Raw genomic sequence first — 144,179 nt, 5'->3', positions numbered from 1 at the left:
CAGTTGAATAAACCAAGTGGACACCTCGCAAACAAAATGGAGTAAGGGGAAGGGAGTTACATTGCTGGGACACCAAGACCAGTTCTCGGAAAGGCGGCAGCTGCACAAGTAGGACAAGTCGGAAGATCCAAGAGTCATCTTATCAAAGTAGAAACCGTTGATGTATCATTTCAGTGTGTGTAATTTTATATGGTGTTGTAAAAAGTGTGTCAACAACCTAGATGCTATATATATTTGTGAGATTTTGACCTGATAAACAGGCAAAACCTATTAAATAGTTTCAAAAACATTGATGCAATCTGTAATTTCACATTGAGGTAATATCTGATTACGTCAATATCATAAAAATAATTAGTTGCAGTTTTTGATGTGAATATATGGAACCAGTACAAGAAATTCTGAATGGAAAAATACAATAATCGGAAGCACAATATAGGTGAATTATAATAATAAGGACATGTTTTGTTCATTTTCAGGATTCCTTTAGCTTTGACCTTGCTGGGACATTGTACGTTCTGCTGTGAAGAATTTCAATGAGAATGGCAGGAAGATAGGATGGGCTAGTTCCTGTGCCATGCTTTTCTATGTTCTATGTTCTAAACCGGGTGACCAGGCAGAGTGAAATAAGAAAAGAAATGGAATTAAAAACTGTAGAGTGCATAATCAAAAAGACTGGGAAGTCAAAGCATGAGACAATTAGAACCGCTCTATACAAAAAAGGTAAGATGAATAAAAACAGGAAACAGCAAAGACCCACACCACCCTAGCCACACACTCATTTAACCCCTGCCATCAGGAAGAAGATACTGGTGCCTGAAAACTGTAACGTTCAGGAACAGCTTCATCCTTACAGCTATTCGGCTATTAAATGCTTCAACTTCATATATATATATATATATACATATATATATATATATATACACACACATATATATATATATATATATATATATATATATATATATATATATTTATATATATATATAGTATAGCAGCAGGTAAAGCGTAGCCTAATTAAAGTTGCCTTGCCAAATTAAAGTTACCTTGCCTAATTAAATTTGCCTTGCCTTCCATATAATTAAAAGTCTAATCTTGACCACTTCCTGTTTGCGCTTTATATTGATTTTAGAAAAAACGCTACCATGTACGGCTGTGAATTTTGGCCATCTTACTCAGAGTCCCCCTCTGCTCATCAGGAGCCGAGGATTTTTCCCATCGATGAAAAATAAAAGATTTATTAATGTTTTAAAAAAGTTGAGATTCTCTCTCCTGTCAATCACGCCATGAAGGCCACGCCCCTTCTGGTGGGAGGAGGGGAGGGACTATAAAACCCAGAAGTGCGGGCGTGGCTCAGTCTCTGCAAGATGGAGGAGGGAGAGGTCACGGTCCTCTGTCTATAGTGGCCTTGTACCCTGCTTGAAATGGTATGAAACTGCACTTGAATTTGGTGGCCTTGCACCCTATTTGAAATGGAATTTCAAGGAATAGCCGTGAGCCAACTGCCAGCCCACCAGCCGTGAGTGAGTGAGCTGCCAGCACAACAGGCTTGAGTGACTGAGCCGCCAGCCCAAGAATCCATTCGGCCCACAATGTCCATACTAGTCTTCTGGAAACCAGTCCCTTCAGCCCACAACACCCATACTAGCACTCCAGAAGGCCCCTCCCACCCATTGACCACCAATATTGGAATTGGTGGAGAGGTGGACACACACACACACACACACACACACATATAAATGCTTATTTGTAAGTATCTGAATATATATATATAAAGACACAGAATTTTTTTTCTCACGTTTAATATATTGTTTACGTGTACTATGTTCTGTTGTGCTGAATATGCACAGGTAAGAATTTCATTGTTCAATCTGGGACATATGACAATAAACAATGACTCTTGGTGTGCCCATTAGCCTGATATCTTAACTCATGTAGTAGATGAACTAATGGCAGAGTAAAAAGTAAACAGGGATGCTCTGATTGCCTTACAGAGATAAGCTTGCAAATGGATCAAAGTCCACAAGCAGCCAGACAAGCCTCCATTCATATGGAAGCAAAAAGCCATGGAATTAAGCCACAAGGGTCTCAAGTCGACTATATTGTCATATATACAATTACGATGAGGTACAGATGCAGTAAAATATCTTGCTTGCTGCTGTATCACAGGCACATAATTCAGCTAAATACAAATAAAAAATGTAAAATACACTGAAATCTTGTTTCTTTCTTTCTATCTATCTATCTATCTATCTATCTATCTATCTATCTATCTATCTATCTATCTATCTATCTATCTATCTATCTATCTATCTATCTATCTGTCTGTCTGTCTGTCTGTCTGTCTGTCTGTCTGTCTGTCTATCTATCTATCTATCTATCTATCTATCCCGGGTGCTGGTGGGGCCAGGCATTGGTGGGGCGGGGCGCTGGTGGGGCCCCTTCCCCTCTGGTCTCCCTCGCTGGCTCCTGCCCCCCTCCCACTGATGCCCCCCTCTACCCCATGGCTCTTCCCCGATGTATAGGAGTCCACACCAAGAACTACTGATACAGTAGATGAGGTTGGAGGTGCAAGTGAACCTCACTTGAAAGGATTGTTGGGGTCCCTGGATGGAGTCGCGGGAGAAGGTACAGGGACAAAGGTATAGGTAGAGATGGGACGATGTGACCAGTGGTTGGATCCCGTCAGAGGTGGCAAAAATCTCAGAGGATTATGTGATGTATGTGACGGCTGATGTGGTGAAACTTGAATGCTATTGTGGAGGAAATGTGCTCCAGTTTGTGTGCATCCGTTAATTACAAGTTTCAATTTCGTCACTCAATTCTTCAATTTGCTATTTTCTAACCAAAGCTTTGGTACCTTTGTTACTTCAAACGTTTAATCTTTCAGACACTGTAAAAATAAAATCAACAATAGTCTCATTCTGCAACTGAAGAGCACATTATTTGCATGCTATTTGGGACAGTAATTCTAACTTTTGTGTGATTCATTATTTTTAGCGTCTGTAAAAAATGGTCTGAGACCTGTTATCCAAGAGTCTCAAATTAGAAAACAGAACAGTAAACCAGGCTGTCCAGAGGTGCCACCTGTATAAATGTCTGCAGGAATAAAACTGTACATTGTGCCATCTCATTTCCCATAAAAATATCACGTTTCACATAAAATGTGTGGAACATTTCTCAACTCCTCTTACCACTCCGATTCAGAGTTTTGGATATAAATACATTGTGGGATTAGACAGGTCCGTGTATGTTTATTCTGAACACAAAGGATGTTGTGCTCAGTGTAAACACACACAGACTAAGTAAAAGAGTGCAAACTAACACCAATCTTTACATATCCCACTGGACATTTCAGAGTCTCTTTCATTTAATGGGTAGAAATAAGATTTTTAAAAATCATTTTTGTGTAATCAGTCTTTCAGCTGAAATCTTAACCCAAATAATTTGCCCTCTCATGTAAAAGAATGTGAACTATTTTGAAGAGGACCCCAAGAATCATTCCTGTGGCCAGGTAAATATTGAATCCTCAAATAACATTATTAAATAAAGCAAAGTCTAGTCTATATCACTTCCTCCATATACTCACCTTCCACTCACTCATCAAATTGAATTCAGGAGAGATGCACAAAATACTATTTGATATTGATAGACACACATGGAGTATGGAATGAGCTGGCAGAGGAGGTGGTTGAGGCAGGGGCTATTGCAAAGTTAAAGAAGCGATTAGACAGGTACATGGATAGAGCAGGTTTAGAGGGCTGTGGGCCAAACGCAGTCAAATAGGTTTAGTGTAGCTGGGACATGTTGGTCGGTGTGGGCAAGTTGGGCCGAAGGGCCCGTTTCCGCACTGTATGACTCTTTGACTGTGACTATGTATGTTTCATATCTTATTTGAGGTTTGACAAAGCTTTAATGCATCTGGAGCTGAGGTCTTATTTATACACTAGGCAATTTAGCATTGCTTTGAACTTAATGTATTCAAGGGACATGCCACTCCTGTTTCATTAAGAATGGGTCCATCACAATTACTGCTTCATTTGAGATGGCATCAGAGTGTACCTACTTGGGAATCATATCTTAAAAGCCTCTTGAGACTGGTAATAAGTTCCATAAAAGGGAATTCCCACAAATAACAATTGTATCACAGATATCTGTTTTATTGATCTTTGAAGGTAAGAGAAATTGTACTTCAGAATATTATCTAAAGGTCATCTGGTTATAGATGATTTTTAGGTACAAATTTATTTTGTAGTAATGATGAATTTCCTCCTAAGACACAAGGCTAAGGACTTAATAAAAATGTTATGTATCTACCGTGTTCATTTTTTACGTGATCCATATGCACTTTGCCTTGCTTTGTTTCTCAGTTTTAACTCTAATGAACAAGTTTAAGATCATTGAGCATGAAATCAATGCAAAAGGTTCCTAAGGAGATTGACACAATACTCTACCTTGCAAGGGTATATTATTAGGTGTAATCGATTTAAAAGAACACACCTTCTTATCTAGGAGCATCTTGGTAAATCTCCTCTGCTCCCTCTCCAAAGCCTCCACACCCTTTCTGTAATAGAGCACCCAGAACTGCACTCGTTACTCCACGTGCGGCCTAACCAAAGTCCTTTCCACTGGTTCCACACATAGATTACCACTTATTCTGTCCCCAGCTACATTTCTGCCCTTGTTGTACTGATATAATCTCCTTCATCTTATCTGCCTGGGGTATGGCTGCCTCTTGCCCTCGTAGGAGTGAGTCCAAGGACTGTATTACTGCAGATAGATTGGAAACATGAAAAAACAGTTTGAGTGTACTCACCCACTTCGGGCTGGAATAAGGAGAAACAACTTTAGTCAAAGAGTTGTAAATGTTTGGAAAGTCCTAATCCAGTGGATAATAGCCATATTGCTGTTGAGAATATACGTACAAGACTGGGGTCAGCAGCGCTTTGGAAACTAAGTAAATGAATATGGGGCCCATAAGATCTTAAGGATCAATAATAAATTTAATTGATGGCAGACGTGACAGGGGCACAGTGGCACAAGAGGTGGCACAGTCACACGGCGGTAGAGTTGCTGCCTTACTGCGTCAGAGACACGGGTACAATCATGACTATGGGTGCTGTCTGTACATAGTTTGTTTGTTCTCCCTGTGAATGCGTGGGTTTTCTCCGGGAGCTCCGGTTTCCCCTCGCACTCCAAAGACGTACAGGTTTGTAGGTTAATTGGCTTTGGTGAAATTGTAAATTGTCCCTAAAGTGTAGGATAGTGTTAGTGCACGGGGTGATTGGTGGTCAGCGCGGACTCGGTGGGTCGAAGAGCCTGTTTCCGAGCTGTTTCTGTAATATCTAAAGTAAAGTGAAAGAAAGGGAGAGGCTGACTTCCTCCTGCTACTTCCTGCTACTTCTTCATTTCTTAAGTAAGTTATTTTTTAAATCAAAGTATTTATTTTAAAGATAAATTAATTTATCTTTACTGACCTGTTACCCTTTTATGACAAAGCTAATTCCATTAGTCACCTTTCTACAACCTTTTTCTTCCCAGAACATAGCCCTTGGCTACATTAGAGGAAGACTTCCTGCTGTTTGTGACGTTTAACTTTTCGCAAGGTTTTTTCATCAGAAAAAACAGTTTGAGTGTACTCACCCACTTCGGGCTGAAATAAGGAGAAACAACTTTAGTCAAAGAGTTGTAAATGTTTGGAAAGTCCTAATCCAGTGGATAATAGCCATATTGCTGTTGAGAATATACGTACAAGACTGGGGTCAGCAGCGCTTTGGAAACTAAGTAAATGAATATGGGGCCCATAAGATCTTAAGGATCAATAATCAATTTAATTGATGGCAGACATGACAGGGGCACAGTGGCACAAGAGGTGGCACAGTCACACGGTGGTAGAGTTGCTGCCTTACTGCGTCAGAGACACGGGTACAATCATGACTATGGGTGCTGTCTGTACATAGTTTGTTTGTTCTCCCTGTGAATGCGTGGGTTTTCTCCGGGAGCTCCGGTTTCCCCTCACACTCCAAAGACGTACAGGTTTGCAGGTTAATTGGCTTTGGTGAAATTGTAAATTGTCCCTAAAGTGTAGGATAGTGTTAGTGCACGGGGTGATTGGTGGTCAGCGCGGACTCGGTGGGGTGAAGAGCCCGTTTCTGAGCTGTTTCTGTAATATCTAAAGTAAAGTGAAAGAAAGGGAGAGGCTGACTTCCTCCTGCTACTTCCTGCTACTTCTTCATTTCTTAAGTAAATTATTTTTTAAATCAAAGTATTTATTTTAAAGATAAATTAATTTATCTTTACTGACCTGTTACCCTTTTATGACAAAGCTAATTCCATTAGTCACCTTTCTACAACCTTTTTCTTCCCAGAACATAGCCCTTGGCTACATTAGAGGAAGACTTCCTGCTGTTTGTGACGTTTAACTTTTCGCAAGGTTTTTTCCCTCTATTCATTCAGTGATCATCGACCATGTTTCTAAAAGTATAACCATGCCTTTCCAAATATTTAATTGCAACCAATTTGAATCCGCTTTTCGTAAATAATTTCTCTGCTTACAATGAATTTTTGAAGCATGCAAACACTGTCATATCTTAAACAGTCATTCTTGAATGTTCTATCCCTCTGAAAAATTGTGACGTGTTTGTGCACAAAGTCTCATTTTAAACTGGTGGCCTACCTGTGTTTGGCTGCTGATTAAGTCCCACAAAAGCAACCCTCATTCCAATGGTTACTGTTACTGTCATATGACTCAGTACCATCTTCCACCAAGACAAATAGTCATGCTTCTGTGGAGTTTGGTTTGCACATGGCCTCACATATACTACTAATGAGTGAATGCCAATGGCAGATAAAGCCAGCAATGGACATTTCCAGGTTCTATGAGTAAAGGTAAATTCACTTATTCATAAAGTACAAATTTTAATAAGCGGCCTCAGCCCGGAACATTTTTCTCCACCACTGAAACCATTCACTTGAGGTGAAGCATCGAGAAGGTGGCATCTACGGAGAGATTTCCACCATCAGGTAAGGCCTGTTTCTTGCTCCTACCATCAGGAAGCAGGTGCAGAAGTCTGAAATCCTCACCACCAGATTCAGAAGCAGCTAATTTCCTGCTACTATCAGGTTCTTGAACCAACCCATGCAACCCTAATCCTACCTTAACAACATAACACTGTGTGCCACCTATTACACTAACACGGACTTGTTTTTAACCATTGTGTTTTGCACCAAGGTCTTTTTTTCTTTAGAGAGACACTAAATGCTGGAGTAACTCAGCGGGCCAGGCAGCATCTCAGGAGAGAAGGAATGGGAGACGTTTTGGGACTCAATCAGCACCCAAACACAGGATTATGGGTGGGAGAGGTTCTCAACCCGAAACATCACCTATTCCTTCTCTCCAGAGATGCTGCCTGTCCTGCTGAGTTATTCCAGCATTTTGTGCCTATCTTGGGTTTAAACCAGCATATGTAGTTCCTTCATACGCATCGTGTTTTCTTTACACTGTCTGACAATATGTATGTGTAATCAGTGCTTCTTTTGTACACAAAAGCTGCTGGTAAACATAGTGTTCCTTGTTACTGGTGTCTGTGGTAGATCACCATCTTATAAGCTGCTTAAGCTGTTTAAGGGTCTGAATGTCTAATTTAATTAATATATTTTAGTTTTTAAACTTTAGTAAACTTTTGTAATCAAATTTATAATTTAATATTCTATTAATGTGAAAATCTAGTTTTCAATTTCTAGAGGTGTCGGTTTGCTGTACCACCACCAAAAAATGTATTATATTAAATACATGTATACCACATATAATATACTACATTATATTATATATACATAATAATACAAAATATTTTAATATTACAGATAGCGTATGTGATTTATGCATATGTTATGTATAATTATAACACGATTTATGCTTTTGTGTACAGTCTGTCTTTATGCCTGTGATACTGCTACAAGCAAGATTTTCATTGTACATGAATCTAACTATATGCGTGCAAACAACTATAAACTAGAATTGAAGAAAGATCTATTAATTGTTTTAGATAAGGATCAATAGTGCTGTTGGAATGTCAGATATAACAATGGAGAGACTGGCTTAGATATGCTATTTCTTAAATTCCTTATTTTCTTGTTTGCAAAAATTCACAACAAATGAATATAGATTTACTCAAAAATCTCAATGGCCCAGACATAATCTGTAGAATGAAAAGGACAGTCATCGTTTCCGTTTGGGAGCCTTCATATGGACTGTTGGGGTGATTGTCTGGCTTGCTGAATTTTTCAAACGTTTAAATTGCTCAACAATTGATGGACCTGAACACTCAAAAATGAAAATAAATGAAAATGTGATTATATCACCTCCCTTCAACTATTTTGTGTTTCAGCATGAGAGGGATTATAACATTAGAGACATTCATCTTGCAGTGATGTGTTAATGAAGAATTGCAGACATCAAGCTGATAGTAAAAAATATATTTATTTAACAATGAGGTAAACAAGCACTGCCAATCAAACTGCTGAGGTAAAAGCTTTATCACACTTCAGGCTATCATAAAATGTGGAGCCACCAACAGAAAAAAAGTAATGCCCAAGAGGAAAAGACACACATATTAACATACAGACATTTATAAAGGACTCTAGATGTCACACCAAATGTTGAGTGGCCAACAACTAAAATAAACTAAAACTTAAACGGTTACTTAAACACTACATAAATAATTCTCAACGTCCGAGGGTTAACTGGAGTCATTGAAGTCAGCGAAACAATCTGCCCCTTCTTGAAATGGTGTTTGTGCACGGCCCTCTCCGTAAACAAAAGGCAAAGGTGAATTTCTAGCAGGCTGCTGCTCTGTAAACGTCAGTGGTGATGGTGAGTGTCTCTAGAAGGAAATTAAGAAGTACAAGTGAAAATTTTCTCACGGATCATAAAATTGCGGGACCTTTCATTAAAGTCCCTTTTATACATTTGAGTTATTTTCTTGAATCTCATTAAGATAACTCATGACTAAGTTGTTGTCCATATGCGGATGCAAATCTTTATTTTTTAAATTCAATCCCACAAAACACAATTGTTTACCTGTTCAGCACGGAATGGTGTATGTGCTCCCATTGCACGCGGCAATCCATATGTCCTATCTGTATACTGTATACAATGAGGTGGGACGTCCTCGATGGACACATGTTCCATTGGCGATATTGAGAACACCTTTTTGACTCGCCTTCTGTCCCCTCTGTCCAGCTTCCAGGTTTACCGTTCGCAGGAGTTCCCACGGTAACCGCATGAGTTATTACGGATAGCAAACGGATGTCGCACTGGCCACTACGTTCATAAAATGTTGCAATGATCAACCACAAGTGTACAAGTCACTCTTGGAGAAATTCAAGCTTGCTTGAATTTTATCCCGAGTCACCAAGTTACACGATTACCTGCCGTTAGCGCCACGGTGGTCCACGAATGCCGTACTGTTATCACACGAGGTTCCCACGATGTTAAACTCTCGTTACCTCTTGCGTCAAGTCGCCCCGTGAGAAAGGGGTTTAAATATGCATACTATTCAGTACCCCTTCATAAGGATTCGGATATACCACAATTTACCTGGATGGGGTAACCATGGCAGGCATTGCCATTTTTCATTCACTGCACATCTCGCATATGTATGCGACTAGACTTGGCTAATACGAGCTGAAGCTCCCCAGAATCAAATCAGCCCTGACACTTTAAGGAACATTAAGTCATGGCATGTTTATATTTTCACGACAGACTATCCCTGGATGTAGCTATCAGCTGCATTAGCTACTAACTTATTTAGCCTGGGCTCTGTCATATATCCAGATATCTACGTTGACCCCATCCACAACATTGTCTATCTGGAATTCATTAATACTATCAGTTATGGCACATCAACCACCTATCGTCTACGTGATAGAGTATTGGGATCAGTAGCAGCTTTTTCTAGCTACTGAACATTGTACCTTTCCAGTGAGCTAGATACTAGTGTTCAACTATATTCCATACCTAGAATATGGTGGCAAATGGGCTAATCTGGAGTTATCATCACTTAGACACTGGGCATTAACCTAGTTAGTAATATTGAGTATGTTCTATTGAGTATATTCATCGGACTGGCTGTCAGCCCACAAATGGACCTGACCTCGGGGTTTTTCATAGGAAGAGAACTTAACATTCTGATGCCTTCCCCACAGTGGAGATTGATTCTGCTGTGTGTGTCAAACTCTATACATGTGTTGTGTCCATTTTTTCTTGTTTGTTAACCTTTTCCTATGGTATGCAAACATCCAAAGTTGTTTTTAAGTGGCCAGTGTCATTATGGAATTTGTTTGTAAATGCAATTGTGTAGCAGCCTCAAGCTCTTCAGAGAAGGAAATATTGTATTTGTATGCTTCCACCTTTTTTTCTTGAGTAACATTCTTGTATGTCCTGGTATAGATACTGAGCTTTACTAGCACTTGGTGGCAATGCGAGTTGACTTTAAACGTGCTATATAATAAAATTACTTACCATTAATGAAGCATATTGCTCAGTAGTGCACCGGTTTGCATGTTCGTTAATAAATTACCAACATCACAGTGGTGACATATACCAAACCACTTGGGCGGAATAAAATCGATATTATGTGACAATTTATTTAACAATTGGTAACCGTATGTCATCAAACATGTTTGACCATCAGTAACTCACCTATCAGGTGAGCTAAATACTGTAAACGAACATTTAAACCAAAATATTTGCTGAGATTACAAAGCAATATGGTCACCAGATATCGACTTCCTTATATTCCAATTAAATCGCCACGTACCAATGTATGTCGCATGAAACCAAACTCAGGGCAGCGGCTATGGATACATTCCCACGTATTGAGTGGGGGGGGGAGGGGGGGGGGGGGGGGGGGGGGGGGGGGGGGGGGGGGGGGGGGGGGAATCTAATCTCTATGATCTCCCCTTCTTCTACCTCATCAATAGGTACTTGGGCCTCATCAGTCGGGTACTGGGTAAAATACAGTGGACTGAACCCACAGTCATGGTTCCCAGTGGTCCTCGACATGGCCATTAAAAGACCACTGCTGGGCCTGGATTGCAGAATTGGGAAGACCACTGCTGGGCCTGGATCAGACAGCACTATCAACATGATGACAGCATTCCGTCGCATGTCCACTAGGGAACATACCGGACGAACATCAAGAAGTGGGAAGAAACTGCTCAAACACAGGAACTACACATTCAACTGCAACAAAAACCTGTACTAGAGTTCTGGCAGGACTTCACCACAATAAAGGATTCAGCCAGAAGTGCTGTGTCAGCCTACTTAACTCGGACACCAGGACCACAGGCCATAGGGTACCTCCCGCTGGTGATCAAATTCAGGAGAGGTTAATCCCCCAGACCCAGGTACACCCAAATGTGGGATGTCAGTGTGGACCTGACGTACCTTAGGGGGTGGACACCAGCCAGGTCCCTCAACCTGGAACTGCCTACCCTGAAGGGACATGCTGATGGCCTTGTCTCAGCACAAAGAGTCCAGTTCCTCCATCCACTACGATTGGACAATATGGCCCACTACACCACGTTACATTACTATTAGGGACTGGGCAAACAGAGCAGACCAGGAACATCAGCTCTAATCATGGAATTCTGGGCATACCCACCTGAACCACGGTTATGTGTCATGACCCACTTATTGAACTACATCGACACAATAAGTAATCCTCGAGGGAGAGAAAAAGCCTTATGGGTCAGCCACAAGAAACGTTATGGTCAGGTGACGAGCCAACTATCTCAAGTGGCTCAAGCAGGCACTGGGAGTTGCTGGAGTACATATTAACGTGTATAAATCTTACTCCACCAGGACAGCATCCACATCAGTGACTAAGCGGATGGGCGTGCCAATGGACCAATCCTGGCTACAGCCGGGTGGTCTAGGGAGTATACGTTCCAAACTTTTATAACAAACCACTGACAGAACCTGTATCGTTTGCAGAAAAAGAATCTGCAAAAAATATATAATTTAAGCCCGGGGGAGCATTTGGTCTTGTTGTTGTTAATAACACCATTATTGTTTTTACAAACAGATTCATGGTTGATTACGATAACATACTTCCTCCCTCGAATGACTTCGGCAGCGAGTGAAGTATGAACTGTTACACGGTTTGAAATCACAGAGCTTTAAAATCTTCACGTAGTCACTCACGTGACTCTGAAGTAAAATAGTAAGATTAAACGAGCTTACCAGTTTGAAGTTTGATCTGTATTTTATGAGGAGTTACGATGAGGGATTACGTGCCCTCCGTTCCCACCCTCAATAATATGGGTCAAACTGATAACTAAGGTCTGCTTTTCTTTACTATGTTTATTTCAATAACTGTGTCTTTCTGTGATTCCACACCGCTGCTTTGAAGTATGTCGCGCATGCGTGCTGAGCGGGCTCTACACGTAATCCCTCATCGTAACTCCTCATAAAATACAGATCAAACTTCAAACTGGTAAGTTCTCGTTTAATCTTACTATTTTATTTCCTGGCACAAAATCCATTTGCACTGATAGAATGAGGACATCCTGTACAAAAGTGATGGGGTGTGGTCCATAATGCATTCTGCTGGATATTGTCAATAGGCTCAATCCTATCATTACAGACACTCATAGTTCTGTGGGGTTTGGTTTACACCTTGCCTCATCACGTTCCACTGATGTGTGACAGCAGAGAGTTAAGTCAGAGACTGCTTTGATGATTCTGCAATGCATGTTTCTAGCCCAGCATTGTTGTTCCTCTGCACTACAACTCAATGAATACAATATTTTTGGACTGGGAGTAAAGGACAACTGAAGACCTGGCAGAGGTCTCAGCGCAATGTTCAGTCTTGTGCAAACATTTGGACGAATTTTGCAGACATCCTGCATGTGTCTCTGCTGGACATTGTGAAGAATTCTTCATCCAATTACAGATTCATGCACCTACTGTTTATGTGTCTCAATTTTACCTTTACTATTTGCTCACTTTTAAATTTCCTTTATAAATGTTTTCTGGCATTTCCCCAACAAAATTCCATTTCACTTTATTCCATTCCGTTTCCTGCGGCTAAATTCAGTGAACCTTGATGGAATGAGAACATTTTGTACAAATGCGATGGAACGGGAACGGTCGCACATTCCACTGGCTATTGTTATATCACTCATACCTATCATCTACTAACAGGTTCACCAAGTTCTGTGGGGTTTGGTTTACACCTGATGCCACATATGCCACTGATGTGTGAGAGTAGATGGTAAAGGCAGGGACTGTTGTAATGATTCTGCCATTGAAGTTCCCAGGTCCTGCAGAGTCTGCTCATTGGATATGAAGGGTCAGTGAATAAAATGTTTTTGGACAGGCAAGATGCCAAAGTCTGGCAGTTATTTAGTTTTAGATAAAGGCCCTTCAGCTCACCGAGTCCGCACCGACCAGCGATCCCCACATATTCATGCTAATCCGAAGCAATTTTACACTTATACCAAGCCAATTTACCTACTTTTCTACATACCGCGCTTGAGAGCTACCAAACAGAGACACAGATCCAGGCCACACTTTATTCTAAGTGGCCTCATCAGTGGCAACATTGGTGAAAGCTTAAAACATATGTGAGTGGGGAACCGTAAGATTTTATATTTGCCTTGGTGTGAACCCACAACATAAGGGTCGGAAGTTTGAAAACTGTTCCCGGCCAAAGACAAATCATATCCAGCAGGTTCAGTATTGTGAGGGAACTTTTCACCACCTGCCCTGACAAATTGTGCCTTCCCAGAGACAAAGCCTAGAATGAGCCTCATGTGTATTCAACATGGTTATGGTTTATTCAGAACAGCTCCATCACAGAGGACTCTGTCATTTACGGACTGTTCCCAGGGACACATTCAGAGACTGACATCGAGTGCTGCTGGAAGGTCATCAACTCGGTGAAAGACGCTCTTTGGTCTGCCCGAGTGTTGTTGACCACCCAGCGGAGCGAGTTGTCCGTGGGGAATGTTGGCGACTGGCCCGCTGCAGACGGCAGGAGTACGTGCTGAGGGACGCACTGAAGCTCGATGCAGCCAACGCCAATGAGGACCACAGTCTAGGTTCCTTCCGCAACTGGAATGGGGGGCAGTGTGTGGTGGAGACGCCCCTCAAAATAACTGAAGGGATTCCACTCCAGTGGGCCACATGAGTGGCAAGGGTGGAGAATAAAACTGTGATTTGGGGAAACTGTATTGTATGTATGTATAGCCTCCAAGAATGTCGGATGGAGTTTTGTAAGGATCATGTGTTGTATATATTTATTTCTCGAATAAAGTCTATTTTAAATTTTTGTTTTTAAAAGGTTACATTTTCCCTACACCTCTTTCTCAATCTGTAATCACCTCCAGACATACTGGAGTTCAATGTTGTTGATGCACTTGGTTCAGGTGTCTACACCAAAGACTATTTTACAGATGTCACCCTCACCCAGCTACAAAGCACTTTACTTACCAGGCTATTATATTCATCACCATTACATTTACACACGACCATGTCCCAAGCTTCAGAGGCATCAGTTAAGATGAATACATTGAATAAAATTACCACTATAATTCCAGTTTGTGGTTTTGAAGCAATATCCAGTCATTGATTCAGATATGGATAAATAGTGCTGATATTAAAATTAGTGCTGATGGCTTAATGGAGAGGTTGGCTTAATTGTTTAATTCCTTACATTTTAAGTTCAGCTCTCACTTCTCCTCCCCAGATGGAATAAGGGTGGCATTCCATGGTCCTCACCTTACATCCCACCAGCCTCCGCGTCCAACACATCATCCTCCAACATTCACCTATTGCAAACAGTGTTCCCGAAGTGGCCTCCTATACACCAGCAAGGCCCATTCCCATTCTGAACTTTCTGTCCTGAGCCTCCTCTCTGCCAGCTTTCCTCCACATAGGAAGGAGATGAGGAATTTCTTTAGTCAGAGGGTGATGAATCTGTGGAATTCTTTACCACAGGCTGTGGATGCCAAGTCAGTGGTTATATTTAAGGCAGAGATAGATAGATTCTTGATTAGTATGGGTGTCAGAGGTTATGGAGAGAAGGCAGGAGAATGGGGTTAGGAAGGAGAGATAGATCAGTCATAATTAAATGGCGGAGTAGACTTGATGGCCAAATTCTACTCCTATCATTTATGATCTTATGATCTTATGAAATTAAGTAAACGTAGATTGAATGAGAACACATTGTGCAAAAGTTACTTCAGGGTGTGGTCACTCATTCCGCTCGCTGTCGGGATCAAACCTGGGCCCCAGTGCTGCAAACACTGTAGGGCAACAACTCTACAGCTGAGCCACCTTTCCGCCCCAGTTATCTAGGTACAATGTTTGGACCTATGTGGAAAATGTAAAAATTCTTCTGTGGCATCTAGCATGTATTGCTGCTGGACTTTGTGATGAATACTTCATCCATGGGCGGAATGTTGACCTGCAAATATCATCAAATGCATGAGTCCAAGAAACCATGCAGCTCATCACTGAAACCTTGCCATATTAAAGAGAATGACAGATATCACAACCTTGCCCGATCTGTGCTCCATTACACTGCTCAGCCACTGACAGAAAGGCCAGGAGATGCAGGAGGAATGTTAGTGACGGAGAGTGATGTCTTTCATGACCCCGTGCTTCAGCGCAGCCAAACAAAGACACAGGTCCAGGTCACACCTTATTCTGAGTGACCTCATCAATGGCAACATTGGTGAAAGCCTAAAACATTTGTGTGTCGGGAACTGTAAGATTTTATACTTACCTTCCCTAGAGCCTTGGTGGGAACCCACAACATAAAAGAGTTGGAAGTTTGAATACTGTTCACAGCCAAAAACAAATGATGCCCAGCAGCTTGAGTAACATCACCTATTGCGTTCTTAGACTTGTGGGTTTGATGGCAGGTGATCGCAGCTGAAAAATAAACCCCTTAGAAGTAAAACTATCTGAGAGTAGACGATAGGACTGAGTCAGTTGAGAACAGCGAGCGGAATGAGTGACTACACCCTGAAGTCACCTTTGTAAAACGTGTTCTCATTCAATCTACATTTACTTAATTTGATTACAGTTTTCTTCCCTTTTTTGCATGGGACTGAAGACAGGAACTGAGGACCCTTCCCAGTTGCCCTTTCCTGCCTGTCCAAACATATCTTATTAACAGGCCCCTGAATTTCAGATGAGCAGAATCAGGAGGATTGCAGAATCAACGCACCATTCCCTGTATTTAACGTCTGTTCGCACTCATAAGGGGTATGTGCACGGTCAGGTGTAAACTAAAACCCACTGATGAGCAGGTACCTGTAAACTGATAACAGGACTGAATAGCATAATAATAGCCAGTGGAATGAGCGACCTTCCCTTCTGACACATTTGTACAAAATGTTCTCATTCCCTCAAGGTTAAGTTAATTGCAGGATATAAACTAGAAACTTTGGCAACCATGGCAAGCATTGCCATTTTTCATTCACTGCACATCTCGCATATGTATGTGACTAGACTTGGCTAATATGAGCTGAAGCTCCCCAGAATCAAATCAGCCCTGACACTTTAAGGAACATTAAGTCATGGCATGTCTATATTTACACGACAGACTATCCTTGGATTTAGCTATCAGCAGCATTAGCTACTAACTTATTTAGCCTGGGCTCTGTCATATATCCAGATATCTACGTTGACCCCATCCACAACATTGTCTATCTGGAATTCATTAATACTATCAGTTATGGAACATCAACCACCTATCGTCTACGTGATAGAGTATTGGGATCAGTAGCAGCTTTCTCTAGCTACTGAACATTGTACCTTTCCAGTGAGCTAGATACTAGTGTTCAACTATATTCCATACCTAGAATATGGTGGCAAATGGGCTAATCTGGAGTTATCATCACTTAGACACTGGTCATTAACCTAGTTAGTAATATTGAGTATGCTCTATTGAGTATATTCATCGGACTGGCTGTAAGCCCACAAATGGACCTGACCTCGGGGTTTTTCATAGGAAGAGAACTTAACATTCTGATGCCTTCCCCACAGTGGAGATTGATTCTGCTGTGTGTGTCAAACTCTATACATGTGTTGTGTCCATTTTTTCTTGTTTGTTAACCTTTTTCTATGGTATGCAAACATCCAAAGTTGTTTTTAAGTGGCCAGTGTCATTATGGAATTTGTTTGTAAATGCAATTGTGTAGCAGCCTCAAGTGCTTCAGAGAAGGAAATATTGTATTTGTATGCTTCCACCTTTTTTTCTTGAGTAACATTCTTGTATGTCCTGGTATAGATACTGAGCTTTGCTAGCACTTGGTGGCAATGCGAGTTGACTTTAAACGTGCTATATAATAAAATTACTTACCATTAATGAAGCATATTGCTCAGTAGTGCACCGGTTTGCATGTTCGTTAATAAATTACCAACAACACAGTGGTGACATATACCAAACCACTTGGGCGGTATAAAATCGATATTATGTGACAATTTATTTAACAATTGGTAACCGTATGTCATCAAACATGTTTGACCATCAGTAACTCACCTATCAGGTGAGCTAAATACTGTAAACGAACATTTAAACCAAAATATTTGCTGAGATTACAAAGCAATATGGTCACCAGATATCGTCTTCCTTATATTCCAATTAAATCGCCACGTACCAATGTATGTCGCATGAAACCAAACTCAGGGCAGCGGCTATGGATACATTCCCACGTATTGAGTGGGGGGGGGAGGGAATCTAATCTCTATGATCTCCCCTTCTTCTACCTCATCAATAGGTACTTGGGCCTCATCAGCCGGGTACTGGGTAAAATACAGTGGACTGAACCCACAGTCATGGTTCCCAGTGGTCCTCGACATGGCCATTAAAAGACCACTGCTGGGCCTGGATTGCAGAATTGGGAAGACCACTGCTGGGCCTGGATCAGAGAGCACTATCAACATGATGACAGCATTCCGTCGCATGTCCACTAGGGAACATACCTGACGAACATCAAGAAGTGGGAAGAAACTGCTCAAACACAGGAACTACACATTCAACTACAACAAAAACCTGTACTAGAGTTCTGGCAGGACTTCACCACAATGAAAGAATTCAGCCAGAAGTGCTCTGTCAGCCTACTTAACTCGGACACCAGGACCACAGGCCATAGGGTACCTCCCGCCGGTGATCAAATTCAGGAGAGGTTAATCCCCCAGACCCAGGTACACCCAAATCTGGGATGTCAGTGTGGACCTGACGTACCTTAGGGGGTGGACACCAGCCAGGTCCCTCAACCTGGAACTGCCTACCCTGAAGGGACATGCTGATGGCCTTGTCTCAGCACATAGAGTCCAGTTCCTCCATCCACTACGATTGGACAATATGGTCCACTACACCACGTTACATTACTATTAGGGACTGGGCAAACAGAGAAGACCAGGAACATCAGGTCTAGTCATGGAATTCTGGGCATACCCACCTGAACCACGGTTATGTGTCATGACCCACTTATTGAACTACATCGACACAATAAGTAATCCTCGAGGGAGAGAAAAAGCCTTATGGGTCAGCCACAAGAAACGTTATGGTCAGGTGATGAGCCAACTATCTCAAGTGGCTCAAGCAGGCACTGGGAGTTGCTGGAGTACATATTAACGTGTATAAATCTTACTCAACCAGGACAGCATCCACATCAGTGACTAAGAGGATGGGCGTGCCAATGGATCAATCCCGGCTATAGCGGGGTGGTCTAGGGAGTATACGTTCCAAACTTTTATAACAAACCACTGACAGAACCTGTATTGTTTGCAGAAAAAGAATCTGCAAAAAATATATAGTTTAAGCCCGGGGGAGCATTTGGTCTTGTTGTTGTTAATAACACCATTATTGTTTTTACAAACAGATTCATGGTTGATTACGATAACATACTTCCTCCCTCGAACGACTTCGGCAGCGAGTGAAGTATGAACTGTTACACGGTTTGAAATCACAGAGCTTTAAAATCTTCACGTATTCACTCACGTGACTCCGAAGTAAAATAGTAAGATTAAACGAGCTTACCAGTTTGAAGTTTGATCTGTATTTTATGAGGAGATACGATGAGGGATTACGTGCCCTCCGCTCCCACCCTCAATAATATAGGTCAAACTGATAACTAAGGTCTCCTTTTCTTTACTATGTTTATTTCAATAACTGTCTTTCTGTGATTCCATACCGCTGCTTTGAAGTATGTCGCGCATGCGTGCTGAGCGGGCTCTACACGTAATCCCTCGTCGTAACTCCTCATAAAATACAGATCAAACTTCAAACTGGTAAGTTCTCGTTTAATCTTACTATTTTATTTCCTGACACAAAATCCATTTGCATTGATAGAATGAGGACATCCTGGACAAAAGTGATGGGGTGTGGTCCATAATGCGTTCTGCTGGATATTGTCAATAGGCTCAATCCTATCATTACAGACACTCATAGTTCTGTGGGGTTTGGTTTACACCTTGCCTCATCACGTTCCACTGATGTGTGACAGCAGAGAGTTAAGTCAGAGACTGCTTTGATGATTCTGCAATGCATGTTTCTAGCCCAGCATTGTTATTCCTCTGAACTACAACTCAATGAATACAATATTTTTGGACTGAGAGTAAAGGACAACTGAAGACCTGGCAGAGGTCTCAGCGCAATGTTCAGTCTTGTGCAAACATTTGGACGAATTTCGCAGACATCCTGCATGTGCCTCTGCTGGACATTGTGAAGAATTCTTCATCCAATTACAGATTCATGCACCTACTGTTTATGTGTCTCAATTTTACCTTTACTATTTGCTCACTTTTATATTTCCTTTATAAATGTTTTCTGGTATTTCCCCAACAAAATTCCATTTCACTTTATTCCATTCCGTTTCCTGCGGCTAAATTCAGTGAACCTTGATGGAATGGGAACATTTTGTACAAATGTGATGGAACGTGAACGGTTGCACATTCCACTGGCTATTGTTATATCACTCATACCTATCATCTACTAACAGGTTCACCAAGTTCTGTGGGGTTTGGTTTACACCTGATGCCACATATGCCACTGATGTGTGAGAGTAGATGGTAAAGGCAGGGACTGTTGTAATGATTCTGCCATTGAAGTTCCCAGGTCCTGCAGAGTCTGCTCATTGGATATGAAGGGTCAGTGAATAAAATGTTTTTGGACAGGCAAGATGCCAAAGTCTGGCAGTTATTTAGTTTTAGATAAAGGCCCTTCAGCTCACCGAGTCCGCACCGACCAGCGATCCCCACACATTCATGCTAATCCGAAGCAATTTTACACTTATACCAAGCCAATTTACCTACTTTTCTACATACCGCGCTTGAGAGCTACCAAACAGAGACACAGATCCAGGCCACACTTTATTCTAAGTGGCCTCATCAGTGGCAACATTGGTGAAAGCTTAAAATATATGTGAGTGGGGAACCGTAAGATTTTATATTTGCCTTGGTGTGAACCCACAACATAAGGGTCGGAAGTTTGAAAACTGTTCCCGGCCAAAGACAAATCATATCATATCCAGCAGGTGCCTTCCCAGAGACAAAGCCTAGAATGAGCCTCATGTGTATTCAACATGGTTATGGTTTATTTAGAACAGCTCCATCACAGAGGACTCTGTCATTTACGGACTGTTCCCAGGGACACATTCAGAGACTGACATCGAGTGCAGCTGGAAGGTCATCAACTCGGTGAAAGACGCTCTTTGGTCTGCCCGAGTGTTGTTGACCACCCAGCGGAGCGAGTTGTCCGTGGGGAATGTTGGCGACTGGCCCGCTGCAGACGGCAGGAGTACGTGCTGAGGGACGCACTGAAGCTCGATGCAGCCAACGCCAATGAGGACCACAGTCTAGGTTCCTTCCGCAACTGGAATGGGGGGCAGTGTGTGGTGGAGACGCCCCTCAAAATAACTGAAGGGATTCCACTCCAGTGGGCCACATGAGTGGCAAGGGTGGAGGATAAAACTGTGATTTGGGGAAACTGTATTGTATGTATGTATAGCCTCCAAGAATGTCGGATGGAGTTTTGTAAGGATCATGTGTTGTATATATTTATTTCTCGAATAAAGTCTATTTTAAATTTTTGTTTTTAAAAGGTTACATTTTCCCTACACCTCTTTCTCAATCTGTAATCACCTCCAGACATACTGGAGTTCAATGTTGTTGATGCACTTGGTTCAGGTGTCTACACCAAAGACTATTTTACAGATGTCACCCTCACCCAGCTACAATGCACTTTACTTACCAGGCTATTATATTCATCACCATTACATTTACACACGACCATGTCCCAAGCTTCAGAGGCATCAGTTAAGATGAATACATTGAATAAAATTACCACTATAATTCCAGTTTGTGGTTTTGAAGCAATATCCAGTCATTGATTCAGATATGGATAAATAGTGCTGGTATTCAAATTAGTGCTGATGGCTTAATGGAGAGGTTGGCTTAATTGTTTAATTCCTTACATTTTAAGTTCAGCTTTCACTTCTCCTCCCCAGATGGAATAAGGGTGGCATTCCATGGTCCTCACCTTACATCCCACCAGCCTCCGCGTCCAACACATCATCCTCCAACATTCACCTATTGCAAACAGTGTTCCCGAAGTGGCTTCCTATACACCAGCAAGGCCCATTCCCATTGTGAACTTTCTGTCCTGAGCCTCCTCTCTGCCAGCTTTCCTCCACATAGGAAGGAGATGAGGAATTTCTTTAGTCAGAGGGTGATGAATCTGTGGAATTCTTTACCACAGGCTGTGGATGCCAAGTCAGTGGTTATATTTAGGGCAGAGATAGATAGATTCTTGATTAGTGTGGGTGTCAGAGGTTATGGAGAGAAGGCAGGAGAATGGGGTTAGGAAGGAGAGATAGATCAGTCATATTTAAATGGCGGAGTAGACTTGAATGGCCAAATTCTACTCCTATCATTTATGATCTTATGACCTTATGAAATTAAGTAAACGTAGATTGAATGAGAACACATTGTGCAAAAGTTACTTCAGGGTGTGGTCACTCATTCCGCTCGCTGTCGGGATCAAACCTGGGCCCCAGTGCTGCAAACACTGTAGGGCAACAACTGTACAGCTGAGCCACCTTTCCGCCCCAGTTATCTAGGTACAATGTTTGGACCTATGTGGAAAATGTAAAAATTCTTCTGTGGCATCTAGCATGTATTGCTGCTGGACTTTGTGATGAATACTTCATCCATGGGCGGAATGTTGACCTGCAAATATCATCAAATGCATGAGTCCAAGAAACCATGCAGCTCATCACTGAAACCTTGCCATATTAAAGAGAATGACAGATATCACAACCTTGCCCGATCTGTGCTCCATTACACTGCTCAGCCACTGACAGAAAGGCCAGGAGATGCAGGAGGAATGTTAGTGACGGACAGTGATGTCTTTCATGACCCCGTGCTTCAGCGCAGCCAAACAAAGACACAGGTCCAGGTCACACCTTATTCTGAGTGGCCTCATCAATGGCAACATTGGTGAAAGCCTAAAACATTTGTGTGTCGGGAACTGTAAGATTTTATACTTACCTTCCCTAGAGCCTTGGTGGGAACCCACAACATAAAAGAGTTGGAAGTTTTAATACTGTTCACAGCCAAAAACAAATGATGCCCAGCAGCTTGAATAACATCACCTATTGCGTTCTTAGACTTGTGGGTTTGATGGCAGGTTGATCGCAGCTGAAAAATAAACCCCTTAGAAGTAAAACTATCTGGGAGTAGATGATAGGACTGAGTCAGTTGAGAACAGCGAGCGAAATGAGTGACTACACCCTGAAGTCACCTTTGTAAAACGTGTTCTCATTCAATCTAACAGGTGCACTATAATTGCTTCAAAAGCACAGGTTGGAATTATAGTGGTCATGTTATTCGATTTATAATCCAGTGGCTTTGTTGGTGAACACTGAATTTGTACATTTGTGAGTGGGGAACTGTAAGATATTCCATTTGCAGAATTTAGAGCCTTGGAGGGGGACACAACATAAGAATTGGAGGTTTAAGTATTGTTCACACTCAAAGTCAAATCTTGCCCAGCAGGTTCAGCAAGATAGGAGCATTATAATGAGGGTCGACAATAGTGCTGGAGAAATTCGGCGGGTGTGGCAGCATCTATGGAGCAAAGGAAATAGACAATGTTTCAGGCCGAAACCCTTCTTCAGACTGATGTGAGGATGGGGGAGGCGGGAATACATAAGGAAGAGGTGGAGCCAGTGGGCTGAGGGAGAGCTGAGCAGGGGACGAGAAAGTAAGGACTATCTGAAATTAGAGAAGTCAATGTTCATACCGCTGGGGTGCAAACTGCCCAAGTGAAATATGAGGTGCTGCTCCTCCAATTTACGGTGGTCCTCACTCTGGCCATGGAGGAGGCCCAGGACAGAAAGGTCGGATTCAGAATGGGAGGGGGAGTTGAAGTGCTGAGCCACCGGGAGATCAGGTTGGTTATTGCGAACCGAGCGGAGGTGTTCGGCGAAGCGATCGCCAAGCCTACACTTGGTCTCACTGATGTAGAGCAGCTGACATCTAGAGCAGCGGATGCAAGAGATCAGGTTGGAGGAGGTGCAGGTGATCCTCTGCCGCACCTGGATAGACAGTTTGGGTCCTTGAATGGAGTCAAGGGGGGAGGTAAAGCGACAAGTGTAGCATTTCTTGCGGTTGCAAGGGAAAGTTCCCGGAGAGGGGGTGGTTCCGGTGGGAAGGGACAAATTAACCAGGTAGTTATGGAGGGAGCAGTCTCAGCGGAAAGCAGACAGGGGAGGAGATGGGAAAATGTGGGAAGTGGTGGGATCATTTTGGAGGTGGCGAAATACCACTCCCTCCAGTTAAATGCATTCATTGCATTTGGTCCCCGTTTCTGGCCCAAAGACTATTTTACAGATTCAGCCCACAGCCGGCTACATAGAACTTTGGGCTTTAAGAGATTATGTTTATTCATCAACACATTTGCACCTGAACAACCCCACTGTCCAAGCTTCAGAGTCATTAGCTGTGGCCACTGGATTATGAACCGAATAACATGTACATTATAATTCCAGTCTGTCCTTTTGAAGCAAGAGCTAGTCATTAATTTAGTTAAATGACAGCGATGTCTTAATGGAGAGGCCGACTTTATTGCGTTTTGCTTAGAATCTTAAATAATTTTGTTCTTATTTTATTGAAATGTGTACTTTTTTTACCATGAATTTATCTTTAGATACTCAGCGAAACCAAACAGCATCTGTGGAGGGCAATGGATTGTGGAGGCTTCTGGTTGAGACTCTTAACCTGGATTGAAAGGTCCTTTCACCTCCACAGGTCTTGCCTGATCCGTTGATTTTCTCCAGTCATTCATTTTTTTGCTTCGGGTACATGCACATGCTGCTTGTGTGTCTTGAATTTATTTTTATTGTTTCCTCCCTTTTACGTGAAATTGCATTATAGATATTTCCTGCTATTTCCCCTACCACCACAGTTACCATACCATTTCCTGGGGCAGAATTCCGTGACCATTGATGGCATGAGAACATTTTGTACAAATGTGACAGAAAGGTACAGTCACATATTGCACAGGATATTGTGATATTACTCACACCTATCATCAACTAACAGGTTGACCTACTTTTGAGAGGTTTGGTGCATACCTGGCTTTCCACGCACCACTTCTGAGTGACAGCACATGTTAAAGACTGGGACTGTCATCGTGATTCTGCATTGGAGCTTTCTAAGTTCTGCAGATTCTACTCCTTGTATATTAATGGTCAGCAAATAAAACATTTTAGGTCAGGCACTGAAAAAGGACACGAGGGTGTCTTGATATGATGTTCCAACCTTCGGGAAAATTGGAGTAATCCTTCTGAAGCTTCAGGCATGAGATGCTGCTGATCTTTGTGAAGAATACTACATCCATGGACCGCCAAGACTCCAATAAACCATGTACCTTGCTGACGTCTTGCATATTAAAGAGAATGACAGCTATCCCAACCATGGCACACCTGAGCTCCGCCACACTGTTCAACTCCTTCTTGTTTCTCTGCTCCACCCATATAGCCTCACTGGTTGAAACATCAGTAAAGTCATCTCAGACCACTACCATAACATTCTTCCTAATCAATAAAGCTACAACCTCTCCTCGTTTACCCCCACTTCTACCTTTCCTGTAGCACCCGCACCCTGCAACCTAGAGCTGCTAGCCCTGTCCATCTGTAAGCCTTGTATCTGTAATGGCTATAACGTCCCAGACAAACAGATAGATACAAAAAGCTGGAGCAACTCAGCGGGACAGGCAGCATCTTTGGAGAGAAGGAATGGGTGACGTTTCGGGTCGAGACCCTTCTTCAGACCCACCCACACCCTGATTACATCCGCCTTACCCATCAAGCCTCTCACATTAAAATAAATGCAATTCAGTCCAACAGTCGTATCATGCTCCCTGCCGTGCTCCTGCCTTTTCTGTCCATTGAAATTTCTTTCATCACCTTCCATATCGACCTCCAGCCTCTCACATGCCTCAGTCCTGCATTGGATGCTGGCCTGCTGCCAATCTAGTTCAAACCTGCCTGTGTAGCACAAGCAAACCTGACTGCCTGGATGTTGGTTCCCCATCAGTTCAGGTGTAACCCATCTCTGTTGCACAGGGCATCTCTGCCCCAGATGAGGGCCCAATGGTCCAAAAACCTGAATCCCTGCCACCTGGACCAACTCCCCAGCCAAGCATTTATCTGTGCTATCTTCTGAATCCTACCCTCACCAGCATGTGACACCGGGAGTAATCCAGGGATCACTACCCACATAGGTTATTAGTGGACAAAATTAGGGCACATCGTATTGGGGGGTACAGTGCTGACATGGATAGAAAATTGGTTGGCAGACAGGAAACAAAGAATAGGGATTAACAGGTCCCTTTCAGAATTGCAGGCGGTGATTAGTGGGGTACCGCAAGGCTCATTGCTGGCACCGCAGCCATTTAAAATATACATCAATGATTAAGATGAAGAGATTCAAAGTAACATTAGCAAATAAACCGAATAACATGTCCATTATAATTCCAGGCTGTCCTTCAGAGGCAAGAACTAGTCATTAATTTAGTTAAATGACAGAGATGACTTAATGGAGAGGCCGACTTAATTGTGTTTTGCTTAGAATCTTAAATAATTTCCTTCTTATTTTATTTACATGTATACTTTTTTACCATGAATTTATCTTTACTCAGATACTCAGCGAACCAAACAGCATCTGTGGAGGGCAATGAATTGTGGTGGCTTCTGGTTGAGACTCTTCACCTGGTTTGAAAGGTCCTTTCACCTCCACAGATCTTGCCTGATCCGCTGATTTCCTCCAGCTATTCGTTTTTTTGCTTCGGGTTCATGCACATGCTGTTTGTGTGTCTTGAATTTACTTTCATAGTTTGCTCCCTTTTACGTGCAAGTTAATTGCATTATACAGTAGATATTTCCTGCTATTCCCCCTACCACCACAGTTACATAGAAACATAGAAAATATGTTTTCATATTTCTCTCCATACCCCCTGATCCCTTTAGCCACAAGGGCCACATCTAACTCCCTCTTAAATATAGCCAATGAACTGGCCACAACTACCTTCTGTGGCAGAGAATTCCACAGATTCACCACTCTCTGTGAAAAAAATGATTTTCTCATCTCGGTCCTAAAAGACTTCCCTCTTATTCTTAAACTGTGACCCCTAGTTCTGGACTTCCCCAACATCGGGAATAATCTTCCTGCATCTAGCCTGTCCAACCCCTTAAGAATTTTGTAAGTTTCTACAAGATCCCCCCTCAATCTTCTGAATTCCAGCGTGTACAAGCTGAGTCTATCCAGTCTTTCTTCATATGAAAGTCCTGCCATCCCAGAAATCAGTCTGGTGAACCTTCTCTGTACTTCCTCTATGGCAAGAATGTTTTTCCATACCATTTCCTGAGGCAAAAATTCCAGGTGGAACGAGAACATTTTGTACAAATGTGACAGAAGGGTACAGTCACATATTGCACAGGATATTGTGATATTACTCACACCTATCATCAACTAACAGGTTGACCAACTTCTGAGGGTTTGGTGCATACCTGGCCTCTCACGCACCACTTGTGAGTGGCAGCACATGTTAAAGACTGGGACTGTCATATTCCTGTACCTTAGGCATACTAGGTAATAATGTACTATATCTTACATATTAACAGATACCCTTTGATGGGATTTGTATACACCTGACCTCACAAATGCCACTCTCCCACGAGTGCAGAAAAACAGGCAAAAATATCCAGTGAGAAAAAGCATGAAAGTTTGTGCATGAGTGTCGGCAATCATAATCTGAGAACTACATTCATGTAGTCAGTACCAACTGTACTGGCTATACAGACATAAACAAATTCCTGGCCTCAAGGCTTGAAAAAGCAAAGTTATGAACATTTGAAAATGTTATGATTGAAAGTTTTCTTCTCAAATAATTGTTAGGTGATGTTAGATGACAGGACTTCATGCAGTCCTGTCCAGTCCGTCTACATTCCATGCAATTTTCTGAGTGGCTCCTAAGAGAATCATGCAACCTGTTGTCAGTTTGTCGTTGTTTCATAATAGAAATTTAGTGGTACTTTAACGTAATTCAGAAGAGAATAACGAACGCAGCCGAGACCATCACACAAGCCAATCTACCTGACATAGACTTCATCTACCTCTTTGGAGACCTATCTTTAACCAGATTTCACTGCAACATATCTTGCACTAAACATTATTCCCTTTACCCTGTGTCTGTACACTGTGGGCAGCTTGGTAGTAATCATGTAAAGTATTTCTGCTGACTGGATAGCAAGCAACAAATAGCTTTTCATTGTGCCTCAGTACACATGGCATTAATAAACTAAACTAAACTCAACTAAAAACAGCAAAGGTTGTGCAAATCTCAAAACTCCCCCAAAAATCTGTTGATTCCCTGCACTATTTTTTTTAGTCCACCTGCTCAAAATTTAGAGGAATGGAATTAATGATATTGAATTGATATTTTGTTTCCTTTTCAGTAACTTTGGAAAATTGTGAAGCTCATTTAGAACGAAAATGGGTTGGGAACATTTATGTCTAATCCCATCTTTCATTGCAATGGAAACAGACATTCTCCAGTGTATGCGGTTTTCCTTTGTGTTGCTGCCAATGGAAGCTATTACAAGAATTTAGACACATAAAGAACATCCAATATTCAAGGTGGTAACTTTCACTTAAAATAGCAGCCTAGTCACAACAATATCATGTTTCATACCTTGTTATACAAACCAGTTCTTAAAGGTACTTTTTATATGCTGTATACCAACTCACAGTTTGTTTTCTAAAACATAAAATAAACCAAATTAAATTATTTATATATATAAAAAGTTGTAGTTAACTATTTACAATAATATACAATTGTAAATTCAACCATTTATGAATTCAGTCGATCTCTTGGAGTCTTCATTCTCAACCTCTTCATTGCAATCTGAACTTGACATTTAGTTTAGTTTAGTTTACTTTAGTTTAGAGCTCTAATGCGGAAACAGACCCTTCGACCCACTGAGTCCGCGCCAACCAGCGATCCCCATACACTATGGTACACACACTAGGACAATTTACAATTACGCCAAGCGAATAAACCTACAAACCTGCAAGTCTTTGGAGTGTGGGAGGAAAGTGGAGAATCCAGAGAAAACCCTCGCAGGTCACAGGGAGAACGTACAAACTCCATACAGACAAGCACCTGTAGTCATATTTTTTCTGTGTCCACCCCAGGCACATATAATTCTGTGCATCATAGTCCCATGTATAAGTGTTATGCTGTATTACCATAGTCAAAGAGTCATACAGCATGGATCAACTTGTCCCTTGCCTTCCAAAATGCCCCATTAACGGTAGTCCCATCTTCCCGCATTTGGTCCATATCCCTCGCAACCTTTTCTATCCATGTACCTGCCCAAATGTCTTTTAAATGTTGTTATGGTACTTGCCACAACTACCTCATCTGGCAGATTGTTCCATACAACCACCCTGTTTGAAAAAGTTCCCCTCTCACCTTAAACCTATGTCGCCTCGTTTTTGATTCCCTTATTCTGGGTAAAAGAGTTTGGGCATTCACCCTATCTATTCTCTTCACAACTTTATAGACTTCTAAAACATCGCCCTTCATCCTCCTGCGCTGCAAGGAATAAAGTCCTATCTAATCTGCCCAACCTTTCCAAATATCTCAGACCCTCAGATCCTGACAATACCCTTGTAAATCTTCTCTTCACTTATTTCAGCTAATGATTTCCTTCCTATAGCAGGTTGACCAAAATTGAACATCCTTTTAAAATGTTCAATTTCCTTAGCCTTGACAGTTTTAGTGGCTCAAGTTCCAGATTTCTAGTACCCTTTGTGTCAGAATTATTCCTGCCATTGCCAACTGTAACATGACGTGCAAACTCTTGTAATCAATGCCTTGACTAATGAAAGCAAGTATGGCAAATAGCTTTACCTCCACCCTGCCCGTTGTGTAACCTCTTTCAGTTCCCTGTTTCATGTTCCCCTGCTTTTGCTGTCCTTGTCCTTCTAGCTGGTAAAGATTATAGGTTTAGACAGTGCTTCATGGGTTGCTACAGTACAACCTGTAAATGATCCAACCTACTTCTATTATGCATTGGTGATGGAGTGAATGAACAGTTGTGCACAATGTGCCAATCAATCGGGCAGCAATTACCCAAGTTGTTTGTGAAATATTATGTCCCCTGCGCAAAGCCGCATTGATTCCTCCTTATGTCCCAGTCTTTCCAGGTGTACATAAATCCTGTCCCACAGAATCTTCTATAAACAACTTCCATATCACTGAAGCATGATTCACAGATCTGTACTTTCAAAGCTTATCTCTACTCCTTTTTGGTCAAAGGGATGACATTAGCAATCCATAAATCTTCTGTCACCTCAAATGTGCCTAACAAATAAGTAAAAATGTCTGTCAGAGCTCCAGTAATCCCCTTCCTTACTTTCCATCTTGTCCTGAGATAAATCCTGTCAAAGGGATTTTCACACTATAAAATAGTAAGATTAAACGAGAACTTACCAGTTTGAAGTTTGATCTGTATTTTATGAGGAGGAACGTTGAGGGAATACGTGAAGAACCCGCTTCCAACGCATGCGTGTCATTCTTCAAAGCAGCGGTGTGAGGTCACAGGAACCTATAATGACCTAACATAGTAAGATTATCAAAGAGATACCAGTTTTCGATATGATCATAGGAGGGTGGGAGCGGAGGGCACGTATTCCCTCAACGTTCCTCCTCATAAAATACAGATCAAACTTCAAACTGGTAAGTTCTCGTTTAATCTTACTATTTTACTTCGGAGTCACGTGAGTGGCTACGTGAAGATTTCAAAGCTCTGTGACCTCATGCCGTGGAACAAGTCCATGCTTCACAACTGCCTTGGGTATTGGGGAGAGAGTAATTTTAAAACACACTTATACAAAGAGTTGTGTGGTATAACGAAAAATATAAATTTTTTAATTTTTTTTTTTTTTTTTTTAATTGAAAATCATAGCCCTGTAACCTTTCGGGCAAATTATATTGTTGAACGTAAAATGGTTTCCCAGCACGATGATGGCTCCAAAAACTGGTTTATTATAAAACCTTTGGAAAGTCCTTTCGGATGACCATCCTGCCATTCTGAGGATTTGGTCTGTGGGTACCTCTAGAATTTTTGCTGCGGATGTTGCTGCAGCCCTGGTGAAATGAGAGTTAAAAAACATTAGTGTCCATTCCTGCCATCTTCAGGACATATTCGAGCCACCTTGATATAGTTTGGGTTGTGACCCTTTTGTGCGGTTTCTTGTAAGAGATTAACAACGCCATTCCTTGACCTTGAATGCTCTTAGTATATTCTATGTATAGTTGGATGTGTCTTGCTATACACAGTCATTCGTCATATGGATATACCATAAATTCAAACACTTGACCCGATGAACCTGGTCTGTTATGTTTTATTAAATCCTGTATGACAAACACCAGTTTCTCGGGTGAGATGATCAGGGAGTCCAGGCTCAGTTTGCTTAATGGCTGGACTCGTTGTGCGGTAACTAACGCCATGAGAATAACCATCTTCATGGTCAGTTCCTGAAGTGACAATGCTGTTATGGGCGACCAGCTCCTCAGCATGTTTAGAACGACACCCACCTCCCAGATTTAGGAGTACCTGGTTTTAGGGGGATTTGCATTGAATATGCCCCTCATAAGTTTGTTACCAGGGGGTGTGTTCCCACCGTGTGCCGCTCCGTTCCTTGTGATAGGTAATTGGAGAGTGCACTTCTGGCACTATTGATGGCACTGTAGCTCCATCGATTATCATAATGGAGGCTTGTTAAAATTCCAATACGGCCGGAATGTTCTTGGCCTTTTGGTCGAGGTTGTTGTCCAAGCAGTATATACCCCATTTCTTGATGTGTCCAAGATACTGCTTCCGTGTTGACAGTCTTTGTGCAGATGAGATGAGGTTCATCGTCCTGTCTGACAGCCCCATGCCGTGTGGTGGGTCTTTCAGACTCTACAAATCAACAAATCCATAGTCTTATGGCATGGATGACTGCCCCCAGTCACTGGATGAATTAATAAATTTGGCTATGTTCATAAGGGAACATGGTTCTAACACCATCCCCTGTATGACCGAATACCACGGTTGAGTAGGCCAGTTGGGTACTATGAGAATCCCAGATGCCGAGTCTTGTTGAATTTTTTCCCCCCAGTACCCGATTGATGAGGCAGAACGGGGGAAATACATCACCCTATGGCTTTGTTTACGTAAAAATGCCAGGCTGGTTTTAGAATTTTAGTAAATAATATTGGGGCTGATGTTTGCCCCATTGGTAAGCTCTATATTGCCAAAGTTCCCCCCCCATCCAGTTATATTTCAAATACTGTCTGTGATCCCCTCTGATGGGTACTGTATAGTATGCATCTTTTGAGTCAATGCCTGCCATATAGAAACCCAGCTGACACTAATTCTTTATCAGTAATAAGAGTATCCATCTTAAAATGAACATATTGAACGAATGTGTTTAGGGTTGAAAGGTCAATGATAATCCTGCAACCCCCATCTTTTTTATTTTTAATAAATATGTTTGATACAAATTCTAATTTTTTCATGAAAAGTATGCTCAATCACACCTTTTGTGTACAATTTTTGTAGCACCATGTGGGCTTTAGATTGTTCGGTTTTTGTAAGGACAAAATGCCTTTCTGGTGTATGTTGTACTGGGGTTATTGGGATAAGTAAATTCTATCAGATAACCCTGAATACTGCTGAGAATATATGAGTCTGTAGTGATTTTACACCATACATAACTGTAGTGTTGCAACCTCCCCCCCCACCATCGTGTGTCCCTTTTTTACAGAAGAACCACACCCACCTATCTCCATGGTTACGGTGGTTGTGTTATTTCCTTGGTTTTTTGAAAAGGAGGGTTCTGGTTTGATATCTCTTGTTCGGGGTTGTGTGGGAGGTTGAGGCTTCCGCATCTTCCAGGGTGGCCGTCCCTGGCCATACCCTAAAAAGGGCTGCTGCGGGTTATATTGATTTCTGGCACTGCCACTGGTATGAGCCACATTTTTATGGTCTTGCATGTGGCTGGTATCGTGCTCCAAAATAGGCCCTTGCGCTGGCCTTGATGAGCCCCAGTGTCTTGGCTTCGTCCACACACGGTTCTTTGTTTGCAAATGGTAGCATATTAGGGGTCCAGTGCTGGCTGAATGGCAGCCTTCCGCATGTAGTTCAGCTCATATTGCATATTGCTAAAACAGAGCTAGTGCGTCTTGATGGTCTTTGGTTAACTCTGTTTTGTCCAGGGTGCGGGTGTATGCTGTGATCCCTTCCGTCAATCCCTTTAAGGTTTTCTGGATCTTGAGGTCCTGGTTCCTGATGTTCCTCCCCATATGCTGCCAAATGCATTGGTTTACACTGGGCACCTGTAATGCCTCACCGTTGCCAGGTGGCAGATGTCTGGCCAGTCTCTGTAAATATTTCTTGTTGGAGTTTGTGGCCAGACATATAGTTAATACTATTGCCATCCTGGATCCAAGTCTACCCCTGTTTGACTTGGTTTAAAGTAATCAGCCACCATGTCCAGCAGAGTCCCTGCTGTGTTAGGATCATGGGACGCTGTATTACCAGGCTCTGGCCCATAAGGGTCCTGCCTACTCTTTTTTTATAGTTAGAGATATCTAGGGATCCCGCACGGGGTACCCATGTGGGGCTTACCTCCTGCCCACTGTGGCTAGTCTCCACATCCATGTGACTGCTACTGTGAAGGAGATCCTTTTTTCCCCCCGCTGTTTCCGTCCCCCGTACACACGGGCACTGGTTTGCGGGTTTTCCTCGCCCCACCGCTGTCCGCACCGGTCTTGTATGTAGGTCCACCTCTCCACACGATCCCGGTACTCACAGGCACCTGTGCTGGCTGCTGTCATGCTGCAGCCACTCGTACCGGCTTCCTCCAGCGTGGGCTAGCGGGTCCACGCCGTCCCCGTACTTCCAGCGCCCTGGACCCATCTAATACTTTAACCAAAGGATTAACAAACACGTTTTTATGAAAAAACATAGAAATTAGGTGCAGGAGCAGGCCATTCAGCCCCTCGAGCCTGCACCGGGAGCGAAGTTGGGCACAGGTGTTTTCCTCTCCGGAAAACGTTGTGCCGTTGCTGCTCCTGCCGCTGCCGTTGCTGCTCCTGCCGGCTGCCCGCACTGCTCCGCGGTTCTCCCCCGCCAGCTTTCCGCAGACTTCATGGATCCGGTCCATGTCTCCACCTAAAAGGTAAGTAGAAAGGAACGCAGAGTCTCTTACCTGCTGTTCCCGACTTTCAAATTCTCCCGCTGGGAACGTCGTTCCCCCTGTGTGACTCGTTGCAATGCGTGTAGCGATATGACACGCATGCGTTGGAAGCGGGTTCTTCACGTAGTCACTCACGTGACTCCGAAGTAAAATACTCCAATATTTCTAACACTTCTTTATTCCTAATAAATCCCCACCAAGCTCACCACCAAACTCCACCAGCTAGGCCAGACTGGGCCCGCACCTGTCCTCCACTATCACCCTGAGAACCGGCACACCACAGGGCTCTGTACTAAGCCCCATGCTCTACTCCCTCTTCACACACGACTGTGTTCCTGCATTCGACACCAACATCATCGTCAAGTTTGCAGACGACACAACGGTGATCGGGCTGATCACCAACGGTGATGAAACAAAATACAGAGCGGAGGTGCAGAACCTGGCGGACTGGTGCTCACGTAACAACTTGTCACTAAACACCTCCAAGACCAAGGAGCTGATTATCGACTTCAGGATGTCACATAATGGAGAATACGCCCCAATCTCCATCTAAGGGGACAGTGTGGAGAGAGTGTCCAGCTTTAAGTTTCTGGGCACTCACACTTCAGAGGACCTCACATGGTCCACCAACACCGCTGCGCTGGTCAAGAAGGCACAGCAACGACTGTTCTTCCTGAGAACATTGAAAAAGACTGGTCTGCCCCAACAGCTGCTGACAACCTTCTACCGCTGCACCACAGAGAGCATATTAACGTATGGCATCTCTGTGTGGTATCTCAGCTGCACGGAGGCGGAGAGGAGAGCTCTTCAGCGAGTCGTCCACAGAGCGCAGAAGACTATTGGGGCACCGCTACCAGCCTTGGAGGGCATCTACCACACACGGTGCCTCAGGAAGGCCGTCAGCATCCATAAAGACTTCTCACACCCTTGTAACGGACTGTTCGAACTACTTCCCTCCGGCAGACGTTACAAGGCCTTCTACGCCCGAACCTCCAGACTCAGGAACAGCTTCATTCCCAGAGCTATAGCTGCTCTGAACCGGCCCTGCTGAGTGCCCCCCACCCCCATAGACTGTCTCCCTCAGATGGTCACGTCGCACAGACACATCTGCACTTTAGTCTGTTTTGACTGTTTTGACTGTTTTAATGTTCTTTTTTCAAACCATGTTCTCGGGGTATCTAAATCTAAATGTTATTAGTTATTTAAGTTATGACATCGGATGGAAGCTGCATACCAAATCTCGTTGCACTTATGTGCAATGACAATAAAATATATTATTATTATTATTATTATTATTATTATTATTATTATTATTATTATTATTATTATTATTATTATTATTATTACATGCCCCCATAATGTCTGAATACCATTAACTTAACTCTCCAGCTCTCATGTCCTTCTCTCTGCTGAAAACTGATGAGAAGTACAGTAAACTCTCACAATAACTATTATTTATTTATTCATAGAGGGCTAGAATACAAAAAAAACAGGGATGTAATGCAAAGGCTTTACAAGGCACTGGTCAGACCACATTTGGAGCATTGTGAGCAGTTTTGGGCCGGTTATACAAGGAAGGATGTGCTGGCATTGGAGAGGGTCCGGAGGAGGTTTACGAGGATGATCCCAGCAATAATTGGGTTAATTTGTGATGAGCGTTTGATGGCACTGGGCCTGTACGCGCTGGAGTTTAGAAAGATGAGGGGGGACCTCATTGAAACTTACTGAAGTGAAAGCCCTGGATAGAAGGAATGCGGAGAGGATGTTTCCACTAATGGGAGAGACTAGGACCATGGGCCATAGCCCTGCTTTTACTGTCCTTGTCCTTCTAGCTGGTAAAGACTATAGGTTTAGACGGTGCTTCCTGAGAATGTTGGCGGGTTGCTGCAGCACATCCGGTAAATGATACAACCTACTGCTATTGTGCATCGGTGATGGAGTGAGTGAATAGTTGTGCACAATGTGCCAATCAATTCGGCTGCAATTACCCAAGCAGTTTGTGAAACATGATCTCCCCTGCACATAACCGCATTGATTCCTCCTTTTGTCCCAGTCTTTCCAAGTGTGCATACATTCTGTCCCTCATAATTTTCTATAAACAACTTCCCTATCACTGAAGTATGTCATAGATCTGTACTTTCCGGATCCTTTATCTGTCAGAGCTCCAGTAATCCCCTTCCTTGCTTTCCATTGTGTCCTGAGATAAATCCTGTCAAAGGGATTTTCCCACCATAAAATACTCCAATATTTCTAACACTTCCTCATTCCTAATAAACACATGCCCCCAAAAACAGGGATATAATGTTGAGGCTTTACAAGGCACTGGTCAGACCGCATTTGGAGTATTGTAAGCATTTTTGAGCACCATTTTGTGTCTTTTTTTTAAAAGAATTTATGTTTTAATAAGGACATACTGTTGATGCAAATATTTTTCTTGCAGTAATGCAAAATCAGTCACACAATGAATCCTGCAGGGTCATTTCCAGAGCAGCTCTTTTTCACTAGGTATCCATTTTAAACAAAGCCCCCACGGTTCCTGAGTTGAAGTGACCTCTTTCTGGCAAGTATAAAGCTAGCTGGCCTTCTCTTACTCATTGCCCAACAACCTCCACAACAGTTTTATACAAAAGACAAGTCTACAGGAGTTGCAGTCTGGATGACCAGCCTATGGGCGTGTTGTTACTTTTAATGTTAATACCAATCCTTGTCACCCTCACACACATTCCATCCTAATTATAGAGCACCTTGTACATGCTGAACATTTTGATCATGCAGTTCTCTGCACATCACTCACACACCTAGAAAGCACGTAGTGTACATAGACTTGCCATTGATTGTCATCCATTCCACAATTTAAACCTGACCCTGTCAAACCAGTGTACAATGACACAACTAACACACCATGGGCCAGAGGATATCAGGTCTGAGAAGCAGGCAGTGGACTTAGTGGACAATGGATGTAGTTGCATCCATCTGGGTGTCAATGTTTCTGAGCTGAGTGAAGACTTTTAAGGGAAGTGGGAGTTATTTCCCTTTCTTCAGACTGAGCTCCACGTATGCACCTGTGCTGCAATTGCTCCATCTGTGGGTTACATAAAAACAGCCTCTGAACCCTTGCAGACAGCAGCAGCTGCGATATGACTCCACTGGCACCTTGTAACTGTTTGCCAAGTCAAGATTCCATTTTTAACAACTTTAGACTTGAATTACAATGAAACTGGGACAGTTTATCAACAAAAATGTTCATCACTCCCATTCTTCCATGACCATTATACTGTAACTTTATGAAGACTAAAGAGAAGCAGATGCTGGAATCTAGGACAAAAAAAAAACAGAATGCTGGAAGAACTCAGTTGAGGCAAGGACTATTGCAATGTTTAAGAAACAATTAGGTCAATTTAGAGGTGATATAGAGGTGATATAGGCCAAACACAGGCAGGTGGGACTGGTGTAGATGGGACATGTTCGTCGGTGTGGAAAGTTGTTTCAACTGTAAACACTTTTCAATAAATAACAGGAGTTGGAATTTTTGGTGTTCAATCACTGACATTTGTGCAAGTTGTTGCACTTTTTAAATGGAAATCATTTTGCTCCTTCCATGTTATTGACATTGGCAGTCTAGGGTTTGGTACCCAGCACACTGGATCAACAGCCCTGCAAGTAATGCATCAGCTCATACAACCTGCGTTATCAAGAAGTGTATTTTAGTTCTATACAGCATATGTAGCTCAAGGATTGTATGGGACAACTTAATGCAAGTATGTAAATAAGTCTTGTGTGCACATGATATAATGATACAGACACAAGGGACAGGGAAGCTGGAATCTTGAGTGAAATTCAAAGTGTTGGAGGAACTCAAAGCACAGGTAACATCTGTGGAGGGAAATGGATCAACAATGTTTCGGGTCGGGACCCTTCTTCAGACTGAAGAAAAATCCTGACCCGAAAAGTCATCTGTCCATTTCCCCCACAGATGCTGCCTGGCACACTGAGTTCCTCCAGCATTTTGTATTTTGATACAATTATGTAATGACCTGTGTAACTTTGGCATTTGTGGTAGCTGGAGCTAATTTTCAACAGATTTAGCACATTCCGAAACTACTAGTGTCATCTAGAGTTTATTTATTGCAATACCTGGCAGGTCAACAATAGTGGCTCACATATCACCTCCCAATACACAGCAACATGGAAAAGATTACCGTGCAGCAGCCCTTACTGGAACTTGTGCATACATCGGATGTGGCCAGGATAGGAATAGGCTATGATGCCTTCCACACTCAAATAGCCTGCCAATACCCACAGTTCAGAGGGGAATATTAAAATAAGTTGAAACTTAATACAGATATTTTTGGCCTGGTAAACTTTGGAGTTTCCATTCAGCCAAAATTGAGGAAAGCATAGCATTCTTCATTCTTCTTCTAAAATATTTACAACCTGACCTAACTAAGTCAATGAAGGAAGACATAAATAGCAATTTTGTTTGACTGGAAGCTGGCTAGATTTGGAATTTAAATGAATACTAGTCTAAGTGGGAGACTTCTCACACTGGAGGCCTGGTCCCCCAACGCAATATTCCACCACTCACGCATAGTCCCCAACTGCACAGGCCCCCTCCTCCTTCCTGCCCATTGTGTTCCCATTGGGTGTGGGAGGGAGGTGTGGGAGGGGGGTGTGGGGGGGGGGTGTGGGGGGGGAAGGGGGTTGTGGGGTGGGTGTGGGTCAGGGGAAGGGGGTTGTGGGAAGGGTGTATGGGGAGGGGTTGTGGGGGGGGAGGTGGGTTTTGTGCGGAGGGGTGTATGGGGGTGGGGGGTGGGGGGTGTGGAGGAGGAGGGGCGTGGGGGGTGGAGGGGATGAGTGTGTAGGGCGGGGGTTGTATGGGGCGAGGGGGGTTGTTGGGGTAGGGGAGGGGGAGGGGGTGTATGTGGGAGAGGTGTGTGTGATGGGGGGGAAGGGGGTGTAGGAGGGGGGGGGGGGGAGTGTGTGGGCCCAGCAGCTCATGGCTCTGACCGCACTCACCGGCTCCAGGACCCAGCTCCAGACTCACTCAGCGGCTCCCGGCCCCGGCTTCACTCAGCGGCTCCCAGCTCATTGTGGTGGTCGCCGCTGCCGCCCGCGGACACAGCCCTGCCTGCAGAACACGTCCCCCGCTCATCCACAAACTCAGCCACCGCCCGCCAGCCTGCGAACACAGACCGGTGATTGACAGCGGCTGTCGGAAGGGGCGTCGCCATCCCGGCGAATGACAGGAGAGAAGACCAATAACTTTTGTAATGTTTCACCGATCAGAACAAAACTTGATGCACTTGCAGCACAAGAGAATGGCGAGTAAGGTGGCAAAAATCATAGCGCTATCGGGTACCGCTTTTGCGCAAATTTAAAAGCACCGCAAACCGGAAGAGGACAAGATGAGAGTTTTATATATAGATATATAGATAGATATAGATAGTGAAGTACATATAGTTTTCATTGCTTATATGCTGAACCTAAGTAGTTACCAAAATTAAAAGTTTTATATTAAGTTCTCTTGTCATCAAATTTATCAAGAGCAGATATTAATGATTTCATTAAATAACAGAGATATTTATAGATTGTTTGATTGTTGTTAATATTGAACTTCACTGCACAAATTTTCTCTTACAGTCCTTTGGGGAAGAATTATGTTTAGATATGTATTATAAGTGATTACAGCCTGCATAAATATGCCTGGAAATGAACAATCGGTGCAATGCTAATTTCCAGTAGGATTAATGTCAGTTAGGCTCAGGTGGCTAATTCCTGAAAGTAACAGGAATTTCATTACAATCTGGCAATCACTTTGCTATGTTCTGTCTTTTACTTCAGGAGAACAATATTTTAAAAATATTTTGCATTTAAACTATTGTGACTGATTACACCAGTATGATCCTTTATGGTCCGGTCAGCAACAATGAATATTAACCCATCTGCTAGTGAATGCTTGCCTCTCCGAACACAATATGAGGTGAAAAGAAACGTGCAAACTGACTTGGAGGCTACCTTCACCAGGCCTGGCTCATACTCCCTTACCATACAGTTGTATGATGAGGTGCAAATACCCACAGCAGGGTGGGCGGCACAGTAGCGCAGCGGTAGAGTTGCTGCTTTACAACACCAGAGACTCAGGTTCGATTCTGACTATGGGTGCTGTCTGTACCGAGTTTGTCATTCTCCCTGTAACCACGTGGGTTTTGTCCAAGTGCTCCAGTTTCCTTCCACACTCCAAAGACGTGCAGGTTTGTAGGTTAGCTGTAAAGTGTAAATTTGCTGTTTCTTTAAAATGTAAATTGTCTCCAGTGTGTAGGATAGTGCTTATGTATGGGGTGATCGCTGGTCAATGCGGACCAGGTGGGCCAAAGGCCTGTTTCCATGCTCTATCTCTAAAGTCTAAAATTCCAAAGTCTAAACAGTTCCAAGGAACATAGCACACGGCCTACAAATGGATGATGCTGTAAAGGAAAGGAGTTTTATCAATTCTTTTGATTTTATTCTTATGCCCGTCCCACTTAGGAAACCTGAACGGTAACCTCTGGAGACTTTGCGCCCCACCCAATGTTTCCGTGCGGTTCCCGGAGGTTTTTTGTCAGTCTCCCTACCTGCTTCCACTACCTGCAACCTCCGGCAACCACCTGTAACCTCCAGGAACCGCACGGAAACCTTGGGTGGGGCGCAAAGTCTCCAGAGGTTTCCGTTCAGGTTTCCTAAGTGGGACAGGGGCATTAGTTTCCTTCTTGTAATAATTTCCTTTCAGAAGATTACCATCAATATCTTTCTTCACCATGCTTCTCACCTTCACAGGCACCATCTCTTCAGTTGATGTGGCAACTCCACAAGAAAGAATCAGAGGCTAAAAATATAAACATTGTGAAAGTAGGAAAATATTGGTGCAATCCATTCAGTGTACGCATGTATGTGTGCGTGTGTTGCGATATATTAGGATGACTTAACAATGACACTTCATTATCAATTCATTATATAGAAACACACAAAATTATTAACGTTATTAAGTGCACCAGAAGGTAGTTGTTGAGGCAGGCCACCATGCCCTGCTTGGGAACCAGTACAACAGATGCCATTTTGAAGCAGGCAGGACGCTAATCACATGCTGATCCCCATCTGCAAACAGCCCATTCACAGGCACCATATGGTACTGGGATTTTGCTCACAAAGAATGTATGAACGTTATCTATACTCTCACATTCAGCATTGAAAAGCCTCATATGAGACTCCAATTAAGATTTATTTTGAACTAATGTGCCACATGGCAATTTGAAGGTATGCGACAGTGCACAATTGATTAATATTCATTTGTAATCGCAGAATGACCTGTCAGCTAACAACATTTGGATCTGATTGTAATATTTTTATGGCTGTTCTCTCATTTCTACTATTACTTTCAAGTTCTGATTTTTTTTTTAATAGTTGTGTTGTGATGGGTAGCTACCAACAGAATGGGGATTGTAGAGCTGATGACACAAATCAGCATGCGATTTCTGTCTTATTTCTTGTAGGAGTTTCTCTTAGATGGATCTCGATGATTATTATCTCTATTTCCATGCTGTACCTCTAAACTAAATTTAACTAAATTTAAGTTCCTTGTGTCTACACTCTGATGCTTTGATTTGTTTATTTGTTTCTCAACATTATGGCGCCTTCTGTTGATAGACCTGTAATGGATTCCTTCTTCTCTTGTTCTTTGTTGTCTTCACAGTACAATAATTTGAAATTCCTGCTTCTCCAGCAAAATGGACATGTGCACAGCTCTTACCAGCAGATACCTCAAAAAGATGCATTCCAAATCCAATCCCATCAAAGAAGGTGTGCGGTGTTCCCTTTCCGTCTCATATTACCCAATCTCATTTATGGAGTTATCACTTCTCGTTTATTGTCATGAAGTAACACCACAGCCCTGGGTTCTTTATCACACAACCATCTTTCAGTGTCCAAGGCACCAATTGCACTTTTGGTCATGTGTTTTCTCACCCCCACTCAGGGAGTTGTCACATTCTCTCGTCTACCTCTCTTCCAATTCCAGTTACAATTTCCTCATCAAGTTACACGGTATCAATTTCCATCCGCTGGCATTGTTACTTTCATGTTGAACACTAGAGCTGCCCTTGTTGGGAGAACTGCCTTTCCTCAAAGTACGTGTTGGAAAGAGCTGTAGATTCTGGTTTAAATCAAAGGTAGACACAAAATGCTGAAGTAACTCAGCAGGACCGTCTGAAGAAGGGTCTCAACCTGAAACGTCACCCATTCCTTCTCTCCTGAGATGCTGTCTGTCCCGCTGAGTTACTACAGCATTTTGTGTCTACCTTTCCTCAAAGTACTCCCATTCTGGCTTGCAAATTAAATCACTCCATCAGGCAGCTATAAAGTAACCACTATATTTCTACAATAACATGTAAGCTGATAAACCTGACCTGTCAATGCCCCGTGGCTCCTTTGAGTCCCCAGCAGTCTGATGGATGAGGTAGACAAGTGTGTGTGTGATGGGGAAATTCCAGGGTGTCAACAATGAGATACTTGATCATCAACTTATCTGCTTTTTCCCCTTCATCCATGGGAACCAATATCCAGGTAAACACTGTTAGACTTGTAACATGACCTTACGACATTCCATTGACGGAGGTATACCTTTGAAATGAAAGTTTAAGGCTCTGCGTTTTCCTTGTACCTTTGTCATAATACACCTTTGACAGTCAAAGAAGATATTGATCTAAAGTGCATTGAATGTGATTAACATTTATTAACCAAGTATCAATATAACCGGAAGTATTGTCTCAGTTCTCATGCAAGTGACTAAATCAATTTATATTTCCGGGAATAAATAAAAAGGATTCCACACAATTGTACATGATTAACATTATGCACTGTTGCTTCAGTATGCATTAGACTTTAGACTTTAAAGATACATAGTAGAAACATGTTCTTTGGCCCACCGAGTTCGCACCGACCAGCGATCACCCCATTCAGTAACACTATCCTACACACTAGGAACAAGTTTATCATTGTTTTTACCAAGCCAATTAACCTGCAAACCTGCACGTCTTTGGAGTGGGGGAGGGAACTAAAGCACCCAGAGAAAACCCACGCACGCTCACAGGGAGAATGCACAAACTCTATACAGACAACACCCAGAGTCAGGATCGAACCCGGGCCTCTGGCATTGTAAGGCCGCAAATCTACCACAGTGCTATCAAGCCACCCATTAATAGAAATAGATTTTCTTTATTCATATATGCGTAGCATTATAATGAAGCTTTAGTTGCAATCATTCAAAACTGGTTTTACCAGTGCCAGCAATGGTTTATGAGTGAACTGCACACCCTGCAGAACTGGAATTCCCAGTTTGCCGGTTTGTGTCAAGATATCTTCCAAAATGCACGGATTGTGCTTCAACAACCAGTGAGTATTTTCTCCAGAAGGAGCAACATGGTTTCCAGGAGTTCTGAGCAAGATTTTTATCATCCAGAAGGTGGTTGGAGTCTGGAATTCTTGAGGCACACAAAAAGCTGCTGTATCTCAGCAGGTCAGGCAGCACCTCTGGAGAAAAAGAATAAGTGACGTTTTGGGTCGGAACCCTTCTTCAGGCTAAATGCTACCTGACCCACTGAGTTACTCCAGCATTTTGTGTCTATCTGTGATGGGAGAGGATCTGTTTCTGTGTTGAAGAACTCGATTTCGCCTCTGAAGTAATCTTGCGATTGGTGCCTGTACTTATAATGCACACCTCCAGATTCAGGGATAGTTTCTTCCCAGCTGTTGTCAGGCAACTGAGTCATCCTACCACAACTAAAGAGCAGTCCTGAACTACTATCAATCTCACTGGATATCCTCTGACTATTTTTAATTGTAATTTACTAGACTTTATATTGCATTGAAAGTTATTCCTTTGGCTCAATTCTAATCATGTATTGTCTTTCCACTAGTTGGCACGCAACAAAAACTTTTCACTGTACCTCGGTACATGTGACTAAACTAAACTAAATGATCTTGACTATTGAAGACATATTGTGGCCACAGTTACCCAATTGAAATCTCGATGCACTGATGTTCTTTTAAATAAACTCATTATAAGTCTGTGCCAAGCTTGGACTAAACTTTTGAATATCACCCTTGTTAGTATGAACTGTAAACTAAGACTTACAGTGCATCTCCAATATCCCTATGTCTATCGAGCCGCCCATCAACTAATCTGTCGTCCCGTGTTTGATTCAGGATGGCCTGAGGATTTTTGCGTGGGGCAGAAATAAATTTATATCTTCCCACCCTCTGACTAAAGAAATTCTTCCTCATCTCCTTTCTAAAGGTATGTCCTTTTATTCTGATGCAATGGCCTCTAGTCCTGGACTCTCCCCTAAGTGGAATGCGATCCACGTCATATTGCTCTGCATCTTGTGGGCTTCCCATAAAAGTGTATTTTGTGTACATACAGAAGTCGGCCTTACTCTAGATGGCTTGGTTTCAGACTGCTACCCAGGGTCAATTGAAGAGTAGTCTGTGATGTCTAGCCATGGAGAACAGCCATTTTTTGCCATCAGAGAGGTCATGAACGGGGGTTCTCCCAGTCAGATCCTTCCCGTTAAATCATATTCTTCCACCCCATGCATGCTGCCCTCAGGAAGTCTGGTATGGAGAAGAAATAATTGCCCACCTCTTCGCCAAGTGCCAATTTGTGAAGAGGGTCTGGAGAAATATGCATAAGTGTCAAGTTTCATTCTGCTCGTCATGCTGAATGCTCCGTATTGTCTGTAGGCTCTTCAGAGATGATACTTCCAAAAGCAAATCACAGATGTAAATGTTTCTTTAGTAGATTCAGTATTACAGTTTCTGTGCCAGACGCAATCAATATTACCATGCGGGAGCACCTCCCACTTTCATTTCTCACCGACTTGTGAACTCGTGCAGTGGCCCAACAATTGTCACCTGGCCCACTGAGTTACTCCAGCACTTTGTATCTTTTGTTGTACACTACCATTTGCAGTTCCTTCCTTCTAACATTGTCCTGTGCGGTGACTTGCTTGTTTAGATTCAGATTACAGACTCTTCCAAGCAGTTTTTTTTTAGATTTATGAATTGCCACCTGTTTGGCACAAACTACTCAAGAAGTTGCTTTCCTATCTGTATTCCTGCTCTCGTTCTCTGTTCCCATCATATTGCAAAAGTATGCAATCCCTGTTTCTCCTACAGTCAGCAATTCATTGTTCCATCCTCAGCACATATGACAATTATATACTCTTGACTTGACTCTTGACCAAAATAGACAATTGTGAAGAAGACACCCAAACATGAAGCACTGCAAATCCAACAATCTCGGAGAATTTTTGACAAGTGAAACACGCTCTTCGGCCCATCAAGTCCGTGACAACCAACGATCACCTCATACACTAACACTATCCTACACACTAGTGACAATTTATCATTTTACCGAAGCCAATTAACCTACAAACCTGCACGTATTTGGAGTGCAGGAGAAAATCAGAACACCTGGAGAAAACCTACACGGTCACAATAAGAACGTACAAACTCCGTACAAACAGCACCTGTAGTCAGGATCGAGCCTGTGTCTCTGATGCTGTACAGCAGCAACTCTACTGCTGCGCCACTGTGCTGCCCCCAGAGGCACTCAGTATTTTATTTATGTCTGCTAATATTACCAAATCTCATTGGAAGTCCATTTCTCAAATCATTTCACTCTCACTTATTGTTGTCTTATTTCCTCTCAGATAGGTGACACAAACCTGGCTCGCCTTTCAACTCTAACTACAATTTCTGCATGATGTGATCCTTCAACAAATTCCATCTGCACTACAACCAGTCTATCATTACCCTTATCTTGACCGGCAAACTTGTCTTTATGGGGTGAATTGCCTTCATTCATTACACTCCCATCTGGGCGCATACATTCGTTCACTGATCCAGGGAGGGGTCACAAAACATTGAACGTCACTATTTTTCACAGCTAATTTTGTAAACCTGCAAACCTGCCTGCCCAATACTCATGAGATCACCTGGTACAAAGCAGTCTATTTCAATGAGATGTGTATGTGTATGTTTTTGAAAGCATGTGTATGTGTGTGTGGGTGTGGGTGTGGGTGTGGGTGTGGGTGTGTTCGCTATTGTCTACGTGTGTGAATGAGAGTGTGCAGAGAAAAGCTACGTGTGTGAATGAGAGTGTGCAGAGAAAAGATGTGTTGTTCTTGGCTAATTCATGAAAAATAATCACTAGGCTTCACATAAAACTTGAAGAATGGCCCTGCAGTTTTACTAGAGGTATCATTATGAACTTAAGTTTGAAGTTTTCTTGTTGTTCATGTTAAAGATAATATTGTTTAAGCAGATGGTCACAGATTTTATCAATCTCATGAATCTCAATCAAAACTTTTTACAGCTGCGCGTCTTTATTCTAAATTCTGCACTGCCTGATCCACAGAGTTCCTTCAGCACTTCATGTTTTTCTCTTTTATTATCATGCAGCTTGTATTGCTCAGTACTGTCCCACGGCTTATATTGCATGAACAATCTGTTCTTGCTTTAAAACTTGAAATACAGTGCTGACAACATTCCACTACTCCAGGTTTCATTTTGAAATTCAGATGAAAAGATCTGTGTTTTCCACGTTTCTTGACAAAATCCACAAATCATAGATAATATTATTGATCTCTACCAACCGGCAACATAACTGGGTGTATTTTCGAAACTCTCAAGCATGCAAACAGAAGTAAAACAGCAGTGGCTATCAAACTGTACAACTCCTCCCCCTTCTGTCGTAGGGTTAGACTCCCCTCCCCCCCTCCCCAATCTTTGCACATCCCCAACCCTTTCCACTCGTCACGTTAATTTCATGTTTCATGTATTTATGACTGTTGACAGATCAATTTCCCTCCTGTGATAAATGAAGTTCTATCGTTTCGTAAAACAAGTGAACAAGTATTTTGTTCGGCTCGGAGAGAGGGAAGTTTCTACAGATTTCCCCAAATTCCAAATTTTACCAAGTTTAACAACTAGAGTGTAATAAAATGCTGTTTCACTTTGCTTTACTGGAAAAGAAAAAAAACATTTCCTTTTGGCACATTAGCCTGGACATCAGATCAAGTATCTGCCAGATTTTAGGTGCTACATCTGAACAAGCAATGGTTGTCCCAGGACCCTTGAAGAATATCCGCTGTGGTCTCTTTATGCCCCTTCTAAGATTATCCATTGGAAAGCCATTTATCAAGTTATCACATGTTTGTTTATTATCATGCAGCTTTGCCCCACTTCTGTATTGCGTGAACTTTTCTCATTTCCATACTTCAGCATGGACTCAACATGCTTCAGTCAAAGGTTGTATTTAAGTTTGACATTTAACTCTCCTTTCAGCTCAAAGCACCATCACGCGACCCAGCACTATCATAACCTGAAGGATCCCCTTGCAAACATGCACAACAACATTTTGCTCCACCTCAGCAGAAAGTACTTGAGCATTTTAAGATGCATGTGTTGTCTAAATAGCCACATTTTCATTCAGTATACTTATAGATGCTTCCTGAATCACCAAGATGACCTTAAACGCCCCAATCAGCCTCCTTGAATAAGCAATGGTTCAGCATTCTCATGAACACCTCTTCTAATTCCACCACATGTCTTTCCTGCAGCATGGTTCTTTATTCTTGACCCCTTGCAGTTAAGGCAGAAAGAACTACAATGATTACCAGCAGCTGCTATTGGTGGAACATGTGCATCCTAGTGATACACCTATCATGGTACAATAGGTTCCCGCTGAACCCATTTGATGATTTGATGTCTAGACATAAATGGGCAAGTTTTCTGGGGGTTTGTTCCTGCTTCCATCTCAGATTCATCCCAAGCAAAACGATTTCACATTTTTAAGTACCATTTCCATGCCTGTGCCTATTCTACAAGCACCCTTGACTGTTAATTCCAAAATATTAAATAGTTACACCTCAATTCTCCAATCGGCCAGCACACATATGGATGATTCTACATCATCCAACTTAAAATACCTGGACAGCCATCAGTGTAAAATACCTGGACAACCATCAGTGGGGGAAGCTGCCCTAGTTGTCCTACTAGTTCCACTGATCGTAACCTTGTATCCCTCTTGTTTTCACACCTTACCTAAACAACAATGGGCCATTAAGGGCTCCACTCTTCCTGGGGTCATCGGTTGCTGGCCCTGATTTGTTGCAGCCTTTTTGTCACCTCCAGTTTATACCCCACACCTCCACTTTCAGCCTGAAGAAGGGTTCCGAACCGAAACATCACCTCTTCTTTTTCTCCAGAGATGCTGCCTGACCCGCTGAGTTACTCCAGCATTTTCTGTCTATCTTTGATATAAACCAGGAACTATGCTGTTCATTCCTACACATTTCCCTTCACATGTTCTCTTTCGGTCTAAACCCATAAAATAAAGTTACTTCCATTTACTGGAATCAAGTGTCATTCCCTTTGGTATCTTCTTGAAAATAAGATGTGTTTAAGGGAAAATGATAGTTCCTAACGCAACATGTTATTTCTTTATGTTTCCATGTAATTCGCAAGGCTTCTGTGCTCTTTCCAACAATAGAATAATGTAACTAAAAGCGTCACAGCATTGTGTAAGTAAGGAATAATTAACAGCAACATCTTAAATGTGTGCGCAAATCCATTTAATAGTTCAGGAAATTGTTGCTTTGATTAAGAACCTTCATAACCTTTGATAACATTGAAAAATGTACCTACCCAACTATAAAATAATTAGTAGCGTAATCATTCAGGAAATTGTTGCTTAATTCACGTATGCATGGTAAATCCTGAATCCATAAGGAAGCTATTTATCCATTATTATGACCTCATTCTATTCCTTTGGTTATGGTAGATCTAGCAGGTGGGTGATACAATTTACAACCATATTTAGTCAGAAGTGGAGGATGATATAAATCGACGAATAATGTTGATTTTATGTAAACTTTTGTCAGTTTAAATAAAATGTTGCTTTAATGTGAACTACAACTTTGAGCACAATGTTTGATTCAATTTAAACTTTGCCATTTGGAGCAGTGCTTCGCTTGGGCTTTTGCGGATGGTTTGACTCTCCCGACTGCGAGAAGAAAGGATGGAAGAAGATAAGACTTTATTGCCTTCCATCACAGTGGGGAATGTGGAGGTGCCGCTGTGGTGGATGTTTACATTAATTTTTATGTAGATTTGCGGCTTGTTGCTTTTTTGGTATAACTGTATGGCAAACCAAATTCCCCATATGTTGCAAATAATGTGGCTAATAAATTATGATTATGATGATTATGATGACTAATGTGAATTTCCTTCAGTCCTCCCTCATGCTAGATCCACGGTCCCCTTGTATTTCTGGGAGATTGTTTGTGTCTTCCTTAGTGAAGACAGAACCAAAGTACTGGTCTGCCATTTCCTTGTTTCCCATTATAAATCCACCTGTTTCTGACTGTAAGGGGTCTACATTTAAGAAGGAACTGCAGATGCTGGAAAATCGAAGGTACACAAAAATGCTGGAGAAACTCTGCGGGTGCAGCAGCATCTATGGAGCGAAGGAGATACACAAAAATGCTGGAGAAACTGAAGAAGGGTTTCGGCCCGAAACGTTGCCTATCTCCATCGCTCCATAGCTGCTGCTGCACCCGCTGAGTTTCTCCAGCATTTTTGTGTACCAGGGATCTACATTTGTGTTCACTAGTCTTTGCTTCTTCACTTATCTAAATAATCCTTTGTCAGTTTTTATATTCTCAGCAATGCTCTGTTTGTTCTCTTCATCTTCTCAAACTGTTCTGATACCTTGACTTAAAATATAAGGAAGATCTTTAATTCATAAATATAGAAAACTCCTGTTCCCCAGCCATTACAGAAAGTCTACCATTACACATAGTCTCAGCAGTACATTGGTCTCTGCAATTTAAGAGGGACAATACAATGCAGATTTGTGTAATTATTGTTTGACCGGATGGCATTAATTGAACCTTTAAGTGCCTTGCCTTAAACCGTCAGAAGTACTCTGCAGCTCATTATTTCCTACATTTCAGTACATATTGCATAAAGAGACACTGATACTGGGTGTGACACTGCATAAAGATAATTCACAGGCTGTCTTGCAACATATCCTAACGTTATCCTGATAATATTCTGATGTAACACAGAAAAACATCATCACCAAATTCAACATGAACATGAAACAGCAGAAATTTACTGTCAACATAATAAGTGGTATGGTAGTTGCAACAGTACAACATCCTCATGTTTTTATATACGATGTTAGAGAGATAAAACCAAAAGGTGAATAAGATGTTACTGACATCAGGGCATGATGCTATTTTTTCAATAGGTGGTGATGTTCATTAGAATCCATTCATGAATTGTGCGGGGATGTTTCTAGCGTTAATACCAGGTGGCAAAAAAAACTCCAACCTGCTAAACGCAAAGTAGGCAGCTGATTCTGGCATTCCTTTTGTAGCATGCTTGATCCACGGCCCCCTTGTATTTCTGGAAGATTTGTTTGTATCTTCCTTGGTGAAGACAGAACCAAAGTACTGGTTTAACTTTTCTGCCATTTCCTTCTTTCCCATCCACCTGTTTCTGATTGTAAGGGATCTACATTTGGCTTCATTAATCTTTTCCTCTTCACATATCTGAAGAAACGTTTACAGTCAGTTGTTATATTCTCAGCAAGCTTTCTTTCATGCTCTGTTGGTTCTTTTCATCTTCTCAAACTATTCTAATACCTTGCCTTAAAATATAAGGAAGATCTTTTTCATTCATCAATCTAGAAAATTGCTGTTCCCCAGAAATCCATCCCCAACCATCACACATAGAAACATAGAAACATAGAAAATAGGTGCAGGAGTAGGCCATTCGGCCCTTCGAGCCTGCACCGCCATTCAATATGGTCATGGCTGTTCATCCATCTCAGTATCCCATCCCTGCCTTTTCTCCATACCCCCTGATGCCTTTAGCCACAAGGGCCACATCTAACTCCCTCTTAAATATAGCCAATGAACTGGCCTCAACTACCTTCTGTGGCAGAGAATTCCACAGATTCACCACTCTCTTTGTAAAAAATGATTTTCTTATCTGGGTCCTAAAAGACTTCCCTCTTATCCTTAAACTGTGTTTAAGGATATAAACTACGTTTCTATAAGATTCCCCCTCAATCTAAATTCTAGCGTGTACAAGCCAAGTTTATCCAGTCTTTCTTCATATGAAAGTCCTGCCATCCCAGGAATCAGTCTGGTGAACCTTCTCTGTACTCCCTCTATGGCAAGAATGTCTTTCCTCCGATTAGGAGACCAAAACTTTATGCAATACTCCAGGTGTGGTCTCACCAAGACCCTGTACAACTGCAGTAGAACCTCCCTGCTCTAGTCACAAAGTCCCTGCTCTAGACACAAAGTCTACTAACATAGTCACAGTAGTACATTGCACTCTGCTATTTCAGAGGGCCAATACAAAACACTAAAATGATTCTATGGATAGTTTACACAATTGATACGTTTCTTATCAAGAATTTCTTTATTTGGCAATTATTTGGTATACTGAATGTCATTGTGATTTTACCCTCATTCCGAAGTAAGCTTTACAAAAATAAATCCCAAATGTGTTCTTTAGCATTAAAACCTTGCAGCTTTATTTCCTACTGAAAGGATATCCTCGAAGCAATGTTGTAAATTTCGACAGGAGCAGTCAACGCAAATCTAATTACATCTGCTAATGAAGAGAAATACAGCATCAAGAAAAAACATTTTTTTTCTGGAACAAAGATGTAGTCATTGTGAGAAAACATAATCCATGCCAAACGAGGACCAGATCACAATCTGGTATCAAGAGAAATTACCATTTTGATTGAGTAGCAACAATTTCTGAGCTATGAAACAACTTCAGAATGAATGAATTGATATTCAAGACACACAGAAACAATTACTGGAATCACCTAATGACTGGCAGCCCTATGCAGAGTTAGCAATAATGAAGTCAGTGTAAATGGAATTGTTATTCTTGAAACTACACTGCATCCTATGGTTGTCATTTGTTAAGAAGAACTGATAGACCATTGCCAATAAGCACAAATTAAATGAATAATTCACAATCTTTGGGTTGGTTGCAGGATTGTTTCAACTGCTTGCATTTCTGGAATCACCCACACACATTTGATCTACAATGAGTGAATTGGTGTGTCCTGATGTAGTTTATTGTTTAAATCATGTGTTGAATGAGGTTGATTCCCCATGGTTGACTTGGCAAACTTTCCTCCTGGTCACAGAAATCATAATAATCATAATCATACTATTAGCCAAGTGTGTTTAGCAACATATACGAGGAATTTGATTTGCCACCCAGTCATACCATTAAAAAGCAACAGAACACACAAAATATATTTTAACATGAACATCCACCACAGTGACTCCTCCACATCTCTCACTGTATTGGAAGGCGAAAAAAAATTCAATCTCTTCCTATTGTTCTCCCGCGGTCGGGGGCCTCAAGCCTTCCGTTGACGGGATGATCTTGGCTCAAGTAGCCAGCGGCGGGCCCTCCACGTCGGGGCGATCAAGCTCCTGCATCGGGGGGATATCAGCTCCCTCGCGCCAGGCGATCTGACCCCAGATCGGGGCTAGTCGAACCTTCTGTGTCATTGGAGCTCCCGTCTCAGTCGCTACCTGAGACTGCGAACTCTGCGATATTGAAATCCACAGGATGCAGGTGGAGCGTCGATCCCAGGCAAGGGATCGGCTCCGATGGTACGTCCAAGCCCCCAGTGGTGGGGTTCAAAGTCAGTCCCGAGCAAGGCCTCCAGCTCCATGATGTAAGGCCGCAGAGCGACCAGTGATACAATCCGGAAAACAATCGCATCTCCGGCAATTAATATAGTTCACAAGGAGAATGGCAAGTTCCTAGACAAAAGATCAAGAAAGGTTATTTCTAGAGTAAGTTCTTCAGCAAGGATCAATGCTCAGGTTCTCTTCGTTTCACTAAACAGGTCATAAGAGAAATCCACATGCTGCTGCAGACACATCTACAAAGCTAGGCAAGGACAGTAATATCTTCAGACCGAAGAAGGGTCTCAACCTGAAACGTCACACATTCCTACAGAGATGCTGCCTGGCCCACTGAGTTACTCCAGCATTTCGTGTCTATCATTGATTTAAACCAGCATCTGCAGTTCTTTCCTACACACTAATATCTGAAGTGGTAAAGGTACCCATGCTTCTCAGATTTTGGCTTATCTGGCTTATTTCTGCTAATGAAAATAAATTCAGTATCTAGGAATTCATAGTACTCTGCTGCGTAATGCAGTCCAACTAATTTTCCATGAGCAAAGTCATTGGGAGAAAACGTAATCTGTGAATCTTGCAAAACTACAAATTGCTTCAGAGTACATTTGCATAGCAGACTTGTGTAAGTATTGTTTGACAGGATGATATTAATAGAACCTTTAAATGCCTTGCCTTAAATCGTCAGAAATACTCTTCAGCTCAATATTTCCCACATTCTAATACATCTATATTACTAAAAGTCTGACCTTGACCACTTCCTGTTGTTCTGTATATTGATAGAAAAAACGCTGTCTCTTACGGCTGTGATTTTTGGCCATCTTACTCAGAGTCCCCCTCCATTGCGCAGGATAAGATGATTTTTCCCATCGATGAAAAATAAAAGAGTTATTAGTATTTAAAAATATTGAGATTCTCTCTCCTGAAGGCCACGCCCCTTCCAGAGGGACTATAAGTGTGGAGGTGCTTCAATTCTCTGCAAGATGGGGGAGTGAGAGATCACAATTCTCAGTCTAAGCTGTGAATAACACTGAACGCATGTCTACTAAACTGTGAGTGGTTTTACTGACCTGTCAGTGCTCTTAAGGTGGTTTGAAAATGTAGTTTGAAAATGCAAAAGTGTGTTTTGATTTGAAAGTGCTAAAGCTGTGTTGCCTTTGGTTTTGAAAGTGCTTGGTTTTGAAAGTGCTAAAGCGAGCTGCCTTGCCTTTGGTTTTGAAGTGCTAAAGCGAGCTGCCTTGGCTTTGGTTTTGAAAGTGCTAAATTAGAGTGCCAATTAGAGCTGCCTTGCCCAATTAGAGCTGCCTTGCCTTCTATATAATTAAAAGTCTGATCTTGACCACTTCCTGTTTGTACTTTATATTGGTTTTAGAAAAAACACCACCACATATGACTGTGATTTTTGGTCATCTTACTTAAGTCCCCCTCCACTCATCAGGTGCCGAGGATTTTTCCCATTGATAAAAAATAAAAGAGTTATTAGTGTTTAGAAAATGCTGAGATTCCCTCTCCTGTCAATCCCCACACCATGAAGGCACGCCCCTTCTGGTGGAAGGGGGGGGGGGGGGGGGACTATAAAACCCGGAAGTGTGGGCGTCTGCAAGATGGGGGGGAGAGAGAGGTCATGACTCGCTGTCTTTAGTGGCATTGCACCCTGCTTGAAATGGTATGAAACTGCACTTGAATTTGGTGCCCTTAGTCTTTAAAGAATGGCATAGGAAGGGTATTGTGCGCTTCAAGGACGTGCTTATGGGTAACACTGTCACATCATTTGAACAATTAAGCAACAAATTCAATCTTCCAAAGTCAGATTTTTTCCGATACTTGCAAACAAGACATTATGTGTTCCATAAATTGCCCAGCTCTTTTATACCAACAGACACAACCCTTGTTGATACAGTTCTTTCTTTAAACCCATCTCAGAATAGACTTGTCTCAGCTTTATATGGCAGGATGTTGGACCTAAGGCGTGCCCCCATGGACAAGCTCAAGGCAGCATGGGAGGAAGACTTGGGCTCCTCTCTCTCAGAAGATACATGGAGTTCCATTCTTAAATTGGTTAATTCCACCTGCTCGTCACTGTCTGATTCAAATCAAAGTGGTACATAGGGCCCATATCTTTAAAGCCAAATTATCTACTTTTTACTCTGAGGTTATATTGTATTTTTAATGACCACACAGCCAGGCTGGTGGAATTTGTTATCAGTACAGTCCATTCTGTAAAATTTCTGAATCTTATCCATATGTATTGGTCATGCCCCAGCCTTAACAAGTTCTGGCTAGAGGTCTTTCATACATTATCTCAGGTGTTAAATATCAAATTGGAATCAAAGCCTCTAATCACTCTTTTTGGGGTCACTGGTGAGGAGGTTGGATTAACTACAGATAAACGCCGCACTATATCTTTGGCTTCTCTTCTGGCTCGGCGAACAATCCTGCTCAGGTGGAAGGAACCTACCCCGCCCACTCATACACAACGGCTGACAGATATTATGTCCTGCCTAAAGCTCGAGAAAATTAGGTACTCACTTCAACATTCAAATGGAAGGTTTCAGAAAGCCTGGGGACCTTTTTTAAATGCATTCCAGACTTTGTAAATGCTTGATCATCAAGTACAGTTTACCATTAACAGTCTACCCATTCATTTATCGGGGATTATTGTAGTGACAGGCTGATATTTGCAAATGCTCACTGGCAGTGACTGGGGAGGGATTATTTTGGTTTTTTTTTTTTTTTATTGTCGTTTTCTTGTTATATGTTGACATAAGTTGTTTTTTATTTATTCCTTTCGTACACTCTGTCCGTAACAAATGGACAACTTTGCACCTTGTTAAGTCTTGATAACTAATTAAAAAGATTTTGATTTGAATTTGGTGCCCTTGCACCCTGTTTGAAATGGAATTTCAAGGAATAGCCATGAGTCAACTGCGAGCCCACCAGCCGAAAGTGAGTGAGCTGCCAGCACAACAGGCCTGAGTGACTGAGCTGCCAGTCCAAGAATCCATTCGGCTCACAATGTCCATACTAGCCCTCTGGAAACCAGTCCCTTCAGCGCACAACCAGCCCTCCCATGTGATGCTGGGACCCAACGGGTCCCACTTAGTCTATTATTACATAAAGGGAAGCCTGATACTGGATGTGACACTGTGTGAAGAAGATTCACAGGCTGCCTTGCAACATATCCTAACCATATCCTGATAATATTCTGATGTCACACAGAAAAACCTCATCACCAAAATTAACATCAACTTAAAGAGCAGAAATTTACTGTAGGCAAATAAGTGGTATGGTGATTGCAACATTACAATAGACAATGGACAATAGGTGCGGGAGTAGGCCATTCAATGTGATCATGGCCAATCATCCAACATCCTCATGATTTCTTGTATAATGCTTTGGAGAAATAAAAGCAAAAGATGAATAAGATGTTACTGACATCAGTGCTATCTGTATGCCACTGTATGGGGCTATCTTTTTAATAGGTGGTGATTTTCGTTCTAATTCATTAATGAATTGTGCGGGGATGTTTCTATTGTTAATACCAGGTGGCAAAAATATCTCCAACCTGCTAGACGTAAAGTTTGCAGCTGGTTCTGGCATTCCTTATGTAGCATCGACTTTTTAACACCATTGCCTAATTTGATGTTGTCAGAATGGGAAACTGATGTATGAATTAGTTTAGTTTAGTTACGTTCAGTGTCGTTTACTTAGTTTAGTTTAGAGATGCAGCATGAACAACAGGTCCTTCAGCCCACTGTGTTAATGCTGACAATTGATCACTCATTCACTCTAGTTCCACATTATCGCACCTTCTCATCCACTCCCTACATAGAGAAAAACTTAGTCTTAAGTGCAAAAACAAGACACATTTTCAATATTGAGCCAGAATCTGATGATGAATAAATAGCAGTAAATTAGGAATGTTAAGATTCAGATTAGGATTAAGAGCAGGCTATTTTATAAGAACATGACTGATAAAACTGTAACCTTAACTTGATATTAATCACATGAATCAATCTGTTGATTCTTCTCATCACAAAGGAATACTTTTTTTTATTCTCCATTGATTTAAGCCAGTGGTCCCAATTCTAAAACCCAATGCTGAAGTTCAGGAAAGGACACAAAGTGCTGGAGTAACTCAACGAGTGAGGCAGCATCTCCATCTCTGAGAGATGAACTCCTCTCTCCCAGCATTCATCTCCACTCCCCCACCTTACAATCAGTCTGAAGAAAGGTCCTGATCAGAAACATCACCTATCCCTGTTCTCCTGAGATGCTACCTGACCTACTGAGTTACTCCAGCACTGTGTCCTTTTGTATAAACCAGCATCTGCATTTGCTTGTTGTCTATATTCTGAAGTTCAGGATTTAGCTGTACATACCACTGAACAACCAACATATCATGACAGGGATGTTGAAACCCAGACTGACACAGATAGATATAGATAGATATGCCATTTATTGTCACTATACATGTACAATGAAATTAAAAGCTGCTCGTACTCAGTGCATACATATAATTTAGTACAAAAAACAAGAAACAGAAAAACAAAAACAGAGGGAGAAAGGGGAGGGGGGGGGGGGGGGGGATAGGTGCACAATTCTGCGGCGCTATATACATATATACAGATGGAAGTCCGGGTGTTGGGCTGTGAAGTCAGTGCATGTGTGAATTTGAATTAAGAGTAGTTATAATTTTCGGAAAACAACTATTCCTGAGTCTATTTGTCCTGGACTTGATGCACCTATAGCGCCTTCCAGAGGGCAGCAGGTCGAACAGTCCAAACGCAGGATGGGAGCTGTCTTTGATGATATTCTTTGCCCTGCTAAGGCAGCGGGAGGTGTAGATATCCATCAGGGAGGGGAGAGGGCAACCAATGATCTTCTGTGCTGTCCTAGTTACCCTCTGAAGCCTCTCCCTGTCTGCCATGGTGCAGCTGCCATACCATGCTGTAATGCAGTATGTCAGCAGGCTCTCGATGGACGAGCGGTAGAAGGTCAGCAGCAGGTTAGAGTCCAGGTTGTGCTTCCTGAAGACCCTCAGGAAGTGCAGCCGCTGCTGAGCCTTCTTGATGACCGCTGTTGTGTTGTCTGTCCAGGAGATATCAGCAGCGATATGGACGCCGAGAAACCGGAAGGTGTTGACCCTCTCCACACACTAGCCGTTGATATGTAGAGTGAGAGAGTTATTGACTAATTCAAGATCATTCAAAGATACACATAAAGGATCATCTCTGGGAAATTCAAGTTCTGGAGAGAAATACTGCAGGAAATCTAGTGAACTAATGCAGGCAGAAAAGGTAAAATTATTGCAGCTTTCTCTCCCTTTTGCTTCTTCCGTTTTACTATGGAACATGGAAAAAAATATATTATCCATGTATTTATTAATTCACTTGCCCACAAGATGGATTATATTGATAATAGGAAATGTTGTGATATAATTGGATTTATTAGGGATTTTCAGTCAGAGAAAATAGGAATAAGATTTAAGGAAAGGGAGTTATGAGTGCAAGGAGAGTTGAAGAAGCAGAAGAGGGTCAATGACTTCAATTGGTGACCATTCACTGGCACTGTGTGGAGACAGCCGTCTACTGCTGTTTAAATATTGAAACCAGATCACATGCCTGTTCCTCTGAACCAAGAACATCATACATGAGTGACTTTGCTGTAATGGGGAAGTGGTCAGACCCACTGACTCCATCCACTTCCTGTGAATGGCAAAATACTGGAAAAAAAAGAGGACATTTATCAGGCATCACTGTTTTAAACAGAAGACTGGTTGTAAGCCTATGACAGGAGCTGGATGTCCAAACACAGATGACTAATTTTGTAAAACAAGAACATTGGCTGGAGGGTATTTCCAGAATCAAATCGCTCCACAAAAACAGAGTGCTTGTTTCTTTTTTTTTTCATAGTTTTTACAAGGAGATTAACAATAGAGAGACTAGGATTTCCCTGATCTATTACTCTGTAATAGAATGTGTGATACTAATCAATATCAATTTAAATCAGGCTTAATTTGTGTTGCTTGGTGCATCCACTGACAGATTGGCCTGGTATAGATGAAGGACCATGCACGTCACCATTTCAAATTGTACATCATCCTTTTATTATAATCCTGAAGCTTTTATTTATTGACAGTGCAAGAATGTATCTAAGTTGAAAGATGCTCATAATTATAATAAAATGTATTAACACTGTTGACAAGTCAAGTCAACTTTATTTGTCACATACACATACAAGATGTACAGTGAAATGAGAGTGAAAGTGAAAATGTTTGCAGGATTGTGCAAAACAACAGAACAGAACAGAACCAGAATCAATATCAGTTTTATTCATCACTTGCACATAAAGTGCAAGTAAAATGAATTTGCCAGCAGCGGTACAATGAGAAAAGAACACACAAGAACACAATAAAAATTTAACACAAACATCCACCACAGCATTCATCACTGTGGTGGAAGACACAACATTTGGCCCCTCCTCTTCCATTTTCCACACATTTTCCCCCGTGGTCGGGACCTCAACATCTGGACGCTGCAGGCGTCCAGATGTACAGACAAGGTAAAGTCCAGATAAAGTCCAGGTAAGTCCTGATTCATTGCATCCCCACCGGAGACCGCGGCTTCAGGTTGATGTAGGCTACAGGCCGGCGGTCAAAGATTTAAAGTTCCCGCCGCGCCGCAGCCAGAAGCACCGCATATTTAATAAAGGCACCAGAGTATTTATGCCCTGGTGAGATCAGAGTTCACAGCCTGTGTGAAGAAACTTCATCTCCTCTTCTCTGTTTTTGCAGCATGACAGCAGAGGCACTTGCCTGACTGCAGTAGCTGAAACAGTCCATTGCTGGGGTAGTAGGGGTCCTTCATGAACTTGCTGAACAATGGCCTGTTTCCTTTATCATCCTTACAATTTTGCACATCTTTCATTCATTGTTCTATATCTATCTGCATCATCATCGATATCTCTCATTTCTTTTTGTCGTGACTTTCAGTCTGAAGAAGAGTCTCGACCCGAAACCACCTATTCCTTCTCTCCAGAGATGTCGCCTGTCCCACGGAGTTACTCCAGCTATTTGTGTCTATAATCTTGTACTCTTCACATCAAGAGAAAAATCAGGCTGATCTAATTGCCACAAGATATTGTTACTTCCAATGTCTTAATACAGTGGGACAAAGAGACTAATCATGGTAAGAGTGTTGACAAGAGTTCAGGGCAAACATGTTCCTGATAAAGGACAAGGTAGGTGGGATAATGAAGTCTTGGATGACGAGAAACTGAGTGGTTGGTCATGAAAAAGAAGGCATGGGACAGGACAGGTATAGATAGCTGGAAGAGAACTGAGGAACACACTTATGAAGGAAATAAGGAGGGCACAAAGGGGCAGGAAAGAGCTTTGGCAGACAACATTAAGGAAAATCCAAAGAGATTTTATAAGGGAAAGAGGGCAACTAGTGAGAGAATAAGGTCCCTCAGAACCCAAGTGGTCATCTCTCTGGGGAAAGAAAGACTGGGAAACTTCCTGTCGATGCAATGCGATACGACATGATACGATACGAACTTTTTTCACTCAGAGAGTGGGAATCTTGGAACTCTCTGCCAAGGGTAGTTGACACACAGTTCATTGAATATTTAAGAGGGAATTAAAATAAAATTGTGGCTAAGGGATCAGGGGGTATGGAGAGAAGGCAGGTGCTGGATACTGAGTTGCACAGCAGCCTTAACCATAATGAAAGAGCGGTGCAGTCTCGAAGGGCCGAATGGGCTACTCCTGACCTAAAAACTATGTTTCTATGTTTCTATGTAGAACATTATTCCTCCTCCCCCTTTGTTCTCTGTAAGTCCCTAACACACAAGGTACATCCCCACGTGAAATTAAAAATAAAATAAAAGTGAGGGAAAAAAAAGAAAAAGACAAGCGACTGCTGGCTGGCTTGCCGTGTGCACAGCACCTCAACCGAAACGAAAGAGCAAATGCACTCTTATTCCCTGGGCAGAGGATTCAAAAACTAGTGTGTGTCCCCCGTCCCCCCACACCGGGTCCCCCTTTGTTCTCCCACCGTCCCTCACAGTGGTCCCCCCACGTCAGGTCCTCCATTGTTCTTAACACAGTCCCCCCACGCTAGGTCCCCCTTTGTCTTCCCCTCCCCCACCTCAATGGAGATGTCTTGAGGATAGTTCATATTACGACTGAGGAGGTGCTGGACGTCGTAAGCCATTTGACGATATATAAATTACTGGGCCTGATTAGATATACTTGAAGACAGTGGGAATATCTGTAAGTCGAGGTTGGACAGGCTAAGACTTTATCCCTTGGAGCACAGGAGGCCGACATGTGATCTTATAGAGCTGTATAATATCATGAGGTGAATGTATAGGGAGTCAGAATTTTTTACCCAAGGTCTTTTACCCAGAGTAGGGGAATCAAGAAGCAGAGGACATACGTTTAAGTTGAGAGGGGAAAGAATTAATAGGAACTTGAGGGGTGACTGTTTCCACATTCCGACTCTGTCTGGCTAATCTTAAAATGACATGCTATGTGACAAAATATGACTGAATTCATTGGAGTATTCTATGAACAAGAGCCGAGGAATACTTGCATCTACTTTAAATCCTAGGCACATGGACAACCTCTCTGCTACATAGGAAGACTCTGCTGGTGTAGCTCAGCAGGTCAGGCTGGTCTCAAGAGAACATGATAGGCGACGTTTCATGTTGGGACCCTTCTTCACTTTGAAGTATCGCCCCTCCGTGTTCCCCCGAGATGCTGCCTGACCTCTAGAGCTACTCCAGCATCTGTAATTTATTGTTTCCACATCTCTCTGCTGCATATGGTTACTTTGACTAGCCTTTCCATTAGAAAATCTCCCAACATTTGGAGGTTGATTAACAGATTACAGGCCAACATGAGATTTTATCCCCAGTGTGATAAATACAACAAAACGTTTCCATGTATTGAATACTTTAATCATTTGCTTTGTAAAAACATACATTTTGTACTTTGTGGAAAATGAAATACAGTAATAATACTTCATATTATGGAATACTTTTTACAATTTGGTTTCAGTTTTCTTTCACATTAGTGGCAACTATCTTCAAGAATTCCCTCAAAACAAATTGGGTTAATCAATATTGCCAATAAATAAACATTCTAACAAATTTAATAATTTTAAGCTTTCAGAATTCCATAAGGACTGCATTTAATTATAGTAATTTCCTTCATGGGCTTATGCAAGTTTCAAGACTTCTTTCACCATTTCCCCAATTCCATCAAAAACCTCATGGATGGGGGCATTGCACATGAAGGCACTGGTCGTCACCAATTTATTTCTCTTGTCGATGTGTACTTCATTGACATGCTTATTGATGTGCTCACAGCCTAACTCTTTCAATGTGTGGGCTGTTTTTGCATAGGGCCATCTGGAAAGAAAATGTAAGGGAAACAATTACCTAATAATGTCAGAAAAAAGATTAAATGTACAGCATTACACATTCAAAGTGTGAAGGCACATGTGAAGCAAAGCTACATCAAGAATTTGAATATACTATTGAGGCACCAATTTCCGAATTATATTCCAAGTCACTTAACACCCTTTCAAGTTGTATAATTAGTGCTTTTGCTTTCTTGTGTTGGAATTGTATTGTTCATTGCATTTTCAATTCTAAAATAAGTTACCAATTTTACTATTGATAAATATAAGTGGATATTGGATGCTGCGTTGTGGTTTATATCCGTATTTTGATGGTAAGCAAATTACAGATGTTAACTTTAATACACTTCATTACACCTGATTTGCTAACAGCAAATAATGCATGTCCATAATAATTTTCTTTAAGAGGGAACTAAATAGAATATAATTCAGATTGCAAGGATTCAATAAAATCGAAAAGGAGAACATTTCCACAAGACATTAATCAAAAGTATCCAAGGAATGCAGTAACAACATAATCTTGGAAAGATAGGAGCATCAATGTGTTTAAATGTACATAAAATTTAAAGAAATTGGCGTTGTGATGCTGTCAGTGCCCCAGCTTCAACCAATCTCAGTCAGAGCATTCAAGACACTTAGCACTGTCTAAGTGAAGAAGGTCCATCTCATATCCCCTTTAAATCTTTCTCCTTACCCCAAATCTGTGTCCTCTAGTTTTATCTCCCAGTGATACGATTAATAGTTTCCCCAGCCTACCCTATTGAAGCATGATGTTGAGATTTGTTTTCGATGCCCTGATTAATGAAGGCCTTCATCTACATATGCCTTCCATTATCTACCTGTATTGCTGCCTTCAAAGATCTGTGGTTTTGTAATCCACTTTGTTCTCAATCCTCCCCAAGACCCTCCCATTCAGAGTATAAATATTAACCTCATTACTCCCAAAATGCATCATCTCACATTTGTCTGGATTAAACTCAGTCTGCCATTCTATAATGCATCAATATCTCTCTGCAGCCCCAGACTACCTTTTACATTATCAACAGCTCCATCTAGCTTTGTGTCATCTGCATGCTTACTGATCATGTTTCCTACATTCACATGCAAGACATGTGTATATTTCTCGTAAAATAAAATCTACTTGTACCATGGAATCCATTCTAACTATAAACCATATATAATCATGTCCCTTCACAAATTGGGTCAGTTTCTCAGATCCCAAAGACAATGAATTATCAGTCAACTTCATAAGGTAAAACATTGGTCGGCTCCCAACTTACGAAGTATGATCAAGTAAGTGTACAAACTTTCAAAAGTTAACTCAAACTTCACTGGGTCAATTCTTATAAATGGTCATATCAATGTTATAGGTCTGGCAGCATCTTTGAATATAATAATCGAGTCAAAGTTTTTGGTCAATTATCTTTTCATCAGAACTCTTTAAATGTATTATTCCCTTCTACAAATAGTACATAATTAATTCATTCATAGCCAGCTTCAAACTGGGCCTCATTGAACTCCCCTATTATCACCTTCCTACCCATCTTCTTCACGGCTTAACATCATAGTGAAGGTAAAGTACAGCAAAATGGAGGCAATCTTCCATACATGTAGATGAACAGTGTCAATATTTTTGCATCCAAAATGATACTCAAATTGTGTGCTTTCCCCATCTACCAGTGCTCATCCGATGAACATATCAAATACAAATAGATAGGACAGACTCAATTAACCTAGGCTATATTGATTAATATAAACTTGCATGCTTCAAGATTAATTGAAAGGTCAGAAATTAACATGCTAATTCAAAGATCCAAAATCCTGGTTTCCAGTTTCTCCACTTGATAGTCAGCAACTCCCTAACTCTCAGTGAAAGGCCTGTTCCACAAGTAACTTTTAAAATGGATATGTGCCTGGGGATTTTTTAAAAAAAGCACAAAGCAAAAAAAAAAAAACAGGATTTAAACAGAAATATTCTTTGAAAGAGTCACCACAAGCCAAAAGCATAAAAAATGCCTCTTTCTAGGACTGTGTTAGATTCCACGACTGATGGGGAACACTAAATTATGTATGTGGTTAAGCATGCCAGAAGAAACAATGGGAATCAGCAGTTTAATAAGAAGCCTGAAGGCATATGTCTGTTTTCGTTTGAGGTGAAAAACTGGTTGACCAAGCAAGCTTTCAGCCTGGGGCTTGGGAGCAAAACCAACCAATGGCAACAATCATTGAGGATTGAGTCACTTAATAAATCATTTCTGAACAGGTTAGATCTATGTGTGGATTGGACTAAAGTTAAACAAGACTGGATTTATATTCGGCAAAGAAAGATCCATTTCCAAAGTCACTGCCTACTTTAACTGATAAATATTTTGACATCTAATATATCCAAAGATCATTTGTAATTAATCTCTTAATGCTTATGTTGAATGGCAATGGATACCATCGATGATTCGGCCGTTTGTTATTGGTCTAATATTCAACATTTCATTACAAATCTTAATTGTAATGGACTTTAACACTTTACATTGTTTGTAAAATAGCTGTGGGCATGGATTATTGGCAAATTTAATTAAAGGTACTGCACTTACTTCTCACATTCTGTGTCATAACCTACAGTTAGTTCACATCCTGGAATGAGTTTAGCTGCCAACACAGGAGAAATACAACAGAGGCCAATGGGTTTCTTTGTAGCATGGAATTTTTTAATTGCTGATTCCACTGATGCCTCCACAGTGCAGTTCTTCCCTTCAACTGCCCAGCTGCTGAGATTTTTTGCAACACCAAATCCACCTGCAAAGAGAAAACATAAAGAAATTTGACTGCAGTGTTGTTTCTAATGCAATGATTGAATAGAACCATCAGACACTTGACTGATAAATTGGTGTTGGTGATCTTATCTTCTCTGCCTTCTGAGAACTATATTCTGCACTCTATATCTTCCCCTTTGTTCTACCCATTGCATTCAAGTTTAGCGCGATTAAATTTGTATCGTATTATCTGATCTGATTGGATAGCATGCAAAACAAAGCTTTTCACATACCTTGGTATACATAACAATAAACCTAAACCTGTTTTATAGTCTTGGGAAGCCTACAAGAAAATCATACAACCTCAAATGCTTGAATATCAAAAATATATCTTATCGTGACTTCTTGTACTATCGGAAGCAAATACCTATATTTTTGACATACCAACTAAAATATAACATAACAGCATTTGGCCTATGCCTGTTTGGTTGAATGATAAAACTGATGACTTTGCTTGTTCATTGGTCCCTATATGCCTTTAAGAGTGATTAAATTATTTTCTGTCAATGAACTTTGGTCCCTCCAACCTGCCCTACTTTACTCCAACTGGCAAAACTTTGCTGAAAAGAAGTCACGAGGAAAGCGATTTCAACTAATTGCCCAAAGTAAACACCTCTCTTCAAAAGTTCCAATGGATCATCTATGCCAGGGAAGATGAGGAATGGGGCTCAAGAATATAACCTCCTTAATCAGTGGTCCCTTTTGAAGAAACTCAGCAGCTTGAACTGTTAACTGCTCTCTCCTCAAAATTAGTTTAATCTACTAAACATTTGACATTTTATGTTCTTTTGTTCTAGCATTGACACCATCTTGCTTTTGGTTGAATAACATCATGTTGAAGGCTCCCTCAAGTGAAGTCAAGAAAGTCAAAGTAAAGCAGAAATGCCCAAATTTAAAACAATCTACTTATTATGTAATTGTGTACTCTAATGTAAATATCACTTTGGGATAGGGAAACGGTGATATATTGAAAATGAATAGTAAACTTTCACTTTCTAAGAACATTTTGGGCATTGAGTTTCTCTGATATCTAGCTATTAAGCAAAACCTAGCCATATGCAAAACACTGTGTTGCAATTAAAGCAGAGTGATTTAAACAGTATTAGTTATTACTATTTATTCATTACAACAAACTTTCTCTTCAAAGACAAATCATCTGCACTTGTTACTAACCCAAGTAACAAGAATTAAATCTAACACAAGTAACAAGAATTAAATCTAACACAAGATAGGGGTGAAGAGGATGTTTCCTCTTGTGGGAGAATCTAGAACTGCATGTTACAGCTTTAAAAAATAAGAAATTCCTCACTTCGGGCAGAACTAGGGCAAACCTGTTTCTCTGAGAGGGTCATGAGTGTTTGAAACTATCTTCCTCAAATATATCGGAATATTTTCTAGGCAGAGTTAAATAGATCCTTGATAGGCAAAGCATGAAAGGATACCCTGTGAAGATGGGAATGCGGAGTGGAGGTTAGAGCCAAATCTTCAATTGACTATTAATTGGCGAGGGTCGAGTGGCTGACTCCCGAGTCTACCACAATGGTAGAGCTGCTGCCTCACATAGCCAGAGACCCGGGTTCGATTCTGGCCGCGGGTGTTGGCTGTACTGAGTTTACACGTTCTCTCTGTGACCGCGTGGGTTTTCCCCGGGTGCTCCGGTTTCAATAAATTTGTCAAGCTAGTTTACAAGCCCATCTGTTATTTATTAATTGTCATAACAATATTTTGTTTAACAATATTTAGGACCAATTCCCGAAAAGTAGCTGGAATCGTCAATAAAGTTCAGATTGTCTAAAAAATATATAATGGATCGCTAGAACAAAGACCGGGATATTTACCTGGGATGATCAGGGCATCGGTATCATTAATGATGAGTTCAGTGAGGTCTTTGATGTTGCCCCTGGCGATCCGGCTGCTCTCCACCAACACGTTACGCACTTCCTCAGTGGGTTGGCCAGTCTTATGATCTACGACGTGCATCTGGTTCACGTTAGGGGCATAGAGTTGCACCTGGAACAAAACGAAACAAACTTTTGGAAGCAAGGAGCTAAAGAGGCAGCTGGAAACACAATGGTCGGATGGACGGTGAAACCGGTGACAATTATTGCCGAAAGCAGAAGGAAACAGGGAGAGTGAAATATTTAGCACGAGACGCAAAAATGAAAGGATTGGATCTGAATCTAATGTGACTGCGCGCAAGCGATGTCAGTTTCAACGCGAGGTCGGATGCAAAGTCAAAGTGAAGAAGCGGTTTTGGGGATGAGCTGGGGAAAGCGGACGTACCTCGGCCCCGGCTCGACTCAGATGAACCATCACCGCCGAGGATTCGTGCACCTCGGAGCCGTCATAGACACCACAACCGGACAGGATGACAGCCACTCGCTTCTTTGCCATGTTCGACCCAGGCGGTGCAGTAACAGTGTGAGGTTTCAGCCGATCCTGACACAATTGTCTCTCTGCTCTGTGTCGCTGGGTTTTATAGCGTGGAGTGGTACCGCCCAGCGGCGGGGACTTGTCTATGTTAATTATTTGCTTGGCTCTCTCTCAACTTCCTTATTAGTCCTGACCGGGTAATTCTAAGGGAGATAAATACTCCCGGTCACCTTCAAACATTTATATTATATGTTTCTAGTTAATCGAATCACATTCACAAGTTTATCGCATAATCTCTATTGTCCTGGCGTCACTTTTAAAGAAAATTGCCTTGTCATGCTGATTTGGAAAAAAAAACACGCATTGTGTTTGGTAACACTTCCCATTCCCCCACCCACCCCCCACCGTCACCAGGAAATAGACGGAAGCCCGGGGCAGCTTCTGTGTATACCTCCTCAGATAATGTCCATGTTGGTACATGTCAACCAAAAGTCATTTCAAATAACAATCGGTACCATTAAAATGCTAACGGCATTTATTTGACATCTGAAATAGGAAGGAACGGCAGATGCCGGTTTATACCAAAGATAGACACAAAGTAATGGAGAAACTCAAAGGGTCAGGCAGTATCTCTGGAGAAAATTAATAGGTGTCCATCTCCGCTGAATGACCCGCGGAGTTACTCCAGCACGTTGTGTCTATCTTTATTTGACACCCGTTCAATTGTCTATTGCCTCTGAGTGGGTGATCACTTTAAAATTGATTTTTCGAATGATTTTGTTCTCGCCCAAATGACCATTCTTCTGTGAATGCATAAAACGCCACCAGCCAGTTCACCACGCCCTTGCCCAATCCAAATCCACATTCGGGGGGAGGAGACCAAGATGAGCAGGGTCTTGATCGTTGGAGCAAAAGGTGCTGGAGTAACCCAGCGGGTCAGGTGGCACCTCTGGAGAACATGGACAGGTGGCGTTTCGGGTGGGAACGAGCCCGTACAATTTAAGAGAAACAAGAACAGATCTATTGCCCACGGCGGCATTGAAATTGAGATTAAGTAATTCAGGTTGCGCAAAAAGGCGTTTGGTGTTTAACATGTACACCGTATCATTATCAAATGCCAAATGTGTCAGCTTAGCAATAATTACTAAGGACGTCGCACCCATATCATATGTCCCAGGTTTCCTGGAAAGTTAAGAAATTGTTTATAAAGAGGAGATGTGTTCACATAGCATACTGGACGGATTCTAAATGACCCAAGAGGTCTTTTACGCCCGATTAAAAACTTGAAAAATATAATTTTCGGTACATTTCATAGCTACAATAATTACAGATTCCTATACATGATTCTAAACATGAAACTTAAACCACGTGTTACTAAATTGATCATGATTATAAGATTGCCTTAAATTAACACGAATCAAGTGACGTAATTGTAACTTGCAACGATACATATGTGAGTATAGGGTGATGAGTAGAACAAATTTATTAAGTAAGTTCCATCATTGCAAAGCATCCAGTACTTAACGAAGACAACAAAAGAAAGGTGATTCTGGGAAAAGTAGAGCCAAAATATATGTCACCATTTTCCAAGCTGAGGTGACAAAACTGAAATGCCTGCAGACCCTTTCCCCAATTCCTAGAGGCGTGTTTGTGGACATGTGTGTCCTGCATGTACTAACTCGAAAGGTAATCCGAGGACTGGGATTAGATGTGTATACATGCTTGCCCACTTGCCTCCTTGGGGGTCTACAGTTGCTGGGCATTCTTACCCGTTTCCCCATTCAGTGCATGAACCATATGACTTTAAATCACCGTACAGCTGGATTTCAGTTCTCGTGATCGAGTGTGATTGCTTCATCATGTGATGATTTCTTCACATGGGATTTCCCCGTCATGCGTTCTATCGCAAGGCAGAGAAATTAATTGAATGAGAGCTAATAAAATAGAATATAAACTTCACTTAGGTTCATCGATATAGAAACATATAACATGAGTGCAGGAGCAGGCCATTCGGCCCTTCGAGTCCAATATGATCATGGCCGATCATCCAAAATCAGTATCCCGTTACTGCTGCCTCCTCCTCCCCCACCCCATATCCCTTGATTCCGTTAGCCCCAAGTGCGATATCTTTGTTGCCTTCCTAACGTTTGGCGCTGCTTGTGATCCGTCTCCCTAATTTAGAACTTAACTTGTGACCAGACTTGTCTCCCACTGAAACCTCAGTCACTTGCCCTGTCCAATTATGTGTTTGTTCTTAAATATGTCGCCAAAGCATAACTCCGACCCGTCCATTAAATAAGTGTCTCCACCCACGGAGAGTTTTTTACAACTGTTAACCTGTAAGAAGGGAACTATCAATAATTGAAACGAATCGGACTGATCAATTGCCAGGCATTAAATAAAATAGTAATCAAATGATACGACGCGAGTGAAAATCAACGGCTGAGAGCCGTGTTTCAACTGGATCAAATTGATGGGCCCCTGTCCCACTGTACGAGTTCATTCAAGAGATCTCTCGAGTAGCCCTGATTCGAACTCGGAGATTTACGGTAATGGCCGCTCGTAGGTATTCGGGGCTCTCGTGGACATTTTTCAACATGTTGAAAAATCTTCATGAGTCTTCCCGAGCATACCGCGTTTCCCGAGTACCTGCCGTTAGCGTTACGAGCCTCTAAGAAACGTCCCCGAGCTCCGACGTACCCGCTACGTACATTCTACGTGTTTACCACGAGTTTGATTCTTTTTTTTTTTTAACTCGGGAGAGCTCTTGAATGAACTCGTTCAATGGGACAGTGGGCTGTCTCTCTGTCTCTCTCCTGGATGTGAGGCGGGGAGGGTGCCGGTAGTCAGCATCTCGCAAGCGGGGTAGTGTGGTCCCAGTTTGTCTTAATAATTAATACAATCTCAGACGGAAATAGTGAATAAACATGCCTTGTGTTTCTCCTAAACTCATCTAAATTTTAAGTAAGTTTGAACACATATTAAACATCCACATTTGGAATTATATCGTTTCAGTCGTGTAGCTATTAGTCCAAGTATTTTATTTCAACAGTCGATAGTCACAAGCACTCTGCGGCGATTTAATTTCACCCTCTGGTTAATTTATTGATGAGCTGGCTACAGGCGGGGAGCGTGGAGATGGGATTGGTTTCCCATCGGAGAGCCAGCCACTTTGTATGAATCTGGTATTTTAACCAATCTCAATGTACAACGAGGATTCTGCACAACGTGCTTACACTCCATTGAGGATAAATGGGGATCCTGTGGATAGGGTGAACTGTTTTAAATATCTGGGAGTCCACATCTCCGAAGATATGACATGGGCATCACAAGCCTTTATCACCTCAGGCAATTGAGGAAATTCAGAGTGTCTCCGAGGATCCTCCAGTGCTTCTACACATCGGCAGTGGAAAGCATCTTGTCCGGGAACATTACCATCTGGTTTGGGAATTGCTCTGCCAAGGACAAGAAGGCTCTGCAGAGAGTAGTGCGTTCGGCCGAACGCGCTATGGGAACTTCACTTGCCCCCCTGCAGGAACTATACATCAGGAGGTGCAACTCCAGAGCCAACAATATCATGAGAGACCCCTTCCACCCCTGCAACGACTGTTCCAGCTGCTACGGTCAGGCAAACGCCTCCGTTGCCATGCGGTGAGAACAGAGAGGTTGAGAAGGAGTTTCTTCCCAGAGGCCATTCGGACTGTAAACGCCTATCTCACCAGGGACTAACTCTACTGAATGTTTTTCCTTCCATTATTTATTATGTAAAAGAATATGTGTGTTATGATTGTGTTTATAGTTTGTTTGGTTGTTTGGTTGTTTGTCTTTTGCACAAAAGTCCGCAAGCATTGCCACTTTCATTTCACTGCACATCTCGTACGTGTATTGGACAAATAAACTTGACTTGACATGCCTCTAGACGGTATGTACCTTGTCTCCAGCCACGCACCCCGCCCAGACTCGGTCAGTGCAGTTGCCGTCTACACTTAAAGCGATTAGTTTAGTTTAGAGATAGAGCATGGAAACAAGCCCTGGTGACCATATTGTTATCCCACGCTCACCTCCACTCGGCACAGTGGCGCAGAGGTAGAGTTCCTACAAAAGTTCCCACAAAGACGTGCAGGTTTGTGGGTTATGACTTCTGCAAATTGCCCCTAGTGTGTCGGATAGAACTAGTGTTAAGGGTGATCGTTGACCGACCCACTGTATCACTAAACCCTACACTGGGGAGTGTTTTACAGAGATCTTCTATCCAAAGAGAGTTTAAAGCGCAAACTGCGTTTCTGCAGACGAAACTGCATGTTATTTCATACTTTCAGTTACCTCAAAGGTTGGCGAGAACATGTTCAATGTCTGCTTTGGGTCAAAATCTAAAGGAAGAAAACGGGCTAGAGTTTTGCGGTCCCGCGCCCATCTTCGTCCTAACATTTTCCTATTGCATATTCTTGTATTACTAGCTTCTCTCTCGTACGTGAAATTGTGCATTATCTCTCGAGGTCAAACGCCTTTGTTGCATTGGATACTGGAGCCACTTTGCGAGCTGCGATATAACAGTGGCAAGTGGGATGACAACGCGCCTTCAGCACCCTATCGAGAGCCTTCCGTGGGATTTGCATATCCTGCGTGTCTGGAAGGAGGAGGAGGGAGGTTGGTATAAAAGAGCAGCAAGCAGCTACTGATTCATCTGTGGACCTAGAACTCGGCGCACATCGACGAGAGCCTTACGAAATATTCAAGGGAAAATTCATGTCATAGAGTTCAGTTCAATATTTACAACCCACTCTTCTCATCTCAGAGCTCGACATGGAGCAAGAATATGACGGTGTCGAGACGCTGCATTATTCCGTGGGGATCCTCAGTATAAGCGCAGGTAATCGCCGAGCCTTCAAGCATTTCCTCCTACATTTATTTCATTGGTTATAAAGGATAACCCCTTGTTTATTGTGTGTTAGGTGCTCTGTTGCTGGCTGTGAATTACTATTCCACTGTTCCGCTGATCCCCAGCACGGCTCTCGGTGTTTTACTGCTTATCGTGGCGGCTCTCCTATGCTATACAGGTGAGTTACAAACACTGAGGAGAATAAAATAGACGTCGTCGCTGTTGGCGGGCGTTCCAGTGTGCTGAATTACAATGCAAACTCTCGTTATTATCTGGTTAGCCTGTGTGAATATAGATGAGAGCGCTATTATAATATTTGAGATATTTTCCTTAATGCAAACTTAGTAATTGTCGAACATCCACCCGGTCTCACACACGCTTGCGTTTTGCACCTGAAACGCCACCTTGTGGCGAGTTGTAATTGCTTTGCCATCTCTCCACTTCAACTTGCCATTGAAAGAATATTCCAATTTAGTGAGTACTCGGGGAAGGCACCAAAAGATACAAAGTGCTGGAGTAACTCATGAGGCAACATCACTAGAGAACATAGCAAGGTGACGTTTCGGGTCCGGATTCTTCTCCGGACTTCTCACACTGAAAACTTACGTGTCACTTTTAATCAGTGGAACTGATTATTAATCGGGGATGGTGTTTTCATCCCATGGGTTTTCGCCTACCCGTGTGTGGTGGTTTGATTTATTCAAGATCAGGATTAGAGCCCCCCCTCAGGAGCCCCCCTACACCCAACTGGGTGAAAGGTTTCTAAATCCAGTTTACAATTCTTGGTCATTTATATAAGCCCCACAGAAGCCCCACAAAGCGCCGGAAAAATTAAAGTTTATTTAAATTGGAAGAAAATTGAGTAATCTTTCCTTAAACCATCTAATGTACACATCAATATTTATCTAACACCCCTACATTTAAAATACATAAGATGAAAAGCAATTATTTTTGGAAGATGCGACTCAAACCCTGGAGATCTAACACTCTCTTCATCCCTACTAGACATTCGGGGACATTGGTAACATCATAGTTATGTTACTTGGCCAATAATATAGAACTCTGGATAATTATCTTAAAGCACGTTCAAATCCTATCCAAAAGCTGGAGAATTTAACTCCTGCTCACTGATTACATTGCCAACATACAAAACAATTTTTGTCAATTCTGATTATGGACTGCCTCAAGGAAACTCCACGAGGAAGAGGTCTACATTCCTAGTCAAGTTTTGACCTACAGGTTCAGAGCCTTAACAGCTATCTGAAGTGGACAATGAAGTCACCTAGTTGTACCTAAAACAATATACCCTGTGAAGATACATATTTATCTGCAGGTTTAGGGTGAGGCATCTGACCACTTTCACAAGGGTACCGTGATAATAAAGCTCACATTCCATGAATAAATGTCACATAGAGAATATATTTAAGGAAATTAACTGCTTTGCCATCTGTATAAATTTCCACTGTAAGGCATAGATTAAGCATATTATTTATTATGGTAATTTTAAATTATTTATGAAGTTTGCCTTGTTTGGAAGTTATCTCCTTGGACATTTCAGTTCAGCTTTATTTATGCAATCTTAAATGGAATACTGTGTCAATCAATGGAAGGATACAAGACTCCAAAAAAGCCATAAAAGGTCACAAGTATCATGTCTGTGGAGGAAGTTCGGAAGAAATAAAACCACATTTGGTGATGAGGATTGAACTAGAATGAGTTAACAGACAGATGGGGAACCATACACGTTGCTATCATACTATGATTGAATTAGTTTTATATATTTTGGGTTCAAGCATGACAAACTTCAAAGGGATAAGATAAAAAGTATGTTAAGGAATAGAATAAAAGAGAATCTAAACCCATTAAAAGCCGTATATATGTGTATCTGCATGCAAAGTTTAAAACAGGAAATAGGGAATAGTGACTGAGGATCATTAGTCAGACTGGTGAAACAAAGGAAGTGTGATTAATGCTTGGAATAATTGACACAGTTGTATTAGACGTAAAGATGATGGGGCTGGGGGGAGGGGGAGAAATTGTAAGTGCAATTTCAAATGTTGCCAATGTGTCAGGAGGATATTAATAACATTTCAGAATGCATGTGTAATTGGCAAATTAAGTTCAGTGTAGCTGAGTATGTAATGTATGTAGTACATTTTGATTAGTAGAATTAAGGAATCAATATATCTCGGATAAAAAAATTTTGATGGATGGCAAGATAACAGCAACACTGGTGAATGAGGCCGTTATAAAAAAAACTAAACTAAGGACTGGAGTTCATTTGGAATGTAAATATGTTGTTAAATTTGTACTAAACTTTGTTTAATCCACTTCTGCCTTTCATATTGTAAAAAAGAGATGGCAGGCAATGGATAATCAAAAAATGGCAACTGCCTGAAACGTCAAATAAAAACAGAAAATGCAAGGAAGATTCAGTAGGGTCAGGGAGCATCTGTGGATAAAGAAATAGACGTAACATTTTCGATAATGTCAATTCATCGACTTGGAATGTTAAATCTGTTACTCTTTTCGTCAATGCTGCGTCAGTTGGCTGTGAATTTCTAATTTTCTATTTTTATTTCAGCTATTGATGTAAAAATTATGAGTAATTTTGGTTTTAGAGCTAAGCAAAACTTGTGGGAGCTCTTTACCCCAGTTGACTGGAAGCCTGCTAAAGGGCTGTTACAACAAGATGATAATATTGATATGGAGAAAATATATTTGCAATAAAATAAGATGGGGGGGAAAAAAAGCAAAATACTGCAGATTCCAAAAATCCCAAATTAGGCTTAATGTTCTGTTAACATCCCACTGGAGAAGATCATCAACATGAAATGTGAATTTTATTTTCCTCACCCACCAGTGCCACCTGGAATCTTTAAGCAGGTAGATTCTCATTTGAAGCTGAAGAATGTATAGACTATGGGGGAAGAATGGCTAATCTTCCTGTTGGATGTTGGATGATCAGCCATGATCATATTGAATGGCGGTGCAGGCTCGAAGGGCCGAATGGCCTACTCCTGCACCTATTTTCTATGTTTCTAATGGTGTAGTTCACACTCAGTGTAATTGGTGAAAATGTGTAAAACCTATGTCATCTCCTTTACTATTTATTTTCTGCTTGTTTTTTTTCAGGTATACGGAAGAGTTCAAATCAAGCTATCCCTTTTGTGAATCTATGCCTGACAGTGTCTGTTCTGTGGTGTGGATCCGGCCTGATCCACATCTTAATGGGAGCAAATGTAGTTCAGAGTGATTCAGTCAGAAATGCTCTGGTCCCTGGTTTTGCGGCTTTAGTCTTGGCACTCTTCATCATTGGGTTTTCGGGGATCATCCAAAAGGATGTAATCCCTGGTGTGATTGCCTTTGCTATTTCTCTTGCTACTGCTCATGAGATTGCTGCATTATATAATAAATCTTTTGGTCATTCTGCAGTGGCTTCAAATTATCTGATCGTGTCCTTTATCGGCATTTACTTTGGATTGGGCCGTGCTTCTGTCTTCATAAGCAAAGGACAAATAACTTTCCCTGGGACTACTCTGTCTAAGAATAAGTCCCATGTGGCATTGACATCGACAAGCCTCTTTAACAATGACACAGTAGTTCTGGGATACATTACTAATATGCTATCTGCCAGTGTGTTCGGATGTCACCTATTGGGTGTAACTTCCGATCTGTTTGTTGGTCAGGTTCCCTGGCTGTGGACAGCAGGCGTCTACCAAATTATAGTTTGTATTTTGTCTTTCAGGGCTTTTGACACGCTGAATGCTACGTTCTTTGGTTTGACCTCCATATTAAAATTTGCAGAGGGATATGCATTGCTGTACAGCATATGGCAAAACACCCAACCCTTCTTCCCGGTTCCAGTCCCAATTGTTCTTGCTGTCCTATTTTTCACGCTGGCTCTGTTCATGACCAGTAAAAGCCTAATTGATGGATTGTATCCATTGTTTTTTGTTGCCTATTGTATAGCAGTATCAGCTCGCTCCACAGGTTTTTTCAATGGTGGAGCACAAGGGGTGAGTGTGGCTATATTTATAGCATCTGCTTGCATTATTTTAATTTCCCTTTTCAATAGCAAAGGGCCCCTGACATATCCCACTGGAGAAGGGGTTGTTAAAAATTTATTCAGTAGGATGAATGCCTTATCTCTAAAGTCAGGTAAAGATTTCCATAACCCATATTTAGGATACTCCAGATACTCAGATGCTGAGATTCTAGCCCATGCCTGCAATGTTGTGGCTTGTTTTGCCATCACTGTATCAATCAATCCTTTGGTACCTTTAGCCACTGTAGTTTTGCCTTGGATTGTTATTCCTGGGGGTGTCCTTCAGATCCTGTGTGGCTCAATCTCTTTTTCTCGGGGTAAAACCCTTGAAAGCTGTGCTTTCATGCTGTATGGTTTAATATGGATAATCTGGGGTTTGACCAGATATGGTGGTCTCTATGGTTCGACTAGGGGGTTTGGCATTGCTGTGGGAATTATTTGCTTCCTGCTCTTTAACAGTTTTGTGGTGATTGGCACTTGCTTTCTGAACACTGCATGGTTTGCCTTGTCACTCAGCTTTCAGTTGATCTTAATAAGCTTCCTTTTGGACGCCCTTAATGCAATTCCTTATGGATATGATATTGGAGTCACTATCATTTTTGGTTTGATTAGTTTTTACTGCTTTCTGGCCACCCTCTTTAACCAAAGCTTTGAGAAACCACAGTTACCTCTGGGACGGGCTTGGGCAAGTCTGTGTGGCTTTGGGCAGAACAAAACTGTGTGCCCTCATCTGCCTTCAAGAAAAACCTCCTCGGTCAGAAAGATTGCAGGTAAGGCTTTGCAAAGATTGTTGGATTCCACATTGCTATTTCACAGCTGTTTTCATTTCTTTAAGCAAAATAGCAAGATTAATAAGTAACATGTTACATTTAGTTTACCCAGCCTCTTATTGACTTGAAGGGCTAAATGATCTAATGCTTCTAATTTGTAACTTCTAAGATAGTATTATGCAAATCATAATTATGAAATGTAATTGTTTGGCTGTTCTTTTTATAACTTCTCTTCTATATACTTATATCCCATTATGTTTGTGATGACCATGAAATTATAAGACAGCATTAAAATCATTGGAGAGACCAAAGAGATTCAATATATTTATTGTCAATTTCACCAATGTTTCTTGGAAACCTTATTCCACAAGTCTAAAAGACATTTGTGTAATAACTTGGCTGCAGTCTTGTGGCATGAAATTTGTGTTTTCCAAAGATCCAAAACCAGGACTTTGTTAAACTATAAAATAAATGAACAATAAGCAGAGACTGTGAGCAAGGTGAGATATGTATGTTGGAATGTGCAGTGGCTGAGAATAGTAAATTTTGGGGAAAAAAGTAACAGTAAAATGTCCTAAAATGTAGCCTGATCAAAATGAAGGGATAAAAGAGATGTAATCATGCACAGATTTGTAATAGTACAGGAAAGGGCAGAATAGTTACAGAATGGAAACTGAAAAAAATTAAATTTAAAATATTGGACATCCAGGATGATGTTGCATTTTGAAGGCAATAGTTAAATCATCAGTGAAGTAATTTATGTTGTTTATGTAAATACATTTTTATTCCATATTATGGCTATTATAAATTTTTGTTTTATATTGTGACAAAGGCAATCATCTGTTTACTTTCAAAGAAAGCATACGAAAAACAATGATGAGTAAATAGATTTGGAGTAATTAAATTTGGCCCAGTCATTCATAGTTCCTCCCATATTGTGATTCCTGATTCTTCCCATCAATATTTTGGCTGATGGCTAATAGTTTGTCAGAATTTAGTTTATGACTTTTTTTCTAGCTTCTCAATGTTCCATTTGTGCCACCTAGCAGAGTAATGGTTACCAGGCTTAACTTTGTCAGTTCCCTCAGATCCTATGGTCAATAGTCCTCAATGTCTATTGTTGCTTTCAAATCATTTTTTATCATGACACTGAACACATTTAGGAAGAAAAACAATATGTTCTTTGGGATTTCCCTGTTTATTAAAATGTTATTTCTTATCTGCAGAAATTATGAAAAATGGAGGAATCTGTGGTATTCCAACAGACACTGTGTATGTGTTGGTGGCAGCCTGCAATTGTCCTGATGCTGTCGAGAAGGCTTACAAGTAGGAACTGTTTTACATTGAGTGTTATTCACTTGGGCCTGTACCAAAGACCTTTAGTGCATTTGGAGAACATCACTAATGCATCTATCAATTCATGCTTATATCTGAACATGAAAAATAATAGCTGCATATTTTTGAATTATTTCTTATTGTATTTACTAGACCCCAAAATGTATTTATTTAAGCCTACTATATTCTGTTGTGCTGAAGCAAAGCAAGAATTTCATTGTCCTATCTGGGACACATGACAATAAACTCTCTTGAATCTCTTGAATCTTTTGAATCTTGAAATTTGCAAGCATAAGAGCAGGAACTGGTGCAAAAAATGTATCCACTTGTAAACCTGAAACACTCAACTTCAATCAGACTAAAGAAGCGTCTTCAATCTGAAATGTTAACTTTGATTCTCAGGCCATAGATGTTGCCTGATCTGCCAAATGTTTGCAGCATTATCTATTTCACAATTTCAGCCTTTTTTTAATTTTAATGTATCATTATTGGTTATCAATCTGTGCACTGTGGATGGCTTGATTGTATTCACTCTTTGACTGGATAGTAAAACAAAAGCTTTTCACTATACTTCGGTACACATGATGATAAATTAAACTAAATCTATTATGAAGCCATTGCAATTAATATATTTCATTGCTTGTTAGGTTGTTATTTCAACATATCTCAAAACATCAATATTAAATATCAAAAAATGTCTGGATCATATTTAACACTTTGAACATTTGTTGTGGGATAAATGTGTAAAGTGAAAACATCCCTTGTATGTAAAGAAAATGTACAAACATCTGTGGATGTACAATGTTCCATTTATTTAACTACTTTCTTGACGAACTATCCTAATACAAAGGATGAGCTAAAGATGACTGTTTCAGTTCCTTAATTTCTTGCATGTCAAGTAATGCCAATACCAATACCAAGCAGCAATATTTTGATGCTTTATAATTTGTAAGCTAAGAATAGATGAAAAATATAACTAACAAATGTATATATTTTTTGTTTGAACAGCACAAAGAAGCAGGCCAAGGAGAGGCCCATGTCTCTGTGGATCTCCAGCTTAGCACAACTGGAACCAGTTAAACATCTGTTAAACCCTCTATTGTGGGACTTTATGCAGGCAGTTTGGCCATCGTCTATCAGCCTTGTCATCCCCAGGGGTAATACGCCTTTGTTCATTTCCATATTCTTCCTCTAAACCAACCACCAAGCAAATATTGTTTTTCTCATTCATGCAGTGTTTCATTTTCCAGCTCAAACGACAGATTGGAATTTTTTTCTTGGGTGTCTCTATTCTTTGCTGTATCAAAATGCAGTTGGAAATATCCACTTTAATTCTGTCTTGTGAAATATCTTGTGAAGTATTTCATCAATTTAGAACACTATCAGTTTATAACCATGGACATCCCATGCATATTTGCCAATCTCAAATTTCATATTTAAAATTAATTATCTGTTCCACTAGCACATAATTCATGTGATTTAATCTGATTCATCTGATTTAAATCAATGTGGGAGAATGATTATTAACAAATGTTGTTTTCATTGGAAGGTGAATGGCTGGAACCATTTGGACTGAAACATGCAGATAAGTACATCGGGACACCTCAAAGCATCGCCATTAGGATTCCAGACTGTGCCGTTACAACACATCTCATTGATCAGGTGAGATATCCCAAAGGAGCTTTTTATATATTTTGCAAATATTGCTGAATTTCCTTGACATTTTCCATTACCTTGATTTACTTTCCCGATTCAGTGGGTTTTGACAGAATATCTGAAATAAAATCTATGTTTAGAAATACTCAGCATCGGTAGAGAGAGAAATGGTTTCAACATCTCAAGTCAATGTTTCTTCATCAGAACTACTCCTCAGAATGCCATCTAATCTACTGAGAATTTCCAGCATTCTCAGTTTTTATTTTGGATTTCCATTTTTTTAAATTTTGTGTGCATTCATGCATGTATGAGTGCGTGCATGAGTGCTTTCATGTGTGTGCGTGCATGCATGTGTGAGTGCGTATGCATGCGTCCATGAGTGTGTGTGCATGTGCGTGTGCATTCATGCGTGTGTGTGTGTATGAGTGCATTGGTATGTGTATGCATTAGGGCATTCATGTGTGGATGTTTGTTGCAAGAGAGAAAGCAAAAGCAGCCCTCACAATCCTTGTGGAAGATTTGTGTTTTTAAGCAGAATGCAGGTTTGGTTGTCTTATCTTTGTAGAAATTATATTAAGTGTGGAAACTATCAGTACTAAAAATTTCACTAAAGGTTTTGAAAAAGAAGTGTCTAATTTTTTTTTACTGTGGTGCTTCAAAGAGCTTTAATTTTATCATGGCCCGACACAGTTCTTCCCAACTTCAAGGCCTTACAGGTCTAGTCGCTGGATAATGATTATGAACAAAAACTATTGCAAAATTCCCTTCGCTAGCCAGATTGCTAAGGTTCATAGTGGAGCTTACTTCCTCTTCAGCAGAAACTTAATCAGACCAGGGAATGAGTGTGTATCCACTTTTGTTTACATGGTAGCTAATCTTTCTCTGCATGTGCAGGTGGGCCCCATAGCAGTGACATCAGCAAATCCAACAGGAGAAGCAGACACCACACACCACAATCAAGTCTATGCCAAACTTGGTGAAAAGGTAAAGTTAACTCTTTAAGTTTTAAACGTAATTTCTGACATGTATCATCATAGTTAATTACACATGGAAAATTTGTTCCCGGTACAGGTTAATGGAGTATTGTGTGATGGGCCGTCACCTGAGAATATTGCCTCTACTGTTGTAGACTGTACCAAGATAGAGACGGGTACACTTGGTTTCTTTAGAGTTGGCATTGTGCCCAAATCAGAGGTAAGAATAACATCTATTGATGCATTGATGTAACATATCTGTCCTGAAATCAGTTTTATAGTTTGACCTTGCATGAGGGTGGATTTTAAAATGAAAATCTGGAGATTTGGGAGAAAAAATAAAGATGAAGAAATGTATTTAAATGAATGGTTCTCAGAAAGACTTCAAAGGACTCCAGTCCTATCATCCATTTCATTCTTGAATGATACACACCAAACAAGTATCCATAGCTCATTATGAAAAGCAAGCCGAAATATATATTCTTTTATTTTTTTTTTACCTGATGGAATATTATACTTTGATTTTCAGATTTTCTTGTTTTATTCGGGTTACTGCCCTGTGTTTCACAAAGGTCACTTTCCAGATGTCTCCATTTGCAGTTGAAGAGAGTAGATTTTCTCCCGCGGTTCCAAATCCAGTGACATTAGGATCAGTTTTGTCCTTCTTTCTATTTTGGCAATTGTTAGAACAGCCTCCGTTTGCTTTAGTGTGCTAAGCCTGACTATGTTTTGTTTCTGTGTGCTGAAGCAAGACAGGGTTGATAAAATATGGTTTTACCAGAAACATAGAAACATAGAAAATAGGTGCAGGAGTAGGCCATACAGCCCTTCGAGCCTGCACCGCTATTCGATATGATCATGGCTGATCATCCAACTCAGTATCCCGTACCTGCCTTCTCTCCATACCCCCTGATCCCTTTAGCCACAAGGGCCACATCTAACTCCCTCTTAAATATAGCCAATGAACTGGAAATCTCAACTTCCTCTGAGTTTCATCCTGTTTAAAATCTTAATACTTTTTTCATCACTGCTTTGATTTAGTTAGCCATAATTTAACAATGAGTCTGATAAGAATCTCCTTCACTTTCATCCTTACTAACTTCAATACCATTCATGAGTATTTGTAATGCCCAAGTGTTTTTCTTTACTTTAATCCTGTCAGCATAATCTCGTACACACCATGTCACTTTACCCATCAACCTATTGGATTGTTACTGAAAAAAACTCTAGTTTCCTAAGTATTATTCAGGAAAGGAAATTTCTCATCCTTACTGGGTACAGCTTAAATGAGACTTCAGTCCCACCCATCTGGTTGACTACTTGAGGACCAATTAACTTGAGGAGCAATTAGGGATGGTTAATATATCCAAACCTAGTCAGTTTATCTCCATCCTGTGAATGAATAAAAATATAGGAATAATGGCTCATTCTGTCCACTTTGTCCAACTCATTGTGCAACTTAATAGCTTGCATTATTTTTTTGATTGAAAAACAACATTTTTTTATGGATGATCTTTATCCAAATATAGAGATACCTCCATTAAAGAGTGACATAAACTCAGCAGTCACTTATTCCCGCAACACAACAAAATAAGTAATGGATTTACTATCACAGCTTGGATGTTCTTGAAAGTTTCAATAATTTCATTGTTCACCTTCTTCTGAAACTAATTTCAGTGGTTGGGAAACATTCCAATAGCTGCTGAGAGTCCAGCTAATTCTGGACTGGCACTGGCAGCATGGTAGCACAGAAGCTGCCTTACAGCACCAGAGACCCAAATTCAATCTTGACTATGGGTGCTCTCTGTACGGAGTTTGTACATTCTCCCTGTGACTGCGTGGGTTTCCAGTTTCTTCCCACACTCCACAGATGCGCAGGTTTGTAGGTAATTGGCTTCTGTAACCATGTAAATAGTCCCCAGTTTACAGGATAGAACTACAACACAGGGTGATGTACCTCTAAAGTCTAAAGTAAAGCTCATGACTAAAGAAGGCATCACAATCAAAGCCAATCCTATCCATGTCCACACCGAATAACAAAGGACCAGGAAAAACTTGGTTATGTTATTTTTCATTTCTCACCATTGAATTAAGGATGCTGGGAGCCTCAAATGCACATAGCTCCCCGTTATAAAATAGAAGGCTATCCTCAGTTGCTTGCATTAGATGCATGGTTAACACCATTGTAGTTGTGTGCTGTACTCTGAAACTGAACTTTGCCTCCTTTGAGACTATGTTGGAAGTAGAGCACAATCATATATCCACATTCAGTGCCAGCAACTGAATGAAATTTGTGAATCAAACCCACAAGCACCTGCTGTGTATTGTTTCATATTTACATTACAAATCACCAATGGAATAATATTTGAAGTATTTATTCTAATGGATGAATTCTAATGGAACTATTCTAAAATTATTTTCTTTTGCTAATGAACTATTTATATTTTTGATTGAAGATTCTGCAGATATTTGAAGACGTGCGGAAGAAAGCTCTGAAAGGTAATTCCAATGATGGATTCCTTGATGGTCATTCAGAACCTGACACAGTTCAGCAGCCACAGGCTCCAGATGGTTTTGACAACATGGGCTTTGTAAATGAGAAGGAAGATGATAAGTTGTAGTATAAATATATTACTGAAGAAATATGTAAACATTTGAGCAACCTTTTGCAAACAAAACTATAAACACAAAAATAACATCACAAAGGATGTTGACGGGCCTGATGATTGGTTTCTGCACCTTCTGAGTTTATGACAAAATTTCCATGATCTGCATGATTTTGCGATGTTTTGCTGTTGTATTTCATGAGCCATGGTACAATAACTGTGGTTAATATTACTGTAAGAACACAATTGACTGACCGTAAAGGTATCAATTAGTGATCAATTACTATGTAAGACAGTTTTGTGCCCTTCACATACACAAAAATGGTCAAGCTTATAACTGAGCATAACCAAGTCAAATTGTAAGTGAACTTTTAAAAATGGCCACGAGTAGAAGAAAACCAATGGAATCAGAGAAGGGTAAGAGTAAAAAAGGAAGTAATTTAACCGATCATGTCCTGCACCAATATGTGCATTTGACCCACCTCATTCTCAAGAAGCATAACTAATTCTGCTTTCTTGATGGATTAGAAATGTAGTGTTCTGGACATATTGGAAATTCTTTCATCCTTTCTGCTCTTAGCACTATCCCAGTTTTCCTTGGGATGATTTAAATTTTCCAATATAACTACCAACTTATTTTTCCACCTTGATAATCTCTCTGCATGCAGTATTTGCTCTTCCACGTCACACTCACTTGTTGGAGGAGGCATTAGAAACATAGAAAATAGGTGCAGGAGTAGGCTAATCGGTCCTTCGAGCCAGCACCACCATCAATATTATCATGGCTGATCATCCAAAATCAGTACCCCGTTCCTGCATTTTCCCCATATACCATGATTCCTCTCGCCTTAAGAGCTTTATCTCTCTCTCTTGAAAACATCCAGTGAATTGGCCTCCACTGCCTTCTGTGGCAGAGAATTCCACGGATTATTCACACAGAGACTCAAACAGATGATGTGTAATTTGACTACAGTAATGCTAGTTGGGATATAGCTATGTTTTCTTCTCTGAACCTCTGTGGTTTTAATGTGCATAAAAATTGCAGAGCTTTGAAAAGGAGAACATTTGTCCCATCAAATGTGGATTCATCCCCAAAAGCTTTAGGAAATGTTCATGTTAATGTCATTGATGCTGTGGAGCACCAAATCTGAATATTTATCTCATATTAATTCTGAATTCAATAAAAGATGTATATAAGGAAATTGAAATTTGACAAAGAGAGGGGTGTAACTGCACTTTATATTGTATGCATATTTTTAAATAAAAATATCTTGGTTTCTAAATGTGAATTATTGTATATTTTCTCACTATGAAGTAACGGGATTATTAACAATGACTGATGAACAGTTTTCACTGCTCAGATAAAATGTTTGTTGATGACGATGAATCTTCATGTTTTTATATCTCCCAAGCTTTACAGTAGCAATTTGGTGACTACCGTCATTGAATAAACTGAGACAGTTGGTTTGGGCCTCTGGAGTTGTTCTTCCATGGGGAAGGTGGATTATTATGTCTGAAAAAGGCAGATGCAGTAACCTGCTTCATCCATCTATGTGTAGATGTCTGACTGAAAATATCATAAACAACATCAAAAATGTTCATAGCAATGGAAACTGTCTGGACAAAAGCAAGACCATTCCAATAACGAGTTACTCCCTTGGTGGTAGCCTCTTTGCTAAGACATGGAGTGTAAAACGGGTGCACTTCAAAACACCAAATAATTGTGTTTTTGGTATAAAGTCCAGCAGAGTGAAGCAAGATGCCACAGCCGAGGTGAAAGGCCATCTTTCCTCCCACCATTGTAACTCTTCCTCCAAACTGAATTTGATAATTCTCACCTTGACTGTAGAATTATATTAAAAATAATGATGAGAGTGCCTTGAAGTACAATGATGACATATCAGTTATAGAATACTAGCATCATGGGCTTGGGCAGCATTTATTGTACAACCATCATTGCGGTTTGGAAGGTAGGGTGAGATGAGCTGCTACTTTGAAGTGGAGGCTGAAAGGTTAAAGTATTCCTCTCTTAATCGTACATTAGTTGGGAAAGTTCATAAATGTTGTTGAAAATAAGAGTTTCCTAGCAGTTTTGTGTGTGGTTGGCACTTATCAGCTTTTCTGAATTTGTCCAGGTTTTGTTACACACTGACAGGGTCAGCTTCATTATCAGAATGATTGCAAGATCATGTGAATATTCTTCAACAAACATGCCCACTTGTGGTCATTGTATGAAGGGCAGATTTTTGATCAGATTGCTGAAACTCATTGAGTCAAACAAACTGCCCTGAGGCATTCTGCAGCAATGTTCTGACTGGGACAATTGATCGTCAAAAAATTCAACCTCTGTTGATATACAAGGAGGAATTGAGCTTCGGAGGTCAATGGAAGTACCAACATTTTAAATATCAGGATTAGCTGCGTAACATTAATTCTGTTCTTTTTAATCAGCATATGAGGAAATTATTTCAGATTTGGTTCAGCATCAAATTGTACCATAGTTACACTTTACTCACCATTGCCACAATTGTCACTGGGGAACATGAGGTGAAGATACAGAGAAGGAATATAAAGTAATAGCAGAGACCATGACAAAACTATTTGGCTTAGTGTAAGTGTTAAAAAAAAGGTTTGCTTGGTCTTTGCTAGATATTGAAAGTATTGTGACGATGTGGCAGTAAGGAGAGAGGCCAAGGGAGAATCTACAAGGAGGTCCCATTCCTGTTGGTATTTTCAAGCAGTGGATGTGAGGATGCTGACAGCATTTGTTCTGACAAAATTAGTGGAAGGAAAAAAAGGCCAACGCAGAGAAGCAGAGCCACAAAAGCTCTGGCACTTGATCATTAAGACCAGAGAGTTAAAAGTGGGGCTCGGAAATTGTGTCAGACAAATGGGTTGTAATTCATGGAGCAGTTGCATCCGTACTGGGGAAGGAGAGAGCTGTTCTGTTGAAACAGACTTCACCTGAATAGAGCGGGGACCAGTGTCCCAATGGAACGAAAAAAAATCAGGCTACAGATAAAAGCTAAAATGAAAAAGTGGAGAGGAGTGGGGGTCTTTTGGGGGGCGGGGACCGAATAGACAATTAACAATGCAATGGTGTAAAATTACAAAAGAGACCATGATAATCAAGTTCTCTGGATTTTTAAGCCTAAAGGCATTCCTCCAATCAGAAAGATAGCATGAAAACCAAAAGGCACTTTATCTGATTACACATTGCCAATTGCAACCAATCATGTAAATAAATGCCACACATAGAAACAAAAGTGCACACTCTAAGAGCCATTCTAGAATTATTCTAGTTGTTATAGAAACATAGAAAATAGGTGCAGGAGTAGGCCATTCGGCCCTTCGAGCCTGCACCACCATTCAATATGGTCTTGGCTGATCATCCAACTCAGTATCCTGTACCTGCCTTCCCTCCATACCCCCTGATCCCTTTAGCCACAAGGGCCACATCTGACTCCCTCTTAAATATAGCCAATTAACTGGCCGCAACTACCTTCTGTGGCAGAGAATTCCACAGATTCACCACTCTCATCTCGGTCCTAAAAGACTTCCCTCTTATCCTTAAACTGTGACCCCTTGTTCTGGACTTCCCCAACATCGTGACCAATCTTCCTGCATCTAGCCTGTCTAACCCCTTAAGAATTTTGTACGTTTCTATAAGATCCCCCCTCAATCTTCTAAATTCTAGCGTGTACAAGCCGAGTCAAGGTGGGCAATTAAATATTCCAGGTATTTAAGCAAAGCAGAAGACATTGGATGGAGTTTATATAGATCCCAAAGCATTAAAAGTAATCCTGGATATTGTATTAATTAGAAAATTGGAGATGTATGTAATAAGGATAATAATTATTGCAGGCTATAAACTACATATAGAATTGGCAAATTAAATTAGCAGTAATATAATGGAGGATGAATTTGTGGGCAATTAAATGCCAAATGGTACATAATTTTGATAAATGTGAGTGCAGGAGAGAATTAGATATATCCAACATGGAAACAGGCCATTCAGCCCACCAAGTCCGTGCCATCCATTGACCTTCCTTTTACACTAATCCTACAGTAAACCCATTTCTTTTCTCCCTTCATTCCCACCAACTCTCTCCTAGATTATACCATTCACCTACATACTGTATCGAGGCCAATTAATCTACCAACCATTGTGTCTTTGCGATGTTGGGAGGAAGCTGGAGGACCTGGGAGAAACAAATGCAGTCACGGGGAGAAAGTACAAACGACACACAGATAGCATTTGAGGTCAGGATCAAACCCAGAACCCAGAGCTAATTATTTTTTTCACCAACTAGTAATCAAGACATGCAACTGCTTCCACTGGTTTCATTTCTCTGGTAAGGGGGGGGGGGGGAGCTTTCTGGAGCGCTAGTATGGGTGTTGTGCGCTAAAGGGACTGGTTTCCAGAGGACATTGTGGGCCAAATGGATTATTGGGGTAGCAGCTCAGTCTCTCAAGCCTGATGTGCTGGCAGCTCACGGCTGGTGGGCTGGCAGTTGACTCATGGCTATTTCTTGAAATTCCATTTCAAGCAGGGTGCAAGGCCACTAAATTCAAGTGCAGTTTCATACCACTTCAAGCAGGGTGCAAGGCCATCAAATTCAGGTGCAGTTTCCTACCACTTCAAGCAGGGTGCAAGGCCAACGAATTCAAGTGCAGTTTCATACCACTTCAAGCAGGGTGCAAGGCCACCAAATTCAAGTGCAGTTTCATACCACTTCAAGCAGGGTGCAAGGCCACCAGATTCAAATGCAGTTTCTTACCATTTCATGCAGGGTGCAAGGCCACCACATTCAAATGCAGTTTCATATTATTCCAAGCAGCGTGAAACCACCATAAAACCACACAAAACACCACACTCACAGTTCAGTAGACATTCAGTGTGTTCAGTTGATTCACAGCTCAAACAGAGTCATGACCTCTCCCTCCCCCATCTTGCAGAGACTGAGACACACCCCCACTTACGGGTTTTATAACCCCTCCCCCCTCCTACCAGAAGGGGCGTGGCCTTCATGGCGTGATTGACAGGAGAGAGATTCTCAACATTTTTTAAGCACTAATAACACTTTTATTTTTCATTGATGGGAAGAATCCTCTGCACCTGATGAGCAGAGGGGGACTGAGTAAGATGACCAAAAATCACAGCCGTAAGTGGTAACGTTTTATCTAAAATCAATATACAGTGCAAACAGGAAGTTGTCAAGTTTAGACTTTTAATCATTTGCTATTTCAATATAACCACCACCAACCATTTGCTGTACTTTATTTCAAACCAACCACCACCAACCATTTGCTGTGCTTTATTTAAAAACAACAACATTTTCATTTTCAAACCACATTAAGGGCACTTAAGGTCAGTAAAACCACACTAGTAGACATATGTTCAGTGCTATTCACAGACTGTGAGACATGACCCTCTCGCTCCCCCATCTTGCAGAGACTGACTGAGGCACTCAACACTTCCGGGTTTTATAGTCCCTTTGGAAGGGGCGTGGCCTTCAGGAGAGAGAATCTCAACATTTTTGAAACACTAATAATTATTTTATTTATCATCGATGGGAAAAATCCTCTTGTCCTGCACAGTGGAGGGGGACTGAGTAAGATGGCCAAAATCATAGCATTAAGTGGGAAAGTTTTTTCTAAAATCAATATACAGAACAGGAAGTGGTCAAGATCAGACTTTTAGTAATATAGATGTCTAGATTTACTTAGGCTACATACTGTTAATTACATTTAAGGATCAAAGTGGTTAATTCAGGAATTTCCATTCTAGTTATCATTTCTGATAAGGAAAAGTTAATGAATTTGGAGAAAACATTTTCAGGAGGGAAATGTAAGACCCTTTGGATGATGAAAATTGAATACAGCATTAGAAAAGGTTTCGACAAGCTGCCACATGGGAGGGATATACTAATATAAGGGCTATAAAGAGGATGTAATTTTCAATTTTAACATAGTAGCCAATTATGTTTCTCAAAGACACTCTAAGTGCTATCTACCATGATTCAATACTAGGAATACCTGTTTGCTGTTCATATCAATGATTTGAACAGAGACTCCAGGAAAATGGTACCAAAATTAGCAAGTTAATAGAGATTAGAATGATGCTATAAAAGGCTAATACAAACTGGAAAGAGGTATCGATGTCGAGTCAAGAAATACAGTACATGATGTAATTTAATGATGAGAAATATCACAAGGAGCATTTTGGTTATTATAGTTAGTAAAACTGATCAGTGTTGTGCGAACCAAAGAAAGGCACAAAATGCTGGAGTAACTCTAGTCATCTAGTCAACTCTAGTCACTGGAGTAAGCAGCATATCTGGAGAACATGGATAGGTGTCGTTTCGGGTCAGAACCCTTCTTCAGAAATTGTTGAGAACCTATGTGGGTTTACTAGGCATTTCATATTTGCTGAAGTTATCCAAGATGACAAGTTAATAGCTGCCCTGCCAATGGTAATAAGTTGGTCTTAAAGTCTAAAATCCAGAATCATTTCCATTGCATAGGGTTTACTTTGATGTACCACTCTCTATGGGATTCATCACATCTTTGTATGCAGAATGTAGTGACACTCAATCAGACTGACATTTGGACTAAAAACTAGAAGGCAATTTATTTAACATAGAAGTTAAATGAACAATATTCAGTACAAATAACGCTTATACAGTAATTTACAAATCTGCTACCCTTATCAATGTATCATAAAATTGATTTACATTACCTTGCAAATTAAAAGTAAAAGCTGTTTTGCACTTCTTTCATCACTTTGCTGGCCTGACAGATTGAAAAAGTCAAATTCTGACAGGCTGTGATAAAGTCCCATGAATACATTCCAGCTAAAGAGATATCCATCAAAAACTTGCAATGAATCAGTGAGTCATCCCATTGTCAAAGAATCCACATCTCAAAGCATAGCAGCTGTAAATTTAAAATCATAATTCACTGGACTTCAATAATCTAGGATATTCTGATTTGAGATTATATATTAATAGTTCAGGTCCAAACACCCTTGTGGAGTCAACCTTCAAAAACACTATCTAACAGTTTAATAACTATTATTCCATTCTGTTATATAACTATTTTCTTTTGTACACCCAGAATCATGTTTAAGTGTGCATTAATGCCTGTAGACTTCCAGCTTGTAATATATATTCTTGTACTTAATAGAGTACATTTTCATTTAAACCAGGTCAACTTTAATTGAATATATATAGCATAAATTATAAAATTGAACATACATAGCATATAATATCTTCACAGAATTAAAATCTATCAATAGTGATAAGCTTGTAAGGTCTCTCAATCTGTTCTTGTTACATAAAATGTATTTGTATTGTGAGAAATTCCATCAATTCCTTCACCAAAATCCCAGGAATAAGATCCAAGATTGCCGAGGTATTAGGAAACTAATCTTAACATTGACTATATAGTAATGTTAAAAGCATGGTACAAGTTACAAGGATTGCTGTGGGTAAAGACTGCAAAAACTGTGATAAAAGCTTTGGTCATACCAGTTGGGAGCTGAGCAACATCACCTCTGGAATATACTGTCAATAGACTAACTTGCAGTATTAAAATCATTGCAACAGATAATAGAGTGGCACGTTGACACAGCATTAGAGTTGCTGCCTTACTGTGCCAGAGACGTGGGTTCGCTCCTGATTAAGGGTGCTGTCTGTAAGGAGTTTGTATGTTCTCCCCGTTACCTGTGTGAATTTTCTCCGGTTTCCTCCCACATTCCAAAGACGTGCAGGTTTGTAGGCTAATTGGCTTGAAATAATTGTAAATTGTCCCTAGTGTGTGTAGGATGGTGTTGGTAGAAACATAGAAAATAGGTGTAGGAGTAGGCCATTTGGCCCTTCGAGCTAGCACCACCATTCAATATGATCATGGCTGATCATCCAAAATCAGTGCCCCATTCCTGCTTTTTCCCCCATATCCCTTGATTCCTTTAGCCCTAAGAACTAAATCTAGTGTGTGGGGATCGCCGGTCGGCACCGACTCGATAGGCCACAGGGCCTGTTTCCGTGCTGTATCATTATACTAAAACAAAACTAAACTGATAATCATTATTCTGGTGCTTATCTTTAAAAGCTACTGTAATTAAGCTATCACATAGAAATTGTAATGCTTTCTCTGAAGTTTCAATTATGGTGATTTGTATAGATCTCAGGAAATTAAATTAAGAAACATCTTAGGCAAATTATATTCAGTCCACCAGATAGAGCTAGCCTGATGAACTAAGATATATTCTCCATTTCCCCCATTTAGAAAATATCCTAGAATTGTATACATTTTCATGTAATGAACTTTATACATGTCAACTATGCTTTTACAGAAAATCAGATTTTTAGCTGCGGGAAAATGTGTGATTTCAAAGGATCATGGCAACATTTAATACATTGGAAGATAAGGAAAGAATAAACCTTCTGTCTGCAAATTGAACTGGTATCACATTGTTCGTTGAGGCAAATTGGAAGAAACATTGAGGAAAAAAAAGCCTGAGTAACACAACGAGTCAGGCAGCATCCCTGCAGAACCTAGATGGGCAACATTTCTGTTCGGGGCCCTTCTTCAGACCAGGGAAGGGTCCTGATCCATAACGTCACCTATGCATGTTCTCGAGAGATGCCGCCTGACCTACTGAGTTACTCCAGCACTTTGTGCTTTTTAATCAAGATTCCAGCATCTGCATTTGTTGTCTACTGGAAAAAAAATTATAACGTTTGAGCTTTAGCTACAGAAATCTTCCTTTTGCCTTCGGGCAGCCCTCTCATCTGCCCGCAGTATGTTTTCATCAATGAATGAAAACAGCTCACTGGGTGTAACAGGTTGAATATAACGTTCCCTGTCAGTGCCATATTTGTCAATCAGGACAACATCAAAATGCCTATCGGATAAATAATAGACTTGTCTGCAAAAGGAACAGAAAAGAAGCATGTTAATAGGCTGAAAACATCTTTCAGAATTTATTAATGCAGCATTTACTTATGGTGCTTTTTGCAAAAAGATAGCAGATAATTTGAAAATTAACACATTTCTAATAGAGAGGAGATTTTCCTCATTTGTATGTATTATACTATACAAAATTAGGGAAATTCCTTACATTTAACAGTTGCTATGGTAAAGGTAGGTACACCTGCATATTAAGCCCAGACATTCTCATTTGTTTAGAAGTGGTGATTGAAACTTGGAGTCTTCAGTCTGTGGACAAGATCTAAGCTGGCCATCATCCGTAGTCTAAGTAATGGCAGTGTCTGTCATACCTGAGTTCATCAGCCATTTCTGTAGAAAGCTGCTGCTCCTTTATGCGTCCCACTAGTTTTGGTGGATTTCCAATCAATTCTATTACTGTTATTTGCCACTGTTCAAATCCACAGGAAGCATTCACCTTCCTCCTGTCTCTGTGTATATAACATTTCAACAGTAGACACTATCTCTGGCAGTTACCCAGTATAGCAAATATTACATTGTGATTATATAAATATAAGCTTTAAACTGCTTTGATATGTCTGTTGTATTTATAAATGCAAGGCATGACAGTCTGTTCAATTATACCTGTATATTCCTCATAAGCGATACTTGGGATTGAGGATTAGTTGCATTCATTCAATTTCTGGGTTGTGAGATGACTGTTGAGGGCAATATTTGACACATACATTATCATAGGTGAGGCAGGAGGTGCTTGACAGGGCAGGTTGATTGATGCAGTTGGTTGATGGATAGTTAGTGAGGTGATGGTGTCTTGCTGGTTACACAAAAAACATTCACCTTCTGTTTAATTCAACAATGAATCAGCACAGGGTCTCTGTGTATACAACCCCCGGGGTGCAGACAGTAGACACTATTTCTCTGGCAGTTACCCCAGAGAGGTAGGCAAATATTACCGGGAGGTATTGTGATTTATATAAATATAAGCTCGCCCAAACTGCTTTGATATGTCTGTTGTATTTATAAATGCAAGGCATGACAGTCTGTTCAATTATACCTGTATATTCCTCATAAGCGATACTTGGGATTGAGGATTAGTTGCATTCATTCAATTTCTGGGTTGTGAGATGACTGTTGAGGGCAATATTTGACACATACATTATCATAGGTGAGGCAGGAGGTGCTTGACAGGGCAGGTTGATTGATGCAGTTGGTTGATGGATAGTTAGTGAGGTGATGCTGTCTTGCTGTTTATGCCAGGCTCCTGCGTGCTGTTTATGCCAGGCTCCTGCGTGCTTCCAATAAATGGACTGGAGGTTCTCAATGAAATCCCACATGCATCGCCTTTATTTTGAGGAGTCGTAAATGAGGGATTCCCTCGGGTTGGTGGTAATGATACACTTTTTCAAGGGAGTTTTGAGAACATCCTTGATTCTTTTCCCTTGGAATGATGGAACAGGGAATGGAATGCCTGTTCACAAGTACAATATTGAAATGAATCGGCACATTGAGGCCAACTGATTGTTCACAGGAACGTATGTTTGCTTATCCTGTGAATGTATATGGAGAATTTTGCAGAAACTCAGGGGCTGTGAGGTGCTTGCTCTAAGCAGTTTAGGGAACCACCTTTTGGTAAAGACAAGTATTAATGATGAAATTGGCCATCACTTTCAACATGGCAGCACAGCATTTAAGCAGAGTGAATGTTTGAACATCAAATACTCTGGCCTGGCACAAAACTCATTGGAAAACTGTATGTCCATTTCCCTCCACAGTTGTTGCCTAACCCACTGAGACCTGCCTTCAGCACTTTGTTTTTTGTTCAAGATTCCCACATCTGCAGTCTCTTGTGACCATTGCTCAATAGCCATGTGTCACAGTTACTCCTATTTTACCAGCTAAAAATCATCTACTTGCTGTACCTACTTGAAACAATTTTTCTGAGGTTTCCAGGCAGTATAGAACCATGTGGAACTCCAAGGAGACGCTGATAATTGGTTCCACCAGACCTGTACCATACCTCCCATGTTTAATCTTTCTAACCTATTACTGCCTTCCATTTACCCTCTCATTGCACAACATTTTCTCACACCATAAGTACAACGACCTTTACTGGAAATCTGAAATATTAAAAAATATTTGCTGGAAACACTCAGCAGGTCTGGTGGTTTCTGGAAAAAGAGGAACTGAGATAACATTTCAGTTCTGAGATATTTTGTCAGAACTGCGCACAAAACTCTATTATAATTTATAGTAAGAGTGGGGAAATGATGGCAAGACTAAAGGATACCTCTGACATGCCAAGACCCTAAGAAGGTCATAAATGACACACAGGTCCCTATGAAAATAGCGTCTTCTAGCCTTTTCCCATGGAGTCTCCAATTTTGTCCAAGCTGCTTCTGAGCCCTGGTCTGAAGTTCCAACTTACACATCACAACCAATATACTACATATGAAAGAGGTAAGCAGGTTTGAGTGCAGAAATTTCAGTTGATCTTATCTAAAGTCTATGACTCTATGTGGTCAATGTAAGCTGGTTTTAGGACTGTGGTCATCATAGCATGATCTGCAACAGATGGCAGAAAGTTGAGCAAAATCTACCAGTGCATAGAAATCAAAACAATGACAATCTGGCCTATGTTGTGACTGATACTAACAATTGATCTGAAGTGGATCATTATGACAATTACTCCCAGTAAGACTCAAAATGCACAAGGAACTATAATATCAAGTATGCATCCCTTGCAAGTCATTTTCACAAGCATAAAACGTAATAGGAAGTACCCACCCTAACAAATTGAGTTGTTAAATTTAGACAGAAAACCCAGTGGGAAACAAACAGCACAGTGCTACAGAATTTCAAGTCCGTAATGTTTACAAACAATATTTTGCTACATGTTTGTTTGAAAGCCTCAGATTAGACCTTTCATTTATTTGATACTTTTCTCCAATTTCACAAGGTATGGAAGAAAGGAAGAGGGCGGAACAAATATTTGACCAGAACCACTGACTTCCTTACAATCACAAGTTTTTCAAAATGCATTTCGTAATCCTGAAAAATGATTTGGCAAATGGGCGGCTTGAGAAGACACGACAAAGCATATCACTCACAGATAACCCATTTAAAATTCCAAATAGACACACATTTGTGTAAGTGCAATTTACAATTATTATTAGGGATTCATTCCATGTAAAGAACAGGCAGAAATCTCAGTGGTAATGTTGACTTTCAGATATCCATTTACTGACCTGAAGATAGGTCATCTGCGTCCTGTAGTATCTATCAGATGGGCTTGGGGAGGAAATGATGAGGAGACGCTGAATTTCAAAAAAACTGATCCAAGAGAGCAGCCACTGAATTCACATCAACGTTAATCTGAATTCCTGCAATTATATTAAGAAAGCAACATGCTGCCATCAGACTTCATTCGTTGCATGTTTCATCGTTTTCCAGGAAGCACACTAAATAACCTGTATGGGGGAGAGAGTGTGCAAGGGGCAAGGCAACATTTTTCTAATGTTGGTTACACATTAGCAATGCTCTGGTAATATTTGTGCTAAATATCCTTGGTTTATGTAGCTGGAAAAGTTTAGCATTGGTACAATTGAAACACATTTCTGCCTAAGTTGTCATTAAAAATCACACCATTTTCAACCCTTGATGACTACAAACCTGCCTTTGCACTCTTGTTATTCCAGTTAAAACTTTCACTGAATTGATCAATGGCAAGATAAACCAAATCGTACCCATATTTAGAAGTAAAATCTCAATTCAAGTGCTCCTGGGGAAGTCCTGGAAAATAGGAGCTGACATGAAAATGGGAAGAAAAATACTGACTTAGAGAACTTGACCAAGGTGAAGTGAATAGATAAAGTACAACAGGAACATAGTACCTGGCAGAGCATAGTGGAAGATTGGCAAGGGGGGAGTCATCAGGAGTCCAAAGCCTTCCGCATAAGCAGAGAAACATTGTGATTGGACAGTTATTTTTGACCACTACAGCACCAGGCTGTGATTTGCTCTGGCAATCATTTTAAATCTGCTTACTTGCTTCCTTCTCAACTGCATGTTGAACAGGAGTTCAATGCATTTCGTTGTCTCTGTACTGTACACTGACAATGACAATTAAAATTGAATCTGAATCTGAGACAAATCCTTTTGAAATGTGATTGCAGAAAACATGTTTTGTTCAGGAAGCAGGATTGCAGTAGAAAGAAAGACACTTTGTGGGAAACTTTCAGCTGTCACTCATCAGAAAAATGGAAGATCAACAGAGAACAATCCAGTGGTGCCCATGTGTGCACCGTTCAATATCTAGGTGGCTTTGAAACAAGTCATTTGCACTTCTGGCCAAATTCAATGATGCTGAGAGCATCTGGCTCTGTCCTCAGCAGCGCCATCTGCTGGATACTTTCAGAGGCTTTGAATTCCTCTTCAGGTTTAGTTTAATTTAATTTAGAGACAGAACATGGAAACAGTCTGTTCGAGTCCATGCTGACCATCGATAGCCTGCTCTATGTTATCCCATCTTCTCATTTACTCCTTAAACACCAGGGTTAATCTTACAGAGGCCAATTAACCTATAAACCTGCACTTCTTTGGGATGTGGGAGAAAACCAGAACATCTGCAGGAAACCCACCTGGTCATTGGGAGAATGTGCAAACTTCACATAGACAGCATCTGAGGTCAGGATTGAACCCAGGTCTCTGGTGCTGTGAGGCAGCCCCTTTACCAGCTGCGTCACTGTGCCACCTTGGTTCAGTTAGCATTCATGAGATCATGTGAAGAAGGGTCTCGACCCAAAACACCATCTGTCCTTTTACCTCCACAAATGCTGCCTGACCTGCTGAATTCCTCAAACACTTGTTTTTTGCTCAAGATTCCTGCATCTGCGGTCACTTGTGTCTCTTTCTTGAGATTAAATGCTTTTTTTCCCCTAATGCCTTCATGCCAAACTAACTCCTCTCAACCAATCATCTCAACATCTAGCTTCTTTGTGTGGCGTGCAACATCTAATTGACTTCAGATTTTGCAGAACTTTATCTAAAGGATTTCAAAAGTGCAAAGTTCAGTTGTAGCCTGGGGTCAGTTTTGTGTGTGCTATTTGGGTATATACTAAAGGGGAATGTATTTACAGAGCGCACAAATCTGGCAGAAATTATCTTTCATATTGTATTTTAACCTATGTTTTGACAAGTAAACAGCTAGAATTATAAACAATGATTCCACATGGGTGTCAACAATCCATCTGCTCTGCATTATTTTGTAGATATTTTATTATGGCTATTGATAACATATAATATATATGATAATATAATCTGAGTAAAATCAAGAATAATATATATCGATAGGACTCCTTAACTGGTCAAAATGTTTTAGATATCCCTACGTGCACTGAATTATATTTTTGAAATTCAATGAATCATAAGCTGGGACCTTTCTGATAAATGTCTATATTTCAAGCAGAGCCACTGGATTCACATGTTTAAACGGAACGGGTCAGGGACTTCAATGCACGTATTATCAAGATCAAACCTGTCAATTCACTTTGCAGCTTGACTCCCCATAGATTCTGGTCATGGAAGTCCACCCTGTTAAGATTCCTGTACACTAAATCATATGATAGGAGTATGGGGCTACAGACACATTACTTTATTTTATTAAACCAATTCAGTTTAGTTTAATCTTTCTAAATTATTTACATGTTTTTTATTTAACTTTAATTCTTATTTTAATTCTTATTTTAATTCCAAAAATATCTATATATTGTAGGCATTGAAAATAATTATTAAAATCCCCTCTACTTTGACAACCATCAAAGCTGGAAGTGGGACTTTTTTTTAGGTCCTGCCACTGTCCAGGTTTTGTTGCCAGAATTTAGGATGTTTTGGATCAGTTAGCAGGTCCTTGAGATCCAAGATAGTATGGGTGTGGAAAAATTATAGGTGCTTATTCCAAGTCAGGAAGATTTTGGCATCAAATTGTGCTACATATTTAAAGATGTTCCATCTAGTTTAGTTTAATATTGTAAGTAATACTGAGACACAATGAAAAGTTTTTTCGTTGCAGACTATCCAGTCAGTGAAAAGACAATACATGATTACAATCAAGCCGTCCATAGTGTACAGATACAGGATAAAGGGAATAGTATAGTGCAAGATAACATCCAGTAAAGTCCGATTAAAGATAGAAATAAATGTATCCCCCACAACTGCCGAAACCCGGGATTGAACCAGGGACCTTTAGATCTTCAGTCTAACGCTCTCCCAACTGAGCTATTTCGGCAGATGAAATAATAAATACATTTTTGTATTTATTAATTTGTAAATGTAAATAATATATTTTTGAAGATAATGCCCCAAATCAGGTAAACATTAGCTTCAATCTAAAAAATAAAATAAAAGTAATTACTGCAGGATTACTGTGTTGGTGCAATTATTTTGAAACAGATCACGTATGAGATTCTTTCTTCATGAAGTCAACCGAAAATCGTTCCTACACGATTACTCTTGAGAGTATCAATAAATGTCTTCTATTGTAGTTGAAATGGTGGCAAGTGGCTTGTTAAATTAGAACTGGTTGATTCAGAATTTAACCATATAACCATATAACCATATAACAATTACAGCACGGAAACAGGCCATCTCGACCCTTCTAGTCCGTGCCGAACACATATTCTCCCCTAGTCCCATATACCTGCGCTCAGACCATAACCTTCCATTCCCTTCCCATCCATATAACTATCCAATTTATTTTTAAATGATAAAAACAAACCTGCCTCCACCACCTTCACTGGAAGCTCATTCCACACAGCCACCACTCTCTGAGTAAAGAAGTTCCCTCTCATGTTACCCCTAAACTTCAGTCCCTTAATTCTCAAGTCATGTCCCCTTGTTTGAATCTTCCCTACTCTCAGTGGGAAAAGCTTTTTTGTGTGTGTCTTACCTTATGTATCTGTCTAACAACTATTATAATAAACAATGGATTGAACTTAAGTATAAGGAGTGCAGATACATGTTTTGACTCAAGCTAGCATTTGCTGTTGTGTAAAGGTGAATGTCAATTACCTAGACTATGTGTGTGAGAAATATTGTTACATTTTAACTTTATTTCAATTTACAATTCAGGGAGCTGCAGTTCTGTTATGGAGTTTAATGTTTATTTTCTGCGGATGAATGTAAAGTGGCACATTCCTAATATCTCATTAAATCCACTTACGTACACAAGATGGTGGCATTCCTGACCAGCTTCGATTAAAGAGACACACTCTTTTGAAGGTACCCTGACGTTCGTAGCCTCCTTCACACGTGTGAGTGCAGGTTGCACCATAGTTATTGCCATCAGATGTACAAGTGATGTAACCATTGGAAGGGGGGTTCAAAAGAGGGCATCTTCGAACTGTCTCAGAAATAGATAAATACTCAAACTAGAGAGAGTTAAGAACATGCACATATAAAATAGACAATTAACAAAACTAAACAGGATGTTGTACTGAAATATAGGATTAGAACAGTCTCGACGGTTAACACATTTGATAAGGTCCCAAATAAAAGATTAGTGATCAAAGTTCGAGCACATGATATTGGGGGTAGGGTGCTGACATGGATAGAAAATTGATTGGCAGATAGGAAATAAAGGGTAGGGATTAATGGGTCCCTTTCTGAATGGCAGGCAGTGACTAGTGGGGTACCGCAAGGCATGGTGCGGGGACCGCAGTTATTTACAATATAATATTTAATGATTTGAAGGGATTACAAGTAACATTAGCACATTTGCAGATAACACAAAGCTGGGTGGCAGGGTGAACTGTGAGGACGATGCTATGAGAATGCAGGGTGACGTGGACAGGTTGGGTGAGTGGGCAGATGCAGTTTAATGTGGATAAATGTGAGGTTATCCACTTTGGTGGCAAAACAGGAAGGCAGATGGTGTCTAAATGGTGTCTTTGGGAGATGTCATGGAGTTGCTGCCTGACAGCGCTTGCAGCTTCGGAGACCCAGGTTCGATCCCAACTACAGATGCTGTCTGTACGGACTTTGTACGTTCTCCCCATGACCTGTTTGGGTTTTCTCTGAGATCTTCGGTTTTCTCCCACACTCCAAAGACGTACAGGTGTAATTGGTTTGGTAAATGTAAACATTGTCCCCAGTGGGTGTAGGATAGTGTTAATGTGCAGGGATCGCTGGTCGGTGTGGACCCAGTGCTGTATCCGCGCTGTATCTCTAAACTAAATAAATACACTATAAAAGCAAACCCACCAACAATGGAATGGAATTGAAAAGTAAATTTGTTTTATTCAACTTACTTGGTATCCAGGTTGAACTGCACAATGAGGAACTTGAATTATTCTGGTTTACAGGGGAAGAAATATTTTATGGCATTGCCCATGATATGCAGTTTATTAATTTAATGAATTGTTTTGTTTATTACCATATGTATCTGTGTGTATTGTATTTACTGGCTTGTTATGCTTTGCAATTAAGAATTTAACTGTTCTGGTGTTGGTACATATGACAATTATACACTCTTTTGACTTAACTAACCTACCAAAAACTGTCACAGTGAATTTGCAAGTGGCTTTGTTCCTTTCTCTGTCATAGGCCACATAACGAATGACATGTTCACCCTTTCCAAACTCAGAACCTGAGGCTGGTCCCTTCAAAATTAATCTGGAAAAGGATGAAAGTTTATTATCTCACAACCAGTTCACAAAAATTGAGACATCCTTCCTGAAATAATTATTCAACTGTTGTGTTTTAAGCTTCTATCTGTTAGCAGCATCAAAACCCAAGCTGTGATGCAAAGTTTAATTTTCTTGAAAACTTGCAGGCTTACTCCCAGAAATCCATGCATATCAAGGATTCTCTTCAGCAGCCACTTCTATGGAAACAAATGAACTTAAATGCTGCAATTACTACCTGTCACGAAAAATAATTAACATCCATTGTATTACCAAGAAATAGGATTCCTATACAGTTGGGGCAATTTACAGAGGTCCATTTAAATCTACAACCCCACACATCTTTTGGGGTGTGGAGGAAACTGGAGCATATAGGGGAACCCCACATTGTTACAGGAAGGACGTGCAAATTTCATGCAGGTTGTCCCAGAGGCAAACTGTAGACGCCATATCACCAGGGGAACCCCACATATGTGTGTAATGATTGTGTTTATAATTTGTTTGGTTGTTTTGTTGTTTGTCTTTTGCACAAAAGTCCGCGAGCATTGCCACTTTCATTTCACTGCACATCTCGTATGTGTATGTGACAAATAAACTTGACTTGACTTGACTTGATTGAACCTGCATCTCTTGTGCTGTGAGACAGCAGGTCTACCTGCTGTGAGACAGCAGGTCTACCAGCTGTGCCACTTACCACCCTATTGTTGGTCCCATTCTGATTTGTATCATATCACAAACCATGTTTAATTTCCATCAAGATCACTTGGAAGTATTGGCAAATATCCATCTGCAAATACCTGTACCACTTTATATATCTGGATAAACTTTTTCCAAAGTCAACAAACATGTGAAATCATTGGATAGTGTAGAGGAAAGGGCAAAATGGGGAATAATCCAAAGGGAGGACAGGATTGGGAATCAGGAAAGTATGAATGGGAATACAGAAAAACTATAATTATCAATATGGTGTTAAATAATAAAATATGAGTGGGTCACAATATTTGATTTTAATATGTGTTGCAAACACAGAATTTTGGGGGAACGAATTAATTTTGTGTGATCATTTGCATGTTAGTAATGCTCAAATAACTAATCACTTACAGACAAATATTGGGCCAGACCTTGATGCAAGAAACAAGCTGATCATGCTTGCTCCAGCATACCAACCTATTGAAGTATTAATGCTTCAGATTCACCATTACAGACTTTGCACTCTGAGCCAAACTGAGTGAAAGTGCAAAGTTGTGTAGTGACATATCTGTAGCACATTGGAGCCAAGAAAATCTCTACTCAGGAAAAAACTGAACAACAAACTTGAAAGCTGGTAATGCCAGGCTCAGCCAGCTGTTAAAATTATCAAGGACACAACTTTTGATTATCCTTTATATCGAATTATCAGGTTAAGTAAACAATCAAAATGTTAAAATTATTGAAAACAATCCACATATTTAATCACTTAAAATACTAAACAACTAAAAATATCCAAGCAAACTCAATTAATTCAAAACATCTAAATAAACTTTCTCTCTCTTAGCCACTCCTTAAACAAATGGGCTTGCTGTTCCAGCACTAAGTTTAACCTGCCATAGATTCAGCAGGCAGATGCACCCTTGCAACTGCTAGGGAACTCGAATGACTTCATGTTTCCTTTGGAATCGAACATTGGAGAACAGCTGGCTAATTCCAGGGATGTAAATACTGCAAGTCCAGCATTTCCCCAACCATGAGGAAATGCTGGAAAGTCTGTGCCTAACAGGTTCTGGGGAAATGCTGGAATTGCAGTACTGTATTGACATCCCTGCAATTATCCAGCTGTACTCTAATGTTGGAATCCAATGGGAATGTGGTCATTCCAGTTCCCTTGCAGTCTGGCACAGACTTTTTCCCAGGGGCTGACCTCCAGAAGTCCTCAGCTTATGATACAGATTCATTCCCGAGAACCATTTGTATCTGAAACTGTTCATGAGTTGGAAACGAACAAAAACAATCTATGGGAGAGGTTCTCAGAAACAGTACTGACAATAGAGAAAACTGGCACAGGAAGAATGGCCGCACCTCCCTGAGTGAGTGAGTGAGTGAGTGAGCGAGTGAGTGAGCGAGTGAGTGAGCGAGCGAGTGAGTGAGCGAGTGAGTGAGTGAGTGAGTGAGTGAGTGAGTGAGTGAGTGAGTGAGTGAGCGAGTGAGTGAGTGAGCGAGCTCAGTAATCCCACCTGTTTGGCTCCACCTACTCCTCAGTTGTTGCAGATTGGGTGGATTGAGAGAAGAAAGGGGATATGTTCCATTCCCACCCAGCACATGATTCCTGCAAGCCCACAGCAGCCTGAAAATGTAACCCCATCCATTCTGCTGGTCTTTCAAATGCTTTTACATACAGGGTGTCCATACATCAGATGTTCGTAACCCAGGAAGGACCTGTACCAATTGGAAACGAGGAACTGCAGATGTTGGTTTATAAAAATAGGCAAAATGCTGGAGTAACTCAACAGGTCAGAAAGCATTATGGAAAGGTGACATTTCAGGTTGGGACCCTTCTTAAGACTGGTTGTGGGAGGTGGGGGATAAGAAAGCTGTAGGAGAGGAGCGACAGGACACAACCTGACAGGTAAACCGTATACAATCATGAGAGGAATAGATTGGGGAGATGCACAGTCTCTTGCCTAGAGTAGGGGAATTGAGGACCAGGTTTAAGGTGAAGAGGAAAAGATTTAATAGGAATCTGAACGGTAACTTCTTTCACACAAAGGGTAGTGGGTGTATGGAACAAGCTGCCAGAGGAGGTAGTTGAGGCAGGGACTATTGCAATGTTTAAGAAACGGTTAGATATTGAAATCTGGATTGAGTTTCTTTGCTATTACAGATTCTGGCCACAGAGTGTCACTGTGAAACAACCTCACATATAAAGAGAGGTTCAGAAACCAAAGCAACATTTGTATTAGATGCTGAAACCACAGCAAGCCTGAAGATGGGTCCCGACCCAAAACTTCACATATCCATGTTCCCCGCTGTGTTACTCCAGAGTCTTTTTTTGTAAAACAACATCTTGAGTTCCTTGTTTCCACAAGATACGTACAGACTGGCCATGGGAGAGCAACAGTCTTGGTATTAAGATCAGTGGGAAAACCTCAGTACTGGTTTTTGATAATGCTTGCGGTGGTGTGTCCTCTCTGGCACTTCCAGCCCCACTGTTGCATTTGCCATTGTTGTTCCTGCCTCTAAAACCTGCATCCCTCACCTCCACCCACCAACAAACGCACGCCATTCAGGCCACTGGACCTTTCAGTCTACCGCTGGCAGTTCTATTGTCAGTCCTTCCTGTGCTGGCTTCCTCAGTCTACCACTGTGCTTGCTGCTACTGGCTCAAAGCTGCCTGTAGCCGGACCCTGCTCCTGCTGGCACCAAACTGCACCCAGCAACGTCATTCCAAGCATTTACAGAGAATGCAAACAAATACTGACCAGCACTTATTCAAACAGAACCTAGAATGAACCATTGCAAGTTGTGAAGGTCATGGCCATATAGGTGATCACTTAACTTCTTTCCATTAGCTCCATTTACCCCTCTAATGGTTCTCCGAATAAATAATGAGAATATCCTGTGGATTTTTTTTTGCATCCTCTAAGATGTCTAAGTTTCTTATTTCCTTCAATATAGGCATCATTTGCTGATCTTTAACTCTATCCAATCTCACTTTTCCCTTACTTCCTGCTTCTTCCAACAACCTGCACATTCTAATCCTAACATCATCCACTCCCTCTAGTTTTTGTGAGATTACCAGAAGTAGTCCTTCGAGCTGAATGTTGGCTCTAACCCACCATAGCTGCTGTCATCATGGAAGATGAACTGTAACTATATGATGCCAGCACTGAAAATGGGGTATTTTGTCTCGTACTAACTTTGTGCTGTGTTTATCAACCACATCCTTTATCCGTGGAGGATCCCAGTATATGCGAGTCGTCAGCTGCCCTGGTTCCGCCACCTTTTCACGAGACCCTGGGCACTTTATCCTGGGAGGTTCGTAATCTGTTAAAAATAAACAATTGTTATTTGTTTTTGCTAATCCAACCCACGATGAAGGCCATGACCAATGGCATGGATTGCTTTGCAGTTGTTGGTAGCTCTGAGCAAAAAAAAATATTTACCGTATCTGCTGGCTGAGAAGAACGAGGCAATTTTATATATATGGCTGTCTGCGAAGCTGTTCCAGGCAATAAAATGTCTACCTTGGGAAATTTGTTGGTTCTTTGTTCTCTGGCAGGTTCCAGTTAAGCCAAGTTAAAGTAAGAGAATGTCCTCTTCCTGTTGTTGAACTAGTTTAGCCAATGATCTTAGTTCTCCTCAGGCACTGAATCACAAGTAAACTGTTCCCAAAACTGCGTAGTTAACAATATTATTCTTAGAAGGTACTGGAATCGCTGGTGTTAAAAAAAAATAGACAGCTCACTGGAGTAATTAAATACATTTATTCTGCACTTATCCATTTTACATTTGATTTGGAATTATTTGATATTGATATTAATTGATTTAAAAAAGTTTTTTATATAAGCACCCCTCTTCTTAACAACTGTAAACATTATAATAAAGAAGATATGGCCAGAAGTGAATCTGCTTTACAACAGATGACTATTTAAAAGGATTTCCAGTGCTTTGATAACTAGGGGGTTTTGTAGGAAGTGGGATGAATCAGAACTGTTAAGGGTGAGAACAATTTCCGCCAAGCAGAGAAGAGTTAATATACTTGCTTGCCACTTATTACACATGGGATGATATTGATCCAATAATTGAAAAGTTATGAAAATATGAAACATTCGCTGTTATCAGTAAAATAATACCAGTGAAGAAAATGATGATTGAATTGTAGGACCAGATGATCCCCTTGAAGAGCAAATATTAAGACAAGAGAATTTTTTACATTTTCTTCTTTTTATACGTTTTCTAAAAAGTCACTAAATACAGAACTAAATGGCTTCCAGTCTAATTTACCTACGCATATAGGTTCAGTCCCACTCCAATGGCCATTCTGCAGGCACACTCTCCTTCTATCTCCTTCCAGTTGGTATCCTTGTTCACATATGTACTCACACTGAGAATCCATGCGTGTCCCCTTTGAGCATGCATATGATCCATAGGGAAACACAGGAAGTAGATAACAACGTACCTCTGGAAAATAAGAGAGTCATTAAGGAATAAACTTGAATTACCAAAACTTTTGTCGTATAAGCTAATAATTTCCTCTGGTTATTGAACATATGTCACTCAGAGACATGCCAGTTTTATGATATTGAGGAGTTTATGATCGGGTTCATTGTGTTTACAGAGTCAGCACAAAAGAGGACTAGTTTATATGAATATCCATGTAAATTAATAACCAAAGCCGTATACAACAAGGAAAAGAAACAATATCATATTATTGATGTTTTAATCTATAAGCAATGCTGCCCATAAGGATTGAAAAAAAATCTTGTGACATAAAACTGTCAGGTGCAGGTTAATTAATTCTGTGACTTTGCAAATGTTATCATGTGAATCCTGTTCCTGAGATTAATGCAATTCAGAATTCTCCAGTTGCATTGATCACACTGAGCACTCTGGATGTCTCTGATTCTTGGAGGGCCATCTAATTTCTTCAGTTATAGAAAACCTCACTGCACATTCAGTTCACTGTTTTTAGTATCAAATAAATGTGGTAGTCCAAAAGATATTGCCAGAGGAAAGATATATTTATATGCACTTTGCAGAAGCTCGATTGACTTAGATAACATTTATAGCCCATTCACAATTGTGAACCTGAAAAATATTGCATTCTTTCCAGGAAAGGTATTTGATTAATGCTGAGTAAGAAGGTCCAATATTTAGGCCCAGGACAATGAAAGAGCAACAATACGTTGTCAAGTAAGAATATAGATGTTCTCATCACCTGCTGCTCTTGCCTCTTGTATTTTCTCTGGCCACGCAAGAAAAATGGCAAGGGCATTTATTTTATATAAGCTGGATACATGAAAGGAACAAAGCATGAGCATAATTCTATTGTTTAATTCCATGTTGGTGCCAGTGGATTCACCATTTTTGAGGAAACTGTTCTACAAGAATGGAATTGAGATTGAGTTAATAAATGTATTACACTGTTCCCAAACAGGTGTTAAATACATTTAGTTTCAAACAATGAATAGAAATAAATCTTCTCACGGAGCAGGTAACAAGGTGTGCTTTTTATTGGACTGCCTTTTATTGGCAGTGCAGAGGGAAATCTCGATGACGGGCTCCCTGTTGGTCACCAATTTCCTGATCTTCACACTTGCACAATGCAACACAGATGTATACAATGCACAATGTGCATCTGGTATCCTGAACTCAGCAGCTATGGTTCTGGACCCTATTGAATTACAAAAACATATTTTTGTCATATCAAGCTTGACTAGACCTTCAGGGCCTAATTGGTTTGTGCAGCTGCAGACATTCTGCAGGAGACGCAGCTGCAATCAAACAAACTCCAGCCCAATATTCCATTTCATTATTTTCAACTTGTTGTCATACTTAACATTTCCCTTTCCCTACTTTGTCATTCTTATCTATGTATATCACTAAAACTCTCATTTTATGTGTATTACTCATGATTGTCCTGTGGTGTGTTGTTATCAAGTTTCGTTCAGATTGATGTTATGTTTTACAAGTTATTCACATTTTAAACTTTATAAAATCCAGTTTGAGAAAAATTATTTGAACTTGCACTGGCAGTTCGCAGGGTATGACGTCACAATGGGATATAATTTACATAAACTGCCTGTCAACAGTGCTTCACCCCACAATGACATCACAATGGGAACTCATTTACATATAAAAAACAGCAGCTTCCGCCTCACAATGACGTCAAGAGCAGGAGGGGACAGGGGTTATGGAGGGAGGGAGGGAGGGAGTGACTGAGGGTAGAGGAAAGGAGAGGGTGAGGTAAGGGAGGGAGTGGGGGAAGGGAGTAGGTGAGGGGAAAGAAGAGAGAGGATGAAGAGGAGGGGAGGGAGTGTTAGGGATGAGGGGAAATGAGCCACGCTTGCGCAGTTGGGGGGGCTATGGGTGAGTGGTGGAATACTGTGTTAGGGGAACGGGTTGCGTTGGGGGAATGGGTGAATGGTAGAATATTGCGTTGGGGGAATAGGGCCCAACGGGTCCCACTTGGTTTAGTTTAAATATAAAATGAAGAATGAGTGGGCGGGATGTTCTAATGATAAAGGCATTAGTGAAAAAAGATCTTGACTCGGGAGATCAGAAAATAGATTATATTTGGCTGGATATAAGGAAGTAGAAGCCATCCTAGTAGGAACTAAGGTATCTTATAGAAACATATCAAATTATAAAAGGACTGGACAAGCTAGATGCAGGAAAAATGTTCCCAATGTTGGGCGAGTCCAGAACCAGGAGCCACAGTCTTAGAATAAAGGGGAGGCCATTTAAGACTTAGGTGAGAAAGAACATTTTCATCCAGAGAGTTGTGAATTTATGGAATTCCCTGCCACGGAGGGCAGTGGAGGCCAAATCACTGGATGGATTTAAGGGAGAGTTAGATGGAGCTCTAGGGGCTAGTGGAATCAAGGGATATGGGGAGAACGGAGGCACGGGTTATTGATTGGGGATGATCACAATGAATGGCGGTGTTGGCTCGAAGGGCCAAATGGCCTCCTCCTGCACCTATTTTCTATGTTTCTATGAATTGTCTTAGGCCCCATAGTAATAGGTAGCCAGTTTAATCGATTAGAAATCCAAAAATAATAGGGGCTTTGCTATGAATAATCATGGGGGACGTTTATATCCATTAGAAGCTATGTAAACAGATAATCAATGGAAAACATCTATATAACAAAAAGTCTGATCTTGACCACTTCCTGGTGTTCTATTTATTGATTTTAGAAAAAATGCTGCCACTTGTGGCTGTGATTTTTGGCCAACTTACTCAGAGTCCCCCTCCGCTGCGCAGGACAAGAGAATTTTTCCCATTTATGAAAAATAAAAGAGTTATTAGTGTTTAAAAAATGTTAAGATTCTCTCTCCTGAAGGCCACGTCCCTTCCAGAGGGACTATAAAACCCGGAAGTGTTGAGTTACTCAGTCAGTCTCTGCAAGATAGGGGAGCGAGAGGGTCACGTCTCTCAGTCTGAGCTGTGAATAACACATGTTTACTAAACTGTGAGTGTGGTTTTACTGACCTCGAGTGCCCATAATGTGGTTTGAAAATGAAAATGTGGTTGGTTTGAAATAAAGCACAGCAAATGGTTGGTGGTGGTTGGTTTGAAATAAAGCACAGCAAATGGTTGGTGGTGGTTTGTTTGAAATAAAGCACAGCAGATGGTTGGTGGTGGTTGGTCTGAAATAGCAAATGATTAAAAGTCTAAACTTAACAACTTCCTGTTTGCACTGTATATTGATTTTAGATAAAACGCTATCATTTACAGCTGTGATATTTGGCCATCTTACTCTGCTCATCAGGTGCAGAGGATTCTTCCCATCAAATAAAAGTGTTATTAGTGTTTAAAAAAATGTTGAGAATCTCTCTCCTGTCAATCACACCATGAAGGCCATGCCCCTTCCGGTGGGAGGGGGGAAGGGATTATAAAATCTGGATGTGTGGGTGTGGCTCAGTCTCTGCAAGATGGGGGAGGGAGAGGTCACGACTCTGCCTGAGCTGTGAATCAACTGATCACACTGAATGTCTACTGAACTGTGAGTGTGGTGTTTATGTGGTGTTTTGTGTGGTTTTATGGTGGTTTCACCCTGCTTGAAATGGTATGAAACTGCATTTGAATGTGATGGCCTTGCACCCTACACAAAATGGAATGAAACTGCATTTGAATTTGGTGGCCTTGCACCCTGCTTGTAATGGAATTTCAAGGAATAGCCGTGAGTCAACTGCCAGCCCACCAGCCGTGAGTTACCTGCCAGCACATCAGGCTTGAGTGACTGAGCTGCCACCCCAAGAATCCATTTGGCCCATACTAGCTAGCCCTTTGGAAAACAGTCCCTTCAGCCCACAACACCCATACTAACGCTCCTGAAAGCCCCCCACTGTCCACCAATATTGGAATTGGTGGATAGGTTGAATATTGCATTGGGGTAGCAGCCCTTCAATGTGAACATGGTACCCAACGGGTCCCACTTAGTCTAGTATTTCATATTATTCAATGAATATGGCTAACTAAAGAATATTGATAGAGAGGGCTTATAATAGTTTGAAGTATAGTGCTTGCTCTGAGGATTGGGAGAATTTTAGAAAACGGAAAGGGTTAATTAAAACATTGATAGAGAGAGAGAACAGAATGTGAAAGTTATCTCGCAAGCATATAAAATCACACAGTAAGGATTTCCGCCAATGTAAACAGGAAGAGTGTTGAAAAAGTTGAACTCAACCCTTTAAAAATCTGAGGAGACTTAATAAGGAGAAATAAGCAAATGGCAAAGATGTTAAACAGATATTTGTATCTGTCATCACAGTCGAAAGCACTAAAAGCATTCCAAAGATGAAAAGTAACCAAGAGGTAAAAAGTGAGATTTTATTAGATTTTTGATTTGAGGGAAAAAGTGTTGAACAAATGTATTATCATGTCTGTTGAGGATGGATAATGGGAACCAATGGATGTGTTAGGGATTATCCAAGAGTTATAGAATGATGTGGTAGGTATTAATTTAAAGGAGAACCAATCTTCAGAATACCTATTCAATGTACATTGCGAGCAGTGAGTTTGAAATTAAAATCTTTGCACAAAACATACCGTTTACAGATCACAGGGTAGATTTGAGATACAGCATGGGAACAGGTCCTTTGGCCCACTGAATCCACCTCAACCATCGATCACCCATTTACACTAGTTCTATTTTATCCCACTTTCTCATCCACTTACGGGAATTCCCTGAGGCCAATTGACCAACAAATTAATTACAATTAACCTGCAAACCCGCACATTTTGGTGGCGTGGGTAGAAACCACAGCACACAGAGGAAACCCAGGCGGTCACAGGGAATACATGCAAATTCCGCACAGACAGCACCTGAAGTCAGGATTGAACTTGAGTGTTTGATGATGTGAGGCAACTGGCTGCTTAAACAATATAATATGAAAACTGACGTGGCCATGAGACGTTCTCTTATTCGTCAGTCAACTGTAAGACAATGGTGTGCATTAATTGGTCTTCGTCAAACATCTTCAGTTTAAGTTACTTTGCACCATTGTGATACTTGCAGTCCACTTTTCTGTTACTTTTTTGTCACTTGAACATTCAGAGCTGTCTTACAGTTACTGTGTGCTCCCATTGTAAATATGTAATTCAATAGAACCATTTGTCACATTCAAACTATTGCAGTAAATTATGTCATTGTTGCTGTGGAAATAGTATTGAATCACCAGCTGTTATCGTAGTTCTTAAAGAGTTTAAAAACTCGATATACTTTGAGTTTGGTGAAATTTTATTGAGAGGGTCTCCAATTGATTTTCTGCTTGTTGTGATGAGCAAATGCCTTTTATATCCATCAGCTTTAGTCTCTGTGCCTCAGTTCACAAGTCACATATTTTTGTTTTGGGATGGATAACAGGAATCGGTCAATGTAATTTATTTGTATTTCTATAAGACATTTGCCATAACGCCACATGAAATTGTTTCAACACAACAAGGACTTGCAGAGTTGAGGGTAATAGATAATTATGAACAGATGGTTAACAGCTAGAATGTAACATTTCCAAGTTTGCAACAAAAGAAAGACAAATTGGAAAGTAATTTGTGATGAGGATGCTGAATCAACAGTAAATTGTCAGGGTGAATAACCCAACATATTCTATTCTACCTCACTAACAACATATTTATATGAGAAGACTTACAGCTCATATGTAGTGATTAAATATCACAAAGTTTTAATTTTGAAAGTATGTTGATTGAAGGAAGAAAGACTGAAGGAAATAAGGAGTCATACAGCATGCCATATAAACCATATAAAAAAAGAACATAACATGCTATTTGAATTACATTTCCTTTTATTGTTCTCATTTTATTTCTGTTTTCCATCCCCTCTTTTTATCAAATCAAAACCAGACTGATGATTCATGACATTTACCAGATACAACGCAAAGTGCTTAAGACTAAATGAAGCACTAGTGACCAAATGATAGAGGATACGTTCGCCAAGAAGTACAATCAGCACAAGTTGTATTGTAAAGTCCTCACAATCCCACTGCCTGAAAATCTAAGACATTAAATTTCACTTTGCGTTTGGTTGAGACTGGGAATAAATCTGGAAAAGATTTCTTCTAAACTTCCTGTCCATTCTGCTCCCCAGACTCAACAGCTCATGCATAATTATGTTCTGAACAAAGGCCTCAGGGCAACAATTTCAAGTGAGGCTTGTTCTACTAATCAGTAATGCATTTCAATTTGATGTAATGCTTACTGAAGAGTAAGTACATATATTTTGTAAAAGGCTGTATTATCAGTCATCTTTTGAAGGGTACACAGGTGAAAAGTTTGAAAACAATTTTCTCTATTTTCTCTGGTTTTTTCAGATGACACCGATTTTCTTTCATTGGGAATGGGAGTAGATTTGATTCAAGTATTAAATGGCTTTTTAAACTGGAACTCTTAATGTGTGAACCAGGACAATCGGTTTTGGCTGAGATTTCACACAACAGCGGAACTTGGAAGTCCAACAGGAATCAGTTGAGAGCAAGCAGGAATAAGAAACCTAACAGATTCCTTCTCTCGCTGGTTCCTGTTTGGTGGGGCCATCGTATTCCCCAAGTAAATCGCCTTTCTGTTCCTAAATAAATTACTTTAACAAGAGTAAATATTTGATTTATTTTTGTTGCAACAAACCAATTCTGCAAAATAGGGTTTTAGTGTCCCAACAATGAAACCTAACAAAAATATCAATACATGTTTGAAACCAATAAAAATAAGGTAAAACATTTTGCCACTTGGATGTGTAGCAAGGAACTGCAGGTACTGAGGAAAAACATTTTCACACAGAGGGTTGTGAATCTGAGGAATTCTCTGCCTCAGAAGGCAGTGGAGGCCAATTATCTGGATGCTTTCAAGAGAGTGTTAGATAGAGCTCTTAAAGATAGTGGGGTCAGGGGATATGGGGAGAAAGCAAGAACTGGGTACTGATTGTGGATGATCACAGTGAATGGCGGTACTGTCTCGAAGGGCTGAATGGCCTACTCCTGCATCTATTGTTTATTGTCTATTGAGTGCTACCCCAGTATTGCTCAGAACGCTGCCTCAGTGCTGCCCCGATATTGACCAGGGCACTCGCTCAACGGTGCCCTGATCTTGAACCCGGTGTTCCCTCTGATGTGCCATTTACTGGAGAACACCAATTAATAAAGGACTAGATTACTAAGCTTTTACTACACACAATCCCATTTCTGCTGATTTGCTATCCACAGTTCCACACTCTCACAAGGTTAATCTGGGTCCCATCATTCATTTTTCCGAACAAATGTATCTATATATGTATGCTTTGTAGTACAAATCATTGCCTGTATAAATTGGTGATTGGTTTCCAGACTACTTAGGGCCTAAGTCTTAGGCCATGGAACTACTTGGTTCCATGCTGTTCACTGTTTGATAGAAAGCTAAAAACTCAACATGACTGAAGGTTAACTTCTACGCTTCAAATAGACATGTTTCTGCCTGCTTTTATCAACTGAGCCAAATAGTGTATGATTAATAACAAATATTTTTCACAAACTTACCTTTGCATCTGCTGATTCCTGACCAGCGCCTGGTCACGCGACATTCAACCTGCTTGCGACCCAAGAGCCTGTATCCTCTATCACAAGATATGTGACATCGGGTTCCAAGTGTACTCCTATAGTTTGGACCTCTCGGTGAATAACATTCTGCGATCCCATTTTCTATGCTCAATGGATGACACCATCTTGGTTCTGTAAAAACAAGTTTAGCTTTAGTTGGATGTTTAGATTTTATTATCCCTCCTGTCCAAAAGTTTGTAATTAGGGAATTGTTTTTGAGTGAGGGAACTACATTCAAATTTCAACTTGTTCTCTCCTGCTCTCAAGGGATGTTAGATGGCAATCACATTGATTTGTCAGATGAGCCTATATTTTCTCACCCAGAGAAATTAAAGGAAATTATAATTTATCTCTCTGTGCGGTGTAATACTCAGCATTACACACAGTGTATGATTTAGCCATGAAGATACCGAGTTGGCTAATAATGTCAAGAGACAAGTGTGTTTTATTGTCATATACCCCAGATAGAAAAATGAATTTCTTACTTACTGCAGCACAACAGAATATGTAAACACAGTACACTGTAAACAATATGATAAATGAGAGAAAAATAGTTCAGTGTGTATGTATACACACATACCCACAAGTACACACATAATAATGGACTATTGTAGTTCAGACCTTTTTTGAGGTTTAGTGTTTAATAGCCTGATAGCTGTAGCGAAGAAACTGTTCCTGAACCTGGACGTTACATTTTTCAGGATCCTATACTGTACCTTCTTCCCGATGGCAGTGGTGAAATTAGTGTGTGGCCAGGATGGTGTGGGTCTCTGATAATGCTGGCTGCCTTTTTGAGGCAGCGACTCCGATAAATCCTTCGATGGTGGGGAATTCAGCCGGTGAGGGACTGGGCAGTGTTCACAACATTTTGCAGTCTTTTCCACTCGTGGACATTCAAGTTGCCAAACCAGGCCATATGCAACCAGTCAATATGCGCTCTATAGTGCACTTGTAGAAGTTCAAGTGAATCCTCTCTGACATACCAAATCTCCTTAATCTTGTCAGGAAGTAGAGGCATTAATGTGCTTTATTTATAATTGCATCAGTGTGCTGAGTCCCGGAAAGATCTTCGGAAATATGCAGACTCAGGAATTTGAAGTTTTTGGCTCTCTCCACCATCTATAAACAGGATAGTGGGTCCTCATTCTTCCTCTTCCAATGTCCACAATCAGCTCATTGGTTTTAGTGACCCGCTCACCTACACACTGGGCATGCACCAGCGAGGCTGCCAGGCCCGTTCACCTAATTAGCTTTAAAAAAAAAATGTAATCAAAAATATTTAAATAATATACAGTACAGTAAAAACAAATCAGTACCCACCACCATAATACATGACAAACGATAAACAACTTATCTATGTTATCTATAACAACAATAAATTATTATACAACCATCTTGTAAAGGAAGCATCCAATTCCGAAGATTTCCCGAAGTGAGGGCGAGGGATAGAGCGATAGGCATCCTTGATGGTCGTATAGCAGTGGTCAAGGGTGTTTAATCCTCTGGTGCTGTAGGCGACATGTTGGTGGTAGTTTGGGAGTGATTTTTTCAGATTGGCTTTGTAGACGTCCCCGGCTATGGTGGTAAAGGCTTCAAGGGTACGCTGTCAGGTGCTTGTTGACCACGGCGTCTAAGTCCTCCAATGCTAGATGGACATCGGCCTGGGGTGGGATGTGGACCGCGGTCAGGTTGATGGAGGTGAATTGCCTCGGGTGGTAGATGGTGCGGCACTTCACCGCCAGATGTTCCAGGTGCGGAGAGCAGGAGTGAGACAAAACTGCCATGTCTGAGCACCACGCAGAGTTGACCATGAGGAAGACACCTCCGCCTCCCTTTCCCATGTGCCTGTGTACAGTCCTTACGATGGATGGAGAGACCTTCAGGTTGGACGGCTGAGTCTGGGGAGCTGGGGGTGAGTCATGTCTCTGTGAAACCTTAAATCCTCCACTTTATTATCCAGTGATTCTACATTGGCTAATAGGATGGTAGGGAGAAGGGGCCTAGACCTCTGTGCTTCAGTCTAACGCAATCCTGTCTGCCGGCCACATTTCCAGACATCATGGAGGTCACTCCGGTGTTTCCAGGTACAAAACTCACTGTTCCGGCGATCCACCGCCAGGTCGGGGATTCCCCTGCGATCGGAAATTTGCTTACAGTCGACAGCTCCGTTGCTGCTGGTAGATCGCAATAGCGCTAATGCATTTAAAACAGTTTGTCAGTTGCATCGCCAGTTTCTGCTATTTCTTTTAGACAGGTAAGCTGAGATATTATATTTGATGATTTTCTGCTGTGTTGCTGGCAACATGTCGCCACAGACAGGCACCATCTTAATGTTATACTTCACATTAAAACAAAGGATAAAGAAAAATATAATAAAACTTTAGAGCATAATCTGATTAGGACAATATTTGCAAACTGCAAATGATATCTCATTTCTCTTCTATCTCCTTTCATCATTCATCCTTTGGTTAAAACATTGCATACATAGATTAACAATTACTTCTTTGGCTTTAAACCCCTGTCCCACGGTACGAGTTCATTCCAAGAGTTCTCCCGAGTTTGCCCTGATTCGAACTCAGAGATTTACGGTAATGGCCACTCGTCGCTACTCAGGGCTCTCGTGGACATTTTTCATCATCTTCATGCTTACCTGCCGTTAGTGAGTATTCCCGAGTACCTGCCGTTAGCGCTGAGAAACGTTCCCGAGCTCCGATGTACCCACTACGTTCATTCTCCATGCTTACCACGAGTTTGAATTATTTTTAACTCGGGAGAGCTCTTGGAATGAACTCGTACCGTAGGACAGGGCTATTATATTTAATACATCTTGTTGATAAAACGTTGAATTGCCACATTGCTCAAGTACAGGCTGATAGAGCTCTATACTGTTTGACTGTGGATACCTTAAAATTAATTTGAGCTGTTTTAACATAACATTGCAATAGCCTGTTGAGGGCAAATTGATTGCTGCAACTGTTTGAATTCATGGATCTCTGTCCATTTCGTCCCTTGCTGTTTTTATTCCATTCATGTGACCTTTGTAATTTTGAACTTTTTTTTCAATGTGGCAATATCAATAAATTTGACAACTTGGCATTGAGTTGGCAAGAGGTTCTATACGTAAGTAGTTTCAACACCAGATCTTGCACCTCATTTAATTCCCCTTATCTTGAATTAATAGGACTAATACTCTGAAACTCGTTTTTATTCAGAATCCACACTGTTTTGACATTAGCTAATAAACTCATGAAGTTTTCACTAAATGCTTTTGAAAATCTGGGTATACAATTTCTTACGGTTTTCACAATCTGAATTAGTTACTGTGCCCGATCAAATTCCTGGCACCTGTTGCATTGCCATTGTAGCCAAGTTACTGCCATCCATTTATAACAGAGGTGAGACTTTTTATTCTCAATAGAAGATGGTGAACCTTTGGAACTCTCTTTCTCAACAGGTTTAGAAGCAGAGCCTTTGAATATTTTTAAGGCCGAGGTGGTTGAATATTTGATAAGCAAATGGTGAAATAGGTGGGATTAAGGTAACAAATCAGCTATGAACTTATTAAATGGCAGAGCAAGCTTCAGGAGCCATTTGGCCAGCTTCTGCTAGCTCATACATTTGTATGTTCAAATCTATTCACATTTGTTGTTTCCATCTCATTCACTGAGATAATACTCATCATGCTGCCAGTGTTAACATCTTTAGCAAAGCTCAAAATTCAACTTAGAACTATAAAAGAGCAGAGCAGCTGGAGGTATGTGTTTCTGATTTAAACTTTTTTACTGCAGAAGGAAAATATCCTAAAATCCAAACCCTCGCAACACTGGCTAAAAGTAAACATTTCCACTCCCCTCTTGGAGCAGAAGTCCTGCTGAATCCCTTCAAATACAGGCGATTGGTCTCCAACAATTAAAAAATAATGACAATATTTTTGGAACATAATCAATGTTCTTAATTTTTAGAAGATCTTGAAAACTTTCATTGGGAACAGGTTTCATACCAATATGAAGTAAGCAGAAAACATCACGATTGAGGGTTTGAAATCTGCATTGGTACACCATTCTATATTATCTACTGTATATAGAACAGTGAAAAACTTGGATACACTGGATGTGGAGAGGATGTTTCCACTAGTGGGAGAGTCTAGGACTGGAGGTCATAGATTCAGAATTAAAGGACGGTCATTTAGGAAGGAGATGAGGAGAAATTTCTTTAGTCAGAGGGTGGTGAATCTGCGGAATTATTTGCCACAGAAGGCTGTGGAGGGCAAGACAGTGGATATTTTTAAGGCAGTGATAGATTCTCAATCAGTACAGGATCAGATTCTCGATCAGTCAGAGGTTATGGGGAGAAGGCAGAGAATGTGGTTAGAAGGGAGAGATAGATCAGCCATGGTTGAATGGCAGAGTGGACTTGGTGAGGCAAATGGCCTAATTCTACTCCTATTCCTTATGAACTTACATATCTACATTTGGTCATGGCACATTTACTCCAGATAGTTTACAAATCAGAACACAACTGTATTTAGTTTGGGGATGCTCATTTGTTAGTGATTGAGAAGGGTCGCTCATGCTAAAGGAACCCCAAAATGAAATACCTGCTTCAGGAGAAGAGGAGAACATTGTAGAGATAAGTTATTGAGTGTAGTTAAGTTTTCTTCACAAGTTCCAACATTCTCATAACAAAAATCATACATGGTTTTTGCTTTTTTTGCTTTCATTTATATTAACAGTATAAATGTGATTAGAATTAAATTAATTTGCCATAATTAAGCATTCAGAGTAGCTATCACGGATTAATGTCCCTACAGAGAGCTTACCTTTATAATTCATGTCATAACTGCTTTCAGTATATTTTACTGTATAGTCAACATCATGGCTTTCAGCATACGAATATCCAGATCCTAGAGAAAGAAAATCAAGGTGATTGATACAACTATGTTATTCCGCATTTAGCTCCCATTCCCAAATCTTCAACATGACTATGTTATTATTCGCATTTAGCTCCCATGTTAGGACCAAATGGAATAACAACATGACTACAAAATCATTCATTAATATTCTACTTTAATAACTGGCACTGGCCACTCAGGACTTCAGCTGCCCAGTAACATGATTGGTTTTACAGTACCTGCTTTAGGACACAAGTACTATGTGTGAAATGTTTTAACTAAGCGCTAACTGGGAAACATCTACAAAATGACAATAATGAGATTGATTGATTGATTGAATAGATCCGGTAAACACACAGATTCTCTTGCCCACAGTAGGGTAATCGAGAACCAGAGGATATACGTTTAAGGTGAGAGGTAGTATCACAACGTTTAAGAAACATTTAGACAGGTGCATGGATAGGACAGGTTTAGAGGGATATGGGCCAAATGCAGGCAGGTGGGACTAGTGTAGATGTAACATGCTGGTCGATGTGGGCAAATTGGGCCAAAGGACCCGTTTCCACACTGTATGACTCAATCTTTGAAAGACATGGATAGGTGATATCATGATTCTGAACCCTTCTTCAGATGCTAGTGTCTCGACTCGAAACACCACCCATCCATGTTACCCAGGTGAGGCAGAGATTAACTTTCACCTCCATCAATCTTGTTCATTGTGTTCATGCTCATAATTTAGCCTCCTTTAAATCAGTGAGACTAAATGCAGACTAGCCAACTACTTTGCTGAGAACCTGCTCTTCATCCACTATGGCCATCTGGATCTCTCGGTTGCGTTATTTTAACTCAGCCTCCCATTCCCACATCGCCCAGTCAATACTCAGTCTCTTCAACTACCAGGGTAAGGCCCATCACAGAGGAACAGCACCTCACATACCACTGGGATAGTCTGCAACTCAGTGCATTTCTCTAATTTCAGATAACCTCTGTCCCTTTCTCTCCCTCTATCTACTTATGCAGCCTTCTTCTCACAATGCTTCCCGAGCACACTATCACCGTTTCTTACCCTACCCTGCTGCTTATTCTATATGTCCATCTTCTTACACTCGCCCATGTATCTCCACTCCCCGCACCACACCCCTCACGTGTCCCTTTCTACCACCATCTCTCCTTATTTTGTTCCATTCTTTATCTTCCTTTCTCATCAGATTCCAGAATCTGCAGCCTTTTGTTCTCTAACTACCACCTTCCAGTCTCAAACTCCACCCTTTCCTCCACCAACTGATTGTTGCTAATGAAACGCTCCTGGCACTTATAATTTTTAGGAGAGTACTCCTGGCAGATGTATACTCATTCCATCAGTTCTGTCTACAATAGTGTGGCCTTTATAAGCAGTTGGCATTACAGACAGTGAGAAATCTAAATCAATTAGTTGGCTCTGGATTAAGTGCCTTTTATTGGATAGGCTAAACATAGGCAGGTTTCATTCTTCTCTGTCCAAGCTTTCATTCTTCTCTGTCAATTACACCATGGGACACAGAGACTGCACCTAGACACTTACCCAGTAAGGTGCATTGCCAGGTCTCCCCCTGAGAACTGATCAGTATTTTGTAGACACAACTTTTCAATCTTTATTCATTATATGAATTTTCCGGCACAGTTTCCAATGGAAAAACGTCTGCTCGATGAATTAGAATCAAGTAGTTACTAATATATTTAATATTTAACTGAGTAGCGAATAAAAATTCTCAGGCTTCCCAACCATCTAAAACCCAGTATAATAGTGCCCCCCTCTCCCTCGGATGCCGCCCTGATCCTTATCAATAGCAGACAGGCAAGGAGAGACTAGTTGAAATCAGATTGGTCCACCCGAACCTCATCAACCTACTCTTTTATAAAAACCCAGGCATCCCTGCCAGAGAAGGTGAGTGAAGAATCAGGAAATAAAGAGGAAGGAACTCAGACAAGAGACACAAGGGGAGAGAAAGTGGTAGCTGTGTAACCCAGTCACAGGTTTGAGGAAGACTGAGCCACTGGAACAAACCGGAGACTATCATCACCATTGGGTGGTCAAGACTGGCTGTTGCAAAGCAGCCCTAGACAGCCAGCACCTCTACTGAAGCTAAGAATGAGAGGTCCAAGATGTTAGTGTATCTTCCTGCCCATGGACAATGAGGGACTGTGCCCCACACACAGAGGCAAAGACTGAATCACCAGAGTAGCCCAGAGATCACCAGCACTGCCTCGCCAAACCTGAAATTGTGCTGAGCTGTCAGGATAAGCCTGAGACCACTAGGCAAAGGTGAACTGCATGGAGAAGACTGAAATTGCCACCCTCCTCCTTTGAGACCAGAACTAACCTGCCGGGACAAGCCTGAGATCACCAGGTTCACTGCACATGTGTTAATCCCTACTCTTTGTTTCCTGTCTGCCAACCAATTTTCTATCCATGTCAATACCCTACCCCCAATACCTTGTGCTCCAATTTTGGCCACTAATCTCCTATGTGGGTCATATCTTATCCAATGGGTCAGTGAGATGTTGAGTCATGGAATGTCTCCTTTTGATTCACTGTCGATGTTGAGTTACTGCCATCAGATGGAAATATGGGCTCTATAGCAATGGCTGCACAAAGGCCTGGATGGACTACACCTGGGATATTGTGAGCAGTTTTGAACACTGCCCTTCAAAAAGCTATATATTGTCCTTGAAGGAGTGCAGCAGAAATATACCAGAATTCTACCTGGAACGAGAGGTTTAATTACAAATAATGACTACATTAAAATAAATCCATACTTTGAACGTAGAAAAGTACAGCACAGGAACAGCTCTCTTGGTCCACAATGTCCATGCTGAAAATGATGCCAAGATAACCTAATCTCATCTGCTTGCACATGATCCATGTTGCCCCATTACCTACATATCCCTTTAAACACCATTATCATAACTGCCTCCCCAGCAGCATGGTCTAGGTACCCACTACTACTCTGTGTAAAATACTTGCCCCGCACATCTTCTTTAAACTTTGTTACTTTCATCTTAACACTATGTCCTTGAGTCATCGACTTGTCCTCCTGGAAAAAAGATTCTGTCTACCCTATCTATGCTTCTCATAATTTTATAAACTTCTATCACATCCCCCCCCTCAACGTCCAGCATTCCAGAGAAACAATCCAAGTCTGTCCAAACTATCCATCCCAAAAGCTACTACCCCTAATCCATGCAGCGTTCTGTTAAACCTCTTATACACCCTCTCCAAAACCACCACATCTGTAATAGCGTGACCAGAACTTATGCAGTACACCAAATGCAACCTAACCAGCGACTTGTAAAGAGGAATCATGACTTCCTGACTCTTGCACAAATGCCCTGACTAATGAAGGCAAGCGTATCATATGCCTTCTCTATACTCCCGGAATCCCAGCAGCCCTTCCAGGTGACAAGTTCACATGCACCTCCTCTAACCACCCCTTTCCACATCCTTGGTTCACTCATACCTTCGCCCCCCCCCACCCCTCAGGTACTTTCCCATACACTATAGTGGGGACAAGTGTAACACCTGTCCCTACACCTTCTCCCTCACCCCCATCCAGGCCACCAGCAGCCCTTCCAAGTGAGACAGAGGTTTTACAATGCAGTTCCTACCATCCGTTCCATCATCCTGTCCCCCCTTTGCCCCCCTCCTCCTCCCCCCCACTTCCCTGCCCCCTTCCACACCCACCCATATATTGGTTTACATTTAACTCCCGTTTTCTTCTTATCTGACACCCTTTTGTCTTGTTTACACCTCTAGACGTTGTCCACCCACCTGCCGATTAAACCCTGAAATCAAAACTGGAAAATCACAGCAGACTACTCCATATTGGTAGGAAAACTGTTTCCGAGACAACCCTTGACCAGAATTGACCTAATACATGTGTTATTTTATGTTGCAAACTATAACAAAAATAATTCTGTGCATTAATTATAGCCCACCCTCTTTAATTCCAGGATCAGAGCTTTTATTGTGTCTTTGGGTCCACTTCAACCAGTGCACGTGTTGGAATTTTGCATGATATTCTCTCTCGGAGCGAAATACATCATTATAAGCAATAATGAAAGAATGATGTCTGAATTCTTATTTAATGACTTTGCTTTTAACAGTTCTTTACCAAGTATTTTTACAGTCACATAGTCAGCCACCCTTCTCCCTTAGGCAAAGATGTTGAAAAACTTTACCTCAAGTACTTTTCCAGCTGTAATGAGTGAAACCATGTTATGGAAGGTGCACTTTCATGGAAAACTATATAAAACAATACTTTTTGAGCACTGATTTGACACATTCTGCATACATTTTAATTGTGCTATTTCCAATGGAAAGAACATCACAAAATCTAATATGTACAATAAATATCCTCATCTTCTAGTTAATAAATAAACTAGTTCACTTGGAACTATGGCTTTAACTGCATATTTCAGCTATTTATGGCTTTTGTCAGTAGTCATTAATACCCCTTTATCTGGCTACTGATCATAGGCAACTGCATTCAATTGATAGATTCCTAATACAAATCCAAAACAGACACAGTAGGTATGTCTACAGGACAATTACAGATATAGGCAGAGAAATGACTAATTAAGTTTACTCTGGGCAAGTATGAGGAAGTTGCACTTTGCAAAATCAAATGTAAAGGGAATATATATGTAGTTGATAACAGGATCCTTAACAGCATTGATGTACAAAGGGGTCTTGGAGTCCAAGTCTATAGTTTCCTGAAAGTTGCAACACAAGTTGATAGAGTGGTAAATAAGTACAGTATGAAGATAGACACAAAAAGCTGGAATAACTCAGCTGGTCAGACAGCATCAATTGAGAAAAGGAATAGGTGGAAAGTGCGCCTGCGCATTGATAACATCTGCTTTAATCAAGTGCAGGGGGAGGGGGGGTGCCGCGAGCAAGGGCATTGTGATGTTTACAGCTGCCGCAATGGTTTGATTTTTTAAAAACAGTCCGTTTCGTGAACTTTATTAAAAATCTGGGGAAATAATTGATCAAATTTAGGGAGGAGTCCATTTCCGAAATCGTAAGTTAAATCGCCACCGAAATATGTAAAAATCTCTGCGAATTTGTGTCTGGTTTTCAAGAAAATACGTTTCTTAGGCAAAATGCCATACACCCACTCCCACACACACACACACACACCCATCCACATACACACACACACACACACACACACACACACAGAGTTTTAATAGATACTAGACCGTGCAGACCCGTTGGGTCTGTTCCCCCAACGTGCGGTTGTGGGGGGGGGGGAAGGCGGCATGCAGCGTCACACACACTAGAGGAGTAACTCAGGAGGTCAGGAGCAGGTGGGAGGCGATTTAGGGGGGTGGGGGAGGAGAGGGATCTGCTAAGGGGGAGGAGGCTTTTGATGGTTGAGGGGGGAACGGAGACCTCTGCCCTAAAGCTATGGGGGGGTGAAAGGGGGATCTTATCTAGCCTCATAATTTTATAAACTTTATCAGATTTTTCCTCAACCTCCGATGCTCCAGTGAAAACAATCCAAGTTTGTCCAACCTCTCCTTATAGGATAGTTTTGTGGAAGTTTTATAAAGCATAACCAAAGCTTTATAAAGCTGCAACATGAAGTTTTTAAAATTTGCAACATGAAGCCAAAGTTTTAATATAGTTGCGACATGTAAAGTTTTATAAAGCATCCACAAAACTCTGGTTTTTCAGATGGGTTTTTATTTAACTTATTCCTCTTGAGTCATTCGAATTTAATATAGTTGAAATTATTCAGATTCTACTCTCCACAGGAAATGAGACAGGAACTCCTGACTCATTCCACAAAACAGTAAATATATTGATCGTCAGTGCACATGTAGAGCTTGTCACAAACAAAACAAAACCTTCATCACTCAGTTCAGGAACTTTACTGCAGGCGGGTACAGCCAATACGATAACAAAAATGTGATCTCTTGAAAATAATTTCTGGTCATTGAGCATCTGGAGTTAGGAAAGTAAATAAGGAAAGAGAAAGTGAAAAGGCAACATGTTTCAGTAACATCTCAAATTAATTAAATTACATTGGTATACTCTGAAATGAGCATTTGTTATTGTGATTCAAGCAACTAGAGCACATCTATTAGGTCCTACAAGTAGTAAAGCAATGTATGGATAAATTAGCAACTTCCCACCATTCACTTAACACAAAGAACTTTTGCAGATGTGTTAGTGGTTGACTGACGAAAGCCTTTTTTCAGCATGTTGCCCTCTGCGGGTCTTTGTAAACAAGGAAGTATGTTAATCAATAACACAGGGATAAATCCGTAGGAATAAACCTTCCTCGTTTATTACCAGAACCTGCAACATCACGTAATTCACTTTTTTCTGTGTATCATCTCTGGTATGTTGCTCGTTTCCTTAGTGGGGCCTGGTCTACAGGGCATGCTATATATTTCTATTCCTTTATTTCTATTCCTTTTTATATTTCTATTATATTTCTATTATATTCTATTATATTATAATATATTTCTATTCCTTTATTTGTGTTCTCACTCTCCAACTCCCTTTTTTCATAGCTTTTATATTCCTTAGTTCGGATTCTCTCCCTCTCTCTAACGGCCCTCAATATTTCAGTGACCAGCTGACTTCAATTACAGCTTACACCCACAGCAGTCTTAGTCTTGCCTTATTTTCTTTGATATATCCATCCATCTCCCACCTTGCATATTTCCAGTTCTGGAAAAGAATCTTCAACTTGAAACGGTAACTCATTTTCACCATCCACATATGCTGTCTGACCTGCTGAGTGTTTCCAGCATTTTCCATTTTTATATTTCAGATTTCCAGCATCTGCTTTTTAAAAATGTTTTAGATCTTCAAATATTGGCTATACCATTTCAAGATTTTGAACACGTGACAAAGGAACAGCATTATAATTCCTAGTCAGTATAGGATGAGCCTTGGAGAGAAACATACATTTTGTGGAATACTCATGAGTCCACTGTATTTGCTTCACTGTGGATTTGGGTTATTTTATTAAAAAGGGTTGGGTAAATTGCTGCAATGTATTTAGGATGTGTCTTTGTGAACTGGTGGGAAATTAATGTTTAAGGTGCAAGAATGAGTGCTAATTAAGCAGCTACCTTGTCATGGATGGGTTTGGGTTTGTTGAGTGTTGTGGCTGCTGCAGTTTAGACAAATGAAAAGTATTCCAATACTCTTCTGACATATCTGTAGATCATAAGATAGTGGGAAGACTGAGAGGCAGGGAGACATTTTTCACAGGATATGAACAGATATCGTGAATACAAAAATCGAGCTGTGGTCCAGTAGAATTTCAGATCTACGGTGACCCCCTTCTCTCACCCCCCCCCCCCCCCCCCCCCCCCCCCCCCCCCCCCCACCAGATGTTGACAATGGGGGATTGAATTATGGTCATTCCATAGTCTTGCCATTGACTATAAAGAGGTGGTTAGATTTGCTTGTGTGATTCAATTCAATAACAAACACATATGGATCTGATAGTGAAATAGGAAAAAGGAAATAAAATCATGGGCCTGATCATATGACAACCAGCTAACAGTTTCATAAGGGAACTTCTAGACAGCTGCAGGCCATTCAGACCCCTACAACAGTAACACAGAACAATGCAGGCATATTTAGCATCTTGTTTTTTCATTAACTCCTGGTGAGTTAAGGAGTGTTCTGCTGAATCATGGGGATAGTTACAATTTTAAATCTGGTCCCTTAGCCAACTACAGCTTGCACATGCTCACCTTCGTTAATAAGGCATGTGGCTCAGCAAAGGTAAGTCATTTTTGTCATACATCAAATAACATATACATCAGATAAATGTTTAACTTACTATTTTAATTAACCACAAATGTACTTTAAATTATCTTCAATTATTTCAACTGTTTATAAAAATATCTGATTGAAGACACTTACAAATAGAAATAAGGCCTTCTGACCAACATGAGCTGTGAAAGGGCCAAAGGGCCAAAGGGCCATCCCTGGGTGTATCCTCCACCTACAGTATATGTTGTTGGGGGATGTGGGGGTTTGTTAGGGTCTTTGGGGAAATCCTGCACTAGTGTGAATTCAGAGAGAAATGAGAAATATACTGCATCATTCCACCTGCCACCTGTTCATGATAATGCATCTATATTAATGTGATCCATTCTAATGTGTGAAGTCCAGTGGAGCTGACTGTTTTCACTGTAGTTCCATTGCTTACGTTGTGAATGCATTCCAGTACTTTAAATTAAAAAATGTGTTTTTTCTTGAACATTTATCTATTTCATGGTTCTTGAGTCAAGAATAGAGCCCGTATATTTATGAATCCAGTTCCTCCAGGCTAAATGAAGTTCAAAATCCCCAGGTTGCTCCACTGAATATGGTGATGTTGGATGTTGAATGTACCTTTCTCCTGTTTACGGTGACATTCTTCCCAAATCCAAACTGGCCATATCACAGAATAAGGGATGGTGTATTCTGTGGACCCATATTCACGCTGCATGAAGACAGCTCATACATCTTCGTCCAGCACCAAAGTAGAAGTCATTTTGACACCAGACCCTTCTGTTTCCTGGCCCTATTGTATACGCAGCTGAGTGCATTCAAAATTAACTAGAATGATAAAGTTGTAATTTTGCAGCGTAACTCTTCTGGTGCATATGCGCTGAGTGGAAGGAGAAAGTAGCAGCAGCGTGATATATATTTGTGTCATTTAACACTTGCTGTTAGGTGCTGAGAAGTGCAGAGAAGTAGGAAACCAGTCTAGACAAATCACTAATTATAGGAAAAAGGTAAACAGGCACTGTAAATAGTGTTTTATTGCCAGTTTTGTTATTACGTTATTACCTCAATACTGATTTTTTTTTTACAATTTGTGGGATTTGTGTACCATTCGGTATACACATGACTTTGCACATACAATATATAACCATCACAAAAATAATCTGGTTTAATAATTCAGTTGTTTGGTGTAGCTAGCTGGCCATTAATTGGTGGTAAGGTTTCTGATCTGACAACACTAAAAGCCCTGTCCCATGGTACGAGTTCATTCCAAGAGCTCTCCCGAGTTAAAAACACGGTAAGCACGGAGAATGAACGTAGCGGGTACGCCGGAGCTCGGGGATGTCTCTTAGCGGCTCGTAACGCTAACTGCAGGTACTCGGGAAGACTCGCTAACTGCAGGTAAGCACGGGAAGACTCGTGAAGATTTTGCAACATGTTGAAAAATGTCCACGAGATCCCCGAGTACCGACGAGTGGCCATTACCGTAAATCTCTGAGTTCGAATCAGGGCAAACTCGGGAGAGCTCTTGGAATGAACTCGTACCGTGGGACAGGGCTTTAAGTACAAATCATTGATATTTCACTAGTTGGAAAATGATTTAGGATGTCAAGGACAGGGGAGACTTTACTTGCATCTGTTTCTGGTTAAAATTCTGACTGTAACAAAGATTTAATATATGTTGTTTGTCTTCCGAAAATAGTTCAAGATGCAGAGGACTACACAAAATTGCAAGGCAAGATATGAAGTTTATGCTGACTTCAAGCTTCTACAAAACCAGTTGCTCCAAGTCCTGGCTGCATTCACAGGCATTCCTCTCATTTCAGTATAACTCGGTGAATGAAAAGAGTACATATGGTAGGAAAAGCTGTAAGATTGAGGATGGCTGGAGGGGAGAAGACCATTCATTGCAAAATCAAATCTATTCATGGTGTTGAGGGTGCAATTTACCTAATTAAATTTCATTAAGGAATAATTTGTGAGACATCTGTGTTTCCATGAGATGAATCTCACGGAAATCTGCCAGTGGTACTGCTCGAACTGCAAACTCAGATCAGGAGAAGGTCCACTTTACCAGCAGTTGGCAAGATAATCATGGCAATGTATTTTTATACCTCTGTTTTCGTTTTAGATGGAAATGGAAATATTTCCAACATCCAACAGTAAGCTTTTGTTTTGTGGATAAAAACATTTACTATTGAAAGTGATCCAACCACATTTCATTCTCTCTTGGCAATAAATAGCAGTGGGAGTGCACATGATTTCCAGGTGGCTGCAAGGTGCCAAAAACTAGATTGCTATGAGCCCACATTTCTGGGCCCATAATAGTTCAATGTTATCCAACATTTTTTTTCCGGCCCCAACCTCTGCAAGGCTAGACTCATTATGCTACAATTATTGCTCTGCTTCGCAGCCAAATTAAAGGTAAATCAACTAATTCACTGTCTATCCTAATGCATGAAAGACACCTGGTAATCTGACAATAACCATGTTGCTTTCAGTTTGTGATAGAACATTCTGAAAGCTGCACTTAGAAACTGCCACAGTACCACAGGTTATTCGTGCCCTCGCATTAAGCATCATAACAACTTTTTGGAAATATACCAAAATAAAGGACACCACACTAAAAACATTTCCAAAATAACTTTATAAAGACTGCCATGTTCCATATAAAACCCTCAAATTTAAATCCTTCAGTTTAACTAAAAATACACTGTGAGAAGATATTAAAGGGATAAGATGAGCTTCTGACATATGTAAAAGTTTAGAAGTGGCTACTCGGAGATACAAGGAAGTGCAGATGCCGAAATCTTGAGTAAAACACAAAGTCCTGGATGCACTCTGTGGGACAGGCAGCATCTGTAGAAGGAAGGAACTGACAAAGTTATGGGCCGGGACCTTACTTCAGGTTTGGACCCTACATCAGAGAGGTGGCTACTCTTTTCTACAATGGTGAGATGACTTGCCTAGACAGATGCTCTTCTTTGGTCCCCCAAGGACTTCTTAGGGTGAAAGACGTATGGTTTGAATTTTAAGACAAGATTGAAATTGATTACTATTGTGCAACCATAGTCTGAAGCTTCCTTGGAATCCCCTGGTACTTTGACACAATGCAACAGGGACTTACAATCAAAGTTATATCCCAGTGTTTCATCAACTGTACGAGGCTTATTCATTTTAAACTTCACCTTCATCATTCACAGTATGTCAAATGGTTTACATTGATATTCCTCTGCAATTTTATTGCCATTTTGTTTTCCTCTTCTTTTGAGAGGTTAATTAAGCAAGCTACTTTGATGGTGGTTTAGCTTTGTGTACTTAGATTGAAGAAATTGTGCAACAATGACTTAACAACTCATCTATAAATATTAGCCCCCAAATACTTGGAAGCTATATCCAAGTATTTAATCAAAATGTTAATCACACATGCGCACAAAACAACAACACTTTAATTTGAAAGCAAAAAATTGATCCTGGAAATCTGAAATAAAAGCAGAAAATGTCAAGGATATTCAGCAGGTCAGATAACAATTGTGCTCAGGTCACAACATTTCATCAGAACTGGATAAGGGGAAATCAACTTGCATTCACATTCAAAGATGGAATGAGCTGGAGAAACAAAATGGATGTCTGTGTTATCCAAGTGCCCCATTTGTTTCAGGGGTGTCAAGTTTTAGTTTAATTTTGGCATACAGCATTGGAAAAGGACCTTTGACCCACCGAGTCCACATTGGTTATCCCACTTCATGCTAGAGACAATTTTTACAAAGGCCAATTAACCTATAAACCTGCATGTGTTTGGGATGTGGGAGGAAACCGGAGCACCCGGAGAAAACCACCGCAGTCACACGGAGAATGTGCAAACTCCACACAGACAGCACCCGAGGTCAGGATCGAACCCGGGTATCTGGCATTGTGGGGCAGCAGCTCGATAACTGAAACAACTGTGCTGCCCAGGACATTCCGCATGTTCTACCATCTCATTGGATCACAATTGATCTCTAATTCAATTTCATCAGCTCAAAAGGTCTATTCCACTCAGTCTTGAAGGTTCAAGCTGCAGCAGTGTCCACAATTTTGGGATAGAACTTCTGATTTCTAGTAGAGTCTGAATCAATTTAATTTTGAAATGTTAGGAAATTAATTCCATGTGTTAACTATCAATGGCACAATAGCATTTGCTATTAGGAACTTAAGAATTCCTCATTCATTACTTTTTTGGCAGGAATGCTGAGGTGACACAGTGAACAGGAATGCTGAGGTGACTCAGTAGATGCTTGCTAACCAGTGCATTTCAGCAAAAGGAACTGTTTTCCTCAAGAGACAGTTTGATAAATTGAATAATGACTTCCACAGACTTAAAGATGGCCATCTGATATTTTCATCATGACAACATCACAAACTTGAAAATTATTGCTTTTATATTTTTCAGTATTCTATAATGTGTTCACATAAAAAAAGGTAAATTACAATGGTTCTCAGATGTCTGCTTTCCCTGAAGAAAGTATAGTTGATAAACCTATACCAGAATTGTTGGAGATAAATCCCCGGTGATATTTGTGACTGAATTAGTGAAAAAAATCCATTCGCGAGAACAGTAAATAGTTTTGAATGATAGATTCTTTGGATAGTGTGTATTTGGCAGAGAACAACTAAGTATTACCCAACAACAATGATACATAAATTGTGATTGGTTGTAAGGAAAAGTTAAAATATTGAGAAATGACTAATAGTTACCAGATGTTTTACTAATGTTTCCTGAATATTACAATCTCTGAATGTGAACTTTGGTGAAAAGGGGATGATGTTACTTTCATTTAAAAAAACGTGTTTTAAATTTACAGTTTAATTTTCTTAATCTGATTTAACAAATTGCAATGATAAATTAGTGGTATGTGACATAAAACATTTAGATCTTTCACATGCATGGGTAATTGAGGTTCAGTGACACAAACGAAGTGTAACATGGCTCTTCAGTCAACTAGTCCATGCTGATCCCTCCAAACCTTTCCTGTCCGTGAACTGGCCCACGTGCCTTTTGAATGTCGTAATTGAATCGGCTTTTAGCACGTCCACTGGCAGCTCATTCCATCTATGCACAACTCAGTGTGAAAACGTTGTCCCTCAAGCACCTTTAAAACATGCCCCTCGCACCTTACGCCATGCCCTCAGGTTTTGGGCTCCTTATCCTGGGGAAAAGATTGTGACTATTTACCTAATCTGTGCCCCTCATGATTTTATAAAACTCATAACCTCTTAAACTTCTCCACCGGGTGGCCAGCATCTCGTGTGTTTTTTCTACTTTTTTGTTATTTTTAGTGTGTCTAAATGTATGTTTTAATGTTTCTTGGTATGCCTGATGTGGGGGGTGAATAGGGGGAAACCGTTTCCAGTCACTTACCTCGATGGAGATTTTTCCGTGTTGCGTCTTCGTCCCCCTTACGGCCTAACAACTGGATTGGTGCAGCTTCTCCAGAGAGGAGACTGATCCAGGGCTTCAAGCAGCAAGCGCGGTACGGATTTACCATCGCGGAGCAGGCGATGGCATTCTTTGCTGAGGATCGCCAGTGTTGGAGCTCCGACCGCGGGTGCCTGTTGACTTTAACATCATGGAGCAGCGGTCTGTGGATCTTCTAGCCGCGGGGCCTGTGAGCTTTAACATCGTGAAGCCACAGTCTCCGGTAAGAAGCGGCGGAACTTCAAGCCGCGGAATGTGTTCCAATCCGTCCCGACGTCGGAGTTTCGATCATCCCGATGAAAGGGCCTGAACATCTGTAGTGGCAATTGCGAGGGTTCAAGCCCCGACCACGGGTGAACAAAGGAGGAAGATGACTGAACTTTATTGCCTTCCATCACCGTGAAGAATGCTGATTCCACTGTGGTGGATGTTTATGTAAATTCTATTGTGTATTGTGTTCTTTTTACTTGTATGGCTGTATGCTTAACTCAGATATCACTGTATCTTCATTGGTTATTGTGACAATAAATGTGACAATAAGAGGTGCAGGAGTAGGCCATTCGGCCCTTCAAGCCATTCAATGTGATCATAGCTGATCATCCACAATCAGTAACCCGTTCCTGCCTTCTCCCCATATCCCCTGACTGCTATCTTCAAGAGCCCTATCTAGCTCTCTCGTGAAAGTATCCAGAGAACTGGCCTCCACCACCCTCTGAGGCAGAAAATTCCACAGACTCACAACTCTCTGTGTGAAAAAGTGTTTCCTCATCTCCTTCTAAATGGCTTACCCCTTATTCTTAAATGGTGGCCCCTGGTTCTGGACTCCCCTAACATTAGTGGGGGAGTGTCCAAACCCTTAATGATCTTATATGTTTCAATAAGATCCCCTCCCAGCCTTCTAAATTCCAGGGTATACAAGCCCAGCCGCTCCATTCTATCAGCATATGAGAGTCCCGCCATCCCGGGAATTAGCTTTGTGAACCTACACTGCATTTCCTCAATAGCAAGAATGTCCTTCCTCAAATTTGGAGACCAAAACTGCACACAATACACCAGGTATGGTCTAACTAGGACCCTGTACAACTGCAGAAGGTCCTCTTTGTTCCTATACTCAACTCCTCTTGTTATGAAGGCCAACATATAATTCTCTTCCTTCACTGCCTGATGTACCAGCATGCTTACTTTCATTGACTGATGAACAAGGACCCCCAGATCCTGTTGTACTTCCCCTTTTCCCAACTTGACACCATTTAGATAATAATCTTCCTTCCTGTTTTTGCTACCAAAGTGGATAACCTCACATTTATCCACATTAATCTGCATCTGCCATGCATCTGCCCATTCACCCAACCTATCCAAGTCACCCTGCATTCTCAAAGCATCCTCCTCAAAGTTCACACTGCCACCCAGCTTTGTGTCATCTGCAAATTTGCTAATGTTACTTGTAATCCCTTCATATAAATCATTAATATATATTGTAAATAGCTGCGGTCCCAGCACCGAGCCTTGCGGTACCACACTAGTCACTGCCTGCCATTCTGAAATGGACCCGTTAATCCCTACTCTTTGTATCCTGTCTGCCAACCAATTTTCTATCCATGTCAGTACTCTACCCCCAATACCATGTGCCCTTTTTTGCCCACAAATCTCCTGTGTGGGACCTTATCAAATACTTTCTGAAAGTCCAGGTACACTACACCACTGGCTCTCCTGTGTCCATTTGCCTGGTTACATCCACAAAAAATTCCAGAAGATTAGTCAAGCATGATTCCCCCTTCGTAAATCCATGCTGACTCGGACCGATCTTGTTACTGCGATCCAAATGTGCCACTATTTCATCTTTTATTATTGACTCCAGCATCTTCCCCACCACTGATGTCAGGCTTACTGGCCTATAATTCCCTGTTTTCTCTATCCCGCCTTTCTTAAAAAATGGGATAACATTAGCTACCCTCCAATCCACAGGAACTGATCCTGAATCTATAGAACATTGGAAAATGATCATCAATGCATCCACGATTTCTAGGGCCACTTCCTTAAGTACCCTGGGATGCAGACCATCAGGCCCTGGGGATTTATTAGTCTTCAGTCCCATCAGTTTACCCAACACCATTTCCTGCCAAATTGGATTTCCTTCAGTTCCTCCGTCACCCCAGATCCTCTGACTAGTACATCAGGAAGATCGTTTGTGGCCTCCTTAGTGAAGACAGATCCAAAGTACCTGTTCAACTCATCTGCCATTTTCTTGTTCCTTAAAGCCCATCTAGCCTCTCCTAACAACTGACAGCCTCCAATTTAGGTAACATCTTTGTAAATCTTCTTTGCACCCTTTCCAGTTTAATGACATTCCTTTTCCAGGGTAGCAGAAATATATTTATGACGGAGAGCAAGGAAGGAGGGTTTCTTTAAACTGCGTCTATCTGCATTTTAATGCAAGGGGCCTGACGGGTAAGGCAGAGGAGCTTAGGGCATGGATAGGTACGAGCGACTGGAATGTTGTAGCCATGACTGAAACCTGGTTAAGGGAGGGGCAGGACTGGCGGCTCAATGTTCTGGGGTACAGGAGCTTCAGGAGAGACAGGGGTGTGGGAAAAAGAGGAGAGGGGGTTGCATTGCTGGTTAAGGAGGATATCACGGCAGTGATCAGAGGTGACATTACGGACAGTTCACCTAGTGAGGCTATATCGGCGCAGCTGAGGAACAAGAAAGGGATTATCACCTTGTTGGGGGTGTACTACAGATCCCCAAATAGTCAACGGGAATTAGAAGAACAAATGTGCCAGGAGATTGCAGGCAGCTGCAGGCCAAATAAGGTTGTTGTAGTAGGGGATTTTAACTTTCTTAATATAGACTGGGAAAATCATAGTGTGAAAGGTTTAAATGGGGTGCAATTCCTCAAAGGTGTTGGGGAGGCTGGGACTTTCCCATCATTTCAGAGACAGTTGGACAGGTACATGGATAGGACAAGTTTGGAGGGATATGGACCAAGCGCAGGCAAGTGGGACTAGTGTCGCTGGGACATTGTTGGCCGGTGTGGGCAAGGTTGGGCTGAGGGGCCTGTTTCCACACTGTATCACTCTATGACTGTGACTATGATCTTCACAGTAAGATCGTCAAGAGGTATTTCCGGACTAAGCTGGAGTCTTGAGGCAATGGCATAGATTATCCGCAGATTGTGGTATGGCCAGCACGCGATAAGGGGCTGTAGAGCAATGGTGGGTGGTATTGCTGACAATGATTGGACTCCCTGATGAACTTAGTGCATTCTACACCCACTTTGAACAGATGGTCAGTGGTGGAAGGCCACCCATCTAGCTCATCGTGGGTGTGCCTGTACCAACGGTTACTGAGGCAGACACAATGTGAACTTTCGTGAGAGAGAATCTGCAGAAAGCAACTGGTCCGTATATGGTGCCCCTGGCCGCATCCTCAGGAACTGTGCAGATCAGCTGGCATATTTAACCTCTCACTACTTCACAGACATATTTAACCTCTCACTACTCCTGAGATCCCCACCTGCTTCAAAAAGACCACCACCACCACCGTGCCAAAGTAAGGTAAGGTAGCATGCCTCATTGACTACTGTCCAGTGGTCTTCGACATACACAATCATGAGGTGACTGGTGATGGTGCACATTAACTCCAGCCTTCCAGCCAGTCTTGATCCACTGCAGTTTGCTGACTGTTGTAACTGGTCCAAAACAGATGCCCTCACCCTAGCCCTAAACTCATCTCTGGAACACCAAGACAACAAGGTCTCCTATGCTCCTATTTATCAACCCTACCTCAACACCATAATGTCATCAAAACACATCTCCAAACACCAAGACCCAGGTATCAACTCCCTCCTACTGTCACCGGATCCTCGACTTTGAGCCACAGACCTCAGTGAGGATGGGTGACATGTCCTCCACAATAACACTCTACACTGGTGTCCCACAAGGATGCATTTTCAGTCTTCTACTACCTTTAAACTCAAGACTGTATGATCAAATTCAGCTCTAATTTTGTCTATTGCTGTGATGGGCCACATCTTGAACAATGACTAGACGGGAATACAGTAAGGAGACTGAGACCATAGTGACATGGTATCTGGACAATAATCTCTCCCTCAATGTCAGCAAGACAAAGGAGCTAGTTATTGACCAGGAAGTATGGTGGAGTATATGCCCCAATTAGTATCAGTGATGCAGATGTGGAAATAGTTGAAAGCTTTAAGTTCTTTGGCATTAATATCACTAATGATCTGTCATCTACCAACCACAACGATGCAAAACCACTAAGGTACACCAATGCCGTTACTTTCTAGGGAGACTGCGGAAATTCTGCATGGGTACAGTGGCTTTTACAAACTTCTAGAGATGCACCATTGGAAGCATATTGTTGGGTTGCATTGCAGCCTGGTTTGTGAATGGTTCTGCCCAAGATTATAAAAAATTGCAGAGAGTTGTAGATGTAGCCCAGTCCATCACACAAACCAGACTTAGCACCATTAACTCCAACTACACTTCACACTGTATTGGAAAGGCAGCCAATGTAATCAAAGACTTGTCCTATCTCAGTTATTCCTTCTCCTTGCTTCCGAGTGGTAATAAGTACAAAAGCTTGAAAGCAAGCAACACCCTTCTGTTATTAGGCTTCTGAAAAGCCCTTTCATAAGCTAGGGTACTGTTTGATTACCCAATTATGGACATTGAATTTTGTCTAAGGAACTGATGTGCTACAAAGCCGAGAACTATACTCTGCACTCTGTATCTTCCCTTTGCTACTATATCTATTATACTTGAGTTTGAACAGATTGTATATGTGTATGGTATATCTGATCTGTCCAGATAGCATGCAAAACAAAACTTTTCACTATACCGCTGTACACACGACAATAATAAACCTACACCAGTACTGTATACAGTACCCCAAATGAGACTTCACACTTTCTGCACAGCTGCAATACGGTATTCCAATTCCATTACTCCATACCCTGACCGATGATGGTAAATGTGCCAAATGCCTTCTTCGCAACCTTGTATACCTCTTCACCACTTTCAAGGAATTATGCACCTGCACCCTTCGATCTCTATATTACAACACCCCTGAGGACCCTACCCCTTCGTGCTTGGTTCGGATTGCCAAAATGCACCACTCCCATTTTCCTGAATTCAATTTAGAATAGAATAGAATAGTTTCTTTATTGTCATTGTAACATGAACCATGTACAACGAAATTTAAAAATGTCAGCCAGTCAGTGCACCATTCAAACATTTCTAAAAGCTAACGATACATACAAGATAAAATATTAAAAGATAAACAACTAAAATAAATATCACGAAAATAGCACGCATAAACACCCAACCCTCCATCCTTCTGTCGATTTCACAGTGTACCACAGTCCCTTAGTTTGTCTCGCCCCTGCGTTCCTTGGCGGCTACATTTAGTGCTTTTATAGCAGTGGGGTAAAAACTGTTTTTTAGTCTGTTCGTCCTTGTCCTTGTAGATCTGTACCGTCTGCCTGACGGCAACAGTTCAAACAGGGAGTGTCCGGGGTGGGAAATGTCCTTTATGATACTCTGGGATTTTTTGATGCAGCGGGAACTGTGTAAGTCCTCCAAGGTAAGAAGAGGGCAGCCAACAATCCTCTGGGCGTTGTCAATGGCCCTCTGGAGCGCTTTCCTCTGAGCCGCTGTGCAGCTGGTGTACCACACGCATACACAGTACGTTAGTATGCTCTCAATGGAGCACCGATAAAAGGACAGCAGCAGTCTCTGAGTGATGTTATTCTTCCTGAGCACCCTCAGGAAGTGCAGTCTCTGCTGGACCTTTTTCAGCAGCGCAGTGGTGTTCACGCTCCACGTCAGGTACTCCTCAATATGGATTCCCAGGAAGCGGAAATCCGCCACCCTCTCCACACAGTCCCCTCTGATAATCAATGGTACCATGTCCGTTTTATTCTTCCTAGAGTCTATTATTAATTCCTTTGTCTTTAAGGTGTTGAGGAGCAGGTTATTTTCTTCACACCACACTGTCAGCTGCTCCACCTCATCCCGGTAGGCGTACTCGTCCCCCCCGGAGATGAGTCCCACCACCGTAGTGTCATCCGCAAATTTGACAATGGTGTTGCTGTGGTGGGCGGGGGTGCAGTCATGTGTGTAGATGGTGTAGAGCAGGGGGCTCAGTACGCAGCCCTGTGGAGAGCCGGTACTGAGGCTGAGGGCCGTGGATGTATGATGGCCCACTCTGACTCTCTGGCTGCGACCCGACAGGAAGCTATTTATCCACGTACAGGTGGAGTGTGGAAGTCCCAAGTCCCACAGTTTGTCCACCAGTTTGTGGGGAAGGATGGTATTAAAAGCAGAGCTGTAGTCCACAAAGAGCTTCGGGGCAGGAGTGATGTGATATGACCCCGGACCAGTTTTTCAAAACACTTCATCACCACTGGTGTGAGTGCGACTGGCCGGTAGTCGTTGAGGCTGGAGATGTTGGTTTTTTTGGGCAAGGGGACTATGGTGGAGGACTTCAGACAGGGTGGAACAGTGGACTGGGCCAGAGACTGGTTAAAAATCCTCGTACAGACTCCAGCCAGCTGGTCTGCGCAGTCCTTCAACACGCGTCCAGAGACGCCGTCAGGTCCAGTAGCCTTCCTTGGATTGATGGCCCGCAGCGTGCGCCTCACCTCATGCTCCTCTATCTTGAGGGTTAGGCTGCTGTGGACCATGTGCTGTGATGTGGCTGTCTCGGGTGGCTCCACTTCAAAGCGAGCAAAGAAGTGGTTCAGCTCCTCTGCCAGCGAGGCGTCACCTTCAACAGCTCCAAGGTTGGTCTTATAGTTGGTGAGATACTGGATCCCCTGCCACACCTGCCTGCTGTTATTACTGTCCAGGTGGTCCTCTATCTTCCTCCTGTAGTTTGATTTGACCTCTCTGATGCCTCTCTTCAGGTTAGCTCGGGCCGTGCTGTATAAAGTCCTATCGCCAGACCTAAAAGCGGTGTTCCTCTCTTTCAACAGCCGCTGGACCTCCCGGGTCATCCAGGGCTTCTGGTTGGGGTAGACCCAGATGCGTTTGTCCACTGTGACCGTGTCCATGCAGTTTTTAATGTAACACAGAACACTGTCTGTGAACACCTCATGGTCCCGGTGTTCAAACACCTCCCAGTTGGTCCTGTCGAAACAGTCCTGCAGCTGCTGAGAAGCACCATCAGGCCAGGTTGTGATGGTCTTTGTGATAGTAGGAGCGGTTTTCCTGAGGGGGGCATATGCAGGAATTAAGAGCAGGGACATATGGTCAGACTGGCCCAGGTGTGGTAGTGGTCTAGCCCTGTAGCCCAGCTTGATGTTGGAGTAGACCTTGTCCAGGGTGTTAGCTCCTCTTGTAGCACATTTAACATGATGGTAGAATTTGGGCGGCATTTTCTTCAAGTCCGCGTGATTAAAGTCCCCTGCTATGATGTGAACACCGTCAGGATATATGCTCTGTTGACTGCTAATGCTACCATACAAATGACCGATAGCCGAGTTAGCATTAGCATCCGGTGGTATGTACACAGCAGTTATCATGACAATGGTAAACTCTCTAGGGAGATAAATGGGCCTGCATTTAACAGTCACATACTCCAGGTTCGGGGAGCAGTGACTGTCCACAATCACTGTGTTTGTACACCAGGTGTTGTTCACGTACACACAGAGCCCTCCACCTCTGCTCTTACCAGAGTCTCTTGTCCTGTCATGACGCTGTGCTGTGTAGCCTGCTAGCTCGAGTCCGGAATGAAAGAATGAAGCCAGGTCTCCATGATCAACAGGATACTGCTGTCCTTCACGACGTTGTTTGCTGCAGTCTGTAGCCTCAGTTCATCCATCTTGTTAGCGAGGGATCTGGCGTTCGTTAGAAACAGGCTGGGAAGCGGTGGTTTCAGTGGCTGCCTCCGTAGCCTCGCTAGCGCGCCGGCCCTGCAGCCTCGCTTTTGCCTTCTATCTCAGCGCCGTCTTCGCCTCCTCCCCGCGGGGATGGTGATCCACGGAGAGTCGGGGCTCCTTGCTAATTTGGCATTCCTTGTCTCATTGGTCTAGTTAATCAAGATCCTTTTGTAACCTGGTAAATCAGTTAACCAGCAATGTAGATAAGGCTAGGTAAAGACACTAAGTGAATGCATAAGAACATGCTAGATAATTAAATATAATGTATACAAATGTGAGGTTTGGTAGAAAAAATAGAAAGGCAGAAGTTTTTTAATGGCAAGAGATTGATGTTTCGGGGATCTTGGGTGTTCTTGCACATGGTAATGGAGCTGAACAAGTATGCCACGGTTTTACTTATCACAGAAAGAAATGCATGTGTTTCTAGCAAAACCATTTGAGTAAGCCCAAAGTGCTGGAGCAACTCAATGAGTCAGGCAGCATCTGTGGAGGGAAATGGACAGGCAACATTTCATTTCAGAACACTTCTCTCGACTGCAGAGGGGTTCTAACGCAGAACACTGCCTGTCCATTTCCCTCTACAGATATTATCTGACCCACTGAGTTCCTCCAATACTTTATTTTTTGCTCAAGATTCCAGTAGCTGCAGTCTCCCATGTCTCAAATGCAACCGAGTGTTCCCAAAGCTGAAGACTTGCATGAACTAGGAGATCTACAATCTACTGAGGACCAGAAGTGTGGCGCTCAAATGGCAATCGCGAGCCATTCAAGATGTCCAGGTATGATCTCCAGCAGGATATTAATACAGAGGTACTGCCAGACTAAATTGGAGTCTCAGATGGACAATCAGCAACTGTGTTTGCCATCACTTCCTACAGATGAAAACAAGTAGTGCAAGTGACAGCGACACATCATTCCCAGACAAGCTCAATGCTTTCTATGATCGCATTGAAAGGGTGTACCACGATGTATCTTCATGGGCCTCAAAATTTGTAGACAACTCTGTGATCTTTCTCCAAGGTCAACATCAGAATATCCTTCATGAGCGTGAACCTTTGGAAAGATCTGGCCCTGACAGTGTACCTGGCTGCCATCTCAAACTCCATAATTCACTGATTTTGTCCTTAAATCTTGAGTTGAATTGTCATTGTCTTTTTTTGGAAAAAAAAATTGTAGGTTAATTAATTGGTTTCTCTAAATTGCCCCTAATGAAATAACCTAGTGTGAATGGGTGACTGATGGACTGCTGGACCCTAGGGGCCCTTTCTTTGTTGTATCTCTAAACTAAAATAAATCCTTGTTAAAGACACCCTATACACATTGATTTACAATTCTTCCAAACTGTTATCTGTCAATCAATGGTGGCGCAGCGGTAGAGTTGCTGCCTTACAGCGAATGCAGCACCAGAGACCCGGGTTCGATCCTGACTACGGGTGCTGTCTGTACGTAGTTTGTACGTTCTCCCCGTCATCTGTGTGAGTTTTCTCCAAGATCTTCGGTTTCCTCCCACACTCCAAAGACGTACAGGTTTGTAGGTTAATTGGCTTGGTAAATGTAAAAATTGTCCCTAGTGTGTGAAGGATAGTGTTAATGTGTGGGGATCGCTGGTCGGCGCAGACCCGGTGCGCCGAACGGCCTGTTTCCGCACTGAATCTCTAAACTAAACTAAACTAAAAACAGATAAATATTCTGAAATCAAATGCTGTTTATCTTTTAGACCAAACGCATATTTTTGTCTTTCATTTTCCTATATGGTGCAATCTCCTTTTTGGCAATTGGTGCCTTTTTTTTAAATTCATTAGTCCTTTCCAGTTTTATAACCTCAATAAATTTCAGCTGTGTTAAATCAAAAATATTTTACAGCTAACTTTTTAATTAATTACCCTGTGGCAACTCATCAAACTGGAGATGAATGGAAAAGTATAAAATCATAAGGAACCATACAAGACAGAAAAATACTGGCAATTCTATCAATCAAATTAAAATTTTATATATAATTATTCTAATAAGCACATGTTTTTATTTAGCAAGAATTCCATATCATTCGTGTTAGTGTCAGTTGGGAGTGAGGAAAAGAGGGAAATAAAAGGAGTGAGTGAAAAATAAAACTTCTCAAAGTACCAAGGCTATGATTTGTCAAAGAAATGTTCACACATCTGCAGTGGAATTCAACACTTCAATAAGATCCATGTCACATCAACATTCCACCCTATCTCCCCCATTCCAAGCAGGCTTGCTGTCCCAGACTCCACAAGGAAACCTCAGGCCTTTACTCAAGATCCCGTCCACACCAGCTAGAAGACCACTGGTACATTTTGCTCCTTCCTCATCAGACTTCTCTTGTAGTAAGCTGCATTCCTCAGATCCCAGCAAATGTGCCGGGTGTGCCTGATTTCCAACATAAATATACAAATAGCTAATTGTTGGAACAAGATGAGGCCCAGCGTGTATCATTTGCTGGGGCTCTACCTCCAAATTTGCTGGGCCTCTGCGTTTACATCCACTGGGAGTAAAATTCAAGCCTTTTATCTCATTCCATGTCCCATGGAGAAGTCAGCTAATTGAAGGTGAAGGAAAATATTATTTCTACCATGAGGGCAATTCTAGGATAGGAATAAACTGTTAAAAAAAACCATTTCCACAGTAAAGAGTACTCACAGATAAAATTATTTGCTTTATATTGAGTTTTATAAATGACCTGTAATATTATTCCTCAAGAAAGCAGTTTTACTTTTTTCCCTATAAACGTCTGCAAAATGTATTCTATGAGAATGCATGTTTAATTCCCACTCCGTAGTTAGTTAAGCTCAATAAGTGTGGAGTATGATGGTGAGAAGTTGCGGTTGGATAGGGGAGAAATTGTTGTTGCTGCACCCAAATATTAGGACCCCAAAAATGGCTTATTATATGTGACATGATAGAACTATTGTCAACTCTGGAACTTCAGAGGAATCAGTGGATTCATCAAAAATGAAAGAAAATTAGACCTGTGGTGACAATAGTCTGATGTGCATTGTCTCAATGTAGGGTAAAATGACAAAGTATATTTTCTTACCTTCATATCCAAATTTATACCCAGCAGCTGCTCTCACAGTTAGAGTGAACAAAAAAAATAGCCTCCTCATGTCTAGCTGTGAAGCAAATGTGTCGCTTCAAATTTGTCTATAGCTTCTGGAAAAGCTGCTGATGTTTTATATCTAGGAATGAGATCAAGAAAATAATTCAGCTGCGCCATACGATTCATATTACTTTGATCACAAATAATATGTAGAGCAGTCAAAAAGGATAATACACAAATTGTCAACAGAATTTTCTTTAAACTTCAGTCACCACGACTGAAATTATTCATAAGCTTAATTTTACACTGCAAATGAAAATATGTAAAACCTTAAAGAAGCTTCTCTTAACAGTTTTAGTTAATTCAAGGTCAGAAAAAGTATTAATTACCTTTAGCATATGTTTCCATGCTACCGTACCATAAAAATTCCAACTCTGAAGTTTATAGTATGTGGAAAAGCAAGGAAGCTTGCGAGAGGAACTTATGACATCATTCTGTTGCGCTCAGTAAATGACTTGTAGCAGCCCCTTAAAGCTACACTGTCCATTCACAAAAAAAAAATGTCTGGCAGTAACTTACATTACACTGAAGAGTTCCTATAACAGTTTGCAAAATAAAAATTACATTGGATGTGAATCATATCCTTCTCCCAAAATATTGCTACATGAATTTAAATGAGAGCAGCTTTACTGGAAAAAAAATGCAAGGTCCGGTAAAGTTTAATAAAATGTTCAAAGTCTTCTGTCTTGAGGAAAGTCTAAGTTAATTTACATGTTGTATACTTCACATCAACATAGGATATATCTATTCAAAATTTGTATTTTATTCCTTGAACAGTAAAATTATGAGGTAGTTAATAAATGCAATAATCTCCACAATGATAATTAATTCTGAAAGCTTTTGTCTACTAGTTGTAATATGATTGTGCATTATGAAGTAGTTGGTATGGTTACAGACTGTCTGCCACCACAAAAACTGAACCTAAATAGGTTCATTGTTTGACACTGTGGCATGTATGTCCCAGTCAGGAAATCATTGAGTCCAGACTCTTTGAGAAGACATTAACACAATCTGTTGAGACCGTCCTTCGGAAAAAGACATTAAACCATTTTGATGGTTTGCATGGATTTTAGAGGGTTACTGATCTATT

The 144,179-nt window shown here is 41.1% G+C and overlaps 3 protein-coding genes, 1 long non-coding RNA gene and 1 other non-coding gene across 5 annotated transcripts; 2 read left to right on the top strand and 3 right to left on the bottom strand.

Moving 5' to 3' along the window:
- The first annotated feature begins 45,934 nt into the window (after positions 1–45,934).
- LOC129701931 (uncharacterized) lies at positions 45,935–49,138 on the top strand. The gene is made up of 2 exons (XR_008724292.1): positions 45,935–46,129; positions 48,899–49,138. It is a non-coding gene; the product is annotated as an uncharacterized LOC129701931 (long non-coding RNA).
- Positions 49,139–61,577: 12,439 nt separating this feature from the next.
- Positions 61,578–67,358, bottom strand: si:ch211-153b23.5 (uncharacterized protein LOC321177 homolog). The gene is made up of 4 exons (XM_055643762.1): positions 67,154–67,358; positions 66,709–66,880; positions 64,652–64,853; positions 61,578–62,052 (listed from the first exon to the last, which is right to left on the bottom strand). Exons 1-4 carry the CDS (start codon positions 67,262–67,264, stop codon positions 61,860–61,862), a joined length of 678 nt encoding a protein of 225 aa, XP_055499737.1. The 5' UTR covers positions 67,265–67,358; the 3' UTR covers positions 61,578–61,859.
- Positions 67,359–71,403: 4,045 nt separating this feature from the next.
- Positions 71,404–84,801, top strand: si:ch211-153b23.4 (uncharacterized protein LOC335392 homolog). Its single transcript, XM_055643761.1, has 9 exons — positions 71,404–72,113; positions 72,196–72,300; positions 75,258–76,940; positions 78,167–78,266; positions 79,284–79,432; positions 79,825–79,937; positions 80,826–80,915; positions 81,003–81,125; positions 83,362–84,801. The coding sequence occupies exons 1-9, from the start codon at positions 72,047–72,049 to the stop codon at positions 83,524–83,526; spliced, it is 2,595 nt and encodes an 864-aa protein (XP_055499736.1). The 5' UTR covers positions 71,404–72,046; the 3' UTR covers positions 83,527–84,801.
- Positions 84,802–91,466: 6,665 nt separating this feature from the next.
- Positions 91,467–143,811, bottom strand: LOC129702148 (sushi repeat-containing protein SRPX2-like). The gene is given in 12 exon segments (XM_055643760.1): positions 91,467–92,446; positions 92,799–92,923; positions 95,712–95,795; positions 95,797–95,846; positions 99,683–99,862; positions 101,012–101,133; positions 105,038–105,164; positions 106,125–106,301; positions 113,868–114,059; positions 118,747–118,830; positions 143,027–143,168; positions 143,419–143,811. Coding segments are annotated over 11 exon segments (1,392 nt in total). The 5' UTR covers positions 143,097–143,168; positions 143,419–143,811; the 3' UTR covers positions 91,467–92,265.
- Positions 98,677–98,749, bottom strand: trnaf-gaa (transfer RNA phenylalanine (anticodon GAA)). Its single transcript has one exon. It is a non-coding gene; the product is annotated as a tRNA-Phe (tRNA).
- Positions 143,812–144,179: the final 368 nt, after the last annotated feature.

Source organism: Leucoraja erinacea, chromosome 12 (genome assembly GCF_028641065.1).
Source record: "Leucoraja erinacea ecotype New England chromosome 12, Leri_hhj_1, whole genome shotgun sequence".
Lineage (NCBI taxonomy): Eukaryota > Metazoa > Chordata > Chondrichthyes > Rajiformes > Rajidae > Leucoraja > Leucoraja erinaceus.
Note: the sequence above shows the minus strand (reverse complement) of the source record. Positions and strands in the feature narration are given on the sequence as shown.

Excerpts from the sequence above, each read along its gene's own strand:
- si:ch211-153b23.5 (XM_055643762.1), bottom strand. The coding sequence starts at position 67,264 with ATGGCAAAGAAGCGAGTGGCTGTCATCCTGTCCGGTTGTGGTGTCTAT. Across the intron at positions 64,854-66,708 it reads CGATGCCCTGATCATCCCAG|GTGGATTTGGTGTTGCAAAA; the intron begins GTAAATATCCCG and ends TTCTCTTTGCAG. Across the intron at positions 62,053-64,651 it reads TATGACACAGAATGTGAGAA|ATGGCCCTATGCAAAAACAG; the intron begins GTAAGTGCAGTA and ends TTTTCTTTCCAG.
- si:ch211-153b23.4 (XM_055643761.1), top strand. The coding sequence starts at position 72,047 with ATGGAGCAAGAATATGACGGTGTCGAGACGCTGCATTATTCCGTGGGG. Across the intron at positions 72,114-72,195 it reads GATCCTCAGTATAAGCGCAG|GTGCTCTGTTGCTGGCTGTG; the intron begins GTAATCGCCGAG and ends ATTGTGTGTTAG. Across the intron at positions 80,916-81,002 it reads ATGCCAAACTTGGTGAAAAG|GTTAATGGAGTATTGTGTGA; the intron begins GTAAAGTTAACT and ends TTCCCGGTACAG.